At 37.6% G+C, this 144,131-nt stretch overlaps 9 protein-coding genes and 2 pseudogenes across 10 annotated transcripts; 6 read left to right on the forward strand and 5 right to left on the reverse strand.

The window, feature by feature from the left end:
- Positions 1 to 16,146: 16,146 nt before the first annotated feature.
- Positions 16,147 to 17,100, forward strand: LOC119042136 (olfactory receptor 51F2). Its single transcript, XM_037135738.2, has one exon. It carries the CDS (start codon positions 16,150 to 16,152, stop codon positions 17,098 to 17,100), a length of 951 nt encoding a protein of 316 aa, XP_036991633.2. The 5' UTR covers positions 16,147 to 16,149.
- A 6,168-nt stretch (positions 17,101 to 23,268) lies between these two features.
- LOC128628330 (olfactory receptor 51A7-like) lies at positions 23,269 to 24,201 on the forward strand (annotated as a pseudogene).
- An 8,307-nt stretch (positions 24,202 to 32,508) lies between these two features.
- Positions 32,509 to 33,480, reverse strand: LOC119042080 (olfactory receptor 51S1). The gene has a single exon (XM_037135629.2). The coding sequence runs from the start codon at positions 33,478 to 33,480 to the stop codon at positions 32,509 to 32,511; it is 972 nt and encodes a 323-aa protein (XP_036991524.2).
- Positions 33,481 to 54,502: 21,022 nt separating this feature from the next.
- Positions 54,503 to 55,459, forward strand: LOC119050497 (olfactory receptor 51H1-like). The gene has a single exon (XM_037146827.2). It carries the CDS (start codon positions 54,503 to 54,505, stop codon positions 55,457 to 55,459), a length of 957 nt encoding a protein of 318 aa, XP_037002722.1.
- A 6,805-nt stretch (positions 55,460 to 62,264) lies between these two features.
- LOC119055730 (olfactory receptor 51H1) lies at positions 62,265 to 63,212 on the reverse strand. The gene has a single exon (XM_037154002.2). The coding sequence runs from the start codon at positions 63,210 to 63,212 to the stop codon at positions 62,265 to 62,267; it is 948 nt and encodes a 315-aa protein (XP_037009897.2).
- Positions 63,213 to 80,565: 17,353 nt separating this feature from the next.
- Positions 80,566 to 81,512, forward strand: LOC119055754 (olfactory receptor 51H1-like; annotated as a pseudogene).
- Positions 81,513 to 88,550: 7,038 nt separating this feature from the next.
- On the forward strand, positions 88,551 to 89,540 carry LOC119055755 (olfactory receptor 51T1). The gene has a single exon (XM_037154027.2). It carries the CDS (start codon positions 88,563 to 88,565, stop codon positions 89,538 to 89,540), a length of 978 nt encoding a protein of 325 aa, XP_037009922.2. The 5' UTR covers positions 88,551 to 88,562.
- Positions 89,541 to 99,865: 10,325 nt separating this feature from the next.
- Positions 99,866 to 100,801, reverse strand: LOC119055777 (olfactory receptor 51A7). The gene has a single exon (XM_037154049.2). It carries the CDS (start codon positions 100,799 to 100,801, stop codon positions 99,866 to 99,868), a length of 936 nt encoding a protein of 311 aa, XP_037009944.2.
- A 10,939-nt stretch (positions 100,802 to 111,740) lies between these two features.
- On the forward strand, positions 111,741 to 112,747 carry LOC119055753 (olfactory receptor 51A7-like). 2 transcript variants are annotated; one of them, XM_053671453.1, is made up of 2 exons: positions 111,741 to 111,990; positions 112,221 to 112,747. In XM_053671453.1, the coding sequence occupies exons 1-2, from the start codon at positions 111,741 to 111,743 to the stop codon at positions 112,745 to 112,747; spliced, it is 777 nt and encodes a 258-aa protein (XP_053527428.1). The 2 variants fall into 2 exon arrangements, with proteins under 2 accessions (XP_053527428.1, XP_053527427.1); XM_053671452.1 differs by having other exon boundaries at positions 111,741 to 111,974; positions 112,205 to 112,747.
- An 8,256-nt stretch (positions 112,748 to 121,003) lies between these two features.
- On the reverse strand, positions 121,004 to 121,942 carry LOC119055764 (olfactory receptor 51G2). The gene has a single exon (XM_037154037.2). It carries the CDS (start codon positions 121,940 to 121,942, stop codon positions 121,004 to 121,006), a length of 939 nt encoding a protein of 312 aa, XP_037009932.2.
- A 6,713-nt stretch (positions 121,943 to 128,655) lies between these two features.
- On the reverse strand, positions 128,656 to 129,615 carry LOC119055774 (olfactory receptor 51G1). The gene has a single exon (XM_037154046.2). The coding sequence runs from the start codon at positions 129,613 to 129,615 to the stop codon at positions 128,656 to 128,658; it is 960 nt and encodes a 319-aa protein (XP_037009941.2).
- Positions 129,616 to 144,131: the final 14,516 nt, after the last annotated feature.

The raw sequence follows: 144,131 nt of genomic DNA on the forward strand, positions 1-144,131 counted from the left end.
CTACACCCTGCTGCCTCACACACTGGCTTCCTCTGAGACTTGAGACCAAAGCTGGAAGCATTAACCCCTAACTTTTCTCTCTCTTCTGTGTACACAAGTACAAAAGCAGGCAATTTGAATGCATGTATCAAAGGGTGTATTGTTGAGATTACATTCATGTGAGCTTACTTGTATGAACATAATTTTTGTTAAATATAGAGTATGTATATTTACAATTGAAGAGATATTTTGTGCAATATGAAAGTATGTTGATATATCATGTGGCCTTTGTTTAGGTAAGAATAGGTCAGTTCATTATTGAAAAAATGGTAAAGAAAACAGCAAGATTTCCAAACATAATGAACTGATATTCAACAGAGGTATCAGTGCAATTCAGTGACAGAAAATGTCTCTATGATGTTAGAGCAGTTGGATGTCTGTATGAAAACCAAATGAACCTCAACTCCTACTTTGATGTAACAAAATCTTTATATAAAATATAATATACACCTAAATTTAAAGTTAAAACTAAAAAAATCTCAAAGGAGAAAAATAACAATGTTGTAAACTTGAAAAAAGTAAAGGTTTTTTTAGACAGGACACAAAAAGCATTGACTGTAAAAGAAAGAAATTCAACATTAAACTTCATTTAAAAAAATGTCCCTCTGGTAAAGAGGAAGATGGCAACGGAATAGGACGGAATGTACTCCAGCTCCTGTATACGTGGGTGAAAAGCCTGGCCAAGCTACTGAGAAACAGTGTAGTTAAGTAATAGATCCACAGCATTTATGAAGTTGGGAGAGCAGAGATTGTGAGGGATGTTGAAGTTCTGGGTCAGTGGCAGGTTAGTGGCGCATAGGGGAGTTCAGTGGAGACAGGAGCGTTGGCGGGACCCTGACCACCGCTGGGTGGTCATGGTGCTATTGCTGCTGCAGTGGGGCTGCAACTGGTGCAGGAGGCATCCCTGTCAGGAGTGGGGGTTTGTGGGTACCAAGGGGCTCTGGTAGGCAACCAGTGTGGGTAAGCAGTGTTCTCCCTCCCCATTCTGCTCCGGTAGGTGACCAGGGAGGGTTAGCAGTTTTCTCCATCCCCTCCTGTCTGGGCAGTGCAGGCAGAGGCCTGTGCGATTGAGTTTACACAGAGAGCAGAGAGCAACAAAAACAAAGAGCTGTGTTCAACTCCGGACACTGTGGTTGCCAGCCCGGAAGAATTGAGAGGACTCCGTGTTTGCCAGCCCTGGAGAATTGAGAGGCGCATGGTTGCCACCCATCTGGCTGGGGATTGGGCTGGGCTGAGAAGCAGGCTGTCTAGGGACTTTTTAATTATTATTATATATATTTTTGAAAGTGGACTGAGGTGCTCTAAAGCAATGGCTTGGCTTGCTTACCACCCAGCCTGGCAGCAAGGAAGTATTGTACCAGAGAGCAAGGGAACCAGGCAGCCTGGCAGAGTGTGGGTGCCCGAATCCCAGTCTGGTAGCCTGGCTGGCGCACACTGGCAACACAGGCCACAGAGAGGTCCTGCTGCAACCACAAAAACTGGTTTGGACAGTTTAAAACCAACAAGGGAAGCTTTTTTTTGTTTTGTTTTATGGGTTTTTTTTGGGGTAATTTCATTTATTTTGAATTTTATTATTGTTTTATCTTTCAATACTTTGATCTTCTTCTTCCTTTCTTCCCAAACTTATCTCTTTTTCCTCCCTTCTCCTGCCTTTTGTTGGTGCTTTTTTCTTTTGTTTGTTTGTTGCTGCATACTTGTATTATTTTTTCATTATTCTCACTTCTTTTGTATTCTAATACTATCTTTGTATTCCTCCTCCTCCTGTATAGGCTTCTTAGTCTTGGCGAGATATATTGTATTATCTGACAACTAATTTCCCAGGTCTTAGCCCACTTTACAAGTTCCTGAATATTATTACTGGAGTAATTAACTCTATTTGCTCACACAATACGCCTATCTACTATACCTTATTCTCACCTTACCTCAAAATCGGACCATCTGCAACCTCACTGCTTTCTAGTTCCAACTCACAAACCTTCCATCCCCAACAAGAGGCTTATCTTTTGTCCATCCTTTCGTAAAAGTGGCAAGTTGGGTTGAAGATTATGGCTAACATTATATATAGCCTAAAGATTGTCTATCTCTTCCCTACCGGATGTGATTGTAACTATCATAAAATACTCTTCTGCTGTCATAAACCATTCGGCCTCCCCCTCCAACTGATTACACACATATGAAAAAAGGAGTAGGTGGAAACGGAGAACATCAAGATACCTGAAGGAGTCTGCACCACTAAAATTCACAGGTATTATACTACAGAAGTTCACAACATAAACCCAGGGAGTCAGAACAGATCAATTTAAGAAGCTGAGGCTAACAAGAAGAGTCTCACAAAAAATGGGAAGACAAAAAAAATCCCCAAATGAAAAAAAAAGGTGGAACCCTCAGAATGAATGTTAGATGCAATAGAGGCAAATCAGCTATTAGATATTGAATTCAAAGCACTGGTTATCAGGAAGTTCAAAGAGCTCACAATGAGCTACCAGAAACTACAGGGGAGCTACAATGAACTCTCTGCAAACTATATCAACATGAAAAAGGAAATAGAAACTATCAGAAAGGAACAAGAGGAAATGAAGAATACAATTTCTGAATTGAAGAACACAGTAGAAAGTTTCAAAAATAGAATGAATGAAGCAGAAGATAGGATCAGCGAGTTGAAGGACAAAGTAGAAAACATCTCGCAGAAAGAGCAAGAAAAAGAAAAGAGGCTCAGAAAGAATGAAGAGGGATTAAGAGAAATGCAAGACTATATGAAACGTAATAATATCCGAATAATAGGAATACCAGAAGGAGAAGAAGAAGAGCAAGGAATAGAAAATATATTTGAATGAGTAATGAGAGAAAATTTCCCTAATTTGATAAAAGAAAAAGTCACACAAATCCAGGAATCACACAGATTCTCAATCAAGAGGAACCCAAAGAGGCCCACTTCAAGGCACATCATCATAAAATGGCAAAATTCCAAGACAAAGAGAGAATCTTAAAGGCAGCAAGGGAGAAAAAAGAAGTAACATATAAGGGAGCCCTAATAAGGTTAACTACTGACTTCTCAATGGAAACACTTCAAGCAAGAAGAGAATGGCAAGAAATATTCCAAGTAATGAGAAACAGAGGCCTACAACCAAGGCTACTTTACCCAGCAAGGCTCTCAATCAAGATAGAAGGCCAAATAAAGAGCCTCCAAGACAAAAGAAGTCTAAAAGAATACACCTCCACCAAACCAGCCCTACGAGAAATACTAAAAGGACTGCTTAAAGGAAGAAAGGAAGGAAAAGAGAGAGACAGAGAAAAACACAGGTACAAAAATGGCAATGAATAAGTACCTATCAATAATAACCTTAAATGTAAATGGGTTAAATGATCCAATCAAAAGACTTAGAATAGCTGAATGGATAAGAAAGCATGACCCACACATATGCTGCCTATAAGAGACCCACCTCAAGACAAAAGATCACCACAGACTAAAAGTCAAAGGCTGGAAACAAATTTTTCAAGCAAACGGACAAAAAAAAAAAAAAGCTGGAGTAGCAATTCTCATATCAGACAAAATAGACTTCAAAAAAAAGGGCCATAAAGAGAGACCCAGAAGGTCACTTCATAATACTCAAAAGAAGAATCCACCTAGAAGTCATTAACATCATAAATATATATGCACCCAACATAGGAGCACCCAAATACATAAAGAAAATCTTAGAGGACTTCAAGAAAGATCTTGACAGCAACACAATTATAGTAGGGGATTTTAACACCCCACTATCAAAAATGGACAGATCTTCCAAACAAAATATCAACAAAGATATTGCAGCATTAAACAACACCCTAGATGAAATGGACTTAACTGATCTATATATGGACCCCTTCATCCCAAAGAAGCTAAATACACATTCTTTTCAAATGCACATGAATATTTTCAAAGATAGACCACATGATAGGACACAAAACGAGCCTCAACAAATTCAAGAAAATTGAAATCATACCAAGCATTTTCTCTGACCACAAGGGACTGGAACTGGAAACCAACCCCAAAGGAAAAAACCCAAAACACCCAAAATCATGGAGACTGAATGGTATGCTATTAAACAATGAATGGGTCAAGAATGAAATTAGGGAAGAAATCGAAAAGTTCCTGGATACAAATGAAAATGAACTCACAACAACCTAAAACTTATGGGACACAGTGAAGGCAGTCCTGAGAGGGAAGTTCATAGCAATACAGTCCTACCTAAAGAAGACAGAAACATTTCAAAAAAAAAACAACCTAACCCTACGCCTACAAGAACTCGAGGAACAACAACAAAGACAGCCCAGAGCAAGTAGAAGGAAGGAAATAACCAAGATCAGAGCAGAACTAAATGACATAGAGACTAAAAGAACAATTCTAAGGATCAATGAATCCAGGAGTTGGTTCTTTGAAGAGATAAACAAAATAAACAAGCCTTTAAGTAGGCTCATCAAGAAAAGAAGAGAGAGAACACAAATAAACACAATCAGAAATGAAAGAGGAGAGATTACAACTGATACCACAGAAATAGAAGGGTTTGTAAGAAATTACTATGAAGAACTGTATGCCAAGAAATTTGAAAACGTAGGGGAAATGGACACATTTCTAGAAAAATATAATCTTCCAAAGTTCAATGAAAAAGAAGCAGAAAACCTGATCAGACCAATAACAGCAAAAGAAATTGAAGCAGTAATCAAAAAACTCCCATCACCCAAAAGCCCTGGACCAGATGAGTTCACAGGAGAATTCTACAAAGCATTTGAGGAAGAGCTAACCCCTGTTCTTCACAGACTATTTCAAAAAATCTAAAATGATGGAAAACCCCAAATTCTTTTTATGAAGCCAGCATCATCCTAATCCCAAAACCAGACAGAGACACAAAAAAGAAAGAAAACTTCAGGCCAATATCACTGATGAACATAGACGCTAAAATCCTCAACAAAATATTGGCAAATCTCATCCAACAATATATCAAAAAGATCATACATCATGACCAAGTGGGATTCATCCCAGGGATGCAAAGATGGTTCAATATTTGCAAATCAGTAGATGTAATACATCACATAAACAAAAGCAAAGACAAAAACCACATGATCATATCAATAGATGCGGAAAAAGCTTTTGATAAGGTACAACACCCATTTATGATGAAAACACTCAGCAAAGTGGGAATAGAGGGAGCATTCCTCAACATAATAAAGGCCATATATGAAAGACCTGCAGCTAATATCATACTCAATGGGCAAAAACTAAAATCTTTTCCACTAAGATCAGGAACAAGGCAAGGATGTCCACTTTTACCACACCTATTCAATATAGTATTGGAACTTTTAGCCACAGCGATCAGGCAAGAAAAAGAAATAAAAGGCATCCAAATTGGAAAGGAGGAAACAAAATTGTCACTGTTTGCAGATGACATGATAGTGTACATGGAAAATTCTATAGACTCTACCAAAAACTGCTGAAACTAATTAATGAATTTGGCAAAACAGTGGGTTACAAAGTCAATATCCAGAAATCAAAGGCATTTTTGTATACCAACAACAAAACAGAGAAGCAGAAATCAAGGAAAAAATCTCATTCAATATAGCAAAAACAAAAATAAAATATCTGGGAATAAACCTAACCAAGCAGGTAAGAGACCTTTATGCAGAAAACTACACAACAGTGAAGAAAGGAATCAAGGAAGACACAAACAAATGGAAACGTATACCGTGTTCATGGATTGGAAAAATTAACGTAATCAAAATGTCAATACTACCCAAAGCACTTTACAGATTCAATGCAATACCTATTAAAGTACCAATAGCATATTTCACAGACATAAAACAAACACCTCAAAAATGTATATGGAACCATAATTGACCCTGAATAGCAGCTGCACTTTTGTGAAAGAACAAGGTAGGAGGGATCACAATGCCTGATATCAAACTGTATTACAAGGCCACTGTAATCAAAACAGCCTGGTACGGGCATAAAAACAGGCACATAGACCAATGGAACAGAACAGAGAGCCCAGAAATAAACCCAAGTCTCTATGGGCAACTAATATTCGACAATGGGGGCAGTAACATAAAATGGAGTAAAAATAGCCTCTTCAACAAATGGTGTTGCGAGAACTGGACAGCTATGTGCAAAAAAATGGAACTTGAGCACAAACTTACACCATACACCAAAATAAATTCAAGGTGGATATAAGACTTAAATATAAGGGGTGAAACAATTAAAGTCCTAGAGGAGAACATAGGCAGGAAAATCTCAGATATTTCATGCAGCAACATATTCACTGATATGTCCCCTAGAGCAAGGAATATAAAGGAAAGAATAAACAAATGGGATCTCATCAAAATAAAAAGCTTCTGTGTGGCTAAAGAAAACAGTATTAAATCAGCAAGACAACCAACTGTATGGGAAGACATATTTGCCAATGGTACCTCAGACAAAGGTTTAATCTCCAAAATATACAAAGAACTTACACGACTCCACACTAAGAAGACCAATAACCCAATTAAAAAATGGGCAAAGGACTTGCACAGACACTTCTCCAAGGAGGACATACAGAGGATCCAGAGACACATGAAAAGTGCTCAATATCGCTAGCCATCAGAGAGATGCAAATTAAAACCACAACTGAGATACCAATTTACACCAGTCAGGATGGCTATCATAAACAAAGCAACAAACAACAAATGTTGGAGAAGGTGTGGGGAAAAGAGGTCCTTAGTTCACTGTTGGTGGGATTGCAGACTGGTACAACCATTATGGAAAACAGTATGGAATTTTCTCAGAAAAATAAAAATCGACCTGCCTTTTGACCCAGCAATTCCACTGCTAGGATTATATCCTAAGAATCCTAAAACATCAATTTCAAAGAACCTATGCACCACAATGTTCATAGCAGCACAATTTACAATAGCCAAGAGTTGGAAGCAACCTAGGTGCCCATCAGTAAATGAATGAATCAAAAAATTGTGGTATATATACACAATGGAATTCTATGCAGCAGAGAGAAAGAAGGAGCTCCTACCCTTCACAACAATATGGGTGGAACTGGAAAGCATTATGCTGAGTGAAATAGGCCAGGTGTTGAAAGACAATACCATATGATCTCACCTTTAACAGGAAGCTAAACAACAAAACAGACAAGCAAGCAAAATAAAAACAAAGACACTGAAATAGAGAACAAAGGGACAGTGACCAAAGGGGGGAGAGTAGGGAATTTAAGGGGAAAAAAGGGGAGGGCATTGCAGGAACAAGTATGAAGGACACAAGGACAAGAACTAAGGGGGGTGGAAATAGGAGGGAGATGGGGAGCATGGAGCAGGGTGGGCTGGGATGAGAGAAATAGAAAACTGTACTTGGAAAATAACTAAATAAAATTTAAAAAGTCCCTCAAATGATACCATAGTCAATGCGAAAAGGTAGGCCACAGATAGAGAAAATATTTACAATGTTTATAGATAAAAAATAAATTCTCACAATCAATTAGTAGCAACTCATTAAAATTATAAGCAAGAGATTAAAAAAGGTACTTCACAAGGGAGGTAAATGAATGGGTAATATATATGAGAAAAAATACTCAACATTATTATCACAGAGAAATAAAAAAATCAAACCACCATGAGCACCAATACAAACTCATTAGAATACTAAAATTAAATACAATGACAACACAAAGTATTGGCAAAAATGTGGGGCAATGGGAGGACCACACACTGAGCAGAGCCACACCAGGATTATTTCTGGCAATTAACCTTATTAGAGTTAAACATATTTTTGACTAAGGAATTTTACTTCTAGTTGCATACCCTAAATGAATAGTTTATATATACACTAAAAATGTTAAAGAATGCTTACTGTAGCTTTATTCATAACAGGTGAAATATGGAAACAACTGAAGTATCTATCAATCAGTTAGTTAAACACATATTGCTACGTTTAGTAAATAGAATACTAAGCAAATAAGAAAAAAGAAGAAAGAATTAGGGATGATGTCTATATAGGAATAATACACCCCTGATGACATTGTAGAATTTCAAAGCCCCAACCATGAGAGTAGAGCTTCATGCCTTTAAATAGGGAGATGACCTAGAAAGTAAGGGCAGTAACTAGTTTTTCTCACAGACCTAGCTATGACTAGGGGAGACTGTTTAATAATTTCTACATGCCAGATTGTATTCTGAAGGTTTTAAAATCACATAATTACTTATTATATACTACAACTATAATACAAATATCAGCATCCTCATTTTACATAAGAAACTAAGGCGCAGAGAGGTTAAGTTTTTATAGTGTAGATATACAGACCCAGAATTTTATGTTTAGTCTTACTATTTTAAACTGAATCTTAACATGTTCAGCAAAATTATTTAAGCCTAAAAATTTTATGTAAAGCCAATTTATCAATAAAGTATGAGCAAATATATATATATATATATATATATATATATATATATATATTTAAGACAGGAACACTTTCTAAAATTTATCATTTTCTACATTTCTTTATTTTTTTTTTCTGAATAAAACTGGAGTATGTGTTTTGGCAAAATAAAACAGATATTCAATAAGGTTGGAAATTACTTAGGGATGCCATGTAAGGTAATAGCAGGAAAGCACCAATTAAATATGAGGGGAGCCCCCCCAAACTGGAATTGTCTTCTGGAGGGTAGGCCCTTGCAGTACAGGCTTCCCCCACTAGGTGAGTGTTCTAGGAACCCTCTGTATCAGTGCACCAGCTGCTGATGTTGTGAGAGGCTGTCTTCAGCTTCAGTGAATTTTTTTGAAGACTAAACGAGTCTGCCCATTTCATGATGGGTGATTTACAAGCACAGCTGCCCCAGTTGCACTGATGGGTCAGCAGTTTTTGACCAAAAAATGGCAGGATGTGCCCCACCCTCCCTATTTACCCAATCTCTGCCCCAATGACTTTTTTTGTTGTTGTTTCTCAGGATGAAAAAGTCTTTAAAGGGAAATGTTTTGCTGATATGGAAGAGATGAAACAAAAAATGGCAGAAGCATTAAAAGGCATCAAAGTCAATGAGTACAGAAAGTGTCTTGAGTAGTGGGAATAAAATGTATTGCATCAAATGGAGAGTGCTTTAAAGGTGACTGGAGTTTAAATGTGTAAGAATGAATATCCAATTTTTAATAAATTCTGTTTTCTGGGATGCCCCCTCATATGCTTTGAAAATGCAGAACATATTAAAGATTTGCACAAAATATGGCCTCAGAGCAAAAGTAGTGTTGGAAATTCAGAACTCAGGCTCCACCCTGGACATAATGAATTAGCATTCTCATTTTAACAATGTGTTGAGAAGATTCGTATGGTCATTAATTACTATTTTGAGTGACTAGCAGTAACTTACTAGGAAAATGCTGAAGAAAGCCTGTTTTATCCACCTACCAGGCAGAATGGAGGATAATTTGAATTCCATAGAAAACAGAAAATAGTCTTTAAAAAGCAAGAACCAATGTAAGTTAAATATACCTTTGACATAATTGAATCAATGTACAAGGAAAGAATCACGTTTACTTTGATGAATACATGCTTTTTTAATGGCTATATATGGTTGGCAATTTAGAATGATATACCATTATTTTTTTAGTCACATCATGTACTCTAAATTTGGCATTGTATAATGTTTGTTTAATCCTATTTCAGTAGAAATTTATTTACTTTAAAGTTGGAACAATTGAAACATAACTGTACAATATTTAATCCTAGTGCCAAAGCTGTATATAAAATTATATATATATATATTTTATCCAGGAAAACCTAGGTGACTAAATTTAAGAAGGAAAAAGAGGAGAGGAAGTGAGTGTAAGGGCATTTTTTGCCTGTATCCAACATAGCAGTAAGTAAAAACATGAAGTTCATGGAAAAAAAGAATGTTTTTATTAATTAAAAGTAATGCAAAAGTGATAAAATAACGAAGAGTGAGATGGTGAATATGTTATTTAGACCTGCTTTAGTGTGGTGTGGTGAACCTCATGGGAAATTCTCGTTCTCATACCTAGGATCACGCTGTTTATCTGATTACAACATCTCCAAGCCCCAGGGGTTTCTTGGCAGCAGGTTAATTCTGGGCTCCTTACAGAAGACCAGGGTCAAGAGCCAGCTACATATGTCCTTGGCTGGGCAGAGGGTAGAAAGCCTCCTCTCACTTTGCTGGGAATCAGGTATGATGCTAGAGCCTGGAATAGCAGACCAAGGAGAAGGAATGGGTGAGAGCTAACCTGGAGGGCAAAAGATAGACCAGAGGGAAGGATGGGGAGTGGGAAGCAGGTACTTGGAGGCAAAGACTGTAAGTCAGAGATAGAAGTGTAGAGATATTGGGAAGAGAGATTCAGAGTGAAAGGATCAAGTGGAAGGTTATGAAAATTAGTGGGAGATCAGTAAGCAGTTTGCAAACAAACATTTCTTTCCAGGAGAAAAGGTCAAAGCCAGTTAAGTCAAGAAAGGCAAAAGTATATTGTTGTGATTCTGTGTTACCCAAATTTCACATTTATTATATATTTTATTGTTTCACTCAGCTTTTAAATTTGGCAGGTTTCTATAACCCTATGTTCTAGAAAACACTTGACATCAGTTTCATCTTTTACAAGATGCTCATAGTCTGAGCTTTCTAACAACTTTCTTAATAGAACCCATTTATATTTAGAAAGGACTTCACATACCTGTTCACATTTGACCATTGAAGAAACAATGAGAAATACGTAGATCAGAGGTATTTTCAAAGTCCAAGGTTTACAGATGAGGAATCTGAAGTGGGAATGGGTATACAAGGTCCTGCCTCCTGTCCATGTTTGTAGCCAGGACTTTTACCTTCATCTACAGAGGTAGAATAATACATCCCAACATACAGCATTTCCTTCATGACTGAAACCTCTGCACCCAGAAATCTATTTAGTGTTGTTGTTCTCAGTTCCTTCACAGACTGTCGAGGAGTCTGTCAAAAACCACAGACTGTCATCAGGCAAAAACAGACACACAGTCTTGTTTAGTGAAAAGGCAGCAGCCGTGGTGTTTGGGTCTTGGCCTTCTAACGTGTGTATGGCATGCTGCACTTCTGATTTTGTTTACAGATAACTTTTGCACTCAGTAAGTAAAGATTGATGTAGTGTTCTGTATCATTATTTTTGGGGGCTCCAGACACTTTATAGTTTTTATTTAATCTGCTCTTTACAACTATTCTGCAAGTCACCATCAGCATCTTTTGAATGAAGAAACTGAGAGTGTAAAGAATTAAATCAGTTTCCCCAAATTACATAATTAGTGGATACTGAATTTGTTTCTTTTAATTGATTTTATTAGGGTGTCCTTGATTAATAAAATCACATAGGTTTCAGGTGGAGAATTCTACAACACACAATCTGTATATTGTATTATATGTTCACCACCCTAAGTCAAGCCTCCTTCCATTACATTCACCCCCTTTTACCCTCTTCTATCTCTCCCTCCCCCTCCTTCCCTCTGGTAATCACCACACTGTGTCCATGAATCTCTGTTTCTTTTCTTTGCTAAACCCCTTCACTCTTCTCACCAAGCCCCCAAGCCCTCCCCTCTGACAGCTGTCCATCTGTTCTCTGTATCCATGAGTCTGTCTCTACTTTGTTAGTTTTCTTCATTAGATTCCAGTATAAGTGAAATCATATGGAGTTACCTCATAAATTCAAAATGGAATTGCCTTATGCATCAGGGATTCACTTCTGGGAGTATATCCAAAGAAACCTTAAACACTAATTGAAAAGAATATATGCACCCCTATGTTCATTGCAGCATTGTTTACAATAGCAAGATTTGGAAGCAGCCCAAGTGCCCATCAGTAGATGAGTGGATAAAAAAAGCTGTGATATACTTACACAGTGGAATACTACATGGTTTATAAAAGAAGGAAATCTTACCTTTTGCAAGAGCATGGATAGACCTGGGAAGTATTATGCTAAGTGAAATAAGCCAGTCAGAGAAAGACAAGTACCAACTGATTTTACTTATATGTGGAATCTAATGTATTAATGTTTTGCTTGATAGCTATATTTCATGTTAAGAAGGAATTCCCTACAAGAGTCATAAATGCATTTTCTTTCACTCTAATATTATTATAGAGTTCATTTGCCTTGAAAATTTTAATCAGTGCAGAACTGTGGAAGATGGGGATCTTTTTGTATTTCTGTAAATTGTTGGCCAGTTGACCAAATATCACTTATCACATATCAGTTTCTTTTTGTAATGTAAGATGCCATTATGATCATATTCTTTATTCTCACTTACACACACATTTTTTGGAAACTATTTTCTTCTGGGGATATATTTTTTAAGCCTCTGACTATAACATTTTGTTAATTATAATAGTCTTATACTACTTTTTATTATCAAAGGACATCACCCATTGTTTTCAATATTATACTGAATATATTTGCACATTTTAATCCATCTGCAAATATATTTAAGATCTGTCTGTCAGTATTCATTAAAAACTCTTGTGTTATCAGTTGATAATGCTTTAAATTTGTGTGAGTGTTAATGGGAAAATTTCTATTTTTCACTATTGAGTGTTCCATTTTCACAAAAGGAATGAAGGACTTTATGCTCAGCAGTAAATTTTTATAGACCTCCCCTCCCCCTGCCAAACACAAACTTTTTATTTTTTAGTTATATTCTTATTGTTCATGCTGTTACAGCTGTTCCACTTTTTCTCCCTTTCCCCACCTCTACCCGGTCCCATCCCAAGTGAATCCCCCTATTGTTGTCCATCCCCATGGGTTGCGAACACAAACTTTGGTTATACCAATCCCTTTTATAATTTTGTGGGCTATTGAAATAAATGTTTACTTTTATAAAGTTTGCTCAGTGGCTAATTTTTGTGAACAGGAATAGCTATTAATTTGGGATACTGATTTTCTATCTGGTCACTTTTGTAGAATCTATTTTAAGAGTTTGCAATCTATTCTCTTGAACTTTTCAAGTAAAAAGTCAATTAAAGTAAAAAATAACATTTTTGTAAAAGTAACATTATCTCCTTTTCCTTGGTTGTCTTTTTTCATTTACTGACACTGTTTTATAAATTGTTGAGTAATAGTTGCAATAGTAGGTATTCTTACCTTGTCACTGATTTTAATAAAAATTCTTTTAATAGATCACCAGTAAATATGTTTGCTCCACATTTTTGGAAGATAGCTTTTATTTAGGAACTAATTTTCTTCCTAAATATTAAAAATTTGACTATGAATCACCATTACATTTTCTGACTTTTTATCTTTCCTGATTAAAACACATCTTTTTAAATTTAGCAACATAGTTCTACTATTGATAGATTTCTTAGGTTGAGTATTTTTTTCATTCATAAGATAAAGTCTACTTTGTCAACGTGCAATATTCTTAAGAGCACAGTTACCTCTAACTTACTAAAATGTTATTTATAATGCTTGCATATGCCATCAATAACTAATTAGATGAATAACTTCTCATCTTTTATGTTTTTATATACTCTAAAATAGCATTTCTCAACTTCAGCCCTATTGACATTTTGGGCTGAATTATTTTCTGTTGTTTTGTGCATTGTAGGATGTAAGTATCCCTGGTGTCTACACAGTAGATGCCAGTAGGGTTTCCTCCTGGGTTGTGACAACATAAACTCTCCAGGTATTGCCTTGGGCAGTGGAGGGATTTTCCCTCTTTCTGCTATACTATAACTTGTAAAAGATAGAAATACTGTATATTTTTATTCTTCAAGTTTGGTTGTTGGTGAAATCTTTTCTGTCATTGTCATTTTCTTTCTGCTGAATTTAATTTCTTGGGCTAGTTTAGGGATTGAGATTTTCCTATAAAATTATCCACTTTATATCTTTTATCAAATATAATGTTGTACTTATGCATCTATTTCATTATATTTAAAGTTTTATTTCTCAACTTAAAAAATTATTATGTAATTAACCATGCTTTTTCTAAAGTTTTCTTGATCACTCTTGAAAAAAGTTCACATATTTTCTTTTTAAATAATCAACTTTAGTTTTACTGTTAACTCATTTATTTTTGCCTTTTATTTTTGTTAATTGCCTCTTTTGACATTTATTTAAATATTTTGTAGCATCATATATTGAAAACCTAAAAAAAAGTAATATTTTAAACTTTTGCTTACTAATAAATGTCTATTCTTCAGGCTATACATCACATATCAATGTTCTACCCCACAGGATCTGATATGTGATTTCATAATTTTTTTTTAGTTTAATATGTTGTTTTTCTCACTGATGTTTTCTGACATAGAGGAGTTGTTTAATAAATGGATGTTGTTATTATTGCTTTGGAGCCCTTGTTATTTTATATTTATAATAAATTATTATTAATTGTAAGTTAATTTAATAGTCCTGGTTATTCAGTGTAGATATCTGAAAAAGATTATTTTTGTCTAAATAAGAAAAGGTAGAATAAGAAAGGGAGATATTAAAAACTGAATAGAAATGACTTGGTAATTGATCAGGAGTGGTGACCTTTAAAAACATAAAAACAAAACTTCTAGAGCTTTCACTTAGATAATTGCTTAATTTTTGTGAAAATTATAAGCTTTACATGTAATATATAGGAGTAAGAACAAATAAAGGGGGAAATGATCAATTTGGTTTTGAATAACATTGAATTTGACTTATCTATGAGAAATCCAAGTCAATGACCAGAAAGGTCTAACTTCAGGAACCTGGAAACCAGAGATGGCTTTCAGATAGTTGTTTGGAGTTTGTCATTAAATAGGTGAAAGATGAAACTATGAAAACTGGCGAGATAAGATAATTATTTAAATGTCTTAAGAATGCATAAAAGGCAGGTCCTTAAAGAATTTTGTATTTAAGATTCTTGGGGACAAAATTGAGCCAGAAAAAGAAATTGATGGATGATGGGATAAAAATAATAGAGATAGTGCCATATAATACTTTGGGAGAGAAAATTTTTAGAAAGAAAATATCATCGGTATCACAATTAGTGTTAAGTGTTGGATAAGTGGATCAACTGAAATTGGGAGTTCAAGGTTGGTGTTGCTTTCCGTAGTTGAGTGTAGACTGATTCTGTGGGTCCTTTCAACAGAGACTATCAATGAGATTTTTCTTCTGAAAAGCCTAAAGAGCTTCCTCATATTTGCACAATAACATTTGAAATTTAGTACTTGACTCAAAAGATGCCACATTGAACAAAATGTACCTCTGAAAGATACATCTGGAAACTGTCTGTCAGGGATATTTGACAGACTGGTATAGAGATTCCTACTCTGCATTCCTCACCCTTATTGAATGAAAACAGTGAGGTCATACATGTTAACATAATGGCAAGATTTACCTTTCTGCCTCAATTTCTCCTTTTATTTCTTTCTCCCTCCTTCCCTTTCAATCTTTTTCTTTCTCTTGTTTCTTTCATCCATTTTTGTTAAATATATAGTTTCTCTCAACCATTAGGCAGTACTTTACAGAATTAACCTTGGGGGATTATATAATTGTTGAGTCTTAGTTTCTTCATATGCAAAACACATATACTACTAACTACCTCCTAGAGTTGGTATATGAGTAAAATTTTATAATGCATATAAATATCAATAACACATGGAACTCTCAACACATGAAAACTATATTTATTATTCTTAGGATAGTTCTTTGGACTACTCTGTTATTACATATATAAACATGTGTGTCTTAGGGGTGTCTTTGGCATTCTCCTGGGCATACTCCAAGAAAACCTAATAGTATTTACATTTCAAATGTGACTTGATTTTTTTGGTGCTTTATTATAAGATTAAGTTTATTTAAAAAATACTGGAAATCAGATTTCTCATCATATTATTTATTCAATCTACTGGGAACTTTTATAGTCAGGTATAATTTTATTGTGATGTTTGTTTCCACAAAAGAGAGTTATAGACTTATGAAACTTTCATGTGGTATAATTCAGATTATTCTTTCATCTCAAACAAATACTGAGAGCCTAGGAAGGAAGCTTACTATCAGTAATGGTAATTCAGTGAGTCTCAGAGTGCCACAAAGATGTTCTAAGTGATAATCTATATATTCATTATGTGCATTGTTCAATTATTCAAACACCCCTGTCTTCTCAGTCCCTTATTATGTTGGCTCTAAACAATACCAATACTCAGCCTTTGACTTTCCTCTTGACGGGCATCCCAGGCTTGAGAGCAGCCCAGAACTGGATCTCCATCCCTTTTTGTCTCCTGTATGTCATTGCCCTGTCTGGGAACAGCATGATCCTGTTTGTGGTCCTCCGTGAGAAGAGCCTCCATGAGCCCATGTATTATTTCCTCTCTATGCTGTCAGCCACAGACCTGAGCTTGTCCCTCTGCACACTTTCCACTACCCTTGGTGTCTTCTGGTTTGAAGCTCGAGAGATCAACTTAAATGCCTGCATTGCCCAGATGTTCTTTCTCCATTCGTTTACTTTCATGGAGTCTGGGGTTCTGCTGGCCATGGCCTTTGATCGTTTTGTGGCCATCTGTGACCCACTAAGATACCAAACTATTCTTACCAATGCCAGGATTGTCCAGATTGGGATGAGCATGTTGATAAGGAATGTTGCTGTCATGTTGCCTGTTGTGCTTTTTGTTAAGAAGCTGTCCTTCTGCAGTTCCATGGTCCTTTCACATTCTTACTGCTACCATGTTGATCTCATTCAGCTCTCATGCACAGACAACAGAATCAACAGCATCCTTGGCCTGTTTGCACTCTTTTCCACGACAGGAATTGACTGCCCTTGCATCTTACTCTCCTATGTCCTGATCATCCGATCTGTCCTCAACATTGCTTCCTTAGAGGGGCGGCAGAAAACCTTCAACACCTGCATATCCCACATCAGTGCTGTTGCCATCTTCTACATCCCTCTCATCAGCTTGTCTCTTATTCATCGCTATGGCCATTCAGCACCCCCATTTGTCCACACCATCATGGCCAATGTCTTCCTGCTCATCCCACCTGTGCTCAACCCTGTCATCTACAGTGTGAAAACTCAGAAGATTCGAAAGGTTATTGTCAAGGTCTTAATTCAGAAACAGCTTCAAATCTAATTGTTAGTTAATTCAGAGTAGAGATAAAACCCTTTATGAACGAGTGCTTTGATAGATTACAGCAATTGTCTCCAAAATACCTAGATATGCCTCCAATATTCCAAACTCTGCAATTTATTGTTTGTACATTTGCTTGATTTTCTTCCACTAAATACATATTAATAAAACATGAATTGTTATTTTTGTTGTTTTCAAGATAGAGTAAGATAATGTGTATAAACAATTTCATATTTTAAGTAGTATGATCCCATAGCATATTAAATTCAGGTTCTGCATAGAATTGTAAAAAGTCCAGATTTAATGTTTGAAATTTTATGTATAAGCCAGTCATGCTTTCCTGAATGATATATAAAAAGCACTTTAATTAATTGGATTTGTTCCTTAAAACTCTTGGTTCTCTGCATGCTTTCAAAATATCCACACCATAGAGTGAACCTGAAAATACACATCAATAAACCCATGTGTTTATGGTCAATTAATATTTGACATCAGAGGCAAGAACATACAATGGAGTAAAAGCAGTCTCTTCAATAAATGGTGTTGGGAAAATTGGATGGATACATCCAAATAAAATGAAACTAAACCACCTCCTTACACCATACACTAGAATAAACACAAAATAGATTGGAGACTTAAATATAAGCCATAAAACCATAAAAATCATAGAAGAAATAATGGGCAGTAAAATTTCAGATGTTTCTCATAGCAATATTTTTATAGATATATCTTCTCTGGCAAAGGAAACAAAGGGAAAAAAGAAACAAATTGGGCTACATCAAACTAAAAAAGGTTTTGCACAGTAAAAGAGATCATTGACAAAATGAAAAGGGAACCCACTGAGTGGGTGAACATATTTGCCAATGATACATCTGATAATGGGTTAATTTAAAAAAAAATATAAAGAACTTACGCAACTCAACACCAGAAAGACAAACAATCCAATTTAAAAAATGGACAAATGGCCTCCACAGACATGTCTCCAAAGAGGACATACAGATGGCCAATAGATGCATGAAAAAATACTAATGTCACTATTCATTTGAGAGATGCAAATTACAACTACAAGGAGATATCACCTCAATCCTGTCAGAAGGGCTACCATCAATAAGTCAACAAATGACAAGTGCTGGAGAGGATGTGGAGAAGATAGAACCCTACTGCACTGTTGGTGGGAATGCAGATTGGTGCAGGCACTGTGGAAAACAATATAGCCTTTCCTCTAAAAATTAAAAATAGTGTAGCTCAGTGAATTGAGCATGGGCCTGTGAACCAGAGGATCGCGGTTCGATTCCCAGTCAGGGCACATGCCTGGGTTGCAGGCAGGTTCCCTGCAGGCCAGTTCCCTGCAGGGGATGCACTAGAGGCAACCATACATTGATATTTCTCTCCCTCTCTCCTTCCCTTCCCCTCTAAAGATAAATAAATAACTTAAAAAAATTAACAATAGAACTGCTTTATGACCCAGTCATTCCACTTCTGGGAATATATCTGAAGAAACCCAAAACACCAATTTGAAAGGATATATGCACTCCTATGTTCATTGCAGCATTATTCACAGATGTTAAGATCTGGAAACAGGCCTAGTGCCCATCAGTAAATGAATGGATAAAGTAGCTGTGCTACATTTACACAATAGGGTATTATTTGGCTAAAAAAAAAGAAGAAAAGAAAAAAGATAATCTTACCTTTTGTGACAGCATAGATGGACCTGGAGATTATTATGCTCAGTGAAATAAGTCAGACAGAGAAAGATAAATGCTATATAATCTCAGTCATACGTGGAATCTAATTAATAAAATAAACAGTTGAACAAAATAGAAACAGTGGCATGGATACATGGAACAGACTAACAGCTGTCAGAGTGAAGTGGGGTACGGGGCCAGATGGAAGAAGGTGAAGAAACTAAGCAAAAAAACCATATACATATAAAGCACACACACATATATTTATGTTCATATATAATTTATATATAAATATATGTGTACATGATTTATATATAAACACATGCACATGATTTATACATAAACATATGTATTTTATATACATACATACGTGCACACACACATATACACACACATCTCTTCCATAGACAAAGACAACAGTGTGGTGATACTCAGAGGAAAAGAGGGGGTAGGCAGTGGTGGGCAAAGTTGGGGGGATGGGGAGGGAGAGACTTTGACTGGGGCAACGGGTCCACAATGCAGTATGCATACAGAAGATGTTTTGTTGAGTCGTACACTTTGAAACCTGTATGGTTTTGTGAAGCAATGTCACCCCAATAAATTCAGTAAAAAACTGTCAAAATAAAATAAAATGAAATATACATCTATGTAATTCAACTGTAGATGTTATATAGATAAAGTCATTTTGTTCTTTATTATGTGCAAAATTATATCCAGTGTAAATACTAAATACCACATGAGATACTCAAAATTAGTTACTGTTGCTGTTAGATGAACATTAAAAGTTGAGATAATTGTTATCTAGAATTCCATTAATCATCTCACCTCTATAATTTCTTACTTTAACCAAAAAAAAAAACCAGTATAGTGGTATGTCTGGTTGCCTCTTATCAGTGAAAAATTATATCCTATATTTTCAGCATGAAAGATCAAATTAAAATGTATTTGGGTCTCTTTTCTCCAATTTCTGCCTGACCTAATTGTTTGTGATAGCTCTGACCTCAGGCACATCCCCTCCTGTGCTAACCTGAAGACAGAGGCATTACTGTTGGCTTATCAACATTGATTCACTTCTCTGTTCTTACTTTGTTTCAGGCCTAAAATGTTTTGCTGGATCTTATTTTTTCTTCTCTTTCTGAAAATAATATGTGCTCCTGCAACATGCCACCAGAATTATAGCTCTTATTTATTTCCAATACTTAAAATTGGAGGCTGAGTAAAAATTAATATTCTATTCTGGACTTGAAGGTCTGAAATACCATCAATGCTTATGAACCCAGGCTTTTCTTTCTCTTTTGTGAGATAAAATGCCTTTGGTGGTCAATTAATGTGAAGAAGGAGTTTATCATAAATTTGAGAGCTTGTGACTTAAATCCATTTACATTAATAATCGAATTGGACATTGTGATGACCAAACAGAACATATCCATGGGCAAAATTCTCCATAACGTCTGTGATAGTCTTAGATTGTGTCTACCATGGCAGCCACTTAATTTGAGCCACAGATGGATATAGGCTGCCTTACCAGTGTTGGAGACTGGCTCTCCCCAAAGCCTCTACTTGGTGTGGGAACCGGATCATGAGAGTTAAGTTCTATGACTGAGTCAGAACCTGTTCTCTGCATTTCCATGGCAGAACCACTCATCGACAGCGATGAAACAAGAGAAATTATGGTTCCCAGGGTACAAGGTGTCTGTTGATTCTTGGAAGGATGTACCTAGACGACTATAAGAATATAAATTCTGTTAATTCTTGGGAGGATGAACCTAGAGACTATGAGAATATAAATAAGAATATGGATTCCAAACAGGGTGTTGAGACAGAGAAGTTGCAGAGCCTGAATCATCTGAAACTCTTCCATCTGGCTCCAAAGTAAGACAGCCAGGGACCTGGTAGGTGTCCTAGAGGCTCAAGCGAATACATTTAAGAGGATTTTATGTTTCCCAATGAAAATGCTGTAATTTTTAGAGACCAACCCTATGCCTTTCAGAGGGCTGGAGATAAAAATTCTTCATGGGTTGTACAGTCTAAGGGGACAAGGTACATTTTGAGACAGGGTTGACAGTTGAAAAAGATTAGGGTTCATATGTAGGCTGGGGTACATCTTTGTGTTTGCATGATGAGCATAGCAAAAACAAAAACCCCCAATATTAAGTCATTTCTTTAGTTATTTGAGTTATGTGGAAGCTCACCAAGAAAGACCTCAGACCTGGAATCTTAGAAATGACCCATTTTGAAGGAACTCACTGAACAAGAATGGATGTTGTGTTATAATTTTTCTCCCTCTCCCTGAATCCCGCTCACCTGACCAAGGCACACTGTGAGCTGTGTGATTGAGGTTTTCTGGTCTAGAGCTGTTAAAAGGAGTATTACCTGAGGTGTCAGTGACCCAACACCAAGAGTGTGAGCAGGAATAAGTCTAAATACATGAGAGAACCTGAACTGGTTACCAATCTAACAGGCAGACAGAGAAGCCAAGAGCAATGGGAAAGGGATATATGAACAGGGGGAGAGGGGCAAGGGCTGTGGCCATTCTGAGCAGGACCAGTAGCAATTGCAGGGAAACGGTGTGAGTCTTTAAGCACCTACAGATGACAACTGGGATGTGTGCTGCAGATCAGGAAAACATTAACCACTTTGGAAAGGATGAGGCAAAATGGACACTTAGTGTGGTGACTAGAAAGTATGTTCTCCTCATCCAGCCTCACCACTTCCCTTCTTCCTATGCTGCACCATACATACCACTAAACCTGTTTCATAGCCTCTACCCTGAATCAACATGATGTAAAGGTCCTTTAAAATTCAGGCCACAAAGAGAAAGCTAATAACTCTTCTCAGGTACTTCACTGCTTTCTACTTTCACCCTTCACCACGTAGTTTCTTCTATTTGGATGTAGCCTTTCCTTTCTCTACCTCTGCCAAGAAATGCTCATAAATTCCCTGTGAAAGGACAAATGCTTGTGCCTGGCCTGTGCCTCTTCACCATGTGCTGTGGTCTTCCAGCTGGTGACTCATCACTTAGGTCAGCTCATCACTAAACCTTTTAACCTTTTTCATCTCATGGCATGTAGAAACTAATTACTAAAATTCTACTGCACACCAAAAAATATATATATATATTGTATTTTTTCCTGATCTAACAAAAATAGATATAATTTTGGTACATTTACACTAGATGGCTATTGTTGTGTTAGCTGTTGTCACTTTTTAAATTTGACAATCTAAGGGCTCCTGATTAAATAGTCAGGTATTGCATGTTTTAAAAATTCTTGTGGCCCACAGGTTGAAAATCGCTGGCCTATGTCATGACAATTGGTGTCAGAGAAGTCCTTCCTCCTCTGCTCCCTGAAGTGCCTCACTCACCTATGCCCTGCCCCAGGCTACTGTCAAGTTCTGGCAAGTGGTACTTGGTGCTGGAAATCTCTGAGTTTTGGGGTTTATGTTCTGGGAGTGATGCTGTGTAAGACAATTAGGAGGGGAAAGAATTAAAAGACTATAGAAAAGTACAGAGAGTAACACCTATTTTCATGATTCTGATGAATAAATTTAAACATATGTATATTTGTTTTATGTAGTATTATTTCTTGTTAATGAAAAATTAAAACATTACTTTTAAATTTGAAATTCTTTTTTACTTATACTCCATTCCACCCTACTCATTCTACCCTAATTGTGTGTGTGTATGTGCATTTGTATGCACAATTTTCTACTCCAGGAGTCAACACACCTTTTCTGTAAATGGCCAGAAATCAAATATTTTAGATTTTTTAGCCATGAGCTGTCTCTCTGCCACATATGCTCATGCTTATTCTTTTCCCACTTCTCATTTCTCTTCTCCTTCTCCTTTTTCTTCTTTAAAATACAATCTTTTAAAAATATTTTTTAAACCTCATAGGTTGTCCAAAAACAGGCCATGGGCTGAATTTAGCTGTGCATGTTAGTTTGCCAACCTTTGTGGTAGATCAATTTTATATTTTCACACACATGCACCGTGAACAATGATACAAGAAATAATATCAGATTTAGGCTTCTTTTCACTCCTGCTGCTGTAGCCTCTGTGGTTTGTATATGTGCACGATCATTGACCACATCAATAATGGTAGAACTTTTCCATGTTGCGATGTATTCCAAGTCAGTTCACTTGATGAATAAATTTCAAACAGTGGTGGTTTTATTAAAAGGTTATTAAAGCACATTGTTACTTCCAAGTTGTAGAGTTGTTTAGAAGTATTCAGGGAATAAAATTAGATTTAAGTTGTATAGAGTTTTAAAATGAATATCACAAAAGCTTATATAAATTTACACCTTATTTTTCTTTATATAGAAAAACTTATGTTCCATTATTTCCTGACACCTAAGGGTGAGCAGTATTTAATTTAATTGACAACTGTACTTAGTTGTAATTAATAAATGCACCTAAGAGAATTTCTGTTTGTTATTGATGCTGGTATCTACCAGGAGTATATAAACAGGAAACCTATTTATAATGTTTCCCCTCAATACCTCAGAAGTTGAAATCTCCACATTCCTATTGATTGGGATCCCAGGGCTTGAGCATGTACACATTTGGACCTCCATTCCTATCTGCCTCATCTACCTGCTGGCTGCCCTGGGCAACTGCACCATCCTATTTGTCATCTGGACAGAGCATTCCCTGCATGAGCCAATGTTCTATTTCCTCTCCATGCTGGCCCTGTCTGACCTGGGCCTGTTTTTCTCCTCACTTCCCACCATGCTGAGACTCTTCTTGTTTAATGCCATAGGGATTTCTGTGGATGCCTGCTTTGCCCAGGAGTTTTTCATCCATGGATTCACAGACATGAAGTCTTTGGTGCTCCTGATCATGTCCTTTCATCGCTTTGTAGCCATTCACAGCCCTCTGAGATATAGCTCTATCCTTACCAGAGTTTTGCATATTGGGCTGGCATTTGCTACTAAAAGCATTCTCCTAGTTTTTTCTCTTCCTTTCATTTTAAAGAGACTCAAGCACTGTAATAGACACCTGTTATCACCCTCCTACTACCTCCACCAAGACATCATGGAACTGGCCTGCTCTGACAATAGGTTAATTTCTACTACAGTCTGTTTGTCACACTCTGCATGATGTCAGACAGTGTGTTCACTGCTGTTTCCTGTGTGTTTATCCTGAAGACTGTTTTGAGTATTGCATCCCATGGGCAGTGCCTTAAAGGTCTTAACAACTGTGTGTCTCACATCTGTGCTGTGCTCATCTTCTACGTGCCCATCATCACCTTGGTTATCATGCATTGTTTTGCCAAGTATAAGTCACTTTTGGCTATGATTCATATAGCTGATGCATTCTTGCTGGTACTACCCTTGATGAGTCTCATTGTACTGTGTAAGAACTCAGCAGATTAGAGTGAAGGTCTTGGAAAAACTGGGTCTGAAATCTAAATGATGGGGCAACAGTTGAAGTTTTATTTTCTTTCCAGCAAATTGTCTTAGGAGCAGGACAACATATCCTCCAAATTGAAGATGTTTACATTGACTTCATAGTCTTTAAGGTTGCATTAATTAATTAGTTAATTCATCACTCAATCCCATCAGGAATCTAATACACCACAGCTTTTCTGCTTTTAAGGAAGAAGAGGTCTGCATTCCATAAAGTAGGTGGGAACACTGTTGCTGTTTGGGGGGTTGGTGGCATCTATCCTTAGGTATAAGAGGAAAGAGTGAGGATCCAAAGCTTATAAGAAGGAGCTAGGAAGAGTGGCCCTGAACTGACATGGAGAGATGCGAGTCTGCAATCATTTAGCATCTTTTTATTTGCCTCTCCTTATTAGATTCCTCATTGTAATTTACACTAAACTTTTTACAGTGCATCTAAGTTTGTCTAAGTATGTGTTCTTTCTTGGTACTCAAGGTGTGGTACATTGATTACTAGCAACATCACCTGGAAGGGATTTAGAATTATAGAAGCTCATCCATGCAAGCCTATTCAGTGAGAAGCTATATTTTAGCAAGGTCGCAGAGAAGTGGTGTGTACATTAATGTTTAAAAAATGTGCTCCTGGGGCAATATGAAGGGAGAACCTAGAGAGTGTGTCTTCTGCTGAAGCCAATTTGGGGGGGAATCATAGGTGGACATTGGCATTTGGCAGTATTTTGGGGCACAGAGGATGGAGACCCACAGACATTTCCAACATCACACATATGTCTTTCTCACTGACAACATTGTGAACTTCTGCAAGGAAAGGACTGTGCATTATTCTACATTAAAAGTCTCTTCAAAATAAAGTTACTTGTCCATGATTTGTGCATAGTAGATGTATATCAATTAAGCTAAAAGAATAGTCTAAAAAATGGGGTACAACATCTGATGAAATGGCTGGCATAACAGTGTGCTAAATATTAGAGAACAAATACTAATTCTGGAAGTTTCTGTGAAAAGAGAAACTGAATTATTGTGCTATTACCCGTGAATAAGCCTGCCCTCAGCCTGCCCCTTCCTAGTGAGCCAGGTGCCTGACACTCAGCAGACTGGGTCAAGCTGCAGGGAGGAGGGGGCCCCCTGCTGGTGGAGTGCGGATCCAGCTGTTTCAGAGGCTGAGGCTCAGCAGATCACTGCAGAGGACCATCGGGCTGCCCAGTATCTTGGTTGCATGACTTCCTGGTCCAGAGGTGGCAGGAACCGTGGGGGACACTGCAAGCAGCAAGGCGCTGCCTACCAGCAGTGGGAGTGCTGGTTGGGCTTAGCTGCGGTGGAGCTTTCACCAGAGATGGCAGAGCTGCTGCAAGGCAGCCTGATACCCTAGGGCAGGGAAGCCAGGCAGCTCCGCGGCAGGGCGGAGTCAGGAGAGGCTCCCCCACTGACCAAGATGATGATGGGGAAGTTTTTTATACTGAGCACAGAAAAGCCTTTCCATCCTGCTGCTCTGGTATTAGATTGGGGGTGGGATCAGGGTCAGCAGGCAGGCACCAGTGCCACAGAAGTCAAAATAGTGGGAGAGGGCTGTGCTAAGACTATAGAGGCCTGTCAGTCTAGCCTGGGGAAAGAAGGGATTGGTTGGGAGGTGGACCCACATGAAGCATGCAAAAATTGGGGAAGTTGATTGGTCATTTTGAGAAAGGACCTGGTTCATTCCACACACAAACTAATACAGTCCCAGGGGAACAAAGAAATGCTTTCTCCCTTGCTAGTAGCTCTTGTGACTTGGACTGTCATGGTGTACTCAGCCCGTTCTCTCCATGGGCCACGTGGCCTTAGCATGTGGCCAATGGCCTCCAGGAGGCAGGCTCTCTCCCTTTCTGGCCTACCTGGTGATGCATATTCAGGGGCCTTCACAAATTCTCTCCTGGGAGCCTGGGACCTTGTGGTCCTAGCAGCCCTGTGGCCCATGGCCTCCAGGAGAAAGCCGGAAACAAGCAGCAGCTGGCAGCAAGTTAATATACAGGAACGAGACAAAGGGTAGGAGCTCTTCCTTTCTCTCTGCTGCATAGAATTCCGTTGTGTAAATTTTTGATCCATTCATTTACTGATGGAACTAAATAAAATTATTAAAAATATATACAGGAATGACTATTTAGCAGCTGCTTGTAGCTCCAAAGCCACCTGCGGTTCCCATTTATATTTGTCACTGGACACTGTCCAACTCTGAACACTGCCTTTTGTTTTGGTCTTGCTAAGGAAATGGATTTTGAGACAAGAGTCCATCATTTTCCTAGATTGCGCAGCATCAGAATAAAATCTCTTTCCTTTATTACCAGCAACTGTCTCACAAGTTTGACTTTTTTTTGGTGGCAGGCAGATGAACCCCCCTTTTATTTGGTAACAGTACCAAAGGACATTCAGCATATCATGAAAGTTCCTCTGGTTCCACTGGGGTGGGGGGACAGGGATGAGTCAGGGAAGTCATTACCTAGGCTCCACTCCCCATTTTCTGTACCTCTTGCCAAGAAGTTCACATTGATAGGGAACTTTAGGGGCTTTGTGAGAGACAGGAATTCTTCCCTCTGAATTTAGGGTAGCCTATAATTCTTTTAGGTGATAACTGTCAAGTCACAACACAGAATCTACACCTCTGTGGTCAAGCAGACAGTCAAACAACTTTAATACTTGAAATCTCATGGTCCCACCTGTCACTTCCTGGCACTTCAGCAGAGCCTGACTAATGTATTCCATGAACTTCCTAACGAGAAAGTCACTAGAACTATGCCATCCTTATTTAGATCAACATCCAGGATTATTGCTACACAGTAAACTATGAGGACTTAAACCCATAGAAATAGAGTAAATCAAGGATTACATGCCCTTTAAACTATCTGCTGTACTAACTTAGCTTTTCTTGCAGGGGAGGAAGCAAGATGAGACCAGCTAGGAACCCAGTCAGGAAACAAGTCTTCTGGTCTCAGCTCTGCCATGTCTTGTCTGTGTGGCTTTGAAAATTTTACTTCCTTTGTATTGTGTATTATATTTCATATATACTTTGAAATGTAAGAAAACTTCCTTCTTCTTCATTGATGAGTTAATGTTAGTTGAAAAAATAAAGGGTACAAAATCCAAATATCCAGTCTTCAGACAGGAATGTCTGGATAAAATAGTGATTAGATAATTTCATGTAAAATATAAATTTGTGAATTATCTTAAAGGTGGGAAGATATGGCAATACTATGTCTACACTCACTCGGAACCCACTGAGAAGTAGCTAGCTCCGTAAGTCCCCACAACTCTGTCTGAGTGTGTACTACCAGTCATTTCTGTTATCACCTGGCTCTTCTAGGTGCTTGAATTTATGATTCCCATTAGGAATATTTAAATCTCTTATCTATCTATCTATCTATCATCTATCTATTTATCTCTGTCTTTCTCTCTCACACACAGACACACACATCTGGAGGGTTTTCTTTAGCAATATGACCAACTGGAGAAATGGGTTTTGCAGAATATTTATGGTCTGTAATTTCATTCAACGTCCAGCTTTATTACACTTTGTTGCACTTTATTTACAATTGGAAATATTTTTGCTAATACTTGTACCCATTGTGTGCCGTTAGAGGACAAAGAATGTTTTTCCTCAAATCTATCAGTCAAGTGGATGTGGAGCAATTGCAGTGAGAGAGAAAGAGAGAACAGTCTCACTTGCTGGGCCAGCAGTGGTAATAGCAGCCATCAAATACAGAGGCTTTGACAGGATGGGTGTGGATGTGTTTGGTGAAAGAGAGTACTTTGCTCCCCATACTTAGTGAAGTGATAAAAGTACAGACGCAGCCAGCAGTGCCAGGTTTAGTGCAACTACTACTGATTTACAAAGGTCCATTCAAAATGCTTATCAGGTTCCAACTTTCAGTTTTCTGTCCATAAAATGAAGTGATAGAAGTTTAAAAAAATCTTCCTACTGTGAAGTTTTAATTCAAATTTAATATGCACATAAACTTTAAATACAGTTATTTTAATTTTATTTTTAATTCCAAATCGATGCTGTGATATAGGAACTTGATTCATATAATCCTCATTATACCTGTTTTACAAATATAGAAACAATTTATGCCAAAAACCACAGGAAGTGGTAGACTGAGAATTCAAATCCTGGCCTGAGGGACTCCAAACTCTGTCCACATCATTCTACTGTGAGTAAATAATGGGAAGCTGGAGGTGGGCACATCAGGCAGAAGGAAAGGGTAGACTGTGGGAAAGTGGGCTTCCTCAGAGACCTTACCACCGATTGGAAACATCACCTTAAGACCAGGCTGTTTCTTTGTTCCACAATTTTTTTGTTTGGGATTAAGGCAGATCTTAAAATAAAGATTACAGCTCTAATTTTATAGACTTGAGGTGTTCTTAAATTCTCATGCCAGTAATCTCATCTGTGAAACACAGAGACTAACTTACTTAATTAGTTTAATACGAGAATATATAATATGCCTTGCAGAGAAACATGATTATAAGGAGGTAATTATTTCTACATTCCTGGAATGCATACTTACATATTGTGTGTTCTTGTTTTGTGACTAACTGAATTCAATTTGCTACTTTTAATTTACTATGAGTTCTTTTATAAACACAAGAGAACAATGATGTTTCAATATATAATTATAATTGAAACATCAATTATAATTATGTCAGTGGATGCTGAAAAACATTTGGCAGGATTCACTAGGTACACTTATTTAAAAATTAAAATAAAACATAAATTACCTATTTCAATGTTATAAAATTTACCCAAAGATCTAGGAGCCAACCATTGTTCTAACATGTGAAACACTGATTGCATTTCTATTAAAGTGAGAAACAAGATCTGAATGTTCACTTTTACTCTTAATTTTTTAATGGGTTGGAGATCTAGTGAATTCAATAAAATAAATCTAAATAATGTACACTAATATTGGAGAAAAGTTACTAATCATGTAGTTTTACTTAAATGTGCTGTATAAAAATAAAATCCAAAAGTAAGAAACAAACCTACTATAATGCATATGATAATTGATAAAGAATATATCAATAAAAATTTTCTCTAGCAATATATATGTAGAAATAGAAATGGGGAAATATTTTAGTTATAATAGTAACAAAATCATACACTTGAAAACTACATGGACATCAATTTAATTAAAACATAATTTTATTTAAAAATGTACAAAAGATGTTACTAAGTGAAACATTACTATATATTATTAGATGTAAAAACTTGTTATCAGATGTTAATTCTCTTATATTTAGTCTATAAAAACAATGTAGTTTCTCTTAGAATTCCAAAGCTCTTGTTTGTTTTGTGAGAAGGGGGCAACTATATCACATACTGACAAAATCACACTATGAAGCTACTCGAATAGATCAGTAGATGTGACTGTGTATATGACACATATATACCAAAGTCATTAAAAGATCTGTAAAGCAACACACACAAACATATATTTTATATATAATATTATTTTAAAAGATGACATTCAGGCATAGTATTTTATTTCAGTGAGAAAAAGAGAATGCATTTAGTAGATTATTTTACCACTAGTACACATTGACTTTGATAAATATAAATTTGGACTTCTGATACAAAAAATCTTAAAATTAAAACTATTACAATTTTAGAAAAAAATATAAGAGACCATGTAAAGCATAGGAGTCAAAGATACACTTTTAAAGCAACATATAAAACAACAAAATTATAAAGGAGAATAAAAGTGGGAGTGATTATGTAAAACTGTATTTATTTGCAATTTAATTGCCTAAAAAAGGCCGAAGACAAGCAGTATATTGGTAAGGGCATAAAACTAGCATCTCTTGCAAAGATGTATTTAAAACATAAACAATACAATAGAAAAATGGATGAAGATTATTTGAAGAAGCTCTTCCTAGAGGTGACAAAAAAATCAATAGACACCTGAAGGACATTCATTCTTACTATTGTGAGAATTCAACATGAAGGTAAATGTGATAATTATAAAATTGATAAAAATTTAAGAATAGTAGTAATAGTAAATTTTGGCAGATATGCAAGGAAAAAAAGCACACTCCTACAAAGAGTAGAAATATAAATCAATATAGCCTTCGGGGAAAGGAATCTACCACTACATATGAAATAAAAAATGTACAACCCTTTGAAACCAGCAGTGATGACACAGAGATCAGTCTAATAGGAACAGAACCACAAGTAAACATGGACAGCCGCATCAGCATGTCTATTACAGCATTTAGAGTGGCATAATGCTGAAGACAACTCCAATACTCATCACTAGGAAACAGCTGAGTACATTGCAGTCCATCCATGTCATGGACATTGGGTAGTCTTTGAATGAATCCATGCTTATTCACTTTGAGGGATTTCTACCATAAGAAAAACAAGATACAGAAAAGCATGCAGAATGTTATTCAACTTTTATGCTAAAAACAAAGCAAGCCCCTAATATGTGTATCAATAATTGTAAGAACATAAAGAAAAGATCATTAGGAAATTAACCATATTTATGGAATAAAACTGTAATTACAATGTTTGTTTTCGCTGCATAGAACCACCAATTTTAGTTGCTTACAGCTACAGAATTTATCATAATGCTTGCTGACTATCAGGTTGACAGAAGTCCTCTTGATCTAGGCTGTTTTGAGGTGATGGTTCTGTTTCAGATCTCCAGCCAATTAGCTAGGATTCGCTTCAGGCTATTGGTTTACCCCATGTAGCTCATTCTAGGACCACCCAGTGGGACCAGTCCCTCTTGGGCCTCTGCTCTTAACATATCCATTAATGTCCTACTGACCAAAACAAGTCATATGGACTATGTTCACCAGAGCAAGTCATGTTTCCAAGCTCCAAGTGAGTATGAAAATGAGTACAATCTGCCCACTATGACCCCATGATGTGGGAGTGGATATATAATACTACTGCTAGGAATTAAGACCAAGAATTTTATCTATTATGTGTAAGAGTCCATTTATATAAAAACTTTTATTGTGCTAAGTGAAATAAGCCAGGTGGCAAAAGACAAATACCATATGATCTCACCTATAAGTGGAACCTAATCGACAAAACAAACAAATTAGCAAAATAGAACCAGAGACATGGAAATAAAGAACAAACTGACAGTGACCAGTGGGAAAGGGGTAAGGGGATAACAGGAGAAAAGAAGGGGAAGAGGCAAGTCAAGGAATATAAATAGAGGATTCCTGGGCATGGACAATGGGGTGGGGATTGACTGTGGGAACAAAGTGGGGGGATGGGGCAGGGGAGAGCAATGGGCCAAAAGGCAGGACAACTGTAACTGAACAATAAAAAAAATAAAATAAAATAAACTTTTATTAGTGTTCACTAAAAAGGTAATTATTACATTTTGGGTGACATACTTTAAAGTAAGTTTTACTTTTTGTATTTTTCTAAATTATTTGAAATTTTAATTATAAATATGCATATACATTCAAAAACTATACTAACATTGTTTTAATCAATGTTTACTGATTAATGTAAGGGATATGTTTACTGATTTTAGAGAGCAAGGAAAACGAGAGACAGAGAGAGAGAGAGAGAGATATGTACATTGATATGAGAAACACTGATCAGTTGCCTCCTGTATGTACCCTGACCAGTGATTGAACCTGCAACCTGGGTATGTGCCTTGAGTGGATATCAAACCCACAACCTTTTGGTGTAGGGGATGACTCTCTAACCAACTAAGCCACCCAGCCAAGGCTATATTAACATTCTGAACTAAGTAAAGGGTGAAAAAATGTTTACTTCTTCTTTTTTCCTGGTTTGATCAGAGCTATAAAGTGTATCTCTTGGGATGAAGAGCCTAAATGAGATATTTACTTGTGTCCTCCTTCTTCATCCAATGATTATGGATAAGGTAGAACCTCTACTTTTTATAAAGGCCCAACACTAGTTGTAGGTCCCCATGCAGTTGAGTAGAACGGCTGTATTTTCTTTTTCTTTTCTGTGTAATTGCTTAACTCCTCCCATTTCATCAGTTATTTGGATATTGATGTAGTGTGGAAATTAATAAAACAGACATACTTGGATGGTTGTGACAAGACCTAGATTCTGGCCCTTTCAATGCTGTTGATTTGTAGTGTAACAGTGGATAGGCCACTGCCATTCTCTGATGTTCATAAGCTTTCATCAATATACACAGGTGCACATCTAGGAACAGGCATATATATCCATGTGCATGTGCACATGTGCACTGGAAAGACCATTTAATGCATGGTGAACTGAGTTCTCAGTCACAGAAACCTTTGTATCAGGTAGCCTTGAATCGCCAAATGTGGGGGGGCATCCTTCTCACTGAGTGCAACCTATCTTCCTGGGCTGCAACCTCTTGAATATTCTCTCTCTAATCTCCTTCATCTTGACACTATAGAGAATAGGGTTTATCAATGGAGGAAGCAGAAAGTGGACATAGGAGAGAAGAGTATGGGCAGGCTGAGGGACTGGCACCCTAAGACGGTCAATGAGTGCCAGGAGGATCATGGGAACATAGAAGAGGAGCACAGCACAGAGGTGGGCAGCACAGGTTTGGCCAGCCTTCCAGCGATTCTCATTGGATCCCAAACCTTGCAATACCCTGCCAATTAGGCCATAGGAGAAGAAAATAAACAATGGGTCCAATCCCATGGCTGATAGGACCACAAAGAGGCTGTAGACTGCACCCCATGCTCCTGGGCAAGCCAGTCGGGCCATATCTGGGTGCAAGCAATAAGAGTGGGTCAGGACCTGTGGGTGGCAGTAGGGCATGTAGGCCAAAAGAAATGGCAGGGGCAGATGGAGACCCAGGCATCGAAAAACAATGGCAAGACCAATCTTTCTAATGACATCATTGGTGAGAAGTGTTGGGTAGTGGAGAGGGCGGTAGATGGCCAGTGCCCTATCTAAGGCCATGGTGAGCAAGACAGAGGACTCCATGACAGAAAAGACATGGACAAAGAACATCTGCAGGAGGCAGGCTGAGGCAGGGACCTCATGAGCATTAGCAAGGGCAAGACTCAGCAGGGTGGGCATCAGGGCTGTGGCCACACCAACGTCAGACACACTAAGCATGAAGAGGAAGAAGTACATTGGGTGGTGCAAGGTGGGCTCCACAGCAATGATCCAGAGAATAGTACTATTTCCCAGAACAGAAAGAAGGTAAACAGTGATGAGGGCTATTGTCCACCAGGAGGGTACCGTTGATAGGCCTGGCATGCCCACCAGCAGGAAGGTTGAGGTCATTGAAGTACTGCTATTGCGGGGTGCCTTGGTGAGGAATGTTGACATAGTTCAGGATCCCACTTTAAATTCCGGAACCTGAAAACTGATCAGAAAAATTTACTTAATCTTATGACATATTTGCATGATGCTTTCTAAAAGAGCCTGCCCTTTTCTTACTCTGTCCCACCTCTACACACATATACATTTTCTTGTCCCACATACATATTCTAATATCTAAGCCATAGTCATCACTTGCCTTGGAGGTTTTTTCCCCTGTAGCTGCCCTCAAAGCTTCGTTTATCTCTTTAAATCATTTTTTAAATGCTTTTAAACATTTTCACTTAACCCTTCCTATCTTGTTGTTGTTTTTTTTTAACTTATTTTCCTCCCTAAATAGCAAACCTCTGGGAGAGGGTCTATTCTCCTATGAATACTTTTTCTGCTTCTCCCAACCCCAGGCCATCTGACTCTGTGCTGCCTTAACACACTCACATTTCTGTTTGCTTTCATAGTTAAATCCAACAAGTACCATTTAATTACTAAATCAAGAAATACTTGTTTTTCTAAACTGACTTATTTTTCAATGAGCTTTTGCTGTTATGAATCTACTTTTGCCTTTTTCTTTAATCCTATCTCTCAGAATTTTATGTCTTAGTTCACTTTGCTATGTCCAATCCAATTTATACATTGATCTTTCTGAGAGATCTTTACCTGGATCTCTCTTTTTTCTTTAGTGGTCTTATCTACTTTTTTGACTTCAACTAAACTCTATAAACTGATGAATTATGAATATATTCCCCAGATTATTCTGTATTTATCTCATCATGGAAATCACTACATGGATATTCCATGTATTTTAGATAAAATAACTCCCCCTAAATTTTAACAGATGTATCTTAGAACCTTTTCCAGCTCTCTCAGTTAGGAGATGGTGGTGGGAAAATTACCAATATGACCCAAGGGGGGAGAACGTCATGGTTCCCTGAGTTAGCACTACTTATCAATTTCCCAAAATAAAAGCCTCAGGATAAAAACTTTTCACAAAACATCAATAGAAATTCCACAACCTGATAAATGTTATCTATGAATAAACCTAACATCACACTTGACTAAGATTTACAATGAGAAAAATTAACTGTTTTTGCCAATTCTATTCAACATTGCACTGTAGATTCTAGAAAATGTATTAGAAAAACAAATTAAAATGTTAAGTTTAGTTAAAAAGTCATAAAATGATCTTTATTCATAGATGACATGAAGTTATTTGTAAAAAATTTTAAGGAATCCATTCAAGAACTACTAAAACAAGTCAACGAGTTTCATGAGACCACTGGATACAAAGTTAAAGTACAAACTTCAATTGTATGTCTACAGAATAGCAGTAAAAAACCTGAAAACAAAATTAAGAAACTACTTAATTAACAATAACATCAAAATTTTGAAACTACTGAAACACCAATTCAAAGGAACCTATGCACCCCAATAGTCACAGCAGCTTTATTTCCAATAGCCAAGTGCTGGAAACAGCCTAAGGGCCCACCAGTAAATAAGTGGATCAAAAAACAGTGGTTCATTTACACAATGGAATACTATGCAGCAGAAAGAAAGAGGAAACTCCTAGCATGGATGGAAATGGAAAGCATTATGCTAAGTGAAATAAGCCAGGTGGTGAAAGACAAATACCATATAATCTCACCTATGATTGGAACCTAATCAACAAAACAGAAAAATGAGCAAGATAGAACCAGAGACATGGAAATAAAGAAAAAACTGACAGTGATCAGAGGGAAGATATAGGAGGATAACAGGGGGAAAAAGGGGAAGGGGCAAGTCAAGGAACATGAATAGAGGGCCCATGGGCACAGACAATGGGGTGGGGATTGACTGTGGGAGCTGAGGTGGGGAGAGCGGAGCAGAGGAGAGCAACAGAGAAAAAGGTCGGACAACTGTAACTGAACAACAATAATAAGAAGTAATAAGTAAACAAAATTAAAAAAAATTTAACTGAAAATATTCTATTTATAGATTGAAAAATCTAAAACAATGCTGAGAAAAAAGTTAAAAAATCTGAGTAAATAAAGAGCTATCCCACATTTATAGATTGGAAGATTGACATAATCAATATTGTTAAAATATGTATAAATACAAAATATTTAGATATCAATCATCTCCAAATTTATCTATAGTTTCAAAATTATCTCTAACAAGGGACCAGAGGCCATTTTGTAGGATAAGATTATCCTAAAATTTATACAGAACTGTTATAGAAGTAGAAGAGCCAAATTATTTTGAAAAAGGTAAAACAAAGTTGAGAAATTATACTACCCAAGTTCAAGGCTTACTATAAGACAATACCAGTCAAGACATGGCACAAAACAACATAGACTAATGAAATAGAATAAAGCTCCTCAGTCATATATGGTCAACTCAGTCATATATCTTCAACAAGGGGGCCAAGAATATACAAGGGGAAAATGAAAGTCTCTTTAACAAGTGGAATTGGGAAAACTAGATATCCTAATGCAAAATAATTAAATTATAAATATTATACCATATACAGAATTCAATTTAACATGAATTAAATATTTACAAAAGACTTGGAACTGTAGAATACAACATAGGGGGAAACTTCATGACATTGGACTTGGCAATGATTTCTTTTTTGACATCAAAAGCAAAAGTAACAAAAACAATATTAACAAATAGGACTATATTAAATGTAAAACTTCTGTATGGGAAAGCAAACAATCAATAGAGTGAAAAGAAGACTACAGAATAGGAGAAAAATTTGCAAACTACAACTGATAGGGAATTAATATCCAAAATACAGAAGGATCTCTTAAAATTCAATGGCAAAAAAAAAAATAGTCAATTTTAAAAAGAAAAAGAAACTGAATATACATTTTTCCAAAGAAGACGTACAAATGTTCAACAGGTACATAAAAAGATGCTAAACATCACAAATCATCAAGGAAATGCAAATCAAAATCATAATTAGGAAATCATAATACACACATTAGTCAGTGACTAAGTAATCACAGAAATGGTCATGATTCATATTATAGTTTCAACAACTAAGAATGAAGATATATTGTTGAGTTTAAAAAAGATGTGTAGTGATTTATGCATTGTGACATAATGTATGTTTTAAAAGGCTCCTAAAGCATCTATCTTCCATATAGCTATATTTTTGTAAGTTTCCAGAAACAGTCCTGGAAAGATTTGCATTAAATTAATTTGATTAAAGTAGTAATGTCTGGGGAAGATAATTAATACTGCATTGAGGATAGGAGCCAAAGATGACTTTGGCATTAACTTTAATACTTCATTTTTTCTTGAAAAGATATATTCTTGCAGCAATGAGTAACTATCAATTATTCAGTAAACTCCATTGTCTCATCTCAAATTTTTCTTCAGTGTCCAGTTGTTTTCCTTATTTACTGTGCTTTGGTTTTTGCTGTGGCTTTTGTTTGCATGATCCTGATTGGCTTCCCTGCTGTTGGTTCAGCCTTTCAATCCTTCCTCCATACAAATTCTAATTCTTGTTATTTCTAATTGCAATCTGATAATGTGACTGTGGCATCTTTCCATAACACCATTTGATTTTCCACAGCTTTAAAATAAAGGCTGTACCTTTATTTGTCATAGAAACCCCTGCACCATCTGGCCCCGGGCAACCTTGACTTCTTAACCCATTTCTATTCTACTTCTGCCTGCATCTAGACTTCCAGAATGACTGTGACTCCTCAGATGTGCCTTGCTTTTTATACCTTCAAAAAGCCACATTTTAAGTGGAATTTCCTTTTTCCTCTCTGTATCATCATACCTTGTATACCATGAAGTTCCAACTTGGACGTTATTCCTCTCTTCCCTGAACCCCTGTGATCACCTCTCCTCTAACAGGCCTGGAATGGATTGTTCACCCTCTTCTGTCACAGGAGGGCACATTCTCCAATACAGTCCCTGTCATTCCCAATTATTAATATTTCTTTCTTTGTTTCCTCCTCAATGAAATGTTAACTTCCTCAAGAGATATTTCTTTATTTTATTTATTGTTGCAGATCCAGTTCCTGGTTTATATGAAATTTCAAATAAATGTGCTTCATAAATCTTTTACAATTCTATTTTGTGCTTTTGCAACTCCATTTTTCTAAATTTTCTCCCTCTTTCTTTGAAATGCCTACTTAATTTTATTATTCCATAATGATCACCTTTCTCAAAAAACTTCCCATTTCCTGTCATGCACACCTCATATGAGTTTCTCCAAAATATTTTTCTTTCCTTCAGTGAAGTCCTTTTTCTCCAACTTATTTTTAGTCCTCCTCTGGCTCTTGGAGTCACTGCTTCCCTGCTTGAAGGGTCCCCGGTATGGGGCTGATTTTGAGTGTCTGGGCTTGCAGTCTGGAGAACAGAAGTTTCTCATGTATACCATACATTTCACAGAACATTCCTGCTCACTAAAAACAAGTCAGGTAGTGGGTATGCTTGATAGAAGATAAAGCAGAAAGAAGTTTGGGGTAAGTGCCTGTTGAACAAAGCCTGTGAGTCTTTTGTGAGGATATTTAAGCCACTACACAGGAAACTTCACATTTAACAAGTTTAGTCCTTCCCAGAATTTTGAAAGCCTTCTCATATATACTTAACTGGCATACCAAAAAGTACTTATATTTTCTGCCATTTATACTATTTACACATAGAAAGATACTCACATTTTGTAATCAAGGTGCATGTCCACACATTATATATATTGTATATATATATTGCGTGTATATATATATAATATATTTTATATATTATATACAATCGTGCATATATATTGTACATATATAATATATAGTATATGTATATATACATATACATATGCATACACTCACAAAAACACACACTAATCCATATTGATACACAGAAGCATTCATACTCATGTAAAAAGGATTATATTCATGGACAAAAATATTTTTGAGGCAGATGCATATCAGACTAATAGGTATTCAAAAAAATGAAATTCATGCTCATACATGCATTCAAGGATACAGAAATATACAAATGCTCATTCCCTAAGATAGAAGCACCTCTGAATATGTACTGACATGCATGCATGCACTCACATGCGAAATCGCATGGAAACAAAAGCACCCGTACACGCATATACATTGTTATTATAGGTACTGCACTCTTATCTCCACAAATCGTGAAAGGCAAATACTGTTAACTAATCTTTGCCACCTCACACAATGACAGGTGTGTAAATTTAAAGATTCAATAATTGTTTGGAAATGCGCATATGCAGCCAACGAGTAACTCTTGTCCCTTCACATACACACTAATATTCATCCAATGTTCACACACATCCCTTTCATGGTCAGCACATGTGCATATACCTATGTACATCAGAAATGCAGGGGGTCTTAAATATACATGTTACAATCTCATCTCACATCACTCAATCAGGCCACTCTTGGTTTCCTTCAAATATCTGATAAGTTTCTACAAAGACAAGTAAGCTTCCTTTTTCTCTAACTGAAATCTTGCTTTCTACAGATTTAATTGCACAATGAAAGCAAAGTGGGAGTATTCTGACCAAAATACATGTATACACACTGAATAATGTTTTGTAGGAGAGGAGAAAAGTTTCATTCATTACTAGATTAGTTCTTTGCCATCTGAAAGACAAATGGCAAAGGTTATTAAAGTGATGGAAATATAGGATATTTGATTATATACATGAAGATGGCAGACTGCTGTGAATAAATTTACTCACCTTACATTTGTGTCAAGATTTAGCCTGGCTGTTTGGGCCCTCACCATAATCTTCCTTGTTACTTATTAAATCAGTATTGAAAAGTGTGTCAGACTAGGTCTTGGGTGGCTGATGAATTCTTCAGAATTAAAAGGGCTTCAAAAAGTGGCCAGTGTGAGAGAATTTACAACATCAACCCCCAAGGAATTAAGCAATAGAAGATAAACCACAGTAGGAAGAAATGGCCAAAAGAGAAAACTTATTTCCAGGTTGGTGACTGACCTTGCACATCGTGAGAGACCCCCATTTGTTTCTACACTGATCCTGACTGCACTAAAAGAGATACCTTCACTGAGAGCAACAAGTAATCTGCTGGAGACAGGTGGCGTGGCCCATGGATATTACCACCTAACAAAACACAAGATCAAATCTGGTACATTATAAAATATGGATATGGTAGGAGGCCTATTTATTTACAGAACATTAAAAAAGAGCCTAGTATGGGGGGTGGAGAAATAAAGCAATCTAGGGAAGAGAAATGATTAGGTAAGTCACAGTATCCAAATTTAGAAAATAACCTCTCCTGTACTTAGTTTCAAATCTTTGGGTAGTTGGAATATAAGGTAATGATCAGTTTTCTTGCTCCCTATGTTCAAATTACTTCTCGTGCTGGGGATACACTGGGGATGCCTATGGGATTTAGCCTTGCTTGAAAAAACTTGGTGACAAGGGCCCCAGCAGATGATCTTTGGGGTAGAGGAGGCAGAAAGCAGTCTGTACATAGGGTACAGAAAATCCCACCACTGAATTTGCAAGGTGCCCCAAGTTCCACCATCTTGGTCTCTAGTAACTTAGAACTGCATTGTACAATTTTAACACATTTCTTAGTGATATATGCCTTAGAAAATTCTGTCCCATGTGACTTTCTAATGCATAATTTTTTATTACTCAGGTTTTTAAAATTAAAATAATTGGGATGACGCTGGTTAATAAAATTATATGGATTTCAAGTATACAGTTCTATAATACATCATCGGCAGGTTGCACTGTGTTCATCGCCCAAAGTCAAATCTTCTGCTATTATGTATTTGACCATCAAATAATGAGGCTCAATTTCCAGTACTGCTGGCTTGGTCACAGTCCTTGCCTTTGTGCCTGCTGTTATCTCTGCCTTCTCTCCGTTTTCCCTTTCAGGAAACAATTTATTCCTACTAGACCTCAGATGTTGCCAGTTCCCTTAGGCCTTCTAATGTATCACTCCTTCCAAATGAATCACTCCTTTCCTGCCACCTCTATGCATTGCTCTAGCACAAATGTGCACACTTCTACCTCTTCCCATGCCTTTCTACTAGTCTATGAGCTATTTGAAGACAGACACTACATTTCATATTTTTATTACTATAACAACAATATCTTTTCATTATACATAAAATAAGTTCGTCGAATTTCATGAGCTATTTTAAAGAATCCACTTATTTTTTAAAATTTTCATTCTGGAATTAAAAAGAAAGCTCTTTTTAATCAAAGCATAGTTGACAGAATATTATATTAGTTTCATGTGTACAAGCTAGTGATTTGACATTTATATGCCTTATGAAGTGATCACCATGAGAAGCCTAGTAACCGTCTATCACTGTACAAAGTTAAAATGATATTACTGACTGTAATCCATATGCTGTGTTTTACATCCCCGCCCCATGACTTATGTGACTTATTTATATGTTTGTACCTTTTAATCTTCTTTACCTTTTTGACCATCCCCTGCTGCCCACCACTCAACCCTCTGCCAACTACCAGTTTGTTTTCTGCATCTATGAGTCTGTTTTGTTTGTTAACTGGCTTAGTTTTTTAGGGGGCGGTGGAGGGGGGAAAGAGTTGGCTTATACAAAGATGTTTCTTACTGCCCAGATTCTGAGCCCCAGAACCCCTTGTCTTCTGCTAAGGGCACTGTGAATTTCTGGTCTCTCCAACTGCTCCATCCCAATTCCCCAGCCCAGTCTACTTTCCCACCTCTTTTTGAATACAGTAACTTTCTAAGAATAATCAAATTGTTTGCCCAATTGCCTTCCTGTCCTTCCAAACTCAGAAACAATAACTTCTACACTAATTTTCCCTCTTCTTTCCCCTGTTTCTTGTTTCCTTTTCCCATACACTACCAACTCCCCATGATTTTTATCATTCTCACCTGGAGTCTGAGCATCCTTTCCCACCGCTGCTTCTCCCTTTGTGCAGTTCACTCACCACATTTGGTTCTTCTTGTGACTCTCACACACTTGAATGTTTCAGCGGACTGTCTTGGGTGTATTATTTATACTACCCTTGTTGTATCCCATCTGGGGGGAGTGGGTGTGGTGTGGGATACAGGAAAGGTGAGCATAGGCACAGGTGTCCAGCCTCTTGTTGCCAGAGCTCCATGGGGAGGGAGGCTCAATGAGAATGTTGTGGTTAGTTAAGGGCCTGCTATTCTGCCCAGAGGAAGCACCACGATAACCTTTGGACTGCAGCAGGAATGGATGAATCCTTCTATCCCCGGCATCCAGCTCTGCTGTCTTAGTCCTTGAAGCAGGTCCCCTTCCACCAGACGCTAATCTTGAGTTCATAGGCCCCATAGGTCCTGAGGTCCTTTCCTCTCTTGCCTGGGCCTGTCTTCCCTTTGGCAATTACTGCAGCCTTACCCTAGCCTTTTTTTTCAGGGAGCAGATCATGAGTCCCAAACAGTGCCCCAAGCTCAGTCCACAGGGACACCTGGTTTTGTTGCTTGTTTTTGTTTTCACTAATTGTCATTAGCACAGTGGAGTACCACATGGTGCTAATAGCTAAGGTCACAGATTCCATCTCTGTAGAGACCACTTAGTCACTTTTCTTTGCATCCCCAGGTGAAGGCCTGAATCAATTCAAAGCCTACCTCTTCTCCCACTAGGGTCTGATCCCCATCCCTGGCACATGCACACTGCTATAATAAAATCAAATCTTTCTGAAACACAACCAGCGAACTTGACTGGAACCCCTCACCTTCCTGTTATTTTGGCTCACTGTTTTTCTTTGTCTTCCCTGTACTTTGTACTTTCTTATTCTTCCTAACATTTCTTGTTCTTTATAGGTGCCATGTTTTCTGATGGATCAAGTATCATTAGACAGCCCCACTCCCCACACCAGCTTGTGGCTTTTCCTTTATATCCTGGACTTAATCAACCTGGGCACTCATTGTGTACCATGCCATCCATGGCTCCTCCCCTCCCTGACACCTTTCAAGGGTCCTTTTGTTCCTATAATCCCTGCAACAAACCTGGGTAACCAGATCCCAGCTCATGGGCTTATCCTGGCTCATCCCTGTCACTTCTGCTCCTTTTCGGGAGACGGTGCATTAATCGCTCTGTGCCCAGGATACAGCTAAATTTCTCCTAGACTCAGGTGTCTTGATCCCTCCTGTTATTTCCTTTCAGATAACTCCAATGGGTGAGATCTATTGGACCTGGGAGCCACCCTCAAATTCTTCTTCTCAAGTTTAACACCATGGTCAGTAGGGCTGATACCACTGACCAAATTAGTCTTGGCTCCTCAGAACACCTATAACCCCATATCCAGATGCTGTGTCAGGCTCCCTGTTCATTGTGCACCCCACCCTATATTTTCATCAACCTAGGATCCAGGACTGCCTTTCCTCTGTTGTCTAAACTGTAGAAAGGGCCCCCTATCTATCTCCTCTCCTTGATGTTCAAGATAGCCATTATTAATGTGATAAATAAATCTGGCCTAGTTAGTTAGAGGGAGGGACAGAATTAAACCATCCCTGGGTTCTTCCTTTTCTCAGATCAACGTATATGTCACTTGATGTTATGTTTCAGGAGCCCACAGTATGGTGCAATGGCTTTCAGATTATCTAGGTATAGATTTTCACTTTGCTACTTTCTAGCCAAGTGACTCCTCATCTCGAAGTTTCAATTTCCTCATCAGTAAAAAGAGTTGGCATGAAATGTTAGTGAAGTGTCCAGGACAATGCCTAACTCCTATTATTTACAGCATGTGCCCATCATTTTCTAATCACTCCTCTTTGTTGTCTAAAACGACTTTCTCAATGGATAATTTTTGAGCACCTGATACATTCCTGGTATTATTATAGACTACAGTAGTAAACAAGGAAGGTAAGATCCCTTCTTTTATGGAGCGTACCTTCCAGTAGGGGGCGATAGGCAATAAATGAGTAAACAATTGTGACAATTCCAGATGGCTATATATATGCTCCATGAGACAAAGAGAGAAGGGCCATGGGATAAGTGGAGAGTGATTGAACGCTATAGAAAAGTTGGCATTTCTGAAGGTGATTTTTAAACTGAGACCTAAATATTAAGAATGAACTAGCCATGTGACGATGTGGTTGAAATATGGTCCAGGCAAGTCTCCGGTGGTGAGGTGGGTCTAACTGAGGCATTGCTGAGGAACAGAAGCGTGGTCAATGCACTTGGAGTAGGAAGGGGGAAGAAGAGACCGAAACAATAAGAGATGAGGGATACTTACAGGGTTATGCCATATAGTGTCAAATCAGTTGTGGTTAGGGGTTTTTATTCTAAGTACAAGGAAAGACCCGAGAATATTTTAAAAGCAGAGAAACGTAAAAATGTGATTGGTGATTTTAAAACGCTACTTTTAGCCACCATGTAGAGCAAGAATGGACATCAACAGGCAAAAATGGAATTAGAAAGATGTTGAGGGAATCTTTCAAAGCAGACAAGAGGAAAAGCGACTCATTCCGCTTCTCAAAACAACTGTGTTCCTACATTTGCATATACTTCCAGGTGGTTAAAAGTCTTCTGTTTGCTTAGGAGAGAAACTACAAAATTGTATTTCTGTTGCCTGAATATTTACCAGATTTTGCTGAGTGTCTGTGATGTTATTCATATTGTAGTTTATTCTGCCCTGCTGTCCAGCCCTCATTAATGCTGACTTTCCTTGTGTCTCCTGTTGTCCATTGTCCCTGCCCCTTCTAAAGAGTGTAATTGATCATGTCCTTTTCTTCCATAGAATTTTTTCCCTTGTTTATTCTCTGCCCCTTGGATAGAATTCAAATTCTCAAAGCGTTCAAGGTCCCTAATATTCTATTTCTAATATTTTCCACTCATACCACTCTCCTCCCCTCATCCTCTGGGGCAACTGTGTTGTCTGCTGAAAAGGCCCGGAACCTTTTCATCGACACGCTTTTATCATATCCTCCGCCCTCTGTCTGCAATAGTCTCCCTAAGAGCTCTGCAGGATAAAACCCTAATGCTTCCCTAAGACCTAATTTAAATCTCTCTTTATTCATTAAGTTTCTTCAGTCTTTTTAGCTCCCTACCAACTAACAATGGCCCTCTTAATTTTAAGTACCTCATCTCGGTCAGTACAGCCCATAACACATTTAACTTGTAGTTATTTTAATATTTGCTTTATTTCTTTTCCAAATTTCTCATAGTGTTTCTATTATGCAAAACACATACAATTACCATGTTAATCATTATTAAGTGTACAGTTCAGTAGTGTTAAGTATGTTCACAGTGTTGTGGAAAAGATCTCTAGAACCATCTTATCCTGTCGATCTGAAAGTCTGCACCTGTTCAGCGACAACTCCCCCTTTTCCTCTCCCCACAGCCCTCGATAATCATTGTTCTACTCCTGTTTCGGTGAATTTCACTGCTTAGAGACCTCATGTAAGTGAATCTTACAGTATTGAAAGGGTATCATTCTTATTTTTGACACTCAAATAGAAACTGTGTTTTAGCCATGCTCACTTATTACAAATATAATAAAATACTTCTTCTTTCTGCCCCCAATTGTAAACTTACAAACTCTCTCTGATGATACTTGATATTATCCAAATAATATCAAAATTGATATTTGGACTTCATCCACTAATTTAAGAAAAAAATTTATGACATATTTCATATAAAGATCCAAAGATGAAGTTTTCATCTTTAAGGAGATAAGTAGTTATTCTTGATCAGATTTTTTTCTATGTATACATGTATTTTTAAAAAGTCTTAAAAAATAATTTGATAGATGAAAGGTATTGTAGTACATAGTTATATAAACAGCTTTTGAAAACAAAGTCCAGCTCAAGGTTATTTTATTTTAATCAAGTAAAATAAACAGTTTTTTTAAAAAATGTTCATATCCATTAAATCAAGAGCAAACTACATCAATTCAAAAGAACCTATGCACCCCAATGTTCATAGCAGTACAGTTTACAAATAGCCAAGTGCTGGAAGCAACCTAAGAGCCCATCAATAAATGGGCATAAATGGATCAAAAAATTGTGGTACATTTACACAATGGAATACTATGCAGCAGAAAGAAAGAAGGAACTCCTACCCTTTGCAACAACACGGATGGAACTGGAGAGAATTATGCTGAGTGAAATAAGTCAGGACGTGAAAGACAAATACCATATGATCTCACCTGTAAGTGGGACCTAATCACAAAACAAACAAACAAAATGTAACCAGAGACAGTTAAATTAAGAACAAACTGACCACAACCAGAGGGGAGGAGGAAGGGGCTAATAAGGGGAAAAGTGGGAGGAGTTTTCAGGAACATGTATAAAGGACACATGGTTAAAACCAAAGAGGGGTAATAAGATCGAGGGTGGGAGGTGGGAATGGCTGGGGTTGGGGGGGAGTGGTGGGGGAAAATGGAGACAACTGTACTTGAACAACAATAAAAAATCCTTAAATAAAAATTTAAAAAGGCAAACTACACATAAAAAAGAGCATGTGATACAGTTGCAAAAACCACAAAGCTGTATTCTTGTTTCATTAATACCTACACAGTGGTGTTAGAATTAAGGAAAGAGAAAACATAGCATAGTATGTTTTTTCTTTCTATTTTAAAATAATTTTATGTTAAAAATAATTTTATGTTAAAATATAGCATAGAATTATTATTTTTAATTGCTCAGTGCAACGAGATGAAGACTAAAGTTATTAATAATTGTTTACAAATTTAATATTTTATTTTTATTCTATATTTTAACATGTAGACCTGGTTATGCAATGGAGCTAATAAATAATTTCTAGAAAGACATAGTAATACATATCAAAAATTTATTATTCCAACATTTTAAACAAAGTTAAATCAATCCAATGTAATTGCAAAGAAGTATTTATATAAGATCAAACAGCTTTTGGGAATGCATGTTCCTTTTAACTACAAAATAGCTCCCTTACTAAGAGCAAGGCACAATTCAATAATGAAATTTGGCAAGGTAGTTAAATACTACCAGGTGAGAATGCAGAAGAAAAAACATGAAGTACACTTTTACCTTCGTATTCTAGAGCATGTAGGTCACTCTGGCTCCTTGTTCTCTGGGAGGTGTTGAGCAGCAGAGCAAGTGATGTCACACCAGCATCAGGACCAATGGTCCTCTCACAGGGTCAGAAAGGGAAGGTGTGAATTGAAACAGATATCATGGTGCCTGACCGAGCTTGCCTTCAAATGCTCACATGCAGGACAAAACAGTTGAAAATTATTTAGTAGGAACATTCAGAGCTCAACAACAAATAAAACTTGTATCTCATGCATGCCTGGAGTGAAAGGCCTTCAAGAAAAGGAACAAAGGCCAAACTCAAGAAGAACTGAAAGAAAAATTACTTTGGCCATTGCTGGGAAATTGCTCAGAGTTTTTGCTCCACAAGCATCATCACCTAATCAGGGAGTGTGCTGTGTGGAAGTCCTCAGAGACAGCAATGAGAGAGGAAGAACAGCCACAGAAGAGGAAGGAAGAAGTTGGTAAAAATAGAAACAAACAAACAGGAAAGACCATGTTGCCTAAGCAATGGAATCTTACTCTCTCATTTCGGAAACAATCAAAAGCATAACTTAAAAGAGCAGAAAAAGACTACATTATATTTAATAAAAGTTTTACAAAAATTCTTAATGAAAAAGTAAGTCACGGACTAGGAGTCAAAATTCACAAATCACATAAAAAAACAAATGCTTTTTATGCAAAATATACATTAAGGAACCCAGTAAAAAACAATGGGGAAAAGATTCGGACAGTTCACCAAAGAAAATATATGGCAAATAAACACACAAAAAAGAGGCTCAACATTATTAGTCATTAAAGAAATATGAATTAACCCTGGTTGGTGTGGCTCAGTGGATTGAGTGTTGGCCTGTGAACTGAAGGGTAGCCAGTTTGATTCCCAGTCAGGGCACATGCCTGGGTCATGGGCCTGGCCAGGTCCCCAGTGGGGGTCATGTGAAAGGCAACCACACATTGATTTTCTCTCTCTCTCTTTCTCCCTCCCTTCCCCTCTCTCTAAACACAATAAACAAAATCTAAAAAAATATGAATTAAAATGACCAAGACAAGGTCTCACTATATATTAGAAGGACAAAAAAAGGTGGGGTTGGGGGAGATTATTAAAAGTGCTGGTTGGAATGCAAAGCCACTAGGACTCCTGTACAGTGCAAGGGTATATCCACGCAATGGCATAACCATCCTTAAAAAAAAATTTGATATTTTCTTATGAAGTTAAACAGCTTAGCATATGACTGGGCATTTCACTTTTAAGTACTTAGTCATGACCAATAAACACTTCTATACATATACAAACCTCTACGTAATGCTTACAGCAGCTTTATAACTGAAGTTCCTTCAACAGCCAAATTAATAAATGGAATATCATCTATATCCATATAATGGATATCTATACAATATACTGTTTAGCAGTAACATGGATAAATCTCAAATGCATTAAGTGGAAGAAGTCAGGGTTGAAAGATTACATCTGTATAATGAACCAAAATTCTAAGGTCATACAACAGACCAGCAGCTGCCAAGGGCTTGTGGTAGGTAGAAAGGCTGACTCTAAAAGGGGAGCATGAGGGAATGTTTTGGGGTTGATGGAACTCTTCTGTATCTGGATTAGAGTGGTGGGTATTTGCATTTTTAAATTCATGGAATTGTTTTACAAAAAGTGAATTTCAGTAGGTGTAAATTTACACTTGATCTTAGCCAAAAGGCTGAGAAGCAATCAGTGGGTGTAAATTTAAAAAGCATTAAAAAAATAAACTCTCACGAGACCTTTTGCCAATTTAATTTAAGATTTACCTTTGAAGGCTCATCCATCTTTTTTTTACATTTTTCCTCTCTCTTCTATTTTTTCATTGTGTATTCCTTGCTTATTTTCTGCTCCTTTCCTTTTTTTCCTTCTGTCCTTTATTCCTGTCATTTGGATTGAAGCATCTGTGACAAATTCTAGTAATCCAGTTTTTCAAATGCCACAGAAATATACTGAGAAAGAATATGTTTTGAGGAAGAATATGCTCTTTCATTAATGCTAAAATTTATCTTGATTTTATAAAAACTGCTTAAAGATATATTGCAGTCTTACAAATTATTTGCAACTGTTTTCAACTTCTCGTGATTATGTTTTTTTAATGAGGCTTTCATACAAAATCAAATTTAGGTGGCAATGAAATCATTCAACTAGATATAATATGAAATCTGTCAAATTCAAATTTGGTTAGTTTCAAATGTTATTAGAGTAATATTTTCTAAAGAAATTGACAAGAGAAAGAAGAAATAGGAAGAAACAAGAATAAGCAAAGAAATTTATTTTGTGTGAATAAGGAGGATATCATTGGAAAAGTCCGCATAGGAGAAATAGAAGGTCTGATTTGTACAGCATTGTTAGATACAGAAAGAAAAAGACAGTATTAGAAATATTTCAGGGGTAAATTATTAGGACTTATTATTTATTTGATGACGTATTTATTTTGCTACTTTACAGGACTAGATTGATTGAATGCAACTGACATATAGAAAAAGATATAGAAGACAAAGCATAAACTTGCATAAACATTGTTTTTAAAGTTATGGATTTGTTGATTTTGATAAATATGTGTGACACAGAGGTAAAGATGTTGATGGCCACCAGCATATGTATATGTATGCATGTGTGTGTGTATGCATATATATCTGAAACTTAACACAAGTCAATATCAGCAATATGGATTTGGAACAAATCTGCTTATATATGTAGTTGAATAAATATATATATGTGTGTGTGTGTGTGTGTGTGTGTGTGTGACCTCCATATTTATAATGTGAACAAATTCTTGAATATATGTAAATTCAATTACCAAGGAAGAAGGTGAATGAGAAAAGCAACTTGTGAAATAGAAGATGGAGTCAAAGACATGAGGAATGAAGTGGGGTTACTATTGAACCTGAGGAGAGGCAATTTACTTAGTTCTGGGATGGTAAAAGTGGGTATCAATGTATTTCACAAAGGAACTGAGAGAGGTAGATTTGAGAAAGATTGGATCAAAGTATCACAATTTTCTGAATGAGTATGGGAAAGATTTCACTATAAAACACGATGGGAGTAAGATTGGAGTGGGGTTAGAAATGTGGTGAATATTTGAAATTGTTTTTATAAAAATTTTTATTGTATTTTTTCTATTACCATTTATCCTCCTTATACCCCTTTTCTACCTCCACCCAACCCCTCCCCACCAAAATTACTTTGGATAGAAATAAGATTAATATCCTATCAAGAAAGATTCAAATAATTAACTAAAGAGTCTCTAAATGTACAGGATAATGCAATCTGATGTAACGCATAATCAATCAGTCGCTATTCATTTTCAACTTTGAAGATGTTAACATAATAAAAGAGAGATTGTAACATTTGTTTAGTCTTATATTTGTGCTGGTAGTATATGATAGAAAGTTAAAAGAAATCAGAGTCTGAGTGAGATACAAATGATCAACTTGTAAAATTAAAAAACAAGAACAAAAACAAAAAACAGTGTTGGCTGAGAAATTGGAATAAAGTTATAGTGATTCAGTTACTCCAAAACCTTGTCAACACAGAAGACAAATATGAGTAACATTATGAGTAAGGCATCATAAGATGACACATATAATGAGTAGTGAAATATAAAGGTTAAAATATAGCAAGTAAAGCAATTCCACATTTTAATTACTTCAAACAATTAAAAGAATGATTTTACATATGATGTAGAGATAAATTTTATTTAAGTTTAAAAGCTAAGCACTTTGAGAGTCTATGGTTTGGGAAGAGTAATGTACATTAATATTAAGTTACTCTAGGACTATTGTGTAGTTAAATGGTGAGTAAGAGAGTTTAGTATATGAGCCTCCATTTATGAGCATTTTTTCTTTACCTAGTCATGGTAACCTTCAGGATCCAGGAAGTCCAAAACACACCTGGAACAGTGAGAATCCCCTGCCTTGTTATTTCTATGCCAAGTATAATTTCTATAACCAAATTTTTACAATTACATCAAGAATCTAGGTCCACTGTCAGTGAGAATAATATTCAGTTTAATGGAGTACTGGAATAATGAGAATTTATTAGGATTGTGTGATGAAATTATAAAGCAAATGTGATAAATGACAGAATTGATAGAACTTAGACTTAACATTAGATATTATACTTATTGTTATTACTGGGGCTGCTGTTGATATTTTATTATTCAGAGGGCAGGTAGGGATAGTGCTATTACCTGAAAGTGATTGGGTGTTGTGGCATATTCAGCCTCTTGACTGATTGGAGCACTGATTAATGACTTACTCAAAGGCCACCTGCTTTTCTTTTGCATGGAGCATGATAGTACTGAAAAGGTTAATAATGAAAACTAAAAAATACAGAAGAGACATAAAAAATATTCATTAGGGAGTCATTTTAACTTTTGAGTTCATAGGAAAATGGAATGAGAAATCACAGAGTGACTTTTCCTTGGTGTATTTTTGTTCATTAGCTTTGCTGTGTTTTGGGACAAATAAAGGCAACTATTATTTATTTTAGGGCATGGAAAGAGTGAAGTGGCTAAGATGACCCTGAGAGACTATGATTGAGCACTAAGGAGCTTCGGGAACTCCCCAGCCACCCCCACCCCCTGTTTTCTGTATCTGCCTCAATACTATCTCATTTCCTAGACATGAGAATCTAGGAGGTGATTTTACAGCCCTGGAGAGACTCCTCCTCAATTTTGGAGCCTCAGGGAATACCCTTGTTTGGGTAGATCTGTGAAACTCTCCATGGTATGGTTTGGGGAGGGGTTTTAGAGCAGCTCAGGAAATAAAACTGCTCACATGGGTGGTGGCAATGGTTTTGCCAAGAGAGCCTCAGATACCTCTCCCATCTGGGGACACTCTTAGCAACCAGGTAAGTTTTAGGGCAAAATCAGAGGATAAAGCTGGTCTATCAACAGAATATTGTAAGATATCGTCACTGAAATTTGCAATTGCTCCCCGCAGCCACTTCTTTCCATGTCACCTTATCCCTCCTTTTGCCTTCATTCTCTAGCCCAAGAACTCCATGTCCTTGTGTCCTTGCGTTCTTGCTCATTCACACCTGTTTTAAGGCACAAATGTGAAGACAACTTTTTTAACCTCATGATGAATAGGTCGTCTTTTTCCTAGTGATGGATAGATACCTGACTTTCTACAGTGAAAGCATTATTTTAAAAAATAAGGAACTCCCAGTCACTTGAACTAATGTAGGCAGAAGGTAAATTTCACCTATAGAATACTGAGTGAGTGTTTCTATATTGGTTAGACATTGGACTTTTAAAATTCCTTTTGTCTAGAACCCTAGAATGATTGGAGTTTGAGAATTTCCCAGTAAGAAGGGAAACTGCCTCTGCCATCAGGTGAGGAGTGGTTACACTTAATCTCGAAATCAGGAGGTTTTTTTCCTGTTTCCTGAGGTCATCCCTGCCTATTATACGTCCTAGTATAACGAAACACTAATCGGTAAACTTCTTTTAAGGCCAGTTCCTTTTTCTACCATCTGTGAGTACCCTAGAATGCCTGGAAACCTTAAAGTTTCTCTAGTACTTACAGCAAATGGAATTATGCTTATTTGTTTGCTGCTATTTATGTAATAAGGAAATTTTGTAATTTTATGTTATTGTTTACCTCCTTCTTCAATCTAAGATCTATAATAAAGTCATGTAGCTTGTGGTAGCCTAGGGAACAGTTAAAAACACTTACAGGGTCTATTTTTGTTCATAACTGTGGCAATATGAACAGCAGATGATCAGTGTTAAATGAAACTTTCAATGGGAGAACTTGGGATCTAAGAACTTACTCTTCAGGGGATGGACTTGAACTCTACCTGTTTTCTAGATCCTGAGTAACATAAATAAAGAACATAATCGAAATACCTATATCAAGGAGTCAGAAACTTTCACAGAGATACAGTTTTGACTTGGTCTTCTCTAACTGAATCCTCAAGCCCCTTTGCACTTAATTTACTTTTTCCCAACAAGGTTCTGCCTCACATGTACCCCTCCCTCCCATCTTTTCATCTGTTTTGCTACTAACGAGGTGTTTGACTCAGGGAAAATTATTCCCTTAACCTAGGCTTCAATTTGTTTATTAGCAAACTGTGAAATCAATTTTTACTTCTGCTATCTGTTGAATTTCTGTTTTTCTCATTGTATTCCTTTTCTCTTCTTCCCTCCCATTATCCTATTTTCTTCTTTCTTCTCTCATTTGTTTACCTCTTAACTTTCTCTTGTTTCTGCTATTTCTACAATTATTAGAAAAACTTAAATATTTTTTTCTCAAAAGCTACCAGAATACATAAAAACTAAAGCAACAATTAAGTGGAAGGAGAGAAAATGTATGCTGGCAATTTAATAGCCCAGATATTTGTACTAACCCCTCATTGTCTTTCCTAAGAGCAATGGAAATAAATGCATATTTTACAGAAAAAGGGAAATTTGCTTAGACTGAAAAATGGCTAAGGCTGGTGAAATCTGAGTCAGAAATCTCTCAAAAAGCACTTTTTGGAAAATTTCAAAACCAGTTGTAATATGTCTTTTTGATGCATCATGAGCAGGGGTCATCCAGAAGTGTAAACATAGCCTGGGATTGAGACACTTGTTATTTGTAGAACAGAAGACAGATTATTAAATACTTAAAAGGGCTACAGGATTCAACTTGATTATTCTTGCTAAAATAGAATCTATCAGTTTTCACTTCCACAATTGCAAAGAACTCTGACCAAAAAATTCAAAACAGACAAAGCAAAAAATAAGAAAGAAAGAAACAAACCCCCTAATAGTAGCAGTGAGAACATATGAAGAAAACATTTTATTCCCAGTAATTATGGTAAAAAGCACCTATTTTGTTTTCTAAGGCTTTTGCATTTTTAATACTCACATGTGCCCTGTGAGGTATTATTGTTGTCTACATATTCCATGTATAGGGCTCTACTGAGGGGCCAGGTGATCTAGACTCTGATTACAAGACGTGTGGATCTACAGTCCATATTCTTAACACCACACTGCCTCTCAGTCAACTTGATTCTAATCAATTGTTGAAGGCAACTGATGTGTTTCTGAAGGCTAAACACTTCTCAGAGAGGGTCTGCTCTATTTTCGACTGGCATTCATGTTTAAAGTTGACTGGCCTCATCATGGGGCCTTTGGGAGCAAATATAGTTACTGATTCTGGAGATATGAGCATGTCTTCCAGATCCCTACTAATGCCTCTATACCAACTCTCAATCAGAGTATAACATGCCATTATGAACGGTCACTGTGTCTTAGCAATAGAACTGCCAGATGATCCTGATTGTAACAACAACAATGATAACAAATTCAGGTAAAGTTAACCTATAAAGAAAATTGCTGTTATTGTTTTCCTAAGTATAATTTGCTCCTTTTCTACTAAGACTTTACTAGATTAAAGTTGACAAATACATTTTACTTCATATAACTAGAAGTTGCTGTCTGAGGTTCTTGGGTTGAGAATGACTCTGAGGCTGCATCTAGGCTCAGGGTAAATGAAGGGGGGCCATGCTCTAATGGAAGCATAGGCATTTACTCTGCCCTACATACATGATTTATTGTATTTACAGGAGTTCTAGGCATAAGGAGTATGATGGGTGGGAATGACATCCTTTCAGGAAAACACATAATTAATACTTTATATTGATTTATTGATTTTTGTCTTGGTTATTGTGTCCTCGGCCTCTGATTCAACAGTTTAAAAGCTCTTGATTAAAAAAGGAAGGAAAGATCAAGAGAGGCAGAATTTTTACCTAATGTATTGGCACTATAGTGTGTGCTTTAAACTTAATATGACTTATTCGTACTTGGGTGGATCTTTTTCCCTTGGCCAGTAGAAGCTTTCTCAACAGAAAACACTGTGGAGTAGCAACTTCAGGAATTTAGTCTTCTCATACACCCTCCCTGAACCATGTGAAAATACAATGGTTCTATTCACAGGGAAGTTAGTTTCTAATATCTTGTTAATCTCTGTGACTGTATTTTCAGAAAGCCGTCCATCAAGATCAAGCTCTTTCCTCATGCGTATCTTAAACGGGCTTCATGGCAAATAACAACTACTCCCACTTCCAACACCTTTACTTTGTCTTAACTGGGATTCCAGGGCTTGAACAAACGTACTACTGGATGGCATTCCCACTGGGTGCTATATATGTTATTGCCCTCTTTGGCAATGGTGTCATCATCTCTACCATCAAGTCTGAAGTGTCCCTGCATATCCCCATGTACTACTTTCTGTGTATGCTGGCACTGGCAGACATGGGACTTGCCCTCTGTACTTTGCCCTCTATGCTAGGCATATTCTGGTTTAACTACAAATATATTGCCTTTGATGCCTGCCTTGTTCAGATGTACTTCATCCACACCTTTTCAGCCATTGAGTCTGGCGTGCTGGTGGCCATGGCCTTTGATCGGGTCGTGGCAATCTGGAACCCCCTCAGGTATAGCACCATCCTAACCAATGGTGTGCTCTTCCGAACAGGGGCAGTCATCTTGACAAGGGCAGTCTGTGTGGTCTTCCCTGTGCCTTTTCTCATCAAACGACTCCCCTTCTACCGCTCCAACGTCCTGTCCCACTCCTTCTGCCTCCACCAGGATGTCATGCGCCTTGCCTGTGCCAGCACCCGTGTTAACAGTCTCTATGGCCTCATTGCTGTAATCTTCACCAAGGGCTCTGACTCCCTCTGCATTCTCCTCTCTTATGTCTTCATACTCCGAACAGTAGTGGCCATTGCCTCAAGGGAGGGCCGGCTGAAGGCACTCAACACCTGTGTTTCACACATCTGTGCTGTACTCATCTTCTACGTGCCACTCATTGGGGTGTCTGTCATTCACCGTTTTGGAAAGCACCTTTCACCTCTGACTCATGTCCTCATGGCTAATGCCTATCTTCTTATACCCCCTGTGCTGAACCCCATAGTCTATACTGTGAAGACCAAGGAGATACGAAGGAAGATCATCCAGATATTTGTTCGAACCAAGATTACTTCAGAGAGTTAAGATCCACCAGGTGGAGAGAGGAAGAGTCTATTCTGTAAAAGCTAAATTATGACTATGATGAATAAATGTTTATAATTTTTTCACATTTCTGTGTGATTTGAATTGGTCAAAAGAAGATTTTCCTGCTCTCACAGCATACTTTCCTATTGCTGTGCAAAGCTGTTTATGAGCTGTTTATTGCTGTGCCAAGCATTTATGAGTTGGCATACTACTGCTCAAGACAGATAATATTATTAATTCCATTTTAAATAAATCTTGAACAGAAATAGGCCATTAGCTTTATGCTTTCTAAACTAAAGCTCATTAAATTGATTTAATTTAACATTCTAGCTCAGGAGTTAGAAATGACTTCCATCAGCTTAATAGGGAAGAGATAAACTATTTTCATTAAATAATAAGAGAACACCTGGGGATAATACCTTATTAAATAAGAGATGAATCAGAAAAATGACCAAATCTTAAGATTGAAAATATAAATGTATACAGTTGAGCAGGTACAATGGTGTTGCATAATTTGGGATCAAAAGTCTAAGGGGAGTTTTAGCTCTTCCATGTGTGATACTGGGTATTCTCTTATTGCAATTTTTTTTTTTAATTTTGAAAAGGAAAATAATATCACTTGGCTTCCAGTGTTGGACAAAATTAAATTCAATCTTATGAATACAATTATTTGTAAACTTTGAAGCATTGTGGACCAATAAGAAGTGTTCCAAAATATCACATGTAAGAGGATAAGAGAACATGTTATTTATAGACTTGCCACTAAGTAATACACAGTACCAGAGCCTTTTACATGTTATCTTATTTGATAATTATGGCATCCGTATAAGGGAAAGTATCAAGGCACAAAGCAATATATTTTTTGGCCTGGACTCAGGCAGGCATATTTCCTGAAGAATGATGGATACAATCTACATTGTGGGAAACAAATAAAATGGGATAGTTAGAATGGTAAAGACACTTATAGTAGAGGTTTAAAAATAACTATGAATATTGTTTGAAGGCAAACTAAATATAGAAAGTAGAAGAAACAAGACACATGTGTACAATGAGTTATCTGTGTCCCTTTACATGGTCCAGATGACTTTTTTCAAAGGATTTACTGCTTGTTTAAATCTAAGGCAAAAGATTATTTGTGACTTGAGTGGCAATTGTAATTATGTGTTACTCAAATCAGTGGCTATTTCAGAAGCTTGTTAGGGCAGACTCTAGCTTAGTTAAGATTAATTTAGTAAGAAGATGCATACAAAAAATGAGTATCTCCATTTAAATACTGTTTTCAGGTTCAAGAGGACTTACTAAATTAATCTCAGGTTCATAAAAAGAATCTTTATTATTCTTTTTTATTTCTATAAGAAACATGAGCACAATGCAGACATTCAACAAAATCAAAAAGTATAAAAAACAACATTTAAGTATTCTGGCCTCTGTGAGAAGAGCTGAGCTCTCCCACTCCTGCAGGCACTTGTTAAGAGTTTGCCAACACAGCTGCAGTCCTGAGTCTGGACTGGGGAACACAACTCAGAGCTGGGGCTCCCAGGGGGGGAGGGTCCTTAGAAGCAGTGCAAACTGACCAATATCCTCAGGACTCATCTCTGTACAAACTTTTGGGTCTTGGGTGTTTTCACCCACATGTGGTCCTTGAAATTTAATCTATGCCAAAAATTTCTAAATCATACTCTACCTTTTAGAGGCAAATAGAAATGTTCTTCATAGACATTGTCTTTGGTGCCTTTAGTACATGAAGACTAAGCTTGAAACTAGGGTACTTATGCAGGAGTTAGTGGGTTTTCCCGTTTTTAGGAAATGGGGTCTTTTTCTGTTTCCTTCACTTTTCTTTACAGACAATCATAATGATAGCTGCAGCAATGGCAGTGCTAGTAGTAGTACCAATGCCATCTACTAAATAATAGCCACAGTAACTGGTGTTTTAGACAAGGTCTCATTACTCCAAGAATTAACTGTGAGTGCATATACTGAGAGCAAGGGCTTAGGTGTCATATACCCCTGGGTTGAAGTTCTGGCTGTGCCACTTATTATCTGTGTAGTGTGGATAAGAGATCTAATTTCTTTAATGCTAATTGTTCTAATCAATAAAGTCTGAATAGGACTATTGTTTATTTTGTAGAGCTATGGAGATTAAAAGAGTTAATGCACTTAAGGCTTAGCCCAAGGCCTGGAAATAATAGGCACTGAATAAATATCTGTTGTTATTATTATTGTTATTATTCTCAATTTAACACCCCCCACACACACTGAGGCAGAGAGCATTATGTAACTTGGTTGAGTTGACATAGCAAGTAGGTGGGCACAGCCACAATTTGAAAACACATCACTACTCTAGCTCTAAGATTAACAAGCAAGGGACTGTAAATATTTGTAATTCATATAAATAAATCAAGTTGAAGGATGATTAGGGGAAAATATTTGATTTGTTAATTGGAAAGAAGTCTGAGCCATGGAAAACAGATTTCATGCAGCAATGGAGACAAAGGTCAGACTGCAGGAGCTAGAGAAGGTGCTGCAAAGTGAAGATGTGGATTATGCGTGTAGACTGTCAGTAAAGAATTCACATGTTTTTATTTTGCTCTGCTATGGTCCCATAAGAGAGTGAGAAAATGGTGGCATTAAAGGGTACTATCGGATACTTGTTCCTGTTTTCCCAGTTTGCGAACATTAGAAATATATTATGTGGTGGTTGACTTTTATCCTTAGAGTGACAGTTTTCAAATTTTTGGTTATATATCTGTATAAGAAAGTAAACACCAATCCAAAAGAACCTATGCACCCCAATGTTCATAGCAGCACAATTTACAATAGCCAAGAGCTGGAAGAACCTAGGTGCCCATCAGTAAATGAATGGGTCAAAAACTATGGTACATTTACACAATGGAATTCTATGCAGCAGAAAGAAAGAAGGAGCTCCTACCCTTTGCAACAGCATGGATGGAACTGGAAAGCATTATGCTGAGTGAAATAAGCCAGGTGGTGAAAGACAAATACCATATGATCTCACCTTTAACAGGAAGCTAAACAACAAAACAAACAAGCAAGCAAAATATAACCAAAGACACTGAAATAGAGAACAGGGGCGCAGTGACCAGAGGGGAGGGGGGAGGAAATTTCAGGGGGAAAAGGGGAAAAATTCACAGGAACTAGTATAAAGGACACATGGACGACAACTAAGGAGGGTGGAAATGGGAGGGAGCATGGGGGGGTGGGCTGGGATGGAAGTAAAAGACAGAAAACTGTACTTGAACAATAATTAAATAAAAAAATTATATGTAAAAAAGAAAGTATAAAAGGACACTTCCTAATATATTTATATTTTATTTTTTATTTATTGAAAAACAACAGACACTACTATGCAGATACTACTATACTAATATCATATGTATGTGATAACACATTAAGAAAAATAAATATTTTGAAGAATGAGATAAAATTAAATACAAATAAAATTTCTATTCTTTTCTCTTTGTAGATAAATTGACCATAATTGATTCTGAGATTAATGTTTTCCATTTAGATAGCATCAGTATTGAGGCCTTGGCTGATATTTGCATTCTGTGGAAACCAACAATTTTCAAGTAATTTTCATTGAAAACATAAACTCTATATCAATTTTGCAAATTTAGTTTTTTTTAATTAAGTTTATTGGGGAGATATCAGTTAATAAGATTGTATAGATTTCAAGTGTATATTTCTATGATACAAGATATGTATATTCAGTGTGTGCCCACCACCCAAAATCTAACCATCTTCCATCACCATATTAGGCCCCCTCCACCCCTAACCCTTCCCACCTTTTTTCTCTCCAGTCTTTTACAATCTCTTTTAATAATGCTATATAGTTTTTAGTATACAAGTTGTTTATTAAGTTTATTATTAAGCATTTTATTCTTTTGGTTGCAATTGCAAAAGGAATTATTTTTATTTTTTGAAATTTCATTATATAGAGACAACTGAGAATGACAATACAAAGAGAAATCCCAAGTACGCAAATTAACATTACATCTTAAAGAACTAGAACAAAAACAAAAACAACCCAAAGTCAGCAGAAGAAAGAAGATATAAAAATTAGAGCAGAATTGAATAAAATAAAGAACAAAAAGATTATACAAAAGATTAACACAAAGAAGTGCTGGTTATTTGGAAAGATTAATAAAACTGACAAACCCCTGGTGAGACTCATATGCAGACTTGTGCTACCACTTTGAGAAACAATGTGGAGATACCACAAAAAATCAAAAATGAATCTGCCTTTTGACCCAGCGATTCCACCTCTGGGAATATATCCAAAATTCAAAAGAACATAAGCACCCCTATATTCATTGCAGCATTGTTTACAATCACCAAGATATAAAAGTAGCCCAAGTGTCCATCAGTAGATGAGTGGATAAAACCACTATGGGACATTTACACAATGGAATACTATTCAGCCATAAAAAAGAGGAAATTTTACCATTTGCAACAGCATGGATAGACCTGGAGAACATTATGCTTAGTGAAATAAGCCAGTCAATGAAAGATAAATGCCATATGATTTCACTTATATGTGGAATCTAATGAACAAACTGAACTAACAAGTAAAATAGAGGCAGACACATAGAGGGCAGGATGACAGCTATTGGGTGGGGGTGAAAATTAGGGAGTGGAGGGATCAAGCAAAAAGGAAAAAGGACTAATGGACATGGACAACAGTATGGTGATTGCAGGTGGAGGGTTAAGGGGGTTAAATGATAATGGAAAAATAAATAAAAATTTTTGAAAAAGAAAAAAATATAAAAGACCAATGTAAACAAAAACAGAAATGAAAGAGAAGCTACCACAGTTATCACAGAAATACAAAATATCTTACTCGAATACTATGAAAGATTATATGCCACCAAATTCAATAACGTAGAAGAAATGTATAAATTCCTAGAATATATAACCTTCCTAGACTGAATCATGAAGAATTGGAAAACCTAAATAGACCAATCAGCAATGAGGATATTGAAACCATAAACAAAAATCTTTGGATGCTAAAGTCGTGGGAGTGAATGGGGCCATCTTCTTGACAAGGGTATTCCTGAAGGGCAGAAGAGCCTGGGTCCCAGGGCAAAAGGAGCTTAGCTTGCCCCCACCCTGCTGAAGGTGTTTCCCTTGCCCCTTACCCCTCCCCTGGGCCTTGTATTATAAATATATAAGGGGGGAAGGGGTGGGTGGGGAGGGGTTGTGGGACTGAGGTCTCGCTTCTCCTTCTCTCTTGGCCCCCTATTCCTGGGGATGTTTGTTAAAAAGTTAAAAAAGAATTTTAAAAATTAAAAAAATAACTCTAAAAAATAAAAGTCCAAGACCAGATGAATTCCCTAGTGAATTCTACCAAACATTAAAAGATTTGAAATCTATCCTTCTCAAACTCTTTGAAAAAATTGAAGAAGGGCAATATTTCTAACACATTTTATGAGGCTAACATAACCCTGATACCAAAACCTGGTAGGACTAACATGAAAAAAGGAAAACATAACAATATATTTGATGACTACAGATGCAAAAATTTTAAACAAAACACTAGCAAATCAAATACGACAATATGTTAAAAAATAATACATCACAATCAAGTGGGGTTCATTCCAGGGGCACAAGGATGGTTCAACATATGCAAATCAATCAATGCATTCAATAACACACTACATTAATAAGAGAAAGTAGAAAAATCATATGATCTTATCAACAGATGCAATAAAAGCACTTGCTAAGATACAACATCCACTTATTAAAACACTCAATAATATAGGTATAAAAGGAAAGTACCTTAACACAATAAAGGTTATGTATGATAAACCCTCAGAAAATTTAGTGTTAATCTGCCTCTCTGGAGGTGGATTACTGAAATTTTATTAGTGCTAAATATATACTTATTGAATGAGTAAATAACCTCTCTAGCAACTTGATTATGTAATTATTAGCAAAATACTTACAATAAGTATTAGTATCAATGCAAAGGCACATTGCATTTGTCATGCTCTTCAGCACACTTGGGTGCACTGTTTTCTTAAACTTCTTCCCAGTGTTGAAAGTTTTCATCTGTCCTCATACAATGTCCACCAGCAATTTTACTTGGTAAAGTTTTGCTGGATTCCTTAGTACACAGCAAAATAAACTTCACTCATGCTAAGTCAAAATGGAAAAGTCAAAACACCAATTATTCTCCTAAGTATGTGGCTGAAAACAAGAACTATTATAAGTCTGTAAAGAAGTAATATCCCTTAAAAATAATAGGTATAAATTAAGTAACCATGGATATGTTTTTTAATTTGATCATAGCCACTCTTTACCCAATAAATACTGAAACATAAAAATAAATGCTATTTAATTCTGTAAGTTTTCTTTGCTCTATTTTAAGGAAAAGTATGCTATCTCAGAAACACTGCTTTTCAGCAGTGATATAGGGCTTTTATAACCCTTATTAATGCAATTATTAATTAATAGATAATTAAAGAAAAATATTACTTAACATTGTATGAATAAACACTCACGAGCATTATCTAGATAAACAGGTGATAATTTATGCTCATTTCCAGTTTCAAAGAAGAAAAATTGTGGTGGTAATTCAATTATATTTTGTATGTAACTCCAGATGTCAAAATATATACATCTTCATGTGGAGTATACAAAGACCAAGAATGACCTGTGTTATATCTTTACCCGCACCCACAAGTCTTGCCCACCCTTGAATTCTACCAGATGTGTATAATTTGCCTACATTATAACAGGTTAAAACGCTATTATTCTGCAACTTACATTTGGTTTCATTTTCCTAGTTCCTGTTCTTTCTTCTCTGGAAGATGTAGATGATCCGCCTTCGTATCTGTTTGGTCTTCACACTGTACACGATGGGGTTTAGTACAGGGGGGAGTAACAGATAGATATTGGCCATGAGCATGTGTACTACTGGTGATAAATGCTTTCCAAATCTGTGGATCATGGTAATGCCAATGAGGGGAACATAGAAGAGGAGTACAGCACAGATGTGAGAGAAGCAGGTATTGAGGGCTTTGAGCCTTTCAGCTTTGGAAGCAATGCCCAGTACAGTCTTCAGGATGAGCATGTAAGAAATGAGAATGATGAGGGCATCCAGCCCCAATGTGAAGATGACTATAATGAGGCCATACAGGCTGTTGATGCGGGTGCTGGCACAGGCCAGCCGCATTGCATCTTGGTGGAGACAGTATGAATGAGACAAGACATTGGAACTGCAAAAGGGTAGTCGCTTTATAAGGAAGGGTACAGGGAAGACCACACAGACTGCCCGGGTGAGGACAGCTATTCCAATTTTGCCAATGATACCATGGGTGAGAATGGAAGCATAGTGCAATGGGTTGCGGATGGCCACAAATCTGTCAAAGGCCATGGACACTAACACTCCCAATTCTACCACTCCAAATCCATGGATGAAGAACATCTGTGTGATGCATGCATCAAAGGGAATCTCAGGGGCATTAAACCAGAAGATGCTGAGCATGGAAGGCAAGGTGGACATGGAGAGACTAACATCAGTTAGAGCCAGGATGGAAAGGAAGTAGTACATAGGTTCATGGAGACTCTGGTCTACCTTGATGACAGCTAGGATGGTACCATTTCCCAGGAGCGTTAGTGTGTAGAGAAATCCCAGGGGAAAGGCCATCCATGGGTTTTTATCTGGCATTCCTGGGATACCTGTCAAAATGAAACTATGGTGGTTGATAAGCGATGCATTCAAGTCCATCCTGATGTTCTCATCACCAGGTGAGGCTGTATTCTCCCTTGTAGCTCACAGCTCCTAAATTAAAAATATATTTTCATATAAGACAGACAAATGGCTTTATAAATATAAAGTGGAACAACAGAGGAAAAATTAAATTAAAAAAATCTGAAATAGAGAACAAGTGGGCAGTGACCAGAGGGGAGAGGGAAGGGAACTTAAGGGGAAAAAGGGGGAGGGATTTTGAGGAACAAGTATGAAAGACACAGAGATGAGGACTGGGGGGGGGGGAATGGGAGGGAGGGGGGAGACCGGGCGGGGGGGGGAAGAGGAAAAAAAATGTACTTGAAAAGTAACTAAATAAAATTTAATATTTAAAAAAAAATCAGCATCTAAGAAATTTTTGTATCACTGTCTTTTTGTTTCCTAGATAATCCAACGGGATAACCTCCCTTCCCTTGGATTTAATATGTTCATCTGAAAAATTAAGACAAGACTATAACCCTAGTGTTTACTCAGTAAAACATTTGAATATCTCCTCTTTTAAAAGCTCTTAAGATTTTTAAAAATCTTAAGATTTGGCAGAAAAGAAGAGGCAGCACCAAAGAACTTAATAGCATAGGGAATGTTGCTAAATTATCAAATGAAAACCCACCAAACTCACATTACCACACACACACAGCTATTCACATTCCATTGTCTTCACAAACCCATGTCCACATGAATCCATCTGTGTGTGACTATATGCATGTGTTGAGCTCTGTCCAGAAAAGGTCCAGCCATTGTTAACATAAGGAGAATGGTTTGTGCAACATTGTTGTAACCTGTCAGCCAAGGAGAGTGGACTGAAATGCACATGCATGAACAAGGATGACTTCTCTGTACTTCTCTGGTCACTGCGGGGAGGGGATAGACGCTGCTGAGTGAGAATGTGTACTGTGTGGCTGTCACATTAAAAATGAGCAAGTAGAGCAATGAATCTGCATCAAATTTTGTGTTGTGCTTGAATATTCCTCTACAGAATCTATTTGGATGATTCAGAAGGCTGAAGCTTTGGGCAACTGTTGATTGGTAGTTTCATCATGACAACATGCCTGCTCATGCATCACATCTCATGCGGAGTTTTTTAAGTGAAACATCAAATCACCCGGATGACTTAGCCTTCCTATAGATCAGATTTGGTGCCTTGTGACTTCTGGCTTTTCCAAAAACTAAGTCACCTTTGAAAAGGAAGAGATTTTAAAACCTTGATGAGGTTCAGGAAAATATGACAGGGCAGCTGATGGTGACTGGGAGAACTGTGTGAGGTCCCAAGGTGCTTACTTTGAAGGGGACTGAGGTATCATTATCTTATGTACAATGCTTTTTGTATCTTTCATCTTATTTAATAAATGTCTCTATTTTTCATATTACATGGCCAGATACCATGTAATATGATGGACAAACCTTGTATATATCTGGTCTCATATACACATATGTGTGTATATATATTCTTCCACACAAGCAGGTATATTTCACCATGTTTATAATGGCCTACATTTTTACATAGACACTTTAGTGAATAAAATTGCTCAAATTAATATTTAATCTTTACACATCTTAACAATTTTTAAATTTCCATTACCTCATTTGAAAGTAGCAGGGAATAGAGAATGAAGGTTACTGACCCACAAACAACCATGCATGAGATATGAAAGTAACCACTCATGGGATTTTTATTTTGAGAGTCTCCTAACCCACCAGAAACTTGAGACCATTCTTGAAAACTCTTCTTTCATCAAATAGCATTTAATCACTTTCAAACTTGCCTTCAAAACATCTGAAATAATTATCCCTTTTCTTCATTTTATATAGTCATTAAATAGTATAGCTCACTTCTCCCAGGCTAACTGAGTGTTATTCTTGCAATAATTATTTATTCTGTATTCAGAAAAAAACTTCTAAAGTTTGGAATATAATTTATTCTTTACAAACAAAAGATAATTTAAGGACTTCTATTGTATATAGGACAGAGTCACAAATCCTTAACAATCGCAGTAAAGCATGATTCAGCCCCTATATACCTCTCTAGCACCAAGTTCTCTCTCTTATACCATTTCTCTCTGCTTTGGTCTCCTCAATACAGCCAAATCTGCAGTGTTTAAGTGCCTGGGTCTTGCTAAGATAATTCCTGATATGGGGTTTCCACATATGTTCTTCTCTGTTCCTATGCCTTTCTCCGTCTCCTGCATAGCTCCTCTTTGCCTAATCAAAGCCTATCTGTCCTTTCTAAATAAGCTTTTTTCAAATGATCACTGCCCTTTAAGACTCCTCAGTATGCTTTTTTCACATTCTGGGCTTTTCTTCTTATAAGTTAGTACAGTTAATTAAACTGTATAAATATTCCTTTAGTGTCTCTCCTGCTAGAAGTCAGTTCCCTGAAGGAAAGGAATATTTGTCTGCTCTTCACCTGGTAGGTCATATTCTAAGCATATAATAACTTTTTCATGTGTTGAAAAAAGGAATAAAACAATGAATAAATTAATATGGATGACTGAATGTCATTCTTTTTTCCAGAATTCTTGAAAACCCTCAATCTCCTATCTGATCTTCATATGGGTTGAAAATTATTAACCAAGAGAAAAATCTGTTTTTATTTTAGGGCCTAGAAAAACCACCTTAAATTAGGAGTTTTTGAGAGGTAATATGGTATTTTTATTCTAAGGTAGGTACCTGTTTTGAGAAGGAAGGAAGAAAAATCTCCAGAACTGTTCTGGGAATTATGAGCTCAGGTGTGGCAGTGTGGGGGCATGGGTAGGATCCAGTGCACCGACCAAGTGAACTTTCCTGCTCACTCGCCTCCTGTTTCTTTGCTGTTTGTGAGACAACATTATAAAGAAGTTATGTTGCAGATTCTCAGGAATCATTTACAGATAGTATAGTACACTTACAAAGGTTGTGTTGTGTGTTGCAAACAGAATCCAGGCCTCTATCCTGATAAATCACAATGCTCAGATCTAAACAAAGCACGCTGTGGTGGTAGTCTAACCCTCTGGCTTGGTTTGCAAACGGGGCATTTTAATACTTTACATGGCACTGAGAGCTCTTCACTGCTGATTCCTCATCTCTAGCAATTCTGATGGCTTTTACTAAGGAAAAGTCAACTGGCTCATCCTTACTGGATATTTGTCTTGGAAAGGCTTGAAAAACCTTTGATAGTCTTTGAAAAAGCCCACAGCCTTCTGAAGTACTGTTGTTCTATGGAGATTGTTGATTTTCATTTTTTTCTTCCTTTATACTGGTTTTGACTCTGTTTACCCAAATGTGTTTTACCCTATCTTCTCCCTTTTTTCTCATTACCATTTCTATGCTCTATCTTCCTTTTCTGTTCAATTCTCCCTAAATTTTAGTTCACCTCTTTTCTCTAGTTCCCAATTTAATTCTCATTTACTCTTCCATCCAATCTTTATTTCATTTTTTATGCAGTGATTCCTCCCCAACAGTATGTCTTTTTTTCCTAATAGACACATCTACACTTTACTTTCTTATTTTCTTTGCTTTCTGCCGCCCATGACACTCTATGGACTTCTCATTGTCCTTATCATTTCTCTCATTAGACTTTCTATGAAAATTTAATAAAATAATGTTCATAAGTAATCCTTCACAGAGTTTGCCATGTGGAGGGCATGTAAATAGATTTTAAGTTTAATGTACTACCTGTATGGACCTCTGGTTCCAGTTCAGAATTAATTTGGCTTCTTTCCTTCCCTGAGATTCTTAAAGAGAGCAGTTATAAAGACTTCTCAAACCTCTGGTGGCACTGGGAGCCATCATGATTCTCTGAGAAGTTCACACCTGCTCTGGAAAAAACCCTTGAGGTGTGTTACATGGTGCCACATGGGCTTTTCCACCTGGATTTCCCTGAGGACACCAACCCCTTCCTTCATCTTTCAAACTGTCCTTTCTTCTGTGAACACATCTCAAAAGAATTTTTTCACTTTGATTTTATTTGCATCTTGTTAGCCACATGTGTATATGTGTCTGTGGGTGTGTATGTTAAATCACTAAGTACAGAAGTTCTAAGATTCTAGACCAACGTCAGTTCAGGTCTTCTAACTCCAAAGCCAGTCTCAGTCTCAGGGATGACATAATGTTGTGATTTACCCTGAGATAGAGCTGCGGTCTACTGTTTCTTTTGGATGGAGAGAAAGATGATCTGAACTCTCTCCATCAGGAACACAGAAGACAAAGCTATTAAATTTGTTGGGTATGTTTGTCTTCCTGGCTTGCTATTTCAATCTATTAAATATAATTATTTTATTTGCTTTAATTTTTTGTAATGATAATTTTCATCAAGGAGATCATTCTTAAAATTACAGAAAGAGCTAATTATTCCATCAGTGTGTGCCTCTATGTTTGGTCCTTAAATTGTTCACAGACCCTTTCTACTACCTCTTCATGCCCCTTTGGACTCATTTATTTTCCTTCATAGGTATAGTCACATTATAACAGCAGAAAACAAAAGGCAGATAAAAATAATTCTTATGATAATATTCTTTTTTCAGGCACGATAAGGAATCACAGCTGAAGTCTGTCTACTTATCTCTGATTTCTAAACCCATTTCTTTCCCAGGGTGTATTACAACATACAGGAGACCACTATCTCATAAACATTATGAGCTGGTGCTTTGTAATTTGTTTCAGCATATTTTAAAATAAGAGTTTATAACTATGCCAATACCATGTGTTGGTCAAGAATGTGGAGAAATTTAAATTCTTATACATGGCTGATGTGACTGTAAAATAATTCAGCCACATTGGTAAACAGCTTTATATTTTTCTCAAAATTAGACAAATACCTATCTTCCTACCCGGTAGTTCCTCATCCAGACATCTGTCCAAATGTGTCCACACACAGACTATATGATAATTTATATGGCAATTTTATTTATGAGAGTCAAATGCTGTAAATAATTCAACATATATCAAATAGCAAATAAATAAATGTTTTATTTATATGACATACTACTTAGCAAGGAAAAGGAATCAACTATGAATACATTCAACAACATGGATAAAATTTAAAACATTATGTTAAATGAGAGAAACCAGACACAAAGGCAATTTATTGTACCATGACATTTACACAAAATTTCTAGTAAATGCAGACTACAAATGAAAGCAAATTCATGGTTTATTGGAGCTAGAGACAGGCCCATGGTTGTTCTCCAACCAACACTGGGGGATTTTTTTCTTTCTTATTGAGATATAATTGATGTATACATTGTGTAAGTTTAAGGCATACAATGTGTTAATTTCATTCAATTGTATATTGAACTATGATTAAAGTTATAATGCTAATTAAAGCCTCTATAACATCATATGATTATTATTTTTTGTAGTAAGAACAATTTAGATATAGTCTATAGTCTTAAAGACTTATTTATCTGTCAGTTCCAACTTTGTACACTTAAACAACATGTTCCCAGTTTTTCCAGTCCCAAGTCCCTGGCAACCACTATTCTGTGTTTTTAGAAGTTTGGCTTTTTTTTAGATCCCACATATGACATATCATACAGTATTTGTCTTTATTTGATTTATGATTTATTTTACTTATCATAATGCCCTCAAGGTCTGCCCATGTTTTTGCAGGTGGAAGGAGTTCCTTTTTAATGGCTGAATAATATTCTAGGGTGGCTGTGTGTGTTTGTGTGTGTATCGCAACTTCTTTATTCACTCATCCATTGACTCTTTTTTTTTAAGATTTTATTTATTTATTTTTAGAGAGAGGGAAAGGGAGAAAGAAAGAAAAGGAGAGAAACATCAGTGTGTGGTTGCCTCTTTGGTGCCCCATATTGGGGACCTGGCTGGCAAGCCAGGCATGTGTCCTGACTGGGAATTGAACCAGCGCCCCTTTGGTTGGCAGGCTGGCACGCAATCCACTGAGCCACACCAGCCAGGGCTATTGACTCTTTTTTATGTGGAAGAAGTTTTAAAACCTTCTCACACTATACAAGTGTGAATCTGGGGTCTCACACTTGTATACGCTGTGTTGATTGTGCACACAATTGTATACAACTAGTTCGATGTGGTATGGTTAGTACAATTAACTGAAATTTACCATTAGCAAATAAAAATAAAAAGTTTTGTTTTTGTTTTATAGTATTTATCTTGTTAATTTGAGCTTTCTATTTGATATCCAAGTGGAATTATGAAGTAGGAAGTTGATCTGGAGATCGAGGCAGAATTCAGTCCCAAAGATATACTTGTGAAACTAATTGGTATATAGATGATATTTAAACAGTAAGATTTGATGATATGACTCAGTGAGAGCAGAATTAGATTCATGTACAGGGAAAAAACCAAATAAGAGACACACTAGCATGTAATGATGTAGGAGGAAGACAAGCCATGAAAGGATATTGAGGGGTGAAAATTAAGGAAGAGAAAGCATGGTGTCACAGACAACAACACAGAAAAGAAACTAACTCAACATGGAGGCAATCTTCCACTGTATTGAATCTACTGGGAAGAATGAGACGAGGCATAAATGTTTACTGGGCTGTCAATTAAGAAGGCCATTGATGACATCTGCAAAGATATTGTAGTTTCGGTGGAGTGGGGAGAAAACTCTTGCTGAAGGTAATAGAGGAGAGAATAGGAAGTAAGTGGGAACAGAGACTGTAGACCATCATGCTGAAAGGCTTTACTATGAACAGAAGTGAGAATTACTGGAAGGCATGTGGAAATAAGAGTGAGGTTTTCTTCTACAATCTTTTTTTCCTTGCCTTGCTTCGGCTTTTCTTTTCGTCACTTCCTTTCTTTTCTTTTTTCTTTTCCTTGCCCTTCTTCCTTCCTTCCTTCCTTCCTTCCTTCCTTCCTTCCTTCCTTCCTTCCTTCCTTCTTTCTGTCCTTCCTTTCTTCCTTCCTCTCTTAGAATTTTAAAGATTAGGCACTAAAGTGTATTTGTTTTTCTGATATAGCTAGTGAGGTACCATTCATATAGGACTGAGTGATTCTGCGTTTGGAAGGTTGCCACCACAGGTTTGCATTACAAAAACCTAGGTCCTCTTAGATCAAGACAAAAAGACCAATATGCCCAGAAGTCTAAGTCTATCTAGCATGTGGCCCTGAGAAACATCTCCAGGAAGTGATGCTCATGTCTCCAGAGGATTAGTCCAGAAGGAATTCTGGTTTTAAATTCTGCTCTGGCTGTGCTGCTGTGGTTGTGGGCATCAGAAACGACTCTCATCTTTTAGATGAGGCTTAGGGTGAGTGGGAAAACAACCTGAGGCCTAGGTAGTGCTTTCTCTGAGGAAATGCTGTCACTGATTGTAGGTGATTATAATATAAACAATTCATAGAAAAATCTTTAAACATCAGAACTGAGTGGTAGGAGTGAAGGGGGTCATGTATATAGAGCCTAGTCCTAGTCTATTGTTTGGTCTGGAATTTGAATTTGGTGGCAGACATTGTCCCTGTGACTCAAAGTTAATCATTTTCTTTAGGACTAAATAGAGCTTTAAAGCAGAATGATTAGAGCACCTCAATTTAAGTTTTAGTTTTCAGATTTGGGTAAAGTTATTTCACCATTGTTTCACCATTGTTTTACTCATGCATACAGTGGCAATAATAACTTATTTCACCATTGTTTTACTCGTGCATACAGTGGCAATAATAAGCAGTAATTTCCTCATAAGGTTTTCATGATGATTAAATGAGATGGTATATGTAAAAGGCTAAATCAGAGCCTGGAGCATAAATAAGTATTCAAGTAGTATTAGATTTTTTTATTTGAGAACTAAAATAATTTACAATATCTGTTGATTACCCTTTTCATTGTCTGTCTATGACATCATATAAACCTATTGCTTGTGATTTCTACATATCTACAAAGAGTCTAGAATTCCAAAGTCTCAGCAAGAATTATTTTTCCATTTTCTCCTTTTTCTTTAAAATAGAAATAACGCTTCTAACTCTGATGTGAGAATTAAAGTGGAGAGTATGTTATTCTAACAAAGATTAATTAAACAAGAACCCATGAATCATTTCTTTTTCCTTCTAAGTTTCATTTCAAGGCAAATAGCAAATATATTTCTTCTCCAAGTTAAAGACTAGTCCATTGCTTCCACAGAGAACAAAACCAATAGGCAAGGCTATGTTTCAATCTGTAGCTCAGACACTTTAAGAGGATAGTATGTTCATACCGGTCCTCCGGAGAAGAGACCTTCCATTGGCTGCCAGAGTGGAAAAGGGCATTGAAACAGAGTTCCATAGTGGGTAGAAGAGAATGATTCTGCTTGTGTATTTCTCCTCTGCTTCCATCACCACTTACCTTTTTTTTTAAACCACAGAAGCTCCTTTCTTCCTATTGTGAGGAAAGTTTGGTTTTAGTCTTCTCCACTGTCCATCCCTAGTGTTAATGGGGATAGAGTTAGGCCGAGTCCAGCTGAGAATACAAGCTGAACACATTGATCATCTTTCAGGCATGGCTTTGTTCAAGCCCAAATAGACATTTTACTCTTATTTCTGATCTTGTTTTTCTTTTAAAAAATATTTTATTTATTTATCTTTAGCGGGGAAGAAAAGGAGAGAAGGAGAGAAATATCAATGTATGGCTGCCTCTCATGAGTCCCTTGCTGGGAACTGGCCTGCAACCCAGGCATGTACCCTGACTGGGAATCGAACCGTAATAGTGTGGTTCACAGGCCCGCGCTCAATCCGCTGAGCTACACTAGCCAGGGCTGATCTTGTTTTTCATGTGTCCTTGGCTAAGGATCCTGGAAGAAAAATAGTGCCTCCTTTTGGTTCTCTGATTATCATGGCGTGTCTCCTATGTAGTAGGAATTCAACATATCTGAAGTCATTAATGAATAAATTAATTAAAATGAACAGCTTTTTCTGAGCTCATTGGATGGTAAGGAATCAAGAGCCCAGTTTGCCATTCTCACCTTGCATTCTGGAAGGGCTGTGCTGGTCTTTGGGATTCAGTTTCTCAGATGGTCAGTGTAGTGTTGTTTGTGGTCCTAGACCCTCAGAATCAATTTTCCTTACTCTTCCTTTTACTGATTTTGACTACCTACTAGTATATTATTTTTAATTTCTGACTTGTCTAGGACTTGCTTCCAAGAAATCCTTTACCATAATCATTCATGATTACATGAGAGTTGCTGAGCCAGATCCACAGAATCCACCTCTTAAGCACAACAACGGCCTCCAGCTATAAGCCAAATTAGCGTTTGCCTAAAATGGCTGAGGGATGGAGAGTTTCAGTGATATAGAATCGGATAAAAATACATAAATGACATACGGGTAGGCAGGTAGGTACATTTAGTAATAGATAGATTTCATTGCTTATAAAAAATTTGAAAGATAATTTTCAGTTGATCAAACATTACAAAGTTTATACATAATAGATGATTATTGATTATAGCTAAACCTTACTTAGTGTTTATTATTTGTCTGGTGCTTATCTAAGTACCCTATCAATAATCCCAATGAATATTCTTTGCGATGTAATATTATCTTTATTTCCATTTTATAGAGTTAAAGAATGAAATACAGAGATTATTAAGTAACCTGTCCAAGGTTGTAGAGCCAGGATTCAAACCCAGGTGGTCTTTCTTTAGAGCCTTTAATTTTAAAGCTATTTTTCTATGCAAATTTCTAAAAGTGCTTTAGGACAGAGATATCTGATTGTATTAAAGAATGAAGATAATACTGTAGAAAAAAACAGGGCTTGAGTAAATGAGAGGTATAGGTAAACAGAGATAGAGGTTTTACCTCTAAGTGAAAGACCCTCAAACCCAACTGGATGTTAGATTTTCAAGAAGTCAGCTATAATGTTGGCATTCTTTAAAACTGCAGTCCAGGAGAATGCTCAAGATGGTGATGGAGTAGGATGGAGCTGATTGCATTTCCAGTACACATGGGAGAAAATCCTGGTCGATCTATGGAGGAACAGCGCAAACAGCCAACAGTTCCCCAGCATATATGAAAATAAGAGACCAGAAATTATAATGGACACTGAAAAACCAGACAATAAGGAGACAGCTGCAAGTTACTAGGGTCTCAGGGACCCGAGCAAAGACAAGAGCAGCACCGACCTTGGCTGGCACCCAGTGGCCTCGGCTGGTGACCAGCGCCCAGTTCGTCTGCCACAGACTCATTGGGAGTCCCGGCTCCTGGTGGGTCTGTGGCAGACTTTTGGGGAGCCTCAGGCCTGCTGCAGAGTCCTTGGGAGAGAGCCAGGTCATCAGCTCCCTCCCTGTCTAAGCAGGGCTGGGCAACACCGGGGAGAGACCTTTCTGCTTGAGTTGACAGAGAGGGTAATAGGGACAAAGGGCCATGTTCAACTATGGACTGTCACCAGCCTGGGAGAATTGAGAGGTGCATTGTCAGGCTCTGACTCTGATAGTCACTGGTCTGGCTGGGAGATTAGGCTGTGCTGAGAGGCAGGCTTTCTCGAGAAATTTTTTGGGAAGTACTGAAGGATTCTCCTGAGACACCTGCTTGGCTTGCTCCCCACCCAGCTCAGCAGAGATCCAGAGGATGGGCGGAAGCCCTTGTGTTTCTCCACAGAACTGGGAAGGACTGTGCCCAATCCTGCAGGACCCAGAAAGCCTGCCTGGCTGGTGCTCCCATGCCCGAACCCCAGCCCACAGCGAGGACCCCTGGGGAAAGTGCTCTGAAAAGAACCTAGATTGCCTTCATGGGGCACTGGGGAGGCACTGGGCTAGCTCTTGGGAGAGCGCTCAGAGAAAGACCACACCAACTGACCCTCAGCCTGCTGCAGCCAGAAAAATGGGTTTGGCCAGTTTGAAACCAACAAGAGATGTTTTTTTTAAAGTAATCTTGTATCCTTTTAATTTTACTATTGTTTTATCTTTCAATACTTTTTCCTCTCCTTTCTTCTTTCTTGTTTTATTCCTTCTTCCTTTCTTTCCAAACTTATCCCCTTTTCCTTCCTTCTCCTGCCTTTTTTGGTTTGTTTTCTTTTCTTTTACCCACAAGTGACACAAACAACTTGGAACTGCAAAAAGACCAGAGTTGGATCCAAAGAGGGGGCATCCCAACAGTAGAGACAGAGAGACAAATTTCACTTTGCTATAGCAGAGAAGCCATAAGTTGCTGCATATTTGTATTATTATTTTTTCATTATTCTCACTTCCTTTATATTTTAATAGTATCTTCGTATTCCTCCTCTTTCTGTATAGGCCTCTTTGCCTCAGCTGGTTGTAGTGTATCATTTGACAGGTTTCCCCTGTTCTCTCCTGACACAGTGTATTGCTAATTTTCTATACTTCACACCACTTGTTTTCATTTAGCATATTACCCAAAGTACCATACCCCCTGTTCATGTTATCCAGATCTCATACAGTCTGTCATATGATTGTTGTTCTAATATTATTGTAAATAATAGCTGTTCTATACAACTGTAAATACTTCACAATACATCTCCCAGATCTTAGCCCACTTCACAGTTTCCTGAATTCTATTAGTGTAGTGATTAACTCTATTTGCTCACACATGACACCTATTTACTATCTTTACTCTAACCTTATCTCAGAATCTGACTGCCTGCAACCTCACTGCTTTCAAGATCCAACTCACAAGCCTTCCCTCCCCAACAAGAGACTAATCTTTTGTCCATCCTTTCTTAAAAGTGGCAAGTTGGGTTGAAGATTATAGTTAACAGTACATATGGCCTAAAGAACTTCTATCTCTTCTCTACTGCCTGTGACTGTAAATATCATAAAATACCCTCCTACTTGTCATAAACCATTTTGCCTCCCCCTCCAACTGATCACACACACACACACACACACACACACACACACACACACACACACAAAAGGAGTAGGTGAAAGTGGAGAATATCAGGATACCAAAGAAGACTGCACCACTGAATTTCACAGGTATTCTACCACAGAAGTTCACACCACAAACCCAGGGAGTCAGAAAGGATCAATTCAAAAAGCTGATGCTAACAAGAAGAGTCTCACAAACAATGGGAAGACAAAGAAACAATTCCTAAAGGAAAGGAAAGGAGGAAGTCTCAAAAAGAATGTTAGATGAAATAGAGGCAAGTCAGCTATCAGATATTGAATTCAAAGCACTGGTTATCAGGAAGTTCAAAGAGCTCACAATGAGATACCAGAAAATACAGGGGAGTTACAAAGAACTCTCCACAAACTATATCAGCATGAAAAAGAAAATAGAAACTATCAGCAAGGGCCAAGAGGAAATGAAGAAGACAATTTCTGAATTGAAGAACACAGTAGAAGAAATCAAAAGCAGGATCAATGAAGCAGAAGATTGGATCAGTGAGTTGGAGGACAAAGTAGAAAAAAACTCCCAGAAAGATCAAGAAAAGGAAAAGAGGCTCAGAAAGAATGAAGAGGGATTAAGAGAAATGCAAGACAATATGAAACATAATGATATCTGAATAACAGGAATATCAGAAGGATAAGAAGAAGAACAAGGGATAGAAAACCTATTTGAAAAAGTAATAAGGGAAAACTTCGCTAATTTGATGAGAGAAAAAGTCACTCAAGTCCAGAAATTACAGAGTCCCAAACAAGAGGAACCCAAAGAGGCCCACTTCAAGACACATCATCATTAAAATATCAAAATTCCAAGATAAAAAGAGAATATTAAAGGCAGCATAGGAGAAAGAGGAAGTAACATGCAAGGGAGCCTCGATAAGGTTAGCTACTAACTTCTCAATGGAAAAACTCCAAGCAAGAAGAGAATGGCAAGAAATATTTCAAGTAATGAGAACCAGAGACCTGCAACCAAGGCTACTTTACCAAGCAAGGCTCTCAATCAAGATGGAAGGCCAAATAAAGAGCTTCCAAGACAAAAGAAGTCTAAAAGAATATGCCTCCACCAAACCAGCTTTGTGAGAGATGCTAAAAGGACTGCTTTAAGGAAAGGAAGGAAGAGAGAGAGAGAGACAGAAAGGAACATGGGTACAAAAATGGCAATGAATACTACCTATCAATAATAACCTTAAATATAAATAAATTAAATGCTCCAATCAAAACAGATAGAATAGCTGAATGGATAAGAAAGCATGACCCACACATATGCTGCCTACAAGAGAACCACCTCAGGACAAAAGACCTACACAGACTAAAAGTGAAAAGCTGAAAATAAATTTTCCAAGCAAACAGACAAGAAAAAAAGCCGGGGTAGCAATACTCATATAAGACAAAATAGACTTCAAAAAAAGGGCCATAAAAAGAGCCCCAGAAGGTCACTTCATAATACTCAAGGGAAGAATCCACCTAGAAGACATTAACATCATAAATATATATGCACCCAAGATAGGAGCACTCAAATATATAAAGAAAATCTTAGAGGACTTCAAGAAAGATATTGACAACAACACAATTATAGTAGGGGATTTTAACACCCCACTGTCAAAAATGGACAGGTCTTCCAAACAAAATATCAATAAAGAGGGACTTCCACCAAGATGGAGGCATAGGTGGAAGCACTACACCTTCTTGCACAACTAAGTTCAAAATATCAATAAAGATATTGTGGCACTGAATAATGCCCTGGATGAAATGCACTTAGAACTGATATATATATATAGAGCCCTTCATTTCAAAGAAGCTAAATATACATTCTTTTCAAAAGCACATGGAATATTTTTGAAGATAGACCACATGATATGACACAAAACGAGCCTGAATAAATTCAAGAAAATTGGAATCATACCAAGCATACCAATCATACCAAGCTCAAGTGAAACCTGAGCACCAACTCACACCATACACCAAAATAAATTCAAGGTGGATAAAAGACTTAAATATAAGCCATGACACCATTAAAATCCTAGAGGAGAACATTGGTAGGAAAATCTCAGATATTTCACTCAACCACATTTTTACTGATATGTCCCCTAGAGCAAGGGACATAAAGGAAAGAAGAAACAAATGGGATCTCATCAGAATAAAAAGCTTCTGCATGGCTAAAGAAAACAGTGTTAAGATAAAGAGAGAACCAACTGTATGGGAAGACATATTTGCCAATGATACCTCAGACAAAGGTTTAATCTCCAAAATATACAAAGAACTTACACAACTCCACTCTAAGAAGACAAGCAATCCAATGAAAAAGTGGGTGAAGGACTTGAACAGACATTTCTCCAAGGAGGACATACAGAGGATCCAGAGACACATGAAAAGATGCTCAATATTGCTAGCTATCAGAGAGATGCAAATTGAAACCACAATGAGATACCACTTTACACCAGTCAGAATGACCATTATAAACAAAGCAACAAACAAGTATTGGAGAGGTTGTGGAGAAAAGGGGACCCTTGTTCGTTGTTGGTGGGATTGCAGACTGGTGCAACCACTGTAGAAAACAGTATGGAATTTTCCAAGAGAACTAAAAATGGATCTGCCTTTTGACCCAGCAATTCCACTGCTAGGATGATATCCTAAGAACCCTGAAACACCAATCCAAAAGAACTTATGCACCCCAATGTTCATAGCAGCACAATTTACAATAGCCAAGAGTTGGAAGCAACCTAGGTGCCCATCAGTAAATGAATGGATCCAAAAACTATGGTACATTTACACAATGGAATTCTAAGCAGCAGAAAGAAAGGACCTCCTACCCTTTGCAACAGCATGGATGGAACTGGAAAGTATTATACTGAGTGAAATAAGCCAAGTGGTGAAAGCCGAATACCATATGATCTCACCTTTAACAGGAACCTAAACAGCAAAACAAACAAGCAAGTGAAATACAACCAAAGATACTGAAATACAGAACAGGCTGACAGGGACCAGGGGGGAGAGGGGAAAGAATTTCAGGGGAAAAGTGGGGAGGATTCACAGGAACAAGTATAAAGGACACATGGACAACAACTAAGGGGGGTGGAAATGGGAGGGAGGTCTGGAACACTTGGGGGGATGGGCTGGGATGGGAGTAAAAGACAGAAAACTTTACTTGAACAATAATTAAATTAAAACCCCCAAAACTGCAGTGCACAGTATCAATTTTTCAAATTTCAATAGAACTTTCTGTAATGATGGAGATATTCTACATCTGTACATCCAATATAGTAGCTGCTAGCCAAATGTGGCTATTAAAAACTCAAAATATGGGTAGTACAGCTAAAGTACTAACATTTTAATTTAATTAATTTAAATGTAGATAGGCACATGTGTTTAGAGTAGCACTAAACTTATTGACTCTCAAGAAACCTGGAGTAACTTTTTCCGAGTTTCATTAATACCTTCTCTTGTGCCCAACACTGAATTTTGTCTAGCGACTTTGCTCCTTTCTCTGATCCAGCCTCCTATTCCATTTTCTATGATCTGTGTACTTAGATGGGCTGTAATAATATGCAATTTCACTTAATTTTTACAGAGAACTTTTCTTGTATTTGTGTGTGTGCATATGTAACCGTTCTTACTTGGGAGACTCTACAAGGGATTCTCATAAGGGTAGAATACAAACAATATTAAGAGCCTCTGTAGCACTGCTCTTTCATTCAGTCCTGAACCGTTATCAGTTGTGTGGCTTAGGCTAGCTTTCCAAAAAGGGACTAGCTCAGCTTCACGTTTGGATATATTTTCCTTAAGATAACAGTAAATAATTTAAATAGGAGAGAGCTAACTGTGTGGCACCAAGATTTTAGTATCAATTTTTGTCACTGCAAGTGTTAGTCATTAGTGTCTATAATGGCCCATAGGTCTATCTAAGCCTTATCAGAGTTACTGTAGGAAATGCAGTTGCTGGTATCTTGGGGTAGAGTTTACTGGAAGAGTCACAAAGTAGTATGAAGTTCAGACCATGATAAGTTAAGTCTAGTTGAGTTTCCAACTCCAGGGCTATTGACTTTCAGAACAACGTCACTTTCATGACACTCAGACCATGTAAACAAAGTTTGAACCAGTCTTTGGGAGATACTCCATGAATAGATTTTGTCTGACTGAACCAGCTGTAAACTATAATACTCTTTGCAAGTACTAGAGGTCATTCTGCTCCATGAGGAGTAGCAGAGAAATGGATGTCAGAATTCCTTTCCAGATATACCTGAGGACAGAGAAGTCTAATTGCCATGAAAAATGAAGAACATACTGTAGAAAAAGACAGGGCCTGAGTAAATTAGACTGAATGGGAAGATTTGGAATATTTCTGAAGATGTGCTAAAGTAAATCTTCATCAGTTCCTCCAGCTATATGCTTTCTGTTAATATGTCTATAATAAAAAATTACCACAAACCTGTAGTGCCTTTAAATAACTTATTATCTTACAATTCTGTAGGTCAGAAGTCCAACAATGGCTTTTACTGGGCTAAAATTAAAGCATCAGCAAGTCTGCATCCCTTTCTGAAGACTAGGGAAAATCCTGTTTCCTCGAGTTTTCCAACTGCTAGAGGCTACCCATCTCCCTTTGCTCTTGGCCCCCCTTCCCTTCCCTTCAAAACTAATAATTCATGTTGAGGTTCTCTCATGCTGCTATCTCTCTGGTTCTCTGAAGCTGGGAAAATGTCTTCACTTTTAAGGACTCATATGATTCATTTTGACTTACCTGCATAATCCAGGATAAATTCACCATCTCAAGATATTTAATTTTGATCACATCTGCAAAGTCCCTTTTCCCAGTGCAAGCTGGCAAATAATTAGGTCTCTAAATAATTAGGTCTCTAACATCCTTAGAGACTATTATTCTGCTTTCCAGGGTGTGTCTTTCCAAAGTTCCCTGGGAGACAAAGTAACTTCTCCCCCCACTACCTGTTGCATGCTCAGGTCTTTTTTGTACCCACACACTCCTAGGAATGCAGGAGGCCAGAGTTGTAAAGTCCTTAAGCAGTATTTTTCTTCTCTGCCCCACATCATGCAGGTGAAAAATTGAATCCCAAAGAGAATCATGTCTAAATCCCAACAATTTAAGATCACAATTGAGATATACACATATGCAAACACTCACATATCTGTGTTTATTCACAACCTGTATGTTATGTTTGTGCTTGCTAATATTTCCTATATGGTTATGGGCATCAGTGTTCATTACTCACATAAATGTACAATGCCAAATTCTTTCCCAGCAAAGAAATAAGACAGCTAACTCCTTGATGTTTCTACATGAACTGTTTCCCTATTGGGTGGGGTGTTGATTGAAGTTGTTTCCCGCCCCCCCCTCCCCGCTGTATTTTAGTATATAATGTTCAGTAATAGAATTATTGATTCATGGGGCAGGGCCATTTGTTTCTTTATAGGACTGTGCACATGAGTGTATTAAAGTAAAATTTAACTCACTCTCTCTTAGAACTACCATCTCGTTCTTTACTGCCACTGATTTGTATTGAAGACTGGTTGACTTAATAAGTTTTCCTCCTTTCACCTACTCAGACTTTCATTCCACTATGCTACTATTCAACCAAACTACTGATAACCAGCAGACCTCCACACCGACTGGGATTCCAGGAATGCCAGAGAAGGACTTCTGATTGGCCTTGCCCCTCTGTCTTCTTTACAGTACCACAGTCCTGGGTAATGTCATCATCCTTATTGTCATCAAAGTTGAGCAAAGTCTTCATGAGCCCATTTATTATTTTCTGGCTATGCTAGCTGCCACAGACCTCAGCCTTTCACTATCTTCCATGCCCATTATAATAAGAGTTCACTGGTCCAACTGGTACTCAGTAACTTTTGATGCCTGCATCACTCAGATATTCTTTATCCACACCTTTTGGTGACTAGAGTCAGGTGTCTGGTGGCCATGGCCTTTGATCGCTTTGTGGCTATTCACTTCCCTTTGCACTATGCTACCATTCTCACTCATGGAGTCATTGGCAGCATTGGGGCAGTAGTCCTGCTGCAGAGTGTGGTGGCTGTGCTCTCTGTGCCTTTCCTCATCATCAAAAGGCTACCTTTCTGCCACTCCGACATCCTATCCCATGTATACTGCCTTCATCAGGATGCCATGAGACTTGCCTGTGCCGACAGCCGTGTCAGTAGCATCTATGGCCTGCTGGCTGTGATCCTCATCACTGTACTAGATGCTTTGGTCCTTTTGGTATTTTACATTCTAATCCTCCAGGCAGTATTGGGCATTGCTTTCCAGGAAGAGAGATTCAAAGCTCTCAACTCCTGCTTCTCTCATATCTGTGCAGTGTTACTGTTCTCCGTGCCTCTCATTGGCATGACTCACTGATTTGGGAAGCACTTGTCACTAGTAGTACATACACTCATGGCCAATATCTACCTGTTGCTCCCTCCTGTGCTCAATCCTGTTGTGTACAATGTTAGAACCAAGCAGATCAGCCGGCGGATTGTCCAAATGTTTCGTAAGGTCAGAATTGCCCCTTAATACTGTCTACTGCTTCTGTGCAAATGCAATCAAGTCAGAGAAGAGTATCAAACATAACATTGTCCAGTAGAAATTCATGCAGTGGTGGAAATGGTCTGAATCTCTGTTGTCAAATACAGTAACTATTAGCCATACATAGCTATTGAGCACTTGAAACTTTGCTACTGTAACCAAGAATATAAATGTTAAAATTTTAACTAATTGAAATGCATATTTAAATAGTCACATGCAGCTTATAGCTACTCTGTTAAAGAGTAAAAATCTAATGGATTATGACATGCCATTGCATAATAGTTTTGATGAAATCAAGAATTTATATTAGATAGCTTGATAAAAATTGAACTTCTTCAAAATGGTATATAAAAATTTTTTCAACACTTGTATACAATCAGATTTACTCTTTTATTTTGGTATATAGTTCTGTGAGCTTTGACAAACACATGAACCATGAACCACCACTGACACCCAGGTACCAAAAAATTACATTACTTACCAAAATTCCTTTATGATGCTCCTTTGAAGTCAACTTCTCTATCCATACCCAATCTTTAGCAAGCACTGATTTGTTCTCCATGCCAATAATTCCACTTTTTCCAGGGTATCTTAGAACATTGAAGTATGTAGTCTTCTATGTTTTGCTTCTTAGCACAATGCATTTGAGATTCAACTATGTTGTTTTGTGTATTGGTAATTAAATTCTTTTCTTGCTGAGTAGTATTCTATTATATGCTGTTATTGTTTAACCACTTTTTTCAATAAAAATTTTCAGATTGTTTTTGTTCTATTGTGATCACTCTTGTATTCAATGCTGAGAATGACATATTTATTTTCTTTTGCCTTTTCGGTTTATTTACATGTTCTTGAAGTATTTTTTAGTAAAAATAATGTGTGCATGTGCAATGGGTTGGAAGCAAGACGGAAAAATATTAAAAAGAAAATAGCCCTGGCTGGTGTAGCTCAGTGGATTGAACGCGGGCCTGTGAACCAGTGGATCGCGGTTCAATTCCCAGTCAGGGTATATGCCTGGGTTGCAGGCCAGTTCCCAGCAGGAGATGCACGAGAGGCAACCATACATTGATATTTCCCTCCCTTTCTCCTTCCCTTCCCCTCTAAAGATAAATAAATAAAATCTTAAAAAAAGAAAATAGCACATGAAGAGCAGGAAAGCATAGTGCATTCAGTGGCCTAGACAACTAAGGACCTCTCTATACACTTCAGTTATCTGTGTCAACCTCATTTTAGTCCAGAAGGTTTTTCTGACATGTATTTTATTATGGTAGAGTTTCTCAGACTGTATATAATTGCCTAGCAGCACATCTTCCCTGCTCTTCTGTATACTTTATAGAAACAGAAACCCTTTTTGTTTCAGTTTAGTCTATCCCAAGTACTCAATGTTGTTTAGATTCTACTTTAGAACATATGGAGGACACTCGATATGCATTTTTTGAACTAAAGAATGAGTAAAAATTTTACTTTATCAAGATTGATTTTATGCTTCCCAACTTGTTTGTCTCATTTAATATTGGTCTCATTCAAAATTTCCAAAGACATGTATCTTTCCTGATGGAAACCAGTTTATAGTTGTCCATATAAAAATAATACAATAATTAATAAATAATAATACAAGAATAAACTGTGTTTTGTGTACTCACAATTGCAAACCTACTTTTGCCACACCCTGTATATGAATCTGAACACTACTTATTATGGAACTTTGTGGACTGACTTAGTCTGTGTACTCATTGGGATAGTCAGCTTTGCTCAGTGTTAAAAATATAGTGTGAATATGAATGGAAAAATGTTTTAAGGAAGAGTCAGTGATAAAAAAGTCACTGATTATTAGATATAGTCAACATTTTCTAGTGATTATGATGGAGAGGTAAATTCTGAGCCTTAAAGCAGATGTAGACATGCAGTTGAGGATCAAGCAATCCATATGATGGATAAGTTGAAGACAATGTATTGGAACCATATTTCCTGAATATATGAGTGGAAGCAGTTGACCACAGAAGGTGGTACAGCAATATTAGTTAAGATCAAAAAGAGCTTTAGAGTAAAATGGACATGGGCTTAAATATAAGCTAATTTGGTAAGTTTTAGTTAAGTAAATTTATTTAAAATCTATCTGAGTTTCAATTTCTTTTTTTAAATTTTAATTGTTGTTCAAGTACAGTTTTCTGCCTTATATTGTAAAATACTAGAGAATAATACTTAACTCATAAGTTTGATGATTAATAAATACAACAATGTATTAAAGGGTAAAGTGCAAATTTCGTTATGTATTATGAGTTTATCAGATGTTTAGAAGGGGAGGTGGGCTGCAGATGTGACTCAGATAATAAGATGGCTTCTTAGGAGAGGTACCTGAGTGAAAGGAATAGCCAGGGGAACAATGAGACTTGCTAGGAAGAATATATATTCTAGAAAAAACCAACCAACCAACCAACCAACCAACCAACCAACCAACCAACCAACAAACAAACACCAGAGGGATGACTCTTTTTGCATTCTCCAGATCCCTGTCTGAAATTCAGGGAGCTGCCTTGGCTGAGAATCTGTAGCCTAAGGCAGGGTAAAGAAGGATGTTGTAGTTGTCTGATCCAGGCAGGTAGCTTTTGAAGGCACCCATTACTGTCAGCCTCCAGGGCCAGAACTCTACTTATAGCCTCTGATGTATGGGGCTTGCTTGAGCCCCCAAGCAGAATTTGAACATATGTCAGGGAGATGTATCTGAGCTGTTGTAGAAGAACACATTCATATGGGTTCTGTAACTCTTGCTCCAACCAATACACTCACTCATTAATGAAAATAGCTCTCTGTTGCCTCGTGACTCTATTAAGCTGCCTATAAAGCTCACACCCTTGGGAGCTGGATTAGTTCCTGTTCTGTGATGGGAATAAAGTTGGTGGTGTTTCCCTGATATAAGCAGGTAAGAAGAATACAGAAATGCAAAGGGATGGGAGGGGAGAGATTAAAGAATGAAGGAGGGAACAGTGATAAGTGATTAAATGAAGAAAGGTATAAGTAAGGTGGGATGGAGAAATGGAGGGGTCTGATGGAGCCTGGAAGAAATTGAAATAGGATTATGGAAGACATGAGGGAAAGAAAGAAGAGCAAAAGAAATAGGACTCAGAACTGTCTGTTGTCAAGATTATTCAATAGTCATTCAACATTATTAACTGAAAGTCTCTATTATTCCAGATCCTAGTTTAGTAGCTCACATTGAGAGAAGATAAACAGGCATATCCAAACTTTTAAAAAACTCACATGTCAGGCAGATGAAAGAGATGACATTTGCATATAAAAATTACTACTATCAACCATGACTAAGAGTCAAATGAAAGATATAAGCATTAAATGGTGCAGAGATTTAGAGGCAGGGGGTTCTATTATATTATGTATTACCAAATATCAGGTTAACATGGCCTGGTGATGTCAGGACACGTGCTAGATTATGGAAAAGAATAGATTTCAATGTCACCCTGGCCAGGTGGTTCAGTTGACTGGAGCACCATTCCATACACCAAAAGGCTGTGGGTTTGATTCCTGGTTAGGGCACATACCTAGTTTGCAGTTTTCATCCCCAGTCAGGGCATGTCCCAGAGGCAACCAATTGTTGTTTCTGTCTCACACTGATGTCTCTGTCTCTGTTGCTCTCTCTCTTCCCCCCTTCTTCTTTTTCTAAAATCAATAATAAACATACCCTTGGGGGAGGTTTAAAAAATAGATTTCAGTGTTGAGAAATAAACAGAAGATGGGGATTTATAAATGAAGAGTATGGATTTATACCATCATTGATGCCACAAAGCAGGGACATTGACTTTTGAATTGCTGAGTTATTGAGTTGTGTGGGTAATGTCCTCATTTAATCTAGCCTTCATGAATTGGAAGGTGTTACCTTCTGCCTGGCCAATCAAAGAAAGAACTAAAGATAGAAAGCTCTAACCTATTCTTCTGGTTTGTGGGCAATGCAAAGAAAACGTTGAAGAACGGAGGAGCTAAGTTTGTCCTACAACTGGTTACAAAGTGTATGAGCTCACTGGGTCTGAAGAAAAGGCCCTTTGATCCTTCTCCTGTTCATAGTTCTGCATTCTTCAGGAAACAAGTTCTCCACCAACAAAATGAGCTAATCTCTTCTCCTTCTAACCCTCACTTCATCCAGTATCATATTGTTGTCCTTTATGACATATAAGTCAAAGAATGGAAGATAATGATTGTTTGTTTTTTAAGAAGAGCAATTTCTTAATTACTTTTTCGTTCCAAAATTTCTTTCTACATATACCAGCTCATAGAGACACACATACAATACAGGCATGAGAACATTTACATATTCTTTTAAACACACATGGACTGAACCCACACACCTTCTTTTTAAAACTATGAGGACACTTTTCTTCCTTTTACTTATTTTTTATTCCTCTTTTGAATCATATATATATATATATGCAATTCTTATATTTTAAAAAGAAAAAAATTATACTGTCCAGCTATTCAAATTTTCTCATAAGCCTGGCTTTTCTAATGGTCTATGGTTAAATAAAAAATAAGACACTTTGTAGTTCATGAATCTGGTTTTTGATTTGAATCTGTATCTAACTCTTTTACTTTTGAAATACAGTTTACCTTGAGGGGTCATTTTTGTTAATAAGAGAAAAACATCTATATCATTTTTCCTGGTATTATATAAAATTATATGTAAGATGGTTAGCAAATGTTGACATATACAAAGGATCTTAATTCTTTTCCTTTTCTCTTAACCTACCCCCTTCTTCTTCCAATCAACGAGAAAACAATTACTCTCCTTCTGTTCTATGGGTTTGTGCTTCCCTCAAAACTTCCATGACCAATCTATATTTCTCTCTTCTAGTCTTTATCCAACCCTGTATCATCTATCATTTATCCATCCCTCAAAACATTTAATATAAATTAGATTATTAGAGTTTGCATCATGTACCAATGGCTCTGTTTTTTTTCTGGACAAAATATAAAAATGAACACATACATGGTGTGCTCCCAAAAGCCAGTATATTAAAGGCAGAAAGAAATGTGACCAAAAAAATAGGATTTTAATGGTATAAAAATTATATATAAAATACCATTGGAAGAGAGTGAATAGACTGAGTAATTTTGCATTGCAGAGAGATTCCTGAATTGTTATCACAGAGTCACAGAGAAATAGATTTACTCTTAATATCTGTATTTATCAGGCTGAGAAAAAGAAGAAGAATGAAACAGAAATATTAACAGCTTTCCAATTTCTTGTCTGGCTAGTCTTCCCGCATTTTCCCATAGAGTAATTGCTTTGCATTAACATTTTGCTTTGGCTTCTCACATTATTCGTTTCAATAGGTTGAGAGAGGTTAGAATACAGAAACTGTTATTTACTCATTTCCATCTCCTTAGCCACCCACACAGTAACTGCCATTAAACTAGTCATTTACAGTCTGAGTGGTTGATTTAATTCAGCATGTCTAATCCATATCTCATTTGGCACCAGTTTTCCTGATCCTTAGTCTTATTTCTCAACCGTGTTATACTGTAATAATACTAAATATCACAGCAGAAAAAAGCAATTAGTCTCTTTTCCCTCTGTGGATAACAAGTGATTATTTCCATCACCATCATCAGTAGACTGAAGGAGGAAGAGAAAAATTACTAACAATTCCTCATATTTGTTCTTATATAAAAACTGGCAGGGTCTGGTACAGGCAAATTCCTTGTATCTATTCAGACACAAAGACAGAAAGCCTAGACTACTGAAAAATAAGAATACTTTGGTTGGCCATATCCACACAACAACCGGGCCAGGTATATCATTCCTTGTTAGCTCTCTGTTGATAACTAAATGTCTTAAGTAAAAATTTGAAAATCAGCAGTGATGATACCAACATTCAATGAACAAATCATGAATAGCATTGCAATGGTAACCTTGAATCTAGATTACACATTTTGCCTCCTCTCTAGACACCATCTGTACTGCTTTGCAGCCATCATCCTGTGGGTTTTTTCACCCAGTGCACTACTCGACATTCCAATCTGTAGTGTCACCTGGTATGTGTAATGCCTATCTATCCCCATCTATTTTCCTTAGTTATTAATTTCCACTTCTATCCCGTTTATGCTTTTTACAAAGTCATTCATCACATGTTGAGTGCTCCCACACTTTTCATATGGTGTTTTATCTGGGCTTACCTCCTGTACCTAGATTAGGGTGTCCTGAGCCATGTATTTCAGAGTACTATTTGAAAATTTTCACAGGATTCATAGGGCAGTCAACTCACCTTGGGTTGGCTCAGAGTAACATGGTACAATAATATCTGTGGGAAGGGGTAGAAATAAGTACCCCAAGGTATAAGATGGAATAAAAGACAAAAAGACCCATTGTTTCAGTAGACCTGGACAAGTACAGAGAAAAACAGAATTAGAGCACAAGGTGACATTGTCTCATATGGAGTGGGGAAGAGAGAAATTAGAGGAAAAGGAATAAAGAATCCCTGATACAAAAAGATACTTCTAGTTGAGTCTACCAGGAGAGGGTGACAGATGATTCAGGTACAAGGATACTTCCGACTACAATATCCCAGACCAGCTTCTAGCAAGGACATCATAGACTTTGCTACTATAGGTGCCTAGTGGCTCTTGTGTGCTTTTCCATTATTTCTGGAGCAACATATAGTTTGGAGACAAAGACTCACTGGTTGTAATTATTGCTGTTTTGTTGGTGTGTGTGCATTTATGTAATGTAAGTCTACAAGCATTTTTTAATTCAGGTCAAGGCTTGTCTGGGCTGTAGAGTGAGGATGAGCTTAGAGAGATTAATTGTTATAATTGGGAAGGGCCACGGGAAGAAAAATGAGGCCGGGTTCTGACAAGAAAAATTCAAGAAACTATGGAATTATGTGATAAGAACTGTAATTAGATTTGGGGTTTGGAATATAGAGAAATAACTGCGTAATTTGAAAAAGTCTATAAAAGAGTCAGGCTTTAAAAAGGGATCAATATGAAAGGCTCGTTTTTGTCTCTCTTTTCAGTGTGTGTCCTCAACCCACCATGGTGATTTTCAATAACACCACATCCTCCTCCTCAAATTTCCTCCTCACTGCATTCCCTGGGCTGGAACAGGCTCGTATCTGGATCTCCATCCCTGTCTGCTGCCTCTACACCATTGCCCTCTTGGGAAACAGCATGATACTGCTTGTCATCATTGCTGAACAGAATCTCCACAAGCCCATGTACTATTTTCTCTCCATGCTGTCAGCTGTTGATCTGTGTTTGACCATCTCAACCCTCCCCACCGTGCTTGGGGTCCTCTGGTTTCATGCTCGGGAGATAAGCTTTAAGGCTTGCTTCCTTCAGATGACCTTTGTACATGCCTTCTCCTTGCTGGAATCCTCAGTGCTGGTAGCCATGGCCTTTGACCGCTTCATGGCCATCTGTAACCCACTGAAGTATGCCACTGTCCTCACAGACATGATGATCATGGTGATTGGACTGATTATCTGCCTACGTCAACTAATTTTTGTATTTTTCATGACTCTAGCCTTGAACAATGTTTCTTTCCATGGAGGCCAGGAGCTTTCCCACCCTTTTTGCTACTACCCAGATACAATCAAATATGCATATTCCAACCCCTGGATCAGCAGCTTTTTGGGCATGTTTCTTCAGCTCTACCTGAATGGCACTGACTTCTTGTTCATTCTTTTCTCCTATGCCCTAATTCTCCGTACTGTCCTGAGTATTGTGGCCCCTAAGAAGCAACAAAAAGCTCTAGGCACTTGTGTCTGTCACCTCTGTGCTGTCACCATTTTCTATGTGCCAATGATCAGCCTGTCCATTACACACCACCTCCTCAACTCTACCTCTGTGGTGGTCTGTAGCATTTTGGCCAATGTTTATTTGCTCTTACCACCAGTACTGAACCCTATAATTTATAGCTTGAAGATGAAGACCATCCGTCAGGCTATGTTCCAGCTGTTCCAATCTAAAAGTTCACGAGGCTCTGATGTAATGAGTCTTAGAGGTGGATAAAATTGAAGGGGAAAATTTGCCAGTACACAAATTATATTTAAGGAGTTTTCATAGTGTAGTGGTTATCAAATTATATTTAAGTAGAAAAAGGATTTGGGTTCATTTCATCCTCAGGCACTTGGATTACTGAAGCATTTTCAATTAAATTTTAGGAGCAAGAAGAAGAAAATAATTTTCCCCTAAGCTTATCAAAATGTTAAGAAAAACCACTACAATTCAAAACCAAATTAATTATGTATATGTTACTCATTTAAAACAATTACATGGACTCCAGTGCACATTAAAAACATGATACGATTATTTGTTCCAGCTGAAAAATTTAATTATCAACATAAAAATGATAATTCTTAGACCAAAAATAAATGACAATAATTTTATTTTTGCATTCGGCTGAATAAAATCATTTATTACTGTGGTCAAATTTCCTAGAGGCAATAAAGATTTTTATTATGAGCTGGTAGATAAAACAGTTACAGATATGTGCAAAGGTATGTACTTAGACATCTTTGATTTAGAACACTATGAAATTCTTACATTCATTTCAATTCCTAGAGTCACCTCTAGAGAGCCCCATCTCCTTACAAATGTGCTCTCTAAGCTTCTACTTTTCCATTAATCCCTGTTCTCCTTAGTTAAAGTGAAATTTTCACAGATCCAATTGCTATTTGTTATATCTGATACAGGGTGCAGCCCAGGGGGGGCCCCCCAAAAGAAAAGATTTGGAATGGTGTCCAGAATTCAAAGTGTGTAGGAATATTGGAGAGACACATAAGGTGTCCTCCTCCCCTACCCCCCAGGGGGAAGAGACGAATGGAGTAGGGCCATTGAGAGCTGTTTTGCATAGCAACAGTTCTGCAAGTAACCTCTGGAATGATTATTTAACATATCTATAACCTTTAACTGGTTTCATAGATATGTTAAATAGCTGTGACCAAGTTTTTGAGCCAGGGAGAAGGGAGTGGCCTGACCCAGGAGGTAAGTAGGGGCTGCATCCCTGAGTGAGAGTGCCTGCGTGGGAGCTTGGAAAAGACTGGCTCCGGGACATGAGGGGATAACTGCCCAGGTGAAAGGAAAAACCACGCAGCTTTGCCAGAATGGAGATCCCTGCAGCCAGGTGAAGAAGAAAGACACGCACTTTTGGTGGAGTGCGGATCCCTGCAGCTTTGGTAGAAGAGGCCCACACAGCTTTGGGGTGCCCCCTTTGGCTGAGTGGCCTGGAAAGCAGGAGAGACTTTGGAACTGGGTACAAAGAACTCTTGCCAGTGGACCATGAGAGGGTACCACAGTACTTTGGATTAACTAGAGATCCTGCCTGACACAGCTGACAATACCAGCGGCCTGAAACACAGATGTGTGCTCTTTTCCTGATTTACGGTACCTGGAGTTGGGACAGTGGGAGAAGGGAGTGCTGTGTGGGTGTAGGTGTATACCCTAAAAGACTTTGATATTTTAGTGGAGGCATTAGGTCTGAATAGCATTAAATAAACATTTCATTTCCTTTTCACAAATCTCTGGCATTGAGAGATCTTTCCAATTGGCGGCGGACAGAAGAGCCCAATAGATTTTAGTATTCTGCCCTTGGGAGGGGCCTCTATTCTGCAGCAATATTTGGCATCCCTAGGTGGGCCAAATACTGCCCCCTCTCCTGGACCTCTTGTTCGGTAACGTATCTGCCATGAGTGCAATCAACATATAAAATCATATATTGCCTTATTATTTTTCCCACTGCCTAGATATTTTAATAGTTTTGACTTTGGTTCCATAGTCCCTCCAAGTGTCTACTCTGCCTCAGGACTACACTTTTTAAAATCTATTTGCCCTTGTTTCTTGGGTTGTTCGTTTTCTATTGAGCTGTTAGGCTCTTCAGACCTTTGGTGTTCTTGTCACTGTAGAATTGCACAGTGACTGTGATGCTTTTTAATAGAAAGTCTTTGGATAACTTTTGTTTTGTAAAGAATTAACTCCTGTATAGAGTCGATACGGTGTTGGGAGAATGCTCCTAATTTTTCTTCCACACACAGAGTTATGAAACTCTGATAATTATTCTGATAATTGTTCTGCTCTCAATAATTCATGTCTGAGTTCAATGAGCCAAGCAGGTATTCAGATTTAAGACACTTGTCTCCACCCCTCCATCAACTCCTTACTCCTGGCTGACCAAGACTACTACTCCCAAAGTCTGTTTGGTTCAGCTGTCTGTTTGACTTAAGCAATGAAAACTTTGTGACTCTATTTTGCCCAACATCCAAGCCCCTTTTTTCCTAATTATTAGTGACCGTATCCACATATTATTTCTAGTTAATGTTGTTTTTGTGATTTCCCTTTTACACAGTATATTCAGGTACTTTTGATATCTCCCTGGTGTTTTGTCCCACACAGAAAAATGCATTGCAGAAACCAGTATTTTGAGTGGAAATTAAGCAACATGGGATCATCCAGAAAATAGTGCAATTGAAAAAAAAATTCAGTTTTTCAGAGTTCAAGGCCAGCATTGTAGTCAGAATGTCTCTTGGCCTCATGCACTTTCTGGGAAGTCTTTGTATTCCATTATACCACAATTTAGTATTCCAAGTTTCTATTTTCCACTTTCCTATTATGACCAAATGAATATTTATTTGGCTCTCTCTCCTTTAATAGGATAAAATATAACTACCATGCAAAAGTTCAAGGTTCCAAGATGCATCTAGTTTCTAGATATCTTGTTCCAGAGCAAGGATTAAGGATAGAAGACTTTTCCTTAGTCACATAGTCCCTTAGTAAGCCCAGAATAAAACAGCCTAAAGAAGAGAGAATTCAGAGAATTTGTAAATGTAGAGAAGGATTTTAGATATGTGATTTAGGTGAGAACTGGGGGCCTGGGAATGGGGCAGAGAGAACTGTTAAAAAATTGAGCATATTAGAAGTGCTATATTAGGTGACATGGTAGTCTCTGTGATATAGGGTGCAGCCAGGGTGAGGCCCCCCCAAAAAAAGATTTGGAATGGTCTCCAGAATTCAAAGTGTGTAGGAATAATGGAGAGACATATAAGATGTCCTCACCCCTTCCCCCCACCACAGGTGTGAGTTGTGGGGAAGGGACACATGGAGCAGGAACATGCAGGGCTGTTTTGTACAACTACGGCCTTGCAGCTAATCCATGGCATGGTCATTTAACATATCTATAGCCTTTGGTGGTCACTTGGATATGTTAAATGGCTGTAGCCAGGCTTGGAGCTAGGGGGATGAAGTCACTTCCCCAAGATGTAACTGGGGGCAGGTCCCCCAAGTTATAGTGCCTGCGTAGGGGCTTGGAGAAGATTGGCTCAAGGACATAGGATGATTACTGCCCAGACTAACGATGGCAGCCCAGTAAACTTGTATTAATACAGAAATACTGGCAGGTGTAACTGATCTTGGGAGGAGTCGGAAATAGGGGTACAGAGGAAGATGGGTGCGAGGATTTAAAAGCCAGACACAGCAGCCATTGAGAGAGAGAGCCACGCGGTTTCAGCAGAGTGAAGACCCCCTCTTGGTGAGGTGAAAGAGGGAGCCACATGGTTTTGGCAGGGTGTGGACCCCCTCTTTCCCAGGTGAAAAGGAAAAATCACGCAGCTTTGCCAGAATGGAGATCCTTGCAGCCAGGTGAAGAAGAAAGCCACATGCTTTTGGTGGAGTGCGGACCCCTGCAGCTTTGGTAGAAGAGGCCCACGTGGCTTTGGGGTGCCCCTTTGGCCACGTGGCCTGGAAAAGCAGGAGAGACTTTGACTGGAACTGGGTACAAAGAACTCTTGCCAGTGGACCATGAGAGGGTACCACAGTACTTTGGATTAACTAGAGAGGGATCCTGCCTGCACGGTGACACAGCTGACGGTGCCAGCGGCCTGCAACACAGATATGTGCTCTTTTCCTGATTTACGGTACCCGGAGTTGGGACAGTGGGAGAAGGGAGCGCTGTGTGGGTGTAGGTGTACAACCTAAAGGACTTTGATATTTTAGTGGAGGCATTAGGCCTGAATAGCATTAAATAACATTTCGTTTCCTTTTCACAAATCTCTGGCATTGAGAGATATCTTTCCAATTGGCGGCAGACAGAAGAGCCCAGTAGATATTAGTATTCTGTTCTTGGGAGGGGCCCCTGTTGTGTAGCAGTTTTTGGCATTCCTAGGTGGGCCAAATATAGTATTGCCCCTCCCTCGGACCTCTCGTTCGGTAACATCTGTGGACTTTAGGGAATGATACAAAATGCTAATATTTGTCAATATTCATGATTTTGAGCCCAGGCATTGGTGTGCTTAGAGAGGAAAAATGGCTTCTACAGCAGCTAAGAAAGGCCAGTAGTGATAAACTAGGAAACAGGAAAGAAGAGAGTGTTACATAAAATGGAGACTGTGCCTGAAGTCAACCTGTGCAGAGTAGAATCCTACACCGCACCCTAACCTCCCTCACCCACATTTGTGGCAAACATTTACTGCAAAGTAACTTCCTAAAAACCATACTAAACCTTCCTAGGACAAGTGTAACCAGTTCAACCACTTTTGCCCTTTTCATTCACAAATATCCCTCTTCTGGGATGTGGCTCCTTTGTTTTCTGTAAAAGGTAACCACCTAAAGCAAACCTGTGCATAGTAAATGAAGACCATCATGGAATGTGCTGAGAAACCCAATAAAGGCTGGTCCTGGCAAGGGTTGCAGCTTTTGCTCCTCTTGAGAGAAAAGCCAAGTCGCCCATTTCCTCCACAGGACTTGGTAGTCCATGTGAATGTCTCATTTCATCCCTAATGACGTGGACACAGGCCCGCAGTGTCCATATCAGCAGTTCTCACTGATAACAACGGCTCTTTAACTGCTTGTTGGGAAGACCTTTCTAAAACTTTTTGGGTGTTTTTTAGATCCCCAAGTATTCACAATTCTTAAATTTAAAAATATTTGGAAAAGAGTTAATATTTTTTCCCCTAAGTTTGGTGCCAAAAATCATTGGTAGCAAAAGCTAGTATGAACTGATATGAATATGTTTATGGTCATTATAAAACACCTTTTCATAAGTGTGATGCCAAAACGTATTGGCTGCAAAAGTTGACATGAACAGATGTACATATACTTATGGTCATTATTTATTGAACATCGAGTAAACGGTCCACACATTTCACTTCAGAAATATAGTGTGTTTGTATACAGGATAATGCCTCAGGGGTTGGTGTATCTTTTTAAAGTATGAAAAATTATAAGTTCCAAAGGTTTTAGATAAAAAAACATAGAAATGTGCAATCACTTTTTCAGTTTTATAGTGGTCAATATGTAACACAGCATGCAATGTGTGCATTAATCTTTTATTTCTGTAAATATACTTTTCACATCTGGCTCAAAATATAATGCATGTGCTCAATATAATTTTTTTCTAAGTAATTGTTAATAGAACATGAATTTGTTCTTTGTTGTTACTTCAAATATGTTTTTAATATATTTAGAAATTGTTCTGGTTGTAAATGTCACATATACACATATAATTCTCCATGCATATACAGGGTTGGGCAAAGGTGGGTTTGCAGTTGTTAATGTGGAAAATAATACAGTGATTAATAAATAATAATGCAAGAATAAACTGTGTTTTGCATTCTCTCAACTTTAAGCCTACTTTTGCCCCACCTTGTATTGTATATCATTAAAATTTTGAATATATTGAGAAACAGAAAAGTATTAAAGAGATTAAAAATCACTCATAATCCTACTAATGAGAGACTATATGACCTATGATCTAATCTTTTTTAATAAGCCAATATATGTACACACATACATATTTATAAACTAGGCTAATAGTGTGTATTCAAATGCATATCTTATTTATTCACTTGACATTATTCATTGTTTTCTATTATATCGTATTTTATATCAGACTTTACTTTCTCATGGAAGCTTTCCTCTGGTTCTCTGCTAAAATTGGCAAGTTGTCATTCTTTTATTTGTGCTCTTTTCTACATATGCTTAAACTTACCATACTTTACTAGGTGAATTTAATTACTTGTTTATTTGCTTTCCCCACCACCAGATTGTAAGCTCCTTGATAGCAGGTCTATGTTTCATGTTTTATTTAATCCTTAACATCTACTTCAGTGCTTAGTAAATACGACTTAGTGGTTGATGCTGTGTTGCATAGATGGGTAGTATTTAATATCAGTATTATTTGTATATAAAGGTTTATGTGACCATTTTCTGTTATTCAACATTTCTGTAGTTTAGAGTACTTTTATCATAGAAAATAATGCTCTCTATATTTTTTATAAATATCACACCTGTGATTATGTTTGTTAGATTCCAAGAACATGAATAATTAAATATTGAAAGCAGTAAAATGACAGTTGCTCTAGCTTATTGGATGGATGAGTTTGTGGGCTCTGGAAACATATTGCCTGGATTTAAATCCAAGCTCCTAATGCTTTACTTTATTTATTTATTTTTTAAAATATATTTTATTGATTATGCCATTAAAGTTCTATTTCCCCCCTTCATTCCCCTCTACTCTGCACTCCCCTACCCCACCATTCCCCCCTTTAGTTTATGACCACGTGTCTCAAGTTCTTTAGATTCTATGTTTCCCACACTATTCTTGCCCTCCTCCCTATCTATTTTCTCCCCACCATCTATGCTACTTATTTTTTGTACCTTCTCTTCCCTTCTCCTTTTCCCACTCCCCTGTTGCTAACCCTCCCTGTGATCTTCATTTCTATGGTTCTGCTCCTGATCTAGCTGTCCTCTTTGTTTTTGTTTTAGGTGTGGTTCTTAGTAACTGTGAGTTTGCTGTCCTTTCACTGTTCAGCTTTTTAATCTTCTTTTTCTTAGGTAAGTCCCTTTAACATTTCATATAACAAGGGCTTGGTGATGATGAACTGCTTGAATTTGATCTTATCTGAGAAGCACTTTATCTGTCCTTCCATTCTAAATGAAAACTTTGCCGGATAGATCAATCTTGGATGTAGGTCTTTGGATTTCATGACTTGGAATACTTCTTTCCATCCCCTTCTTGCCTGTAAGATCTCTTTTGAGAAATCTGGTGGGAACTCCTTTGTAGGTGACTGTCCCCTTATCACTTGCTGCTTCTAGAATTCTCTCTTTCATTTTAATCTTGGCTAATGTAATGATGATGTGCCTTGGTGTGTTTCTTCTTGGGTCCAACTTCTTTGGGACTCTCTGAGCTTCCTGGATTTCCTGGAAGTCTATTTCCTTTGCTAGATTGGGGAAATTCTCCTTTACTATTTGTTCAAATAAGTGTTCCACTCGTGGCTGTTCCTCTTCCCCTTCTGGTACCCCTATAATTCGGATATTGGAGCGTTTAAAGATGTCCTGGAGGTTCCTAAGCCTCTCCTCATTTTTTTGAATTCTTATTTCTTCATCCTTTTCTGTTTGGTCATTTTTTTCCTCTTTCTGGTCCACTCCTTTGATTTGAGTCCCAGTTTTATTTCCATTACTATTGGTTTCCTGTGAATTTCCCTTCATTTCAATTAGTTTAGCCTTCATATGTTCCTCTAATTTGTGACTAAAATCAACCAGTTCTGTGAGCATCCTGATCACCAGTGTTTTGAACTGTGCATCTGAAAGTTTGGCTATTTCTTCATCACTTAGATTTATTGGCTCAGGGGCTCTGAGTTGTTCTTGAGTCATGTTTTGATCTGTTTGTGCCTGTTACATGTGAGGATGTGTTCACCAGGGTGGAGCTACCCAGGTTGCTGGTTTGTGATGCTGTATGTGCTTTATATTTGTGTCTTATGCCTTAAAAATGTTGCTTAACTTTTCAAAACTCTGTCTTCTTAATCCACAAAACAGGGGCAGGTAATAAGATCTAACTTTCTACAGCCTTGAAAAAGTTATTAGAGTTAATACAGGCAGATTTATAGCTCAATGACTTGTACCTGGTAAGCACTAAACATATCCTATGTTATTATCATCTAAATTATAAGTATTTAAGTGTTATTTATGTATTTAATTGCTTTTCAATAAAACACACAACACTTTTTCTGCTTTTCCATTTTTGTTATCTCCTTAGAAAATTCTACAGAGTAGAATTGTGATCTGGTGGGGCAACCATCTACAGAGTACTTAATTTATGTACATATGTTTAAGTAAATTTAAAAATTATTTTTGTATTTATTTCTAAATTTATTTTAGCTTATTTTTGTGTGGATAAAAGTTCAAACAGAAATATGGTTTTTAAAATAGGTTGTAATTTTTTCTACTACTATTATTTGAATAACCAATCTATTTTCAACAATGTTCTGGTATTCCTTAACTACATGTTATTTTCATATCACATATAGTATATTGTAGTACGTTTATTTTGTTTTTTCTTTTTCTTATTGATTTTTGAAGAAAGTACTCACAATTTTCATCTGTTTAATAAATGTCACCATTATGTGAAACAATTTTTTCCTTTTTTTGTCCTATATTCTGCACTTTACTCTTATAAATCTATTTTTAGAATTGTTTTAGTAAATTCTCAATAAAATCTTACTTGAACCTTGATTGAAAATGCGCTAAACTGTATTGTAATTGAGAGAAACAAATACATTTTATCCTGTTCACTATTCTGATTCAGAAATAACTTTTATTGAGATCTTACCACTTGGGCTGTTTCTGACTTTTAAAGATTTCAATTTCTGAGTTGAGGGCACATTTAAAAAGGATAATAAATATTCCTCCATATTTCTTTCATGACAAGTTTTTCGCTTTTTTTTTCTACTTAAACAGGACACAAGCTGTTTTTCAGGGTAGGCTTTTTTGACTTAAAATTTACAGTTACTTCTTACTGATTTGGCAACAGGTTTTCTGTCATTTCAGTTGTTCTATGAGCTTGTAATTTATCATCATATTCTGCAGCAAAGGACTTTTTTTGTTGCTGTTATGATTTTTTCTAGACAAGTTGGAAAATGTCATTTATATACACTGTACAAGTACTGGAGATATGCCAACAAATTTGATGTGTACAGTTCTTTTGAGAAAACAAAACACGAGTAAGAAAGACAGACATGTGAACTGATAATTAATAGCATAATTGGAAACCACCTGGAAGGAGGCACCAAAGGTTTTCCCTCCCTTCCTGGATTAGACCATGGGTGTCAGACATGGTTGGCTATTGAACATGGCTATTGAACGAGAAGAACTCGGTTGAACTCACCTGGGAACACACAATATATAAGAATATTTATTCATCAGAGAACATTTTCAAAATGATTCTTTAAAACAGAAGTGATGTTAATTACTTGTGAGTTCACCTCAGCAGTAAAACATTGAAATTTATTACCAATGGTTTTCTCCCTGTTCACAGTACAAAATTTTAAGGGTTGGTTGACCTATTCTAAATTTTATGTTTTGTATCTTTGCCTACTAAGAAGTACTTGCAAATAACAGATAAATAAGAAACAAATAAATTTTACAGAAAATAATTCTAGATAGCCAATCATGTTTAGTTTGCTATTTATCTTTTTAAAATGGAACCATATGTACATGAATATGATTTCATATTGCTAACTATATGGTCATATTCTGCTAGTTTAAAATGGTTTTTAGCTTGTTTAGTGTAATTGAATTATCATAATTAAGAATACCAAGTACCCAAACAAACATGAGAGTCATTACTTTAGAACCTATATTTCAAGGTAGCGAATCAATAACATCAATGCTTAAAAATTTCTCTGCTACTAGCTTTTCTATTTCTCTCCAGTAGCAAAATAGTCCCTCTGCTCTCCTTTTAGTAACTATAACTTTTTAGAGGCCTTTGTATAGAGAAAAAATGGCTATATTGAAGAGAGAGTTCATAGTCAAAATTCAAGGCTTAGGGAACTGTACATTAAGGAGAACCAATGGTCATTCCTATGCGACTGTTAAGGAAAGTGCAAAGGGATAAAATCCTCAACCAACTCTTCTGACAACAGACTTCTTTCACTTAAATGGGAGATCAGGAATTTGCATTAAATTGACTGAAGACTCCTCAACAAATACAACATGTCTGAGGCTGCTTGAAAGAAAATCAGTAACTGGACTGGGGCAGCATCCTTTAACTTCCAGCTCCTTTAGCATTCATTCTCTATAAGGGGGCACAGTCTTAGCTTCCATGCACATTTATCCCAGTGCTGCTAACAGTGTCACTGAAATTCTGTCTCAGTGGACTGACTCATGATTTTAATAATATTGCCCATGTCGGTCTCAAGCTCACAGACATCAGAGCGCCCTGTCCATATGTTGTGCTGTTTCTAAGAATGATTAAAAACATGAAGATGAATCATTTATAATACTTAAATAGAAAGGTATTATTTAATTCTCTAATTCTCGCTGACTCTGCCTCACTTTTCCCCATACCTTTATTTTAGACCCAACTTTCCCAGAATTTTCTCACGAATTTGCCGTGTCTTTACACAGTATACAATGGGGTTCATCAGAGGTGGCACTACCAAGAAAATGTCAGCAATGAGGATCGTGGCACTTGGGGACTCGTGCTTGCCAAAGTGGTGCATAAAGGCCAAAGCAGTGATGGGCACGTAGAAGATGAGCACAGCACAGATGTGTGAGACACAGGTGTTGAGGGCCTTGAGCCGTTCCTTATGGGATCCAATTCCCATCACGGTCTTCAGGATGAATACGTAGGACATAGCAACAAGCACACTGTCTGACATCATACATAGGGCAACAAAAAAACCATAGAAAAAGTCAAGTGTGTTGTCAGAGCAAGCCAGGTTCATGACATCCTGATGGAGACAATATGAGTGAGAAAGCAGGCTCTTCTTACAGTATGTCAAACTTTTGAGAGCTAAAGGAAATGGAAGCATTAAGAGCATGCTTTTAGTGAAAAACACCAGGCACAACTTAGCAACTCTGCTATTGGTGAGGATGGAGCTGTATCTCAGAGGGTTGCGTATGGCCAAAAAGCGGTCAAAAGACATTATCAGAAGCACTGAGGACTCCAGATCCATGAATCCATGGATAAAGAATTCTTGAGCAAAGCAGACATTTGGGGAAATTCCAGTAGCATTAAAAACAAAGGTCCTTAGCATAGTGGGAAAGGATGAGAGAGAGAGGCCCAGGTCAGCAGTAGCCAACATGGAAAGGAAATAGTACGTGGGTGCATGGAGTGAGGGTTCTGTCCAGATCACAAAGAGGATGATGCAGTTGCCGAGGATGGCCACCAGGTACATGAGGCAGATGGGGATAGAGATCCACACATGAAGGTGCTCCAGTCCTGGGATTCCAACCAGGAAGAAGGTGGTGACCTCAATGTTAGAGGAATTGAGAGTGTGCATGATAAATCTGTTGGAAAATATTTATTCCCAGATCTGAAGTGGCACTTTCAATGTGTCTATTACATTCAACCTCCCTCCTTTCAGTGCTTTGGTCTGAGACATAAACAAAGAAAATACAATTTGAGAGATTTCTCATATTAAAGAATGAGATATTTCTTATAAAGACAATTGATGATAGTCAGATAATGTAAATTGACAAAGAGAACCAGAAATATAAGTACTGACTTGATCACTCACATTTCTTTACAATGTCCTCAGAAAAAAATACCCACATGAAGAGCAGTTACCTGCAAATAAATTCCCCCTTTACTTTTAGGCTTGCCCATCCATATTCCCAATCCAATGAAAAAATTTTATAGTCAAGCTGATCTACAAGATAATGCTTTTTCCTTGTTTCATAGTGATCCTAGAACTTTTTTAAAAGATGAAACTGCAGGAATTAGATTTTTAAAATAGTCAATAGTAAGTGGTTTCTCTTTTTTTCCAGAGATTTTTGCTTCAAACAATTTTCAGGCCAGGCCTGGAGCTTCTAAATGTGATTTTACTTAAAAGGCGACTTTTCTCACAATTTCTCCACAGGAAGCAATACAAAGATAGGATAGAAAATAGGTTGTGTGAGCTTCACTGTTAATGCTCTCTTTACAGTGAACAGATAGAATGTCCTTAAAAATAACCAATCCATAGCAGTTTTCTCCATCCTTGAGCCTGGGAGGAGAGAAGGGATTCTTGGACTTGGTCTACAGTTCAACATAGACTATATAACGTGGCTTAGTCAATTGGACTGTTGGTGATGAGGAAGATTGGTATTGTCTAAATCTATTTTCTTCTGACATCCTAAAATACATAGACGTTCTATAACTATATATTTTTTCACAGACAAATGAGATACCTATGTACCTTTGAGACGTTCCTTTTTATGGAATTAAGTTAATCATGGACAATGAGTTTCCAAGATACAGGCAGTATGTTAGCTTCTATCCTTTTATCTACAGAAAGTGAGGGTTTAGTTGAGAGGCTCTGCTTTGTCAGTGGACTTTTGGCAACAGTGTCTGGAATCAGAAACACAGCTTTTCAACTGGTTCATTCTCCAAAACAAGACATGAATAAGTTGTCATTAAGGACCAGTCTTCAAGGAACCGGAGCTGTCTTCCCAAAACAATAAAGCAGTTAAGTCATGATCTGGGTTAGGTCACCTCCTCACTTCTAAAATTTCCAGTGTGAAAGTATGCAGAGGTCTTTTAGAACAGCGTTACAAGCTCTTTGGTAACTCTAATTAGGTCAACTTGAAAGTGGCCCGCTCCTGACCACTCCAAGCAGAGTTCATGTACCTCTACCATAACTTGCATTCCAACTCTAATACAGTACTGAAATTGTCCCATGATGTGTTATTTGCTTATTTGCCTTCCTTAGTAGCCAGTAAGTTCATGAAGATCAGTTTGTGTCTTACTATTAATGATCTTGATATTAGCAACACCAAGCACATTTCCTGACAAATAAAGCATATTCAATCACTATTAATTGAATCTTATTAAACTGAATTGGTTTACATTCTGTGTAGTGGAGGAGGAAGGGGACTTACCACACAACACCAAGCAATTGTCAGAACATGGGCAGGACATCATAAAATTATTCAATTCAATTCTGACACTATCTATTCCGAGATACCACTGTATCCTGCAGGTTAAAGGCTCAGTACTACAAGATAACCGCCCCCCCCTTTCCAACTTCAAGTGGCAATAAAATTCCGGGTTATCAACTGTACTTCTGATCGATTGGCTACAGATTGGAAGGTTCCACCACCCTCTTGTTGGACTTTGGATGCCAGTCCCAAGTTCAGGTTCTGCTTGTGACCAGCTGGCTATAAATCAAAAGTTCCCACAACTCCCACCTTGGGTTTGACTTATTTGCTGGAGCAGTTCACAGAAATAAGGAACCCATTTACTCACTAGATTATCAGTGTGTTATGAGAGTACATAACTCAGGAACAGCCAGATGCGAGAGATGCACAGGGCAAGGTATATGGCAAGGGCTGGGAGCTTTCATGCTTCCTTGAGTGTGCCATCCTCCTCCACATCTCCGTGTTCACCCACCTGAAAGCTCTCCAAACCCTGTCCTTTGGGGCTTTTATGGATGCTTCTTTACATAGGTGTGATTGATTAATCATTGGTCATTGGCAATTTATTCAACTTCTCACCGCCCCGCCCCAGAGGTCAGAGGTCAGGAGAAGACCGAAAATTCCAACTCTCTAATCCCAGGGCTGGTTCTCCTAGTAACCAACCCTTAAAATAGGTGAGGTCCAAAAGTCACATCATTAACACGACAAAAGACTCCTTTCTTTCTCCTATCACTTAAGAAATTCCAACAGAGCTCAGTGCTAAGAACAGGAATTAAGATCAAATGTGTATTTCTTATTAGAAATCACAATAGCACAAGGACAAATTCATTTAACTCACAACACATTAACCTCCCTAAATATCCCCCTGCTAAATCAATCTTTTTTCAGCTTGGATTTAACCCTCTGGCTTTGGAAGGATCGGAAATGCTGTTTGTTTCTTGTCTTTCTCTTCCTGACCCCTGGGGCCTTTTTTCAACTTTGTTCTATATGCCATTGTCAAAGTTACTTTTAATGCTGCTTCTCCTTTCCTCCCTGCTTGTTTGCAAAACTTGTCTAAGTAATATATGGATTAGATAAACTTTTATTTAAAGGTTCAATTATCAAAATAAAAGCAGCAAAATCATAAATGGAAAAGTTTTTTATTATGCAACTTATCTCTCATTTCTTTGGTATTTTCCTTCAGACTTACAATAAAATCTGTAGTTTCTAATGTAGCTCATAAGGAGGAATAGGATAAGGCCTCTAGAAACCTCTCTGGGGTGCTACAGCCACATTTCTTTGTGCCACTCCTCAAACATTGCAACAGTCTTCCTGTCTCAGAACTGCTATACTTGCTCTTTCCTTGGCTCTAATCCCTGTTTCTCAAAGTCACATCCTCAGGGAGGACCTCCCTGACCAGTATAGTCATACTCTATTCCATTCTTCTTATTTCTCTTAAATAGTTCTCATGTAGTTTTTTACATAAGAAGGCAAATTTAATTGTCTTTGTTCACCTCTGGCATGAGGACTTATAAGAACTTTATTATCATATTTCATGGCCCCAAATTTGGATTTTTGTAGCTTGGGCTCTGAAGCTGCTTGCAAGGCATCATTTTGTCCTTTTGGGCTCCAGAAGCAGCAGACCCCCGCCCGCCCTGTGCTGATTGCACTCTTTGATAAGTTGTACTCCTTGCATTGCTGATAAATAATACTCCCCATACTGTAACTATGTGATTAAAGACAGCCTTTTTGTTCTACAGGTCTGAGCTGAAACTAGGACTTGATAAATGTTTAATCGTGTATTATCAATTGTTCTCCCCTTACAATACCACTTGCTCAATCACTGAGTCAGGCAACCATTGGAAGTTCAGTTGCCTCCACCAATCAGAAAACAAGTGATGTAAGTTTACGGTCCTGTTTCCCCTACAACCCATCCCTTTGATAATCACCTCCTTGTAACTTTTGCTTTTATAAGCTTTGCCCAAAATTCTCTAATCTGGAATGTATTCTCGGTTCATATAGAGGGCTACATGTCTGGGTTTCCAAATTATTACTTGAATAAATTCTCTTTAAAATTTCAGATATTTGTTTACAGCCATATAGTAAATTCTCAATAATATTTGTTAAATAAATAAATGAACAAATGATGTTTATTAAGACACTATCAGGTATTAATTAAAGTGACAATATGTTTTCTGTATTTTAAAAGTACAATATAGAAAATCTTAGGATTAATATTAGTTTAAAAGTATTTTTTATAAAAGGTTAAAATACTTAAATCTAAGTGCAATAAATACATTATGTGAAGTTAAAAAATACACTTATCAGGATAGCTGCTAGCCTTTGTATATATCATTATGTAATTATTAAATACATAAATAAATAAATCATTTCATAAATTAATACATAAGACACTTTATTTTGTTCCCGGATGCTAAATTTGGGGAAGAAAGGAAGAAAATTAGAGTGGATTGAAAGAGAAAATAGGGTCGTAAAAGGGGTGGATATTAACCTTCATTGCGTTGTGCTGGATATTTTATATTTGCTATTTTATTTAGCCCTCACATAATATTATTATTCCTGTTTTTTCACATTTTAAAGCTGAAGCAAATTTTAAAACTGAATCTCTCTAAAAGATTAATTTCTTGAAAAAATACTGTTATAAATATATATAAGTTTTGAACTATTTGATTTTAAGCTTTCAGTTATACCATGTTTCCATCTCGTTTTGATCACTATGTTTAAAAGCTGAATAAAGCACAAGGAAATTGCATTATAATGGGGGATATATAACAAATTAGTGATGCAATAGGTAATATAAATCTCAAAGTAGGCTGAAGTCTTAAATTTATTACATGCTAGTCCCCGTGCCTTATAGCATTACCTCTAAAGCTATTTTAATTAATACAAGTCATTTCAATTTTATTTCTGAAAAAGATTGCATCAGAGGAGAGATCAATGGCCCACAGAAATTGCTGGGAGCCAAATTCAGCAAGTAGCGCCAGCTGTCAAACAGTAAAAAAGCAAGGGTTCATACGTAGTCAACACCTGCTCAGTCAGATCAGAGGTGAGGAAGATAAGAGAGAGCTCTTAACAAGGTGAGATGGGAGTAAAGGCAGGGAAAGATAGTTTAAAAAGATGAATAAAAGAGAACATTGGGCATAATTACTATACGCAGACATTGAGTTAGGCTAATTTTGTATGTAGATAGTCCTATTTTCAAAATGTTTGCTCTACTTTTTATGTGAACTTGAACACAGGTATTTATATGTGAAGCCTCACAGCCTTACTGCTGAGCAGGTAGTAGATAATATCAGAATTACGTTAAGAATAAGAGATGTAGTTGGTAAATCCCTGATCAATTTGAAACATAATAAACGTTTTACTAGCAATAGTTATTGTCAAAAACAGTCTGCTACACTTACTTTTTAAGAACGGTGTCTTATGTAAAAAAAATTACTCAAATATTTCTCAAGTAAATTGTCTTGAGGGAAAGCCCAAATCTTATTGCTAATAAGAATTAAAATTCAGGGATACTTTCTCAGATGAATGATCTCTTAAACTCTTTCTATATGTCATTTTATTTAATTCTTAGAGCAACCTCATAGGCCAAGTGCTATTATTACCTCTACTCTGTAAATTAGGAAGGAAAGAAACAAGTAGTAAGAGACAGAACTGGAAGTCAAACCTAGCTGTGGCTTACTCTCCTGCTAAAAGCCAAGCACTACTCCCTACTGCTCGAATATCACTTCCTTTCCAATTGCATATGACTCACTTGGAATAACTGAGTTGTTCCCTGGTTTCTAGTACAAACTTCTAATAATCTGAGATCATAATGTCATATCACTTGTCTTTACTTCCCAGACTAAAGCCCTCTCTTCTTATTTTAGTCTAGTGGCCAAGATGGTTATCCACGGCTTGACTTCTAAACCTGGGAAATCTGCCTTCCAATTCTTTGGTTAGACAGATAAAATTTAGCCTTTTGTCAGGCTAGTTTTTCTGTTTCTCAGTCTCTATCTCACACAGAGTGCTGACTCTAGCTGGCATTTTGTCTAATGGTGCATGAGTAACTGGATGGTTTTTTTAAAGATGAACCATAGGTAGGTGGGTGAAGTGAATAGTGGCAATGGGTGGCTACAAGGAGATTTAGTACATTTTTAACTTTCATAGCTTCTTCTCCAAATTTAAGTTAAAGTCTCCCTTGTCAGGCAAACATAGCTCCAAGAAAAAACTCCCTTCATTTCCCCATGGCAATTAATTTTTTAAAATTAAGTTCCTCCTATATGAAAATTAAGGAGATTTCAGACAGTTAGCCTTATTCATAGCCTTCTCTAAGTCGTGGTTCTTAGAACACTCGTGTTTCAGACACCAGCACTAAGACCTGTATAAGACAGTATTATGTTAGGACCCTGCTGAACTTACCATATCACCACAGAGGGAAACAGAAAGGACTTTAGCTTAGAGGCTTCTCAGCGTCAGTGCCCAAGACCTTTATTTATAGGTCCCAGATTCCTCGAGCTGTCTTCTGAGTTTTGCACTCATGGGACATCAATTCCTCCAGCTCTGCTACCCTCTCCAAACAAACGATTTCCCTGATAAATGTCCTAGAAATTCCCAGAAAAGGACTGGGTTCAAGGCCGTAGTTTTAACTTAGACTATGATGTTCCATGGATTTTGGAGCACCGAGGGATTCTGGAGTACGAGGTTTATTCCTTTACGTACACCGGCTCAGAGGAGTCAGTCTCCAAATTCTGAGCCCCGAACAAAAGATTCTTGGGGAATATATAGATTAGGGGTCTTCCTATCTACATGGCAAAGCAGGATACAGAAGCAGAATGTGGTAATTAGTTCTATCTACAGGGCAGAAGCAGAGTTCAAAGGCTAAATGTGAAAATTGGTTCTATCTGTGGGGGTGCTAGCCCTAGTCCTAGTGACTATCCGGCTATCTGCTTTATCTGCTCTTCCTAGACGGCCTTATTGTTCTCCTATGGCGCCTGGGGTCTTGGGTGAGCAAAGGTCTCCTAGTACCTCTCCCTTCATTTCCAGTCCTCACTATCCCGCCACCCGCCCTCCCAGACGGCCCCATCATTCTCTCTAGGGCGCCTGGGGTCTGGGCAAATAGAGGTTAAACAGAGGTTTTTCAAAGTTTCCCATATCAGTTTACCTGCAACTTTGTTTTGTAATTGAAGTCTTTAGCCAATTACACTTACTGTAATTATCAGCACCTTTGTTTCATGTCCATTATTGTTTTGTTTCTTCATTGTCCCATCTATTTTTAGTTATAGCTTTGCTCACTTTTTTTGAATCTTTAAATCTAAACAATTCACATGTGTTTCAATATTCTATTTTATTTTCTCAATTGACATTTTGACCATTCTCTCTTCTTTGTTTGTTTGTTTTGTAATTGCTCCTTGGATTATGGTATGTAACCTTAATTACAGAGTCTACCATGAAGTAATATTATACTGCCCTGCAGGTAATGTGAAAACTTTCAACAGTTTAATTCAATTTATCTATTTTTAACCTGTATGAGTTATTGCCAAATATATATTTCTACATGTTATTAATTTCTCAACATGTTGTCATTTTTTACTTTAAAATGTAAATTATTTTTTTCAGAAATTAAGAAAATAATACTTTATGTTTAATCACATATTCTCTTCTTTTAGCATTCTTCATTCCTCTTTGTTTATCTGAGTTTTCACTTTGTAGATTAGTTACTTTAACCAGATAATTTCTTTTAGCATTTTGTGTGCAGGTCCAACAGCTTTGCATTTTCTAAGGTTTTGTTTATCTGTAACTATATGTATTCATCTTCTTTTTGAAAGATAATTTAAAACATTTACTAACCTCCTCCAGAAAATAGAAACTCCAAAACCCATCTCTTTCAGTTGTCATTAGTTTGGATCTACTGTTTAAGGCAGGGTTCATTAGAGAAAGGACCCTTAGATGAAGATTAGCATAAAGGGGTTTTTTTTGTTCTTTTACAGTCTGCGTGTAGACTTTCAATAAAAACACCTATAAGGATATAGAAAAAATTCCTGAGTAGGTTACTGGAAGAGATGGTAAGTGGAGCCACTCTTACTTTGTGTATCTTTGTTCCCAGACACATACATGCTAATTATTGAGGTCTAGCTGTATACAATGATTGTTGTATTATACACATTGTATCTGGAATACATTGTCCCATCTTCACAGGATATCACTATAAGGTGGCAACTGAACTATACCTGTTCCATTTCGGTAGCAGCTTGGAAACTTTTGGCTGGTGCAGTATATGATAAGACCATGACCATGTGTCTGCTGTTGTAATTATTTGCTCTAAATTGCATGCTTTTGTTGGATGTAATGTTACTTGAGATCTTGTGTTAGTGGATCAGACATTCTATAAGCTATAGGATACTAAATTGGCCATTGTGTTGCAAGAAGAAAAGAAAAGAAAATCTATTCTCATTATATGTGTCAATTTCTGTCAAATTGATTTGCTGCCACTGTCAGGGTGGAATAATTTTCCACCAAGTGGCTTATTTCTACTCAAGGGAGAATGCTACATTAAGTGTTTAACATTGTTTTTGGTAACTGCCATGTTGATGGTTAGTAGAAAATAAAATTTGATCAGCCTTGTGCAGTAACTATTACTGCTATCATAGCTACTTCATTGTGCCAGCACTGGGGTTTGCTTATGTCAGAAGCTAGATGATAACATTTATCAGGCCCATTCTGTGTACTTGGCACTTTAGGTCATCTTCTATGATACAAAGAACCAGATAAGCATTGATCTGCGCTATTTACAGATACAGAACATTTGCATTATGAGAAAATCTGCTCCTCCATTGCAGCTGTGGTTAATCACTGTTTACTTTCTGTCATTACAGATTATATTTGTCAGTTCTAAAGTTTCATATAAATTGAATTAAGTACTACATATTCTTTTATGTCTGGTGACTTTCACTTAGCATCAATTTTTTTTAAGTTCATTCATGTTGTTGCATGTATTTGCAATTTATTCCTCTATATTATTGCATAATATTTCATATCAATATACAATTTTTCAAAAATAAGATGTATTTTGCATCATTAAAAGTATGAATTTTAAACAGATTTTTGGACTCATGGATAAGATTCATCAGCTCATTCAAATTTAGCATCCATCTCATCCTCAGTACCTTTTTCAGAACTACTGCCTTCAGCATGAAGCATCGTCATGAGTTTTCCCAAGTCAAATTTGGGCTTCTTCAGCATTTTTACTTTTCTAATGAACATACATAGAAAAGGTAAATAGATTGTCAAATCTTTGTCTATGTCTTCTCTAATGCTGTCTGGAATTAATTTGTTGATTTAAGAACTTCCCTACTGGCTTCTGTCTAAGGGGCCTTTAGCTGATGTAGGGGGTAGAGAAGCCTTGCTCGTATCACTATCATCAGTGTTCTCCTGGATTTGGTGTCTGTTTCTATGACTCCTGGCCTTCCTCCTTACAGAAGCTTTGGCTTCTATAAATCAAAAGCCAGTAATAGACTTCATGTGTTTCTGCCGATAAGTAAGTAAGTAAGTAAGTAAATAAGTAAATAAATCCCATCAGCTTCAGTCAGGGTCTGCTATTTTTCGATTAGAGAGTACATTTTGTCACAGTTAAGATCCACACCATGACAGATGATCAGGAATCCTTATGAGGATGTTTTTGTCAAAAACATCCTCATAAGCCCTGACTGGTGTACCTTAGTGGACTGAGTGTGGGCCTGCAAACCAGAGGATTGTGGTTCAATTCCCAGTCAGGGCACATGCCTGGGTTGCAGGCCAGTTCCTGGCAGGGGACACACGAGAGGCAACCATACATTGATATTTTTCTCCCTTTCTCCTTCCCTTCCCCTCTAAACACAACTCCATTGTTCCACACAGCAGGAAAACTCCTTTAAAAATATGGACTTTGAGTGGATACAAGATGGTAGAGGAGTGAGTGGAAGTTACATTAACCTCTTTCTAGGACCAACCTGGAATTGCAACTAAATTGTGGAGAACTCATCCAGAATAAACAACTCTTGAAAACCTAAACTAGGGCTTTGTTGGACAGTTTACATCTGAAGAAATGACTACTGGGGGGCAGAAGATGTGGGGTGTGTGAGTGTGTGTATGGTGGGGATGGGATTCCATGGCCTGAAAGTTAAAAGAGATTTTATCAACCCTGATACTAATAGGGTTCCATTTACTTGACAGTATTACAAATAAAAGTAACTCTTATTGTTAATTAAAAAAAGAAAAATCCCTTGTAAGCCAATCTAGGACATAATGTGGGGGAGGAATGTTCAGGAAATTTTTGTTGAAGCAATTATTAACACTGGTATTCACTGATTATTATGTTAAAGAGTATATCATAGTGTATAAAATAACTATTTGAGATAAATACTAATTTTTACAACACTTAACAGAGGAGCAAACATTTGCTTAGAGGCCTAAGCAGCGTACCTAGATGATTACACAAAAAAGATTTGTGCAGTGTATGGAGAAGGAGCGTGACAGATAGAATGTGTCAAAAGTGGTTTGGGAAGTCTTGTGCTGGAGATTGCTCACTAGATGATGCTCCACTCATTCTGGTAGACCAGTTGAAGTTGAGAGCAATCGAATTGAGAACAATTAATGTTCTGCCATGTGAGAGACATCTGGCATACTCAAAATATCCAAATCAATAAAGTTATTGGTAAAAATGAAAAATGTGTGTTTTATTTTACAGAAAAAAATGAACAGAGTTTTTGGCCAACACAATACCTACCTCATAATTTTAAGAATTAAAGTAGTCTATAAATCTACTTTCTAGCATTTAATATTTATTACCATAGTATAGATATTTTCAAGAATCTCTGATTATTTTCTTAGACTATTATTTTCAAACTTCCTTTCAAGAAGTCAGGAACTTTCTTATGAAACCAACAAGAGGATAACTGAAGATTCTGTGAAGAAACAGAGAAAAAGATTCTGAATGCCTATCACTGACTCACCCAAAGCAGTCCTATTTCTGGTATTTGGATAAAAATGTTGGAAACTGCCACCTTAGGATAAATTGTTATAAGCGAAATTGCTATACTGGAGAACATAAATAGGTTTAATAATTTTAAATAAATGTTGAAAATTGCATTTTATTAATAGTATGTCAAATATGCTTCTGAGTACAGTATATGAAATAACTGCTTCTCCTTATCACACTGAATTTTATCCAAAAGTATGGTTCCTTTTTGCTTACATGATTTTCAGATCTGGAAAAAGAGCTCATATTTCCACTCATGTCTATTTTCAATAACTCTGAGGTCCAGCTTTTTTTTTCTGATTGGAATCCCAGGACTGTAATATGTCCACATGTGGCTCTTCATCCCCATTTGTTTCATGTACCTGGCTACCATGATGAGCAACAGCACCATTCTCTTTATCACAAAGACAGAGCCTTCACTTCACAAGCCCATGTATTATTTCCTTGTCACGTTGGCCATCTCTGACCTGGGCCTCTCCTTTTCCTCCTTTCCTTTCATGCTGAGAATCTTGTTTAATGTCATAGGAATTTCACCAAATGCCTGCTTTGCCCAAGAATTCTTTTTTAAAAAATATTTTATTTATTTATCTTTAGAGAGGAAGGGAAGGAGAGAAGAAGAGAAGTATCAATGTATGGTTGCCTCTCGTGAGTCCCCTGCTGGGAACTGGCCTGCAGCCCAGGCATGTGCCCTGACTGGGAATTGAACCGGGATCATGTGGTTTGCAGGCCCACGTTCAGTCCACTGAGCTACACCAGCCAGGTGCCCAAGAATTCTTCATCCATGGATTTGGTGCTGGAATCCTCATCATTCATGGAATCCTCAGTGCTTCTAATCATGTCCTTGGATTGCTTTCTTGCCATTCACAATACACTGAGATATAGTTCCTTCCTCACTAGCAAAAGAGTTGCTAAAATGGGACTGATTTTAGCCATCAGAAGCATTTTCTTAGTGCTTCCATTCCCCTTCACTCTAAGGAGACTAAAATATTGTCAGAAAAATCTCCTGTCTCACTCATTCTGCCTGCATCAGGATATCATTAAGCTGGCCTGCTTTGACAACAAGAGCAATGTTATCTATGGCTTCTTTGTTGCTCTCTGTACTATGCAGGACTTGGCATTAATTGTTGTGTCTTACACACTGATCTTAACTGTGCTCAGCATTGCATCTCTGGCAAGGAGGCTCAAGGCCCTGAATACCTGTGTCTCCCACATCTGTGCTGTGTTTGTTTTCTATGTACCCATCATCACCCTGTCTGCCATGCAACGCTTTGCAGAGCACAAAGGTCTCCTCATTGTAGTTCTTATTGCAGATGTATTTTGTTGTTGCCACCCCTGATGAACCCCATTGTGTATTGTGTAAAGACTTGACCAATCTGGGAGAAGATCTTGGGGAAGTTGTTGATGATAAGCAGGAGAAAAGAACTTGAATATTGAGGTAATACATTATTAAACAATAAGTATTTATTGTCACCTACTATGTGTTCAGTACCCCATGTGTTCAGTGGTCACTATTTCATGGAAAACTAAGGGGATGTGTGAAAAGCTGTGCTGCACAGAATTTATAATAAACTCCAAAATATGATTTTAAACAGAAAAGTTGAAATAGTCAGGTGGTACACAGAGGTTTAACATTTTTAAGAGTAGTTGAAGCAAAACATTATGTAGTGAAGCAGGCAGATTTACTCCTTAAAGAAGGGATAAAATTTAGACAAATTGAGATTATTTTTCAAGTAGCATCTATTAAATTTATATGTATGTAATGCATAGTCACTATACTATGGAGGAGAAGTAGACTAGTAGGAACATAGCAGCTACGAAGGATGTTAGTCTGGCTGGAATAGAGAGTATAATTTGGCAAATAGGGAGAAATAATTTTGCATGATATGGATAAAGCAGATTTTGGTATACCCAGAAAAAGCTTGAAATGTCTAAATTTAGGAGGTCCCAAAGAGACAATTTCATCTCTACAACAAACAACTAAGATAAAAAATCAAATGTTAAGAATGGTATGTCTGCAAATATAAGTAATATGGACTGATTTGAGAGACATGAAGATACCAGATGGACGGGACACATTGTAATAATTCTACTAAAGTGGTGGTTCTCTGGGCAGAGAGACAGGAAAATACAATTATTTAGGGTTTTTGTTGTTTTGCTTCCATAGTCAGATGTCTCTCTGACCACAGGCAGGAAAGGTTCTCTGCTCTTAAACGTTTGTGTAGTTATGTTGGGTCACCTGGATAATCCAGGATAATCTTCTATCTCAAAAATCTTTACTCTTAAGTACATGTGCAAAAAATGCCCTTTGTCCTGTAAGGTAATATATTCACAAATTTCAGTGATTAAGACATTAAAATCTTTCAGGGGGAAGGAGTGGGGAGGATTTAATATGCCTTAGACACAAGCATTTCTCCAACTTCTCTTTCTCCCACTTAGCTATTTAGCAGGATTTGGTTTAAATATACTGTTACTACTTTGCTAACACCTGCCTGCTTCAAGGATAATAATTTTATAACTCAATTTTGTTTCCTTTCACCATATACTGATTTCTACAATGTAATTTTAACAATCATTAACCTGTAATTTTTTAAACATTTTTGCCTTTGCCATATTATAAGTCCCATGATTTATGAATGTCTGAATGTCTTACTTTTTGCATTGCTTAACACATACTTGGGCAAAGAAGGGCTCCATTAATATTTGTTAGCCATTTTGTGAATTAATGAGTGACCATCATTGAATAAAAGCACTGCTCATTTTCTAACCTCAAAATTTGGGGCATCTCTGTGGACAGAGGCCTGACATTATACTGTCAATCACGTCAGGTTAGTGCACACGATCACTCCCTTAGGCAACTCCTTTCTTGCTGCTACAATCATGCCAAACCTAAAGCAATGGTGTACTGTCTGCCAAATTTTGCTGTCTGCTTAGCTCAAGAGCAGGAAATACTTCCCCTACTACTCCTCTCAACCCAAATATATTCTTACATCTGTGTTCACTATCTCACCTTATTTTCTACACCCAAACTGACACAATTTCTCTAGAAGTTTTTCTCTCAATAATTTCTCATTTTTCCTGTTCTTCTCATCCAGTCTACAAGAATCCTCATCTCCAATCGTCATCCTCCCATGCAAGAACTTTTTGTTGCCTTCTAATTGGACCCTTTGCATCAATCTCACCCTCCAATTTGTTCTCTACTTTGCAGCCAGTTATCTTTAGTAAAACTAACACAGGCTATATTATTTACTTACTGAAAACACTCTCATTCTCTCCTACTACAACTGGGGTAAAAAACAAAGACCATGCATGGAACCCCCAAAAATACTCATGATCTGGCAACTGCTGCCTTATTTCATGCCAAAGGACTGAAAACACCTTGACATCTTTTATTGTAGGTAGGCATTGTAAAACCTCAAGCTGTAACAGACAATAGCCAGAGAACAGAGACTCTTACAAGAGGGGAGGAGCCATAGAATTCATAGATTAAAAATCTATGATTCTAAGATTAAGAAACCAGATCACAGAGAAGAGCAGTCACTTTCTTAAGCCCATGCGACAAATAGTAATAAATAACAAGGGGGGGCATGGAAACAGGAGGGAGGTGGGGAGGGCTGGGGAGGTGGGCCAGGATGGGGATAAAATCCAGAAAACTGTACTTAACAACAATGAAAATTAAATTAAATTTAAAAAATAAATAAACCTGAGAGATTAAGAGTGAAAAAAAAGAACGGAGCTCAGACATTTTTCATATGTTTTTGACTCAATATCAGTCTACTAAAGAAGTTATTATAAGCCCTGATAAAGTCTGAGACAAAAATTCAATATATAAAAGAAAGGGAGAAATTGGATGAAAGAAGAACTTTTTCTGGTCAGAAATACACCTCATTTCTTGGACTTTCCAAGGGTAGGGGCCTGCAGGTTCGGTCCTAGGTATGGTAAGTAGAGGAACTGAAATCATGAACGATGAGGTAAGAGAGATGGTGGTATTTCACCCTGGTTTATTGTTTTGTGGTAAGACTGGTAAGAGGAAGTAAAATATTGGATGGATAAACTTACTGCTCTGGAGAGAAAAGGCCATGGAATTGAGAAACAGACTCACCACATACACTTAATTATTAAGGTATTACTTGTTCCATACTTTACCAAATATGCTATGTATAGTATTTCATTTATACTTACAAAAATGATCTGAAGTAGATAATACTCTCATCTAAAATTTACAGCTCAGAGAAATTGAACAATTACTAAAATTGCAGACTTGAGGACTGGACTCAGGTCCTTTCAGGGCCATAGTCTTTATTCTAAAGTCTTATACCACATTGTCTTTTATGATAAAAAGGAAAAAAAAACAATGATAGAAACTGGTTTTTTTTTTGTGTGTAATGCTGATAGGCTAGAGTGCCAACTAATGGTCCACAGGACAAAGCTTGCTGGATAACTATTTATTTGATCCTTGTAACTGTGGAGTATTTAAATAATTACATTTCCCATAAGAATCTGAAATTTTATTTTATTTTTAAAAACCAGCACATCGACCGTAATAACTATTCTTGGTGTCAAGTGAATGACTACTAGTCTTAATGACAGGGGAATTTAACAGTTAAACATTTTAGCTTTGGGCATAGTTGATAGGCTTACATCATTAATGCACTTGGAATGGTGTTATTCCAGGAGCTGGAATTCAGGACCATGTGACTCCAGGAGGTTGACAAGCAATTCAACCTTTGTGCCCCAGGCAGTCCTCAGATGTGGAGATGGTATCTGAGCCATTGTGTTCTAGGGAGGGAACTCCTGAGATGCAAATAAAGAAGTGTTGATCAAAAAACTATGGTACTTTTACACAATGGAATTCTATGCAGCAGAGAGAAAGAAGGAGCTCTATCCTTTGCAATAGCATGGATGGAACTGGAGAGCATTATGCTAAGTGAAATAAGCCAGGTGGTGAGCGACAAATACCAAATGATCTTACCTTTAACTGAAACATAATCAACAAAAGCAAACAAAATACAACCAGAGACATTGAAATTAAGAACAATCAGAGTGGCCAGAGTAGAGGAGGAAGGGGACAGTGGGGAGAAGGGTTTTAGGAACTACTATGAAGGACACATGAACAAAGCCAAGAGGGAGGGTGGAAGCAGGGGAGGGAGGTGGGTTTGGCTGGGGTGGGGGTGAGTGGTGCGGAGAAAATGCAGACAACTGTAATCAAACAACAATAAAGTAATTTTTTTTTAAAAAGAAGTGTTGATCAACAGATAAAAGAAGTTCTAGGAAAATCAGCCCCCAGACTGCAACTATTATCCAATTAACCTTTTTCTCCAAACCCCTCATCTACTCTTCTCATAAAAAGGTAGACTTCAGATGAGACATTAAGATGGTTTTTGAAGGCACATAACCTGTTGTCTTCTCAGATTGCAGGCATTCTAACAAAGCACTCAAAGATTCAATTCAATTCAATCTTTGTCTATACTTATTGGTTCTGGTAGTGTCAACTCAAATTGAAAAATATAAAAAAAGGAAAAACATAAGCACACTTAGTAATGAGAATCCCACATTCTAGAGCTGAGTAGCTGTGTCCCTTTTGTTAGAGTTTGCCACAGATCACAGCCTTACTCTTATTTGTCTTCTATCATTTGACTATACTCATTTACCTGACTGCACAGCCTGTGAGGGATTTGTGTTTGTCACTCTAGTTTTAGGCTTTCTGTTAGAGAGGGAAAGTCTCAGTGGTCTTGCCTTACTATCAATTTAATATCACAGGTTATGAATTCATTCCTATGCCTTGGCCTTCGCTTGCAAGCTGTAGGTTCATAGATACAAATGCCTTATTGACTCTACTTTTTAATAAGAATAGTAATAATCATATCTCATAATTATTGTTCATTTATTAAGTACCACATATTGAACCAAAGACTTTATACAATATGTGGTGTATTACCACACTTGTTCCTATATTAACATTAGAAAAGTATTATTACTTATGCCTGTTTGAGAGATGAAGTAGAAGTTCACAGAGGTAAAAAATCACACAGCTAGTAAGTGATGGGATCTGGATCCTAGGAGATCCTGTTAGTTGATCCGGTTGCAGAGCCCTAGTTCCTAACCACTCTGCTCTCCAGGATACACAATCATCTGCCTTTCAGTATTTTCAAAATGTAGTTAATTCCTTCCTTTAAGCCTGTTCCTTACAAGTATTCTTTAACCTACTGAGTAGTACTCTCGTACACTTAATTCCTCAAAACTGAAACCAGGGAGTAATCTTTGTTCATTCCTTCCTCTTATTCAGTCTACATATCCAATAAATAGGCAAGTCATGAACAAATTTTTTTCAACCAAATATCTACTGATACTATTCACTTTTTTTTCACTTATTCTATCATGGTACTTGTTATAATGATTTGGTGTCTAGATGGCTATAACATTTTCCCATTGTCTCTTTCTTATTAATTCTTTTCATCTCTTCTGTATCAATTCTCTATATTATGGACAGAGTGAACATCTTAAAATGTAAATGTGACTATTTTACTTTCCTAACTAAATACTTCATTGGCTTCCCATTACCATGAAGGTATAGTTTCTCTTCTTTGGTGTTGCTCATACATCTTATCAGCTTTTTGCTTCACTCATGGTCTAGTCTTTTTTTCACACTTTTTATTCTTTTCACTACTATATCTAGAGCTTATCTCAATTCTATAAATTTGTACATTCTTTACCCTTCTATTCATTCCATCCATTCTTCCACTTCTTGGAGTAAAAAAGGAAGAAAATGTAATGATGCAAGAGCATCTGTTAAACAAGAGAAGGGCAAAACCTATAGGGCTCTACAAAACATCTTTAATTTTTAAAAATAACAACAGAGGCTATTGAGATTATAAAGAGAATGACAAAGCAGATTTGTATTTCCTAATGTATTGGGAAGCAGTGGCTGAGTAGCTTAGTTGGTTAGAGTGTCATCCTGATGTGTGGGTTTGATTCCCATTCAGGGCACATAGAAGAATCAACCAATAAATGCATAACTAAGTGGAATAACAAATCTCTCTATGTCGCAAATAAAAAAAATGAAACTGTTAAAAATGAGGTGGGAAGAATAAGAGATAACTAAAAGAAAGAGGAAGAAACCTATTGCATTGAGCTTGGTGAATATGGAAGATAATGGAGAGAGTCAGAGATTAACAACTAGGTATATAATAGTGCCATGCACTTGAGTTAGAACACGATAATTCAGATTTAACTCTATTAGGTTGAAAGGTCTAATACTTTGTTTGAAAGTCTCTGAATTTGTTTTTCTCTCTGTCTAGAATTTCCTATGACCAAATCCATACTACCTACATAGGAGAAAATAAACAGGACCTATTCCTTGTATTGAACAATACCTGGAGCAGAAAGTATCCATTCTGCACATGCTATGAGAAGAAATAAATAAATGAAATAATGCATGTGGTTACTGTTGTGTCTGGAAAAGTATCCATTGGTCTTCTTAACCTTGAGGCTGTTTCAGGGATTCCTCTTTTATTAATCACACATTCTCAGTGGTATGATTTACTCTGTGGAATTAGGTTTTATTTTAGGAATGAAAGTAATTACATTTATTGTGAGATAAAAAACATGCTAATGTTTTCTTTTGAAACTTTCATATATATCATACACTTATTAATTTTAATATGTTTATTGATTTCAGAGAGAGAGAGGAAGGGAGAGATAGAGAAACATCAATGTGAGAAACATCAGTCGGTTGCCTTCTGTGTGCACCCTGATGGGTACTGAACCCATGACCTCCATATGTGACCTGACCAGGAATCAAACCCCAAACCTCTTGGTGTCCGGGATGATGTGCCAGTCAACTGAGCCACTTGGCAATGGCAATATATCATATATTTAAATTTTGTAGAGAGCATTGTAGGATAGATATTGGTAGGTTTTTTAAAAAAAGAAAATAGAGCTTATATTAGGAAAATAATTTTCCTAAGCCACAGAGTTAGAAAGTAGAACTTTCCAAACCTGACACCAAGTGTAATACACTTTCCAATATATCACAATAACTCTTTAATTCATTATAAGATATGAGAACGTGACTTTCATACGAGGACAAGTACACAGTCCAGATATAGATTCCAGCTATAAAGTTTTATGCACAACTCTACAGTGGCTTTATGGTTTTTCTGAAGTTTTGTGTGTGCACAGACACCTAAGACATAAAGCACCCATGACATTCACATATGTATTCCACTTTATTCTATGTTCTCTGTACGAGTAATATAGGATTGTCCACACAATGACACCCAAGGGTTACATGTACCCATCATTGCAGAAACAGACAGAGTGGAGCACTAGGGGTGGAGTGGGTATGTGGTCTACCAGGAGTTAAATGACAAGTGTGCTAGATAGCCCAGGAAGATACCAGATTCTTGTGAGTCCTGGCTCCACATAACCCTCATAGTGGAAGATTTTGTCTTTGGCCCTCTGCAACTCACTTTCTTTTTTTTAAACATCTCTAAATCTTTTTTTAAGATTTTATTTATTTATCTTTAGAGGGGAAGGGAAGGAGAGAGGGAGAGAAACATCAATGTATGGTTGCCTTTCATGCGTCCCCTGCTGGGAACTGGCCTGCAGGGAACCGACCTGCAACCCAGGCATGTGCCCTGACTGGGAATCGAACCTCGATTGTCTGGTTTGCAGGCCTGCACTCAATCCACTGAGCTACACCAGCCAGGGCATGCAACTCACTTTCTTGATCCTGAACTAAAACTATGCAGTAATATGACATTCTCATACTTCCCTCTGGATTCTTCAAATTTTTTCTTATTTTGTTTACTTATTTTATTCATTGATTTTTAGAAAGAGAGAAGGAGAAAGAGGGAGAGAGAGAGAGAAAGAGAGAGAGAGATATCAATTCATTTCCACTTATACATTCATTGGTTGATTTTTGTATGTTCCCTGACCAGGTATTGAATCTGCGACCTTGGACTATTGGGAAAGCTTCAACTAAGCTATCCAGCCAGGACTCAAAGCTTTTCTTGAGAGCATCTTATCTAGGTCTGTTTTCCTCACAGACATATATATTTTTTTAATCTCAGGCAATGTGTAATACAAAATAAAGTGGGTTTAAAAATTATCTCATTTTGGTTCATTGACCTGTGACCTTTTTGATATGGGTAGTATCTCAACCTATTTCCTTTTTCCCCACCCTCAACCCATGTTCTCTACTCTTTCTCAATATGCAAGAGATCAACAATGACAACAAAAAATAACTTTAGATCTTTCTCTTAATGTATTTCATCTCTCACACTTCTGCCTCAGCTTTGCACATGCTGTTACTTTGGAATGTAATTTCTTACTTTGACTTCCTAACTTGTACATGTCCCTTAAGGCCGTCAATTCAGAGAAATCTTTCTTGACACTCTCTTCCCCCGCTACAGGACAATTTTTTTTGTTTCTATATCAACTTTTTTTTTACTATGAATAATACAATTTCCTGTATATATTTGTTGAGTACATAAGTAGCAACCTCCTTCATTTTATGTACACTTGATATTGTAAGGATAGAAGAGTAATGGTACATTTAAGAAAATATTGCCTCCAAGGCTAGACCCAGCTATTAACAAAAGGCATGGATCACACGATCTCGGATCTGTTTTGTCTTCACGCTGTAGATGATAGGGTTCATCAGGGGAGGGAATAAAAGATACACAAAGCCCATGATAACTTGGACCAAATGAGGTGCCTGCTTCCCAAAGCGGTGGATGATGGACAAACCAATCATAGGAGAGTAGAAGAGGAGCACAGCACAGATGTGGGAAACACAGGTGTTAAGAGCTTTGAATCTCTCCACCTTGGATGCAATGGACAGCACGGTACGCAAAATCAGGGCATAGGAGAAGAGAATGAGCAATGAGTCTATACCCACTGTGGAAACAATGACAAACATGCCATAGATGCTGTTGGCTTTGATATCTGCACAGGCCAATTTCATCACTTCTTGATGGAGACAATAGGAATGAGAGAGGACCAGCGAGCCACAGTAAGGGAATCTTCTGAGCATAAAAGGCAATGGGAAAATCAGTGCTACACTGCGGCCCAGGGAAGCTAGGCCAATTCTGCCAATGACTGTATTGGTGAGAATGGAAGCATAGCGCAAGGGGTGACAGATGGCCACAAAGCGGTCAAAGGCCATGGACAGTAGCACAGAGGACTCCAGGAAGGACAAACAATGAATAAAAAAGAGTTGGGCAAAACAAGCATCATGACCAATATCTCGTGCCCCAATCCAAAATATGCCCAGCACTGTAGGAAGTGTGCAAAGAGACAAACCCAGGTCAGTCAGAGCCAGCATAGACAGGAAGAGGTACATTGGTTCATGGAGTGAAGGCTCCGTTTTAATGATAAAAACAATTGTGCAGTTGCCCAGGATGGAAACCAGATATATGAAACATAATGGGATGGAGATCCAGATGTGCATGTGCTCCAGCCCAGGAATGCCACTCAGCAGGAAGGAGGAAGCCATGCCACTGTTGTTTTCCAGGGGTCCCAATGTCATTGTGTATGGAGGGAAGGGAGTGTTGAATTACCTTCAAATTCCTGAAAGAAATGAATTGAGAAAAAGCTAGCGATTGTGCCTGGAAAGAAAGTTTTTAAAAAAATTATTAGAACTGTACAGCTCCTCCAAAGATCATTTCTTTTTGGAACTTAGCTCCCTCATCACTTTTTAAAGAATTACTTTCTTTAAAATTTTTTTTTTTTTTTTGCTTTTTCACTCTAAGAGGTTTGAGCACCTTTACTATTCCTGTTGACCATACTTAACTTTGCCTACCCTTTATGAGAAGACTTTTAATTAATCTCTCCTCACATGTATCTTTTCTGCCAGGACCCTCACTAACATTTTAAACTTTCTTTTAACTTATCTTCCATTCTCTTCACTTACCTTACTTTCTTTGTTATTCCTTTCTTTTCCTTCCTTCCTTCCTTCCTTCCTTCCTTCCTTCCTTCCTTCCTTCCTTCCTTCCTTCCTTCTTTCTTTCTTTCTTTCTTTCTTTCTTTCTTTCTTTCTTTCTTTCTTTCTTTCTTTCTTTCTTTCTTTCTTTCTTTCTTTCCTCTTCCTTTTTCTTTCTCAACCACATGTAATAATTAACCTTACATACTGACAAATTCTTCACACATCCCTTTTCTGGTCTTCCTCCTATTGAAGTCTAGCTTAATCCAGATAAGAGCAAAAGTGCTACTCAGCTCACAGAATTCCAAAGAGAACTGGAGAGTATGTGAATGGCTGTCTGTAAAGTTATTCTTGATGACTGGAGTAAGAAATCAAAGCTCTGATTTTTACACCAGTCAGTAACTGGCTTTCCCTGGAAGTCTAGGGATCGACTGCCATGAATGTGTAAGAGGAAAGACCAAAGTCCCACCAATGATGGGCACAGTGCCAGTCATGATGCAGAGTCCATGGGAGTGCACAGAATGCTGGTATTGCTCATTCTTCTTCAGATGAAGAAAAGTGCTCAGGAGGGGACAGTCACGAGGCAGAGGTTACACGCTGATTAGAGCCTCCTGATTTCTAGAGCAGTGATCATCCTACTCACAATTTATATCCCCACTAGAGCATGAGCTCAAAGTACACAGAGGCTTTGCTTCGTTTATTTCTATGAAGACAGTGTTTTAGAATGTGCACTGGTATATAGTATGTGCTCAGCAATTTTTTAAAATGTATGAATAAGAGTTAAGTTTTATTTATTTAACTGTTACTAACTTGGTCCATGTTTTATTTACTTAAAATAATTTTATAAATAAAGTTCTGTTAATACTATGATATTTTAGATGAGAAAACAGAGGCTTAGAGAAAATTAACATTTCTTACATCACAGTCAGGCCAAATTGGGATTTTAACTGAGATGAGATCTATTTTTCCCTAGATTCCAGGCACTAAAAATGATTACACTTTCTTTTTACACTGATGACAATTCACTGTCTACAGCAGTAGTGGGCACAAAATCAAGGGCTTAGTAGGTACAGGCAAAATACACAGTGGTTAATAAAATAACTCATAAATACTAAGGCAAAGAATATTTTCGACCTGAAGATAAAGTAGGGTGGTGAGAAAAAACTACAATTTCTAATGAACATTCACTATTTATCAGACAACATACCAGGAACATTGCAAAAGAAATAGCATGAGACCTTAGAAAAGCCTTGCAAGTTAATATTATTACCTCAATTTGCAAACGAGGAGAGAGAGGCTTAGAAAATTTGATTGCGTACCTAATGTCTGCAGCCATCAGTGACAGAGCTGGAACTCAAAGGCACATTCTGAAATTTTGTGAACATTTAGGTTAACAAAGCTAAGCAGTGAACAGATGTGAGAAAGCTGTTGTCTCCTTTCTTAGCCAGTGCTAAAACCAGACCTGGAATCCCATGAAGTCTGTTCTCTCTGACCATAGCAGTCTCCACTTTGGGCAGGCAACCTCTACAGGCTTTCTTATGCCTCAGACTTCTTTCTCTTTTTTCTCTCTCTCCAAATCTCTGGCTGAGCCTTCTGGGACCTCTTCTTGGTTCCACGGCTCAGCACCAAATACCTGCCCACTATATTCACCCTTCACACACCAAGGCTGAGTCCAGAGGCTCCGGGCCTTACCTGGGGAAGAAGGAATGCTAAAACTAGAGACTGGCTCTGGAGTTATAAAGAGGACAAAGGGTGAATGCTTAATTACCTGATTTTTATGTAACTGCCTGGGGTCCCCATTGAGAACATTTTAAGGATCTTTAATCAATTCCCCAATCTGACTGTCTCCCTCAACTTCATTATCTCAGACCTTGGGAATAGGGGAAAGAGAGGAGAAGAGGATGATCTTGTAAAATGTTTAGAAGGGGAGCCCAGAGGATGTCATGTGTGTAGTTATAGCTGAAAGGTCTGAAGAAGGTTTTAAACAACCTGCACAAATTCAGAAAAGCAGAGTGGGTAATGTTGATAGTTCTTTATGTCTAATGTATCATAACTGTATAGTTTATGCACATTATATGTGATATACATGTTGTATATATATAACCATATGCAATATTTAAAAGGGCTTTTTAAATTAATGGCTTTCTTATCACCAAAGAGGAAGCAAGAAGTCAGGCCAAGTTCTTAGAATATTGTGATTGTATGGATGCTTATTCTTGGTACCCTGTGCAACCCTATATACTCTTGACCCCTGGCTACACTCAGACTCCATCACCTCTTCCTGTTTCTGATCTACTCAAAACTTAAGATGAACAGTGAAAGGACAGCAAACTCACAGTTATTAACAACCACATCTAAAACAAAAGCAAACTAAAAGGACAGCTAGATCAGGAGTGGAAACATAGAAATGAAGATCTCATGAGGGTTAGCAACAGGGGAGTGGGAGGAGGAGAAGGGGGGAGAAGGTACAGAAAATAAGTAGCATAGACGGTAGGTAGAAAGTAGACAGGGGGAGGGCAAGAATAGTATGGGAAATATAGAATCTAAAGAACTCGAGACGCATGGTCATAAACTAAAAGGGGGGAATAATGGGGGTGGAGGGATGCAGGGTGGAGGGGAATGAAGGGGGGGAATATAACAACTGTAATGGCATAATCAATAAAATAAAAATAAACCCCCCCCAAAAAACCTTAACCTTATTTTTCTAAACATCAAGGGACAAATTAGAGAAACAGCTATTCTCATAACTTCTGGGCAACATAAGCCCCTGCAGAGTAGTTAAATCCAAGAATGCATTTTATATGTTAATACAGGAATATGAAGAGTTAATCATCTAGTTTTGGACTTTGAAACCTGATGAAGAAGACATTTTAGACAGAGGAATTAAGGACCATTTTAGTGTTATCACTACCCAGGTAATTAGTATCTAGCTTATTAGATTCCTTTTAGGAATATAAAGGTATAAATAGTAAGGAATGCCCTAGAACAGGGGTCCCCAACCTCCAGGCCATGAACCAGTACCAGTTAGGGCCTGTTAGGAACCAGGAGGTAAGCTTGAATACAATGTGCTTTACACATCCTGAAACCATCCCTGACCCTGGGCTGTAGAAAACTTATCTTACATAATACTAGTCCCTGGTGCCAAAAAGGTTGGGGACCGCTGCTCTAGAATCCTCAATCCAATCATAAGACATTATTCCAATCATTGACTTAACTGGACACTTTGAAATGTGGTAGGCATCCTCTTGTGGCCACATTTCATTAATCTCTGGTTGAGCTTGTATACCTATTTGAGTATTATGAAGCAGTATTTTTCAAATCATAGTCCCCAGATAATTAGGATCAGAATAACCTGGGATGCTTGTTAACATTCAGATCTGTGGGCCTCATCCTTACAGAATCAAAACTGTCATTTTTGACAACCAAAAAAGTTTAGAAATTTTGATATATCTCTTTTTTATGATTTATTTTTAACTCTAACTTCAGAATTTTCTATTTTCTCTATAATTAGAAAGGCATCTTCATGTTTAGCCTGAAATTTATACCAAAATAGAAAATCTCTTGTATCAGATTTCTAGGACTGCAGCAACAAAAATACCACAGAGTGGGTGGCTTTAACAACAGAAATTTATTTTCTCACAGTTCTGTAGCTGGAAGTCCAAGATCAAGGTGTCAGCAGGCTTGGTTTGTTCTTAGGCCTTTATCCTTTGCTTGCAGGTGGCCACCTTGTCACTCGGTCCTTATATGGCCTTTCCTCTATGTATTAGTATCATCGGTATCTTTTCTTTTTACCAGGACACCAGCTGTATTGGATTTGGACCCACCCTAACAGCTTCATTCTAACTTAATCACCTTCATTTTAACTTAATCATGTTTTTAAAGACCTTACCTCCAAACACATTTTGAAGTACTGAGGATTGTAACTTCAACCCTTTTGGGAGGGCCATTATTTAGCTCATAACATTTGTTTATCTATACTTTCTATTGTTTTTCATCTATTTAACAAATATTTTATGATATAAATAATACTCCTTCTCCTCACAAGTAATATTTCTTTACCACCTCTGTGTCCAAGCACTGAAAAGAAACAGGTAGTGTTAGATGTGTTTCTGCAGAAAACTGGTTTGAATCTGAGATGTTGTGGAGAAAAAGAAAGAGAGACAGAGAGAGACATAAAACAGAGAGACTGCCATTCCATTCTAAATGAAAGCTTTGCTGGATAGAGTAATCTTGGATGTAGGTCCTTGCCTTTCATGATTTTGAATACTTCTTTCCAGCCCCTTCTTGCCTGCAAGGTTTCTTTTCAGAAATCAGGTAATAGTCTTATGGGGACTTCTTTGTAGATAACCCTCTCCTTTTCTCTTGCTGCTTTTAAGATTCTCTCCTTATCTTTAATCTTGAGTACTTTAATTATGATGTGTCTTGGTGTGTACCTTCTTGTGTTGAATTTCTTTGAGACTCTGAGCTTCCTAGACTTCCTGGAAGTCTATTTCCTTCACCAGATTGGGGAAGTTCTTCTTCATTATTTGTTCAAATATGTTTTCAATTTTTTGGTCTTCTTTTTCTTCTTCTGGCACCACTATGATTTGGATGTTAGAATGTTTAATGTTCTCCCAGAGGCTCATAATCCTCTCCGAGATTACTCTATTTAGCAAGGCTATCATTTAGAATGGAAGGGCAAAGAAAGTTCTTCCCAGATAAGGTAAAGAAAGTTAAAGGAGTTCATCATCACCAAGCCCTTATTATACAAAATGTTAAAGGGACTTATCTGAGAAAAAGAAGATCAAAAGTATAAATAGTAAAATGACAACAAATGTATAACTATCAACAACTGAATGTACACAAAAAACAAACTAAGCAAATAACTAGAACAGGAACGGATTCACAGAAATAGAGATCAAATGGAGGGTTATCAGCTGGTGGGGGGAGTAAAATGAGGGAAAAGTTACAAGGAATAAGAAGCATAATTAGTAGGAATAAGATAGGCAGGGAGAGATTAAGAATAGCATAGGAAAGGGAGAACTAAGAGAGAATGGACATGAACTAAGGGAGAGAATGCTGATGGGAGGATGTGTGCAGGACAGAGGGGGAGAAAGGGGAGAAAGAAACGAGGAAACTTTAATGGTATAATCAATAAAATATACTTTGAAAAAACAGAGAGACTGGTTAATCTTTTAACAGCTTTGATTAAAAGGGCCATAGAGTTTGATCCTTTCACAGGGAAGACAATCCCATCTGCTTTAAATTTGCCTGTGAAGCTTCTTAAGGGAAAAAATGGTATACGATATGTGGGAGAGATAAAAGCCCATGTCTTCTAGTCAAGAAAAATGTGGAGAAAAGAAGCAAGGTTGAGAGAGAAAAGGCAAAGAGAAGATATAAGGGAGTATTTCATACACAAAGATGGTTCCTTGAGGAGACACAGAACTAAGGGAGAATAAAACTGATCTGTAGGGACTACGATTGGATAGGACTGAGAAAACTGAATCTAAAATGAGCAGTTTAAAAATGTTTCAGTATTATTATTATTTAATTGTGGTTCAAGTACAGTTAGTTTTCTGTCTTTTACTCCCATCCCAGCCCATCTCCCTTGTCCTCCCCACCTCCCTCCTATTTCCACTCCCCCTTGTTTTTGTCCATGTGTCCTTTATACTTGTTCCTGTAAACCCTTCCCTTTTCCTCTGAAATTCCCTCCCCTGTACTCTCTGGTCACTGTCAGCCTGTTCTCTATTTCAGTGTGTTTGGTTATATTTTGCTTGTTTCTTTGTTTAGTATTATTTTTATTTTTGTTATTGTGTTTTAACTTTCCCCCGGCACATCCTACTTGTAGTGTGAATAAAGTTGTTCCCATCTATCTTTACCTGGTACCTGCAGTGTATAGTTCTCACAAACATTTCATGCTATTTTCACATCTTTTCATCTCTTTATTTCTATTACTGCAATAAAGATGCCTCAGTAATCCCAAATGTTAGTACATGTGGTACACAAGCGTTCAGAAACACTAAACAGCAGAAAGTATAAATATTTGTTGAGAATTGATATATGTTAGGCACTGTTAAAAATTTGCATGAATTATCTCATTTAACTTTCATAACATCCTGGCATGAAAGGTATTGTAATTATTTACATACTCATTCTTCATTTGAGGAAACCAAAGAACAGAGAGGTAGGTAATTTTCTTAAGGTCACTCATGTATTATGTTGCATTGTAAATTCACTTTTTTTTGATAACTGGAGTTTGTAATTTTGCCACAACACAGCTGGAACAAAAATGATCTATGAGCCGTATGCCACAAACTTCCTCCTTTTACCCTGGCCTAACCCTATTGAAAACACCTCAGTGATTTAAAAAATTCAAACTTCTTAGCAATCCGTTGGCGGATTTGCTTGGTCTTGATGCTGTAGACAATGGGGTTCATGAGAGGCGGTACCAGCAGATACACATAAGACATGAGGAGGTGAACAATGTGGGGCAGATGCTCACCAAAGCGGTGCACGAGAGACAAGCCAATCATGGGGATGTAGAAGAGTAGTACCGCACACATATGGGAGACGCAGGTGTTGAGGGCCCGAAGTCGCTCCTGGCGAGAGGCAATGCTTAGTACTGTACGGAGGATAAGGGCATAGGAGAGGAAGATAAGCAGCGAGTCCACACCCACGGTGCAGGCTACAACAAAGAGCCCATAAATGTGGTTGACAATGATGCTAGAACAGGCCAGCTTCATGATCTCCAGGTGCAGACAATAGGCATGGGCCAGCACATGGGAGCGGCAGTACTGGAAGCGCTTTAGGAGGAATGGTAGGGGGAGTATGAGCAAGGCACTTCTAAGCACTGAGCTCAGCCCCATCTTGACGATACGCGCGGGTGTCAAGACCATGGAGTAACGCAAGGGGTTGCAGATGGCTACATAGCGATCAATGGACATGGACAATAGAATTGAAGACTCCACTAGAGACAAGCTATGGATGAAGAAGAGCTGAGTGAAGCAGGCAGGGATACCAATCTCTCTGACATCAAACCAAAAGATGCCCAGCACAGTGGGTAGGGTAGAAAGGCAAAGCCCCAAGTCTGTCAGGGCCAGCATGGCCAAGAAATAGTACATGGGTTCATGGAGGGTGGCATCAGTACGGATGACATGGAGAATGGTGAGGTTTCCTACAATAACTGTCAAATAGATGGAGCAGAAGGGAATAGAGATCCAGCCATGGAGATCTTCAAGACCTTGGAAGCCCGTCAGGAAGAAAGTGGCTTTTTGGAGGCTGCTATTATAAAGAATTGTCATAGCTTCACAATCTTGGACTTCATCAACCTTCAATATAGAATAAGATTCCTGAAGAGTGACAGGTCACTCACCTAAGCATCCTGGTTCCAGAGGGTCAGAATGGGTCTGCAAATTAAATGGGAAACAATTGGGGGACCTGATATATTCGTTTTTTTTCTGAAGGGCTTTAGAAAAAGCTAATAAATAGGAAGGGGATTTTAGAAGGTCTTTATTTATTTATTTTTAAATACACAGCATTTAGAACAGTTTTAGGCTCACAGAAACATTGAGAAATAATATAGAGAGTTCCCTGAACCCAGTCTCTCTAATTATTGATATCTACATCTGTATTGTATATTTGTAACAATCATTGAACCAACATTGTTATTAACTGAAGTCCCTACTTTATTCAGACTTTTAGAGGGAGTTTCTACAGCTAATGGATAACATGTGATTTACCTTTATGGTACTATGTCCACCAGTGTTGGACTCTGGTTCAACGAGGTCATCTCAGATGGAAATTTTTTCTTGTGTTTCTCCCTGAAAAAAATATCTCCAATTCAATCAGTAAAGCATTCAGAATCTATAACATACATATGGGGAACTGGTACTACACATTATTTTTCATAATCGTTTACTAGTATCAGGTGCATATCATGTACCTTCAGATGTATTCATAATTTGGCTGGGGATGGTATTTTATTCCACGATGCCTAGCCTGGAGGGGAATGCAAAGGAAGCACCGAGTAAATGTTGAGCTCCCTGAACTTGTAACTTGTGACCAGAGTGATGCCGTTCCTGAATCTACATAAAATCCTTTAGTGGCTGCAGAGGCAAATGGTGGCACAAAAATCTAAAGTCTGGAACTGAGAAATGCCTGAGAAGCAGCAGCATCTCCGGAAAATAAATAAGTCTATGAAAGGGTGCTTTGAGGCTTAGTTTTGATAGGTATCTGAGGATATATGTGTTTCCAATATGAGAGTGGTTTGACTGGGGCTAGACGTAGACATGGGGATGGTATGCACCAGATCTGAAACACAAATAAAGAGAAACCTGAAACGGGCAGGGAAAGCCTCTGATCTTTAGCTTATACTGAGGAAATGAAACCTTCAGGGTCTCAGAGTGAGCTGTGCCCCTGGAGCTTGGATCAACATTACATGCAAGAATTGGTCTGTCTCTTTTCTAACTGACCTGCAGTCTCCTTTACTTCCTTCCACCCTTGGAACCTTTATTCAACCACATTTCTTGAAAACCACAATATAATGAGTCTATATATGTTAATATGGTGTGGCAAGTATATTTTTATCACATGCATAAAGAACTTAAAATAATTAATACTTATTTACTGTGTTTCTGACTCTTTACTAAGTGCCTAATGTGTATTACACTTTTCTACTCTCACAACACTCAGATGAATTCTCATCTAAGGAGCATATTACAGGTGAGAAAATGGTGGCACAAAAACCGTGAAGCAACCTGGGTGTGGTTACAGAGCAAGTAAGTGTGGAGGATGAAATTCAACCGTATATACTGCTGAGTCTGTATTATTGTCCTACATCGCATTTACTTCTCTTACTAAAAGGGACACAATTAAGAAATTAATTTTTAAAAAGCTAAACTGCCATTTTTGTACCTTGACACACCTGGATAGGCATCTCTATGACATGCACAACATTAGATGCACCAAAATAGGTAACAGTAGAGGGGAAAACTATTTTGGAGACTGAGTTTAGTTTGGAACATTTAAATGTGAGCTTAAAAAGGAATCCTTAGAGAGAGCATCTAGAGCATGCTGTAAGCAGTGACCTTGGGTTTAAGTGAGGGTTTAGACACCGAGCATCTCCCATGAATATGGAGGAAATTGCTAGGGGATGAGGTGTGGAAAGGAAAGACAAGAGCTCGGTTCTTAACACCAGAAGCAATTTTAAATGGGAGTAGGACATAAAACTTGAACTAGAAAGGAAACAGAGAATACAGAACCACAGAAACGGAATGAGAATAGTAGTCTACAGTATCACTAAAGGCAAGTCACCCTCGTTGATTACAAAAAGAGATGAGAGAGGATGGAGGTTTTTAAAAAGGCATTCTCCTTAAATGATGGTGAGGTCATTGTTGATTTTTCAGAGGATATTTTAAAAGATTGCAGAAAGATTCTAAAGGCTTAAATTATCAGTGGGTAGGGAGGAGTAAATAAAAAGTGTGTATTACTTGTAATTTTCCTCCAAGAGGAAATCTATAGGATGGGTGAAGATGTCAGGATATGTTAAAGAAAACAGATAGGAAGTTGAGCATACTCCTTCAGAAGGTTCTTTTTTTTCTCACTAAGATGGAGTGGCACTGAAGCGCCAAGGATAAAAAAAAAAGAAAGGTCCATACCAGCTTTTACCATTCACACTTCAAATCAAAACAAATAATAATAACATAACAATTAATATAGCAACAAAACCCCTCTTGATGTATGATTCCAAAGGAGAAGCAAGAAACAAATACAAAGAGAGGCATCTAGGAAAGAGAAAAAATGGAGAGAAGTGGAGACTGGGAAAAAATATAGGCTGTGGAGGAAAAGGAAATATTTAAAGATTTGGAGAGCATGCTTACAGTGGCATAGGCAACAAACAATACAATCTTTCTGTAATATCGAGAGAAAAAAATGCCAAAAACTTTTTGAAAGGAATGATAACAAAGAAGGGAAAAGTTTTCATCAATTAAAGGGAGATGCAAACAAGAATTTCAATATATGTGTGGCTCTTCAGCCATCAGGCTTACCAGTAAAGCTGGTTTGCACACATCACACACTGAGCCATTTCAGAGAGTTTCTGAAGTAGAGGAAACATGTAGCAGTCATTTATTCCATTCAGACAGGAAAGGGTCATTATGTCTGTTGAGTGAGGAGCTGCATACAAAGTATCCCATCTTTGTTATTGTCTTTCTTCCAAATACATTCCTTGCATATTATATTTAAGGTCTGAGTAAGAGGCAAATATGCCAGGTAGGAGGTTGAAGAAAAAGATCAAAGGAAGCTAACAAGCACTGGAAGATGGAATTACTGTATTACTGGAGTCTTGAAATCTCCACACAGATTTGGAAGCTAATACAGTTTGCTGAATAAATGCATGAATGAATGGATAAAAAAAGAGATGAGATGCAGTTAAGGATTAAATAGAACAACTTTTAGTGCAGTAGCTCTACATTTTCTTCTCCAAGGCACTCACCTCCAGATTTTTCCAGATTGGAAAAAGTGTCAGCTGACTTCACTGCTAGATGATATTATGCACCTTTGATTCTCCCAGCAGCTGCAATTTATTGAGGTAAAGAAATGTCACCCTAGGGTTTATGGCAGAAACAGAGGAGTGATAGGCTGAGCAGTGATTTTGATAACACACTCTCTCTGACTCTTAACATAATTGCAAACAGAGCTATTTAAGGTTGTCAGCATCTGCGTTGATGACAGTTTGCAGAATTACTCCCAAGTACAATCATGGCCTTATATGATTATAAAGTTTGATTGTTAAAAACACTGCCAAATACATTTTAATATTTAATTATCTTAATACAATTTAAGGTAAGAAAGATAGAGATTGCAATTTTAATTTTAAACATAAAGGAACTATCGCTCCGAATGATGAGAAAAAAGATGAGAGAGAGGCAGCAAGAATTAAACTAAATGATTAAAATGTCTTTTTAAAAATTGAATTTATTGCAATGACATTGGTTAATAGAAAATTATATAGGTTTAAGGTGTATACAGTTCTATAATATATCATCTGTATACTGTATTGTATATTCACTACCCCAAGTAAAATCTTTTTACAACATCACATGCAGGGACAGAGTAGGACTAGACCAGCAGGTCTCCTATTCCCAGTTTATCTGCCACTCAAAAGTCCCTTCACTAATTTGCTGTGGGGATTTAGCCAAGTAGCTAAACTGAGAGGTCAGTATATGATCCTGGTTATATGTGCTCCAGTTATCTCTCTATTCCTGGCTGCTCTCCGTGATTCTAATACCTACCTGAGCACCAGCCACTGGAGAAAAAGGGGCTTGGAATGTACACTTCTTCTCAGTCAGAACTCAGGATGGGTGGTAGATCAGCTACACAAATATTCTCTGCTTAAAACACAGGGTGTTTTTGAAAAGCCCAGCAGCTTCTCCTCAGGGGCCTTTTTTTTGTGACTGAGAATTCCCTGAAGAGGCTCAAGATGCTTAGCTGAGCATAGAAGTCACGAGAGGCTGAGAACCCCCACTGCCCCACTGCTGTATACGGGCTAGGAATACCTCAAGAATGTTAGTATGTTTCTACTTACAGGTTTCAGTTTCTGAAACTGGATAAGAAAGACCTAGCCAGGCCTGCAGAGCAGTATTATGAGAAAAAGAGGGCAAGAGAGGGGAAGAGAGAGATAGGTTTTTAATTCAAATAAAAAAATAAGTTGATTCCAGCCTTATCTCTGATACTTTCTAATGATGTGACTATGCAAAGTAGGACACCTTAGCTAATGTCTTAGATTATCTTCTTATATCTTAACAAGGGAGCCTCTCCCCTCTTTTTTTTTCAGACAGAACCTGGTACTATCAGGCACTCTCATAAGTTTGAGAGTCAACTGCTAATGTAATTTGGTTTGAGTTTAGGGAGAATGATGGCCTTCAGTCTTAATTATAGGTTTCTTAATCACTATTGACCATTCATTCCTTGTGTTTTTCTCACTAGTGTACATGTGCTATGGGTCATAATTTGGAAACTCATAATCCGAGATGCCAGTTTGGAACTGGCATGATGAACCATTTGGAACCTTCAAATGGTTCATCAACCCATTTTAACTACCAGCATCTACATCACGGGTGGTAAACACAAGGCCCTTGGGCCAAATCCGGCCCTTCACCTTGTTTTATACCACCCAGAACCTTGTTTCTACCTAGTGGTAGCACTGAGCTCTCACTTAACTGTTAAGCAGTAGTTACATTTACACAGTCTTAAAGTTACATTCGGCCCTTTGAAGACAACTGAGAGGCTGATGTGGTCCCCAGTGAAAATGAGTTTGACACCCCTGATCTATATTAAGAGTTCTTCCAGAATTAATTTTAATGATTGGAGAAAACACCTGAACAGAATAGCTGATACTTAATGTATTCTCAGTAACCACCATTATTAAAATAGAGTGGCCATGATTCAAGCTTGCCAAAAATGCTCCTAACTTACACTTACAGTGTTGATTTCCCAACAGTTTGCAGTCTGTCCTGTATTTTTCATTTTACCACGTGTTATACATAACTATATTAAAACCAGCAAGGATGGATTGTTAGATCTTCCCTCTGTGTTTCAAGTTTTTGTCGTGGTTTCATCTAATGGCTGGTGAGATAAATGTGCAGGGAGTATGGTTCCTACTTTAACACATTTCTAAATCTCATAAATGACTAGTGTTTTCTCATTTCTCTTTCCTTGTCCATTTCCAGTAAAATGTTAGTAGGGCTGCAAAGGCAGCAGGCAGAGTCAATGATGATAAAACAAAATTCAGTGGTATAGAAACAGATAGATATAGCTAACTCCTCCCACTTTCAATTGGTGGTGTGAGCTGTATTTGACAATGCTGCCTCTTCCACATCCTTTCCCTCTCTTTTTTAAAGCAACTACTAATGATGCTTCTTATGTTAAAGCCCATGAATGAATGAGGCCAGTAGCTTTGAGTTAATAGAAAATAATTTGAATACACAAACAAAAAGAATGCTCAGAAAAAATACTCTTTTAAGAACATTAGAGTGTATAATACATTATTGTTAATTACTGTACAATCACAACAGTGTGTATTAGATCCCCAGAAACAATTGCTCTTCTAGCAGGAAGTGTGTACCTTTTGACCAACATCTCCCCATTTTCCCCTGGTATCACCTTTCTTCATTCTACTCTCTGTTTTCACAAGTTTAGTTTTTTTTTCTTTTTGATTCCATGTATAAGTGATGTCTTTCTGTGTCTGACTTATTTCATTTAGCATAATACCCTCAACATCCATTCATGTTGTCACAAGTGGCAGGATTTCCTTTTTATCGTGGCTGAATAATATGCCATTGCTTATATATAGATCACGTTCTTTAAAAAAATTTTTTTTTAGTTATTTTTCAAGTACAGTTTTTTTGTTTATTTCTCCCATCACAGCCCCACCCCGCCCCGAGCTCCCCACCTCCCTCACATTTCCACCCCTCTTAGTTCTTGTACCTGTGTCCTTCATATTTGATCCTCCAAATCCCTCTCCTTTTCCCCCTTAAATTCCCTTCCCTCTCCCCTCTGGTCACTGTCCCCTTGTTCTCTATTTCAGTGTCTTTGTTTTTATTCTGCTTGCTTGTTTGTTTTGTTGTTTAGCTTCCTGTTAAAGGTGAGATCATATGGTATTTGTCTTTCAACACCTGGACTATTTCACTCAGCATAATGCTTTCCAGTTCCATCCATGTTGTTGCAAAGGGTAGGAGCTCCTTCTTTCTCTCTGCTGCATAGAATTCCATTGTGTATATGTACCAAAATTTTTTGATCCATTCATTTACTCACGGGCACCCAGGTTGCTTCCAACTCTTGGCTATTGTAAATTGTGCTGCTATGAACATTGTGGTGCATAGGTTCTTTGATATTGATGTTTTAGGATTCTTGGGATATAATCCTAGCAGTGGAATTGCTGGGTCAAAAGGCAGGTAGATTTTTATTTTTCTGAGAAATTCCATACTGCTTTCCATAATGGTTGTACCAGTCTGCAATCCCACCAACAGTGAACTAAGGACCCCTTTTCCCCACGCCCTCTCCAACATTTGTTGTTTGTTGCTTTGTTTATGATAGCCATCCTGAACGGTGTAAAGTGGTATCTCATTGTGGTTTTAATTTGCATCTCTCTGATAGCTAGCGATATTGAGCATCTCTTCATGTGTCTCTGGATGTTCTGTACATCCTCCTTAGAGAAGTGTTTGTTCAAGTCCTTTTCCTATTTTTAATTGGGTTGGGTGTCTTCTTAGAGTGGAGTCATGTAAGTTCTTTGTATATTTTGGAGATTAAACCTTTGTCTGAGGTATCATTGGCAAATATGTTTTCCCATACAGTTGGTTGTCTTTTTAAGTTAATACTGTTTTCTTGAGCCATGCAGAAGCTTTTTATTCTGATGAGATCCCACTTGTTTATTCTTTTCTTTATGTCCCTTACTCCAGGGGACATATCAGTGAAAATATTGCTGCATGTAATATCTGACATTTTCACGCCGATGTTCTCCTCTAGAACTTTAATGGTGTCACGGCATATATTTAAGTCTTTTATCCACCTTGAATTTATTTTGGTGTATGGTGTAAGTTGGTGCTCAAGTTTCACTTTTTTTCATGTAGCTGTCCAGTTCTCCCAACACCATTTGTTGAAGAGGCTATATTTACTCCATTTCATGTTATTGCCCCCTTTGTCAAATATTAATTGACTGTAGAGAGTTGGGTTGATTTCTGGGCTCTCTGTTCTGTTCCATTGGTCTATTTGCCTATTTTTATGCCAGTACCAGGCTGTTTTGATTACAGTGGCCTTGTAATACAGTTTGATATCAGGTATTGTGATCCCTTCTACTTTGCTCTTCTTTCTCAAAAGTGCAGCTGCTATTCAGGGTCGTTTATGGTTCCATGTAAATTTTTGAAGTGTTTGTTCTATGTCTGTGAAATATGCCATTGGTACTTTAATAGGTATTGCATTGAATCTGTATATTGCTTTGGGTAGTATGGACATTTTGATGATGTTAATTCTTCCAATCCATGAACAAGGTATATGCTTCCATTTGTTTGTGTCTTCCCTGATTTCTTTCTTCAGTGCTGTGTAGTTTTCTGCATACAGGTCTTTTACCTCCTTGGTTAGGTTTATTCCCAGATATTTTATTTTTGTTTTTGCTATAATGAATGAGATATTTTCCTTGATTTCTGCTTCTGTTGTTTTGTTGTTGGTATACAAAAATGCCTTTGATTTCTGGATATTGACTTTGTATCCTGCTGTTTTGCCAAATTCATTAATTAGTTTGAGCAGTTTTTGGTAGAGTCTATAGGATTTTCCATGTACACTATCATGTCATCTGCAAACAGTGACAGTTTTGTTTCCTCCTTTCTGATTTGGATGCCTTTTATTTCCTTTTCTTGCCTAATTGCTGTGGCCAAAACTTCCAAAACTATATTTAATAGAAGTGGTGAAAGTGGACATCCTTGTCTTGTTCCTGATCTTAGTGGAAAAGCTTTTAATTTTTTCCCATTGAGTATGATGTTGACTGTAGGTCTCTCATATATGGTCTTTATTATATTGAGGAATGCTCCCTCTATTCCCACTTTGCTGAGTATTTTTATCATAAATGGGTGTTGTACCTTATCAAAAGCTTTTTCACGTCTATTGATATGATCATGTGATTTTTGCCTTTGCTTTTGTTTATATGATGTATTACATTTACTGATTTGCAAATGTTGAACCATCCTTGCATCCCTGGGATGAATCCCACTTGGTCATGGTGTATAATCTTTTTGATATATTGTTGCCAATATTTTGTTGAGGATTTTAGCGTCTATGTTCATCAGTGATATTGGTCTGAAGTTCTCTTTCTTTGTTGTGTCTCTATCTGGTTTTGGGATTAGGATGATGCTGGCTTCATAAAAAGAATATGGGAATTTTTCATCCTTCTGGATTTTTTGGAATAGTCTGTGAAGAATAGGAGTTAGCTCTTCCTTAAATGCTTTGTAGAATTCTCCTGTGAAACCATCTGGTCTGAGGCATTTGTGTGATGGGAGTTTTTTGATTACTGCTTCAATTTCTTTTGCTGTTATTGGTCTGTTCAGGTTTTCTGTTTCTTTTTCATTAAGTTTTGGAAGATTATATTTTTCTAGAAATGTGTCCATTTCCCCTAGGTTCTCAAATTTATTGGCATACAGTTCTTCATAGTAATTTCTTACAATCCCTTCTATTTCTGTGGTATCGGTTGTAATCTCTCCTCTTTCATTTCTGATTGTGTTTATTTGAGCCCTCTCTCTTCTTTTCTTGATGAGCCTACTTAAAGGCTTGTCTATTTTGTTTATCTTTTCAAAGAACCAACTCCTGGATTCATTGATCCTTAGAATTGTGCTTTTAGTCTGTATGTCATTAAGTTCTGCTCTAATCTTGGTTATTTCCTTCCTTCTGCTTGCTCTGGGCTGTCTTTGCTGTTGTTCCTCGAGTTCTTGCAGGCATAGGGTTAGGTTCTTTGTTTGAAATGTTTCTATCTTCTTTAGGTAGGCCTATATTGCTATAAACTTCCCTCTCAGGACTGCCTTCACTGTGTCCCATAAGTTTTGGGTTGTTTTGAGTTCGTTTTCATTTTTTTCTAGAAACTTTTTTATTTCTTTCCTAATATCATTCTTGACCCATTCTTTGTATAATAGCATACCATTCAGTATACATGATTTTGGGTGTCTTGGGTTTTTTCCTTTGGGGTTGGTTTCCAATTTCAGTCCCTTGTGGTCAGAGAAGATGCTTGGTATGATTTCAATGTTCTTGAATTTATTGAGGCTCATTTTGTGTCCTATCATGTCATCTATCTTTGAAAATGTTCCATGTGCATTTGAAAAGAATGTGTATTTAGCTTCTTTGGGATGAAGGGCTCTATATATATAAGTTAAGTCCCTTTCCTCTAGGGTGTTGTTTAATGTCGCAATATCTTTGTTGATATTTTGTTTGGAAGATCTGTCCATTTTTAATAGTGGGGTGTTAAAATCCCCTACTATAATTGTGTTGCTGTCAATATCTTTCTTGAAGTCCTCTAAGATTTTCTTGATATATTTTGGTGCTCCTATGTTGGGTGCATATATATTTATAATGTTAATGTCTTCTTGGTGGATTCTTCCCTTGAGTATTATGAAGTGACCTTCTGGGTCTCTCTTTATGGCCCTCTTTTTGAAGTCTATTTTGTCTAATATGAGAATTGCTACCCCAGCTTTTTTTTCTTGTCCATTTGCTTGGTAAATTTGTTTCTAGCCTTTCACTTTTAGTCTGTGATGGTCTTTTGTCCCGAGGTGGGTCTCTTATAGGCAGCATATCTGAGGGTCATGCTTTCTTATCCATTCAGCTCTTCTGTGTCTTTTGATTGGAACATTTAATCCATTTACGTTTAAGGTTATTATTGATAGGTACTTATTCATTGCCATTTTTGTACCTGTGTTCTTCTCTTTCTCTCACTTTTCCTTCCTTTCCTTAAAGTAGTCCTTTTAGTATGTCTTGTAGGACTGGTTTGGTGGAGGCATATTCTTTTTGACTTCTTTTGTCTTAGAAGCTCTTTATTTGGCCTTCAATCTTGATTGAGAGCCTTGCTGGGTAAAGTAGCCTTGGTTGTAGGCCTCTGTTTCTCATTACTTGGAATATTTCTTGCCATTGTCTTCTTGCTTGGAGTGTTTCTATTGAGAAGTCAGTGGCTATCCTTATTGGGGCTCCCTTGTATGTTACTTCTTTTTTCTCCCTTGCTGCCTTTAAGATTCTTTGTCTTGTAATTTTGCCATTTTGATGATGATGTGTCTTGAAGTGGGCCTCCTTGGGTTCCTCTTGATTGGGACTCTCTGTGATTCATGGATTTGTGTGACTTTTTCTCTCATCAAATTAGGGCAATTTGCTCTCATTACTCATTCAAATACATTTTCTATCCCTTGTTCTTCTTCTTCTGGTATCCCTATTATTCAGATATTATTACGTTTCATATTGTCTTATATTTCTCTTAATCCCTCTTCATTTTTTCTAAGTTTCTTTTCATTTTTCTGCTCTTTCTGTGAGATGCTTTCTACCTTGTCCTCAAGCTCGTTAATCTGATCCTCCGCCTCATCTATCCTACTTTTGAAACTGTGTTCTTCAATTCAGAAATTGTATTCATTTCCTCTCATGCCTTGCTGATAGTTTCTATTTCCTTTTTCATGTTGATATAGTTTGAGGTGAGATCACTATAGCTCCCCTGTAGTTTTTGGTAGCTCATTGTGAGTTCTTTGAACTTCGTGACTACCAGTGCTTTGAATTCACTATCTGATAGTTGATTAGCCTCTATTTCATCTAACATTCTTTCTGAAGCCTCTGCTTTTTCTTTTATTTGGAGATTGTTTCTTTGTCTTCCCATTGTTTGTGAGACTCTTCTTGTTGGCCTCAGCTTCTAGAATTGATCTGTTCTGACTCCCTGGGTTTATGTTGTGAACCTCTGTAGTATAATACCTGTGAATATCAGTGGTGCAGACTCCTGCAGGTATCTTGATGTTCTCTGTTTCCACCTACTCCTTTTATTGTGTATGTGTAATCAGTTGTAGGAGGAGGCAAAATGGTTTATGACAGCAGAAGAGGTTTTTTATGATATTTACAGTCACAGCTGGTAGAGAGGAGATAGGCGATCTTTAGACTATATATTGTGTTAACCGTATTCTTCAGCCCAACTTGCCACTTTTATGAGAGGATGGACAAAAGATAAGCCTCTTGTTGGGGAGGGAAGGCTTGTTAGTTGTAACTAGAAAGCAGTGAGGTTTTAGACGGTCAGATTTTGAGGTAAGGTGAGTGTAAGGAACGGTAAATAGGTGTAGTGTGTGAGCAAATAGAGTTAATCACTACAGTGATAGAATTCAGGGAACTGTACAATGGGCTAAGATCCGGGAGATATGTTGTGAAGTATTTAATGTTGTATAGATCAGCTATTATTTACGCTAATATTAGAGCAACACTCATATAACAAATTCTATGTGATCTGAGTAGGGGGTATAGAGCTTTAGGTAGGGTGCTAAAGGAAAACAAGTGGCGTGGAGTTTAGAGGATTAGCAAAGCACTGTGGAGAAAAGGACAGGGGGAGCCTGTCTAATAATACAATATAACTACTCGAGACTGAGAAGCCTCTACAGAAAGAGGAGAATACAGAGCTATTATTAAAATATAAAAGAGGTGAGAATAATGAAAAAACATATGCAACTCCTCGTGGCTTCTCTGCTATAGGAAGGTGAAATTTGTCTCTCTGTCTCTACTGTCGAGATGCCCCCTCTTTGGGTCCCATTCTGGTCCTTTCACAGTTTCTAGTTGTTTGTGTCTCTTGTGGGTAAAAGGAAACGAAGCAACAAACAAACAATCAAACAAAAAGGCAGGAGAAGGGAGGTAAAAGTGATGATTTTAAGAGGAAAGGAAGAAGGACTAAAATGGGGAAAAAGAAAGGAGAGGAACAAAGTATAGAAAAATAAAGCAGTGATAAAATTAAAAAATATATAAGGTTACTAAACTAATGCACAAAAAAGTTACTAAAAAAAAGGAAAAAAACAGAAAAAAATGAAAAAACCCCCAAAACAAACAAGCGAACAGCAAAAAACCCCACAAAAAACAAAAAACAAAAATAACAATAACAACAACAACAACAGAGAAACCCTTCCCTTGTTGGTTTCATACTGTCCAGACTGGTTTTTCTGGTTGCAGCAGGATCTCTCTCTGGGGTGGGATGCCGGCGCAAGTGCGCGCACCAACCAGGCCACCAGATTGGGGTGTGGGCGCCTGCACACTCGCTGGGTAGTCCGGGACCCCTGAAACGGGCAGGGCACTTCCCGGTCCTGTGTGGTTGGTTCGGAGGCCTTCACTCTCACCCGGGCCGTCTGGGACCTGAGAAACTGGGAGGGTGCTTCCCAGTCCTTTGGCTAGTTCCCAAATGCCTCCCCTTTCCCCCCAGCTCACTGCAAGGCCGGGTGGGAAGCAAGCCAAGCTGCCCTGGCAGGAGAACACCTCAGTCCACTTTCAATAAAAAAACAAAACAAAACAAAACTCTCCAGACAGCCAGTCCCAACCAGACCAGTGAGGCCAATGGGTCTCTCAATTCTCCCAGGCTTGCGACCACAGAATCTGCAGTTGAACCAGGCCCTGTGTCTTTGTAACCCTCCCTGATAAAGCAAGCCGGCAAGCAGGCAGGTCTCTGCCTGGCGTTGTCCAGTTTTGCTTATACAGGTAGTGGGGGAGCTGCTGGCCCGCGCTGGTGGCCACTGGGGCCGCTGGGTGCCCAGGCTCCTGTGGCAGACACCTCTGGTGTTGGTCTCAGACCGATGGCTCTGGTCCCTGGCTGCAGAGGCAGCACCGGGGCCACCTGGCCGGGGGCGCTGGCCCACGCCACTGTGTCTTTACTCTGGTCCCCAAGACCCCACTCACCTGCCGCTTTCTGGTGTTTCAGCGTCCGTCACAATCTCTGTTCTTTTATTTTCACAAATGCTGGATAACTGATGGATTAGTGTGTTGCTTTTCTATAGATCTGCCAGGATTTTCACCCAGGAGTACGGGAGCTAGAATCTGCTCCGCCCGACTCCCGTCGCCATCTTCCCCTGACCAGTCTAGACCACGTTCTTTATCATTTATCTATTGATAGGCATTTAGGTTTTTCCCATATCTTAGCTGTTGTGAATAATGCTGCAATAAGTACTGGAGCACAGATGTCTCTTTGGCATTTTGATTTCATTTCTTTTACATAAATACCGAGAAGGTGAATCTCTGAGTCATATGGTAGTTCTACTTTAAATTTTTTGAAAAACCTTCCTACTGGTTTCCATAGTGGCTCCATCAATTTATATTCCCACCGGCAACATGTGTACAATGGTTCCCTTTTCTCCACATCTTTGCTAGCACCTGTTCTCTCTTATCTTGTTGATGACAGTCATTGTCATTGTTTTCAATTTGTATTTCCCTGATGATTGGTTATGTTGAACATTTTTTCATGTACCTATTGGTCTTTTGTATATATTCTTGGAAAAATGTCACTCAGTTCCTCTGGCCATTTTTGCAATTAGGTGGTTTGGCTTTTGTTACAGTTGTATGCATTTTGGATATTAAGTTTTTATCAGATAACATAGTTTGCAAAATTCTCACCCATCAGGTAGGCTGATTTTTCATGATGTTACGTGTTTCTTTTGTTGTGCAGAAACTTTTTGCCTTGATGTAGTCTTAGTTCTTAAGTTTTTTTTGTTGTTGTCAGTTGGGGTATCTGCATGTGATGCTTTCTTATTGGCACATGGGATGACTTCTTGATGAAATTCACAACACAGTCACACAAAGTCCTTTAATGCCCTCTGAGAATTTAATCTTCCTCTCTCCTGATCACTTTCCTCTCTCCAATCAGGAAGATTCTTATTTAGTACTCTGGATGCAATAAGAGAAATCAGTCTCTTTGGCAGCATTCTGCACAGCTCCAGAAGCTTAGCACTTACCACCTGATCTTCTTTTCCTTTGTGGAAGAACTCAAGGGCTAAGATGGTCTTGCTTACCCCTAGAATTTATTGCTTTGGGAAGGGGTGGTACAGACAAAGTCAAGCTATTTCTCTTACTTCCATTCATTTAAACTCTTTAAAAAATCTAGAAGAGTGTTGGAACTTCTCCTCTGGAAATATGAACTTCTCTTGTCTGTGGGTCATTATCCCAGTCAGTGTTTCCCAAGAGCTAGCAGACCAAGGTCAAGAGGGGCTGGAGGTGGTTCACAGGCTCTTGTGAAACCAGTACTGAAGTCTATCTGCCTATTATCCCAAGCACAGGTGGGTGAGATCCATCCTCTGTC

This window comes from Artibeus jamaicensis, unplaced genomic scaffold (assembly GCF_021234435.1).
Source record: "Artibeus jamaicensis isolate MK-2021 breed Jamaican fruit bat unplaced genomic scaffold, CSHL_Jam_final contig_69, whole genome shotgun sequence".
NCBI classification, from domain to species: Eukaryota; Metazoa; Chordata; class Mammalia; order Chiroptera; family Phyllostomidae; genus Artibeus; species Artibeus jamaicensis.

Bases quoted from the DNA above. Each gene is read 5' to 3' on its own strand.
- LOC119042136 (XM_037135738.2), top strand. From the start codon at position 16,150: ATGTTGGCTCTAAACAATACCAATACTCAGCCTTTGACTTTCCTCTTG.
- LOC119042080 (XM_037135629.2), bottom strand. From the start codon at position 33,480: ATGTCAACATTCCTCACCAAGGCACCCCGCAATAGCAGTACTTCAATG.
- LOC119050497 (XM_037146827.2), top strand. From the start codon at position 54,503: ATGGCAAATAACAACTACTCCCACTTCCAACACCTTTACTTTGTCTTA.
- LOC119055730 (XM_037154002.2), bottom strand. From the start codon at position 63,212: ATGGACTTGAATGCATCGCTTATCAACCACCATAGTTTCATTTTGACA.
- LOC119055755 (XM_037154027.2), top strand. From the start codon at position 88,563: ATGGTGATTTTCAATAACACCACATCCTCCTCCTCAAATTTCCTCCTC.
- LOC119055777 (XM_037154049.2), bottom strand. From the start codon at position 100,801: ATGCACACTCTCAATTCCTCTAACATTGAGGTCACCACCTTCTTCCTG.
- LOC119055753 (XM_053671453.1), top strand. From the start codon at position 111,741: ATGTGGCTCTTCATCCCCATTTGTTTCATGTACCTGGCTACCATGATG. The intron at 111,991-112,220 runs TTTATTTATCTT...AATCCTCATCAT, and splicing joins CTTTTTTAAAAAATATTTTA to TCATGGAATCCTCAGTGCTT.
- LOC119055764 (XM_037154037.2), bottom strand. From the start codon at position 121,942: ATGACATTGGGACCCCTGGAAAACAACAGTGGCATGGCTTCCTCCTTC.
- LOC119055774 (XM_037154046.2), bottom strand. From the start codon at position 129,615: ATGACAATTCTTTATAATAGCAGCCTCCAAAAAGCCACTTTCTTCCTG.